This window comes from Scyliorhinus torazame, chromosome 2, assembly GCF_047496885.1.
Source record: "Scyliorhinus torazame isolate Kashiwa2021f chromosome 2, sScyTor2.1, whole genome shotgun sequence".
Lineage (NCBI taxonomy): Eukaryota > Metazoa > Chordata > Chondrichthyes > Carcharhiniformes > Scyliorhinidae > Scyliorhinus > Scyliorhinus torazame.
In genome coordinates this window covers 23,369,823-23,505,441 of record NC_092708.1, presented here as the reverse complement: position 1 = coordinate 23,505,441, position 135,619 = coordinate 23,369,823, and the positions used below count along the sequence as shown (strand labels likewise).

General features: G+C 47.8%; 1 protein-coding gene across 4 annotated transcripts; it reads left to right on the top strand.

Moving 5' to 3' along the window:
* Positions 1-36,123: 36,123 nt before the first annotated feature.
* Positions 36,124-95,218, top strand: cnppd1 (cyclin Pas1/PHO80 domain containing 1). Of its 4 annotated transcripts, none has more exons than XM_072469534.1 (9): positions 36,124-36,250; positions 49,835-49,937; positions 51,699-51,743; positions 53,073-53,154; positions 57,112-57,232; positions 74,718-74,846; positions 77,278-77,339; positions 81,022-81,139; positions 86,379-95,218. In XM_072469534.1, the coding sequence occupies exons 1-9, from the start codon at positions 36,182-36,184 to the stop codon at positions 87,105-87,107; spliced, it is 1,458 nt and encodes a 485-aa protein (XP_072325635.1). In that variant the 5' UTR covers positions 36,124-36,181; the 3' UTR covers positions 87,108-95,218. The 4 variants fall into 4 exon arrangements, with proteins under 4 accessions (XP_072325635.1, XP_072325645.1, XP_072325616.1 ...); XM_072469515.1 differs by lacking the exon at positions 36,124-36,250 and adding an exon at positions 43,914-44,006; XM_072469544.1 differs by lacking the exon at positions 51,699-51,743.
* The last annotated feature ends 40,401 nt before the right edge of the window (positions 95,219-135,619 follow it).

The window sequence follows — 135,619 nt, the reverse complement described above, 5'->3', positions numbered from 1 at the left end:
AGAGATCTGAGTGTATAGGTCCACAGGTCACTGAAAGGGGCAACACAGGTGGAGAAGGTGGTCAAGAAGGCATACGGCATGCTTGCCTTCATTGGCCGGGGCATTGAGTATAAAAATTGGCAAGTCATGTTGCAGCTGTATAGAACCTTAGTTAGGCCACACTTGGAATATAGCGTACAATTCTGGTCGCCACACTACCTGAAGGATGTGGAGACTTTAGAGAGGGTGCAGAAGAGATTTACCAGGATGTTACCTGGTATGGAGGGCATTGGCTATGAGGAGAGGTTGAATAAACTCGGTTTGTTCTCACTGGAACGACGGAGGTTGAGGGGCGACCTGATAGAGGTCTACAAAATTATGAGGGGCATAGACAGAGTGGATAGTCAGAGACTTTTTCCCAGGGTAGAGGGGTCAATTACTGGGGGGCATAGGTTTAAGGTGCAAGGGGCAAGGTTTAGAGGAGATGTACGAGGCAAGTTTTTTACACAGAGGGTAGTGGGAGCCTGGAACTCGCTGCCGGAGGAGGGGGTGGAAGCAGGGACGATAGTGATGTTTAAGGGGCATCTTGACAAATACATGAATAGGATGGGAATAGAGGGATACGGACCCCGGAACTGTTAGATACATAGATACATAGAACATACAGTGCAGAAGGAGGCCATTCAGTCCATCGAGTCTGCACCGAACCACTTAAGCCCTCACTTCTACCCTATCCCCATAACCCAATAACCCCTCCTAACTTTTTGGACTCTAAGGGCAATTTAGCATGGCTAATCCACCTAACCTGCATGTCTTTGGACTGTAGGAGGAAACCGGAGCACCCGGAGGAAACCCACGCACACACGGGGAGAACGTGCAGACTCCGCACAGACAATGGGCCAAACCGGGAATCGAACCTGGGGCCCTGGCGCTGTGAAGACACGGTGCTAACCACGTGTGCTATTTTAGTTTAGATGGGCAGCATGGTCAGCGCAGGCTTGGAGGGCCGAAGGGCCTGTTCCTGTGCTGTACTTTTCTTAGTTCTTTGTTGTTCTTTGTTCAGTGAAGGGAGGTGGGGCGGGGAGGATGTCAGCAGCTATGGGGATTGGGGCACCACTTGGAATGGGGTGGGGAAGGTGAGGAGATCTGGAGAGGTGGAGGAGCTGCCAAAGCCAGGCCTCCTCATTGGAAAATCTGGAGGTGATGAGGTTGTCCCATGTGCGGCGGCCCTGGAGCACACAATGGACGGCTTGCCCTGTCAGCCCAGGCTCTGCGCCCGGTTCTTCCTGACCATTCTCCTCATCCTCCTGGTCGGATGAAGTCTGGCATTCTTCCTACTCCACCAGCATGTCCCCTCTCTGCAGCATGATGTGTGCTGGACGCAGCAGGCCAGCACGCTGTTAGAAACGCGCGTCTTGAGGATGCCGATGCGCCGCTCAGGGGTGCTCCTGGTTGCGGCTCAGGTGTCGTTATAACGGTTCTCCTCCTCATTCTGGGGCCTCCAGACAGGTGTCATTAGCCAAGGCCTCAGCGGGTAGCCCTTGTCGCCTACGATCGAACACCTCACCCGAGGGAGAACCTCAAAGGTGCCGGTAACCCCCGAGTGCGCCAGGATGTATGCATTCTGCTCGCTGCCTGGGCATCGGGTGCAGATATGCTGTCGTCACCACAGCATCTGCACATGCAGCAAGTGAAAGCCCCTCCAATTGATGAAGGGCACCCCCTGATGAGCCGGTGTTTGTAGGGGGTCATGTTGGAGTTTTGGAGTTCTCCCCGTACCCCTTTAGTTTAATTAACCTGTTGAGATGCTTAGTGGGTTATTAAACCCCCTGACAAGTCCTCCAGTAACGTTATCTGCCACAAGAAGCAGGAGCTCAGAGACCATCGCTCACAATGTTGTCAAATAGATCACTGACAGATATGTTGAATGGGACGGCCAGCAATCTTGGCACACACTTATTTGGACAGGTGGTGAGTCTCTCACATAATCTCACATAAACCTAGGATCTGGAGAATATCATCTGGGGGAAAATCCCAGATTCATCCATGCATTCCAGCATGTTCCAATAAAGCTTTCTCGTGAGGGGCCCACGAGGTAATGGAAAAATGACAACATTCAATGGTCCGGCTCCATTGGCTCCTTACGTGGTTCACGCTGGAACCTTCAACGCAGCTAAAACACATCCCGTGACAAAGGTAAGAGTCAGCGATAGGCTGAATACAACGGTCTGCTGGTCAGACTGAATCTGTTCCCATGGATACTGGTCCCTCAGACCATTGCCTCGCAAACACACAGTGATAGGGTGGGAGAGTGGAGCTGGGGTAAAAAATCGAGTGTAATCTTATGGAATGGCGGAGCAGGCTCAAAGAGTCATGTGATCAGCTCCTGTTCCCACTTCCTGTGTCCTTATAATCCTCCGTACAGTCATTCTTTGGAACTCATCCCTGCCACTCAACCACAGGTTGGTGCAGTGACTGCACCTCCTGTTCTCCAAATAGCCTATCCCCTAAAGTCTTCATCTCACTGACCATGCCTCTGTAGGGTTGCCAGCTCACTAGGACTTCCCTCGAGTGTCCCCCGTGGAAGATTAACATCATAGGATGAAACTTCTCAGGAATGCGAGTGTGCAAAGGTGGAGACCCTTTTTGCCAGCCTTCTTGACATTGGATCACTACTACTGGTGGCACGGCAGCACAGTGGTTAGCACTGTTGCTTCACAGCGCCAGGGTCCCGGGTTCGATTCCCGGCTTGGGTCACTGTCTGTGCGGAGTCTGCACGTTCTCCCCGTGTCTGCGTGGGTTTCCTCCGGGCGCTCCGGTTTCCTCCCACAAGTCCCGAAAGATGTGCTTGTTAGGTGAATTGGACATTCTGAATTCCCCCTCTGTGTACCCGAACAGGCGCCGGACTGTGGCGACTAGGGGCTTTTAACAGTAACTTCATTGCAGTGTTAATGTAAGCCTACTTGTGACAATAAAGATTATTAAATTACATTGGTTTGGATGCCGACTGAGAATAGTGCTCCTACCACAAACCAAGGATACCAGGATTGTCCCGGACGCTCCATAGATTTGAAGACTGATCAACAGGACGTGGGGACAGAAATCATAGGGGCTGTTTTCTTTGAACTCTTGTCATTTACTAGTTACAAAAATGTTAGAGAGGGTAAAATAGGCTGTTCGACTGAGTGTTACGAAGCATCCAATCAGGTCGTGAGGTGTGTCTGTTTTCCCATTGGCCACAGGAGGGCTCGATGCTGCAAGGATAGACATGTAGAATGGCCAATGGCAGGAGTGCAGGGGCAGGTTGATTGTGTGATGAAACCCACAGGAATATAGTATATTCAAACAGGTTGGGCAGTGGATGTGGTGTATATGGATTTCAGTCATGCATTTGATAAGGTTCCCCATGGTAGGCTCATTCAGAAAGTTAGGGGGCATGGGTTTCAGGGAAATTTGGTTATCTGGATACAGAATTGGCTGGTCGAAAGAAGACAGCGAGTGGCAGTGGATGGGAAGTATTCTACCCGGAGGTAGGTGACCAGTGGTGTCCCTCAGGAATCTGTTCTGGGACCTCTGCTCTTTGTGGTTTTTATAAATGATTTGGATGAGGAAGTGGAAGGGTGGGTTAGTAAGTTTGCCGATGACACAAAGGTTGGTGGAGATGTAGATAGTGTCGAGGGCCGTTGCAGATTACAACAGGACATTGACAGGATGCAGAGCTGGGCTGAGAAGTGGCAGATGGAATTCAACCTTGATAAAATGTGAAGTGATTCATTTTGGAAGGTCGAATTTGAATGCTGAATACAGGGTTAAAGGCAGGATTCTTGGAAGTGTGGAGGAACAGAGGGATCTTGGGGTCCACATACATAGATCCCTCAAAGTTGTCACCCAGGTTGATAGGGTTGTTAATAAGGTGTATGGTGTGTTGGCTTTCATTAACTGGGGGATTGAGTTTAAGAGCCGCGAGGTGTTGCTGCAGCTTTATAAAACCCTGGTTCGACCACACTTGGAATATTGTGTCCAGTTCTGGTCGCCTCATTATAGGAAGGATGTGGATGCTTTGGAGAGGGTGCAGAGGAGATTTACCAGGATGCTGCCTGGACTGGAGGGCATATCTTATGATGAAAGGTTGAGGGAGCTAAGGCTTTTCTCACTGGAGCGAAGGAGGAAGAGAGGTGACTTGATAGAGGTGTACAAGGTGCTGAGAGGCATGGATAGAGTGGATAGCCAGAGACTTTTCCCCAGGGCGGAATTGGCTGTCACGAGGGGACATAATTTTAAGGTGATTGGAGGAAGGTATAGGGGAGATGTCAGAGGTTCTTTACACAGAGAGCGGTGGGTGTGTGGAATGCACTGCCAGCAGAGGTGGTGGAGTCAGAGTCATTAGGGACATTTAAGCGACTCTTGGACAGGCACATGGACAGCAGTAAATTGAAAGGGTGTAGGTTAGGTTGATCTTAGATTAGGATAAATGGTTGGCACAACATTGTGGGCCGAAGGGCCTGTACTGTGCTGTACTGCTCTGTGTTCAGCTAGAGTTGGCAGCCACACCTGATGGAGAACTTCAATATTTGGCACCTTTCTACATGAAGCCATGTGTATGCATTGGACAGGTCAAGTTCCCTGAGGATTTTTTTCTAAATTGGCAGATTCACCCACTTGGATTTTGCCTTTGATAGGAAGGGATTAACTAGAAGTTGTCACCTTAGCTTCTACAATGGAAGCCAATCCTCGGGAGAAAACATTGGCTGATGGATTTACTGTATTCATCATGGCAGCAACTTGCTCCCTTTTGAGCTTAGAATATAGAGCATAGAACGTACAGTGCAGAAGGAGGCCATTCGGCCCATCGAGTCTGCACCGACCCACTTAAGCCCTCACATCCACCCTATCCCCGTAACCCAACAACCCCTCCTAACCTTTTTTGGTCACTAAGGGCAATTTAGCGTGGCCAATCCACCTAACCTGCACATCTTTGGACTGCGGGAGGAAACCGGAGCACCCGGAGGAAACCCACGCAGACACGGGGAGGACGTGCAGACGCCGCACAGACAGTGACCTGAGGTCGGAATCGAACCTGGGACCCTGGCGGTGTGAAGCCACAGTGCTAGCCACTTGTGCTACCGTGCTGCCCGTTCGGGGGAAGGAGTCAGGGGTGTTTGCTGTTTTTTAAAATTATCTTTATTAGTGTCACAAGTAGGCTTACATTACTGCAATGAAGTTACTGTGAAATACAGTATAAAAGGGGAGAAGTCGAACGTAACTCACCTTGGACCTCGCTAGGATTTTCTCGGGACGTGCACTTGAGGCTGGAGGGTGAAAGAATTACGTTTTGTTAGCAAGAAGCTGATTTGGTGGAAATGGGCAGGAAATCTTGGCCCGTACAGGAAAGTGTCCTGTGAAGGCAACCTAACCGGGTTTGAGGCAGGGACAGGTCATTTAGAAGACAAGAGACTGGCATTTATACAATACGTTCTAATGACGGCAATGAAGTACAGCTATTGTTGCAATGTAGGAAACACGGTGCGCAACCTGTGCACAGCAAGATCCCACAAACCACAGTGAGACAGGCGGCCTGATAGACTAGTTTCAAGTGATGTTGGTTGGGGGAATTGGCTTGGTCACCAGGAAGAACGCCCCCTGCTGTCCGTCAAAATAGTGCCGTGAAGATCAGGCTTTCAATCCATCGGAAAAGTAGACAATTAAGCCAGGGGGAAATGGTTTGTTTATTTAATGCTGCCAGCTGTGGCACTCCTTGTTTTATTCGTTCATGGGAGGTGGACATCGCAGGCTGGGCCAGCATTTATTGCCCATCCCTAATTGCCCTTGAATTAGTGGTTTGCTAGGCCACGTTTCGACTTCACCTGAGGAAGGAGCGGCGCACCGAAAGCTTGTGATTTGAAATAAGCCTGTTGGACTTTAACCTGGTATTGAGAGACTTCTTACTGGGCCCACCCCAGTCCAGCGCCGGCATCTCCACATCATTTTCACAGGGCACTTCAGAGTCACATATAGGCCAGACCAGGTAAGGATGGCAGATTTCCTTCCCATGAAGGGGCATTAATGAACCAGGTGGGTTTTTATGAATATCGACAATGGTCACATGGTCAGCATTGGACTTTTTAATTCCAGATTTTTACTGAATTCAGAAATTGCCGTTGTGGGATTCGAAGCCGGGTCCTCAGAGCATTAACCTGGGTTTCTGGGACACTGGTCCGGCAGCAATATCACCCACACCACTGCCTCCCCAAAGGCCTGTTTTCAGTCAGAGCGTCGTGTGGTCCAGCTCTACTCTAGAGTCTTGAACACAAAGCCCAGGCTGCTACAGGCCTGTTGCAAAGGCAGAGACGTCAGCTTCTAGATGTGGTGATCATTCACTCATCATATATGCTGCCTGGTTTTCGGGACAGCTGTACAACAAGCAGCTGGACTGACGTAGCCTGGTTAAAACTTTCACCCAAAGTCATAATTGCCACCGTGCATTTTGTAGCCGAGGTTCCTGGATCAGGAGCGGGAACCTCGATTGCTTTCATCATTGCTGAAGAACACAGGGACAGTTGTAGCAGCATGGCTGCCATCCAGACTGAGATCTAGCGTGGCAATGACCCAGGGATCAGGTGTGGTTTAATTTGCTCATTGGGGAGGTAGGTTTACCCACAAAGCCATAGAATCATAGAATTTACAGTGCAGTAGGAGGCCATCGGGGCTGTACCGGCCCTTAGAAAGAGCACCCTACTTAAGCCCATACCCCCACCCTATCCCCATAACCCAGTCCAACCTACTTCCTTTGGACACTAAGGGCAATTTATCATGGCCAATCCACCTAACCTGCACATCTTTGGACTGTGGGAGGAAACCAGAGCACCCGGAGGAAACCCACGCAGACACGGGGAGAACGTGCAGATTCCGCACAGACAGTGACCCAGCGGGGAATCGAACCTGGGACCCTGGCGCTGTGAAGCAACAGTGCTAAGCACTGTGCTACCATGCCGCCTCTGAATGAAGTTATCAGCCAGACCAGTTCAGTGAGTATCAAATAGCTTAAAAATAACTCTGTCATTTTTGTGCTGACCCAATCATAAGAAATAAGAGTGGGAGATGGCTACTGGTGCCTTCAGCTTGCCCCAAAATCAGGGATAATCTACCTCAACTCCACCTCCCCGTGCTAACCCCATATCCCTTAATTGCCTTGGTCCCCAAACACCAATTAGCCTCTGTTTTGTCTAAACATATGCAAAGCAGAGCATCCGCAGTTTCATCGGATAAAGAATTCCAAAGATTCGCAACCTTTGGAGCAAAACTACTCATCTCTGTGCCAAATGGTCTGTCGTCCATTCTGAGACTGTGGCCCTGTGTTTTAGATTCCCCTGCCAGGGGCAACATTACGTCGAATAGGTAACACAGAAACAGGCCATTCGGCCCAACCCGTCCATGCTGTGTTCATGCTCCACTTGAACCTCCTCCCATCTTTCCTCATCTAAATGGGGAGAGGTGGTGGCATAGTGGTATTGTCGCTGGACTAGTAAACCGGAGCCCCAGAGTAAATGCTCTGGGGACCCGGGTTCGAATCCTGCCACTGCGGATGGCAAAATTTAAATTCAGTAAAAATCTGGAATTAAAACTCTAATGATGACCATGAATCAATTGTCATAAAAAAAAAACATCTGGTTCACTAATGTCCTTCAGGGAAGGAAATCTGCCCTCCTTACCTGGTCTGACCTACATGTGACTCCAGACCTACAGCAATGTTGTTGACTCTTAACTGCGCCGCCTCAAGGGCAACTAGGGATGGGCAATAAATGCTGGCACAGCCTGTGACGGCCACGACCCATGAACGAAAAAAAAAAATCTATCTTTGTAACTCTCTCCTTCCTCCTTCTCTATTTGTCTAACTCCATGGGATAGTGAATTCCACATTCTCACCACTCTTTGGGAAAATACATTTCGTCTGAATTCCCTATTGGATTTCTGGCTGACTGTCTTGATGGCCTCCAGTCTGCTCTTCCCCACAAGGTGAAAGATTGGCTCCCTTTTCCCTCTATCAAAGTCTTACATTATTTTAAAGACCTCTAATAAGCTCCAGCACCTACCCTGTCAAGCCCCACAGGAATATTATCTGTCTCAATGAGGTCACCTCTCAATCTTCGAAACTCCAGGGAATCTATGCATGCTCTACTCAGTCTCTCCCCATGGGGCAATCTTCACATCCCGGGAAGCAGCCTAGTAAACCTTCCGGGGCCAATGTGTCCTTTCTTGGGAAGCCAAACGTGCAGGCAATATTTTTGGGGTGTTCTATTAATAATAGTAATAATAATTGTTTATTGTCACAAGTAGGCTTCAATGAAGTAACTGTGAAAAGCCCCTAGTCGCCACATTCCGGCGTCTGTTCAGGGAGACTGGTGCGGGAATTGAACCGTGCTGCTGGCATTGTTCTGCATTACAAGCCAGCTGTTTAGCCCACTGTGCTAAACCGGCCTCTATTAGATTTGATGCACAGTCATAGAAGCCATAGAATCCCTACACTGCAGAATAGGCCATTCGGCCTATCAAGTCTTCACCGACCCTTCAAATTCCCACCACCACCATCCCGGTAACCCCGTAACCTAACCTGCAGATCCCTGGACACTAAGGGGCAATTTAGCATTGCCAATCCATCTGTAATTAAACAATATTTTGCCAACCACACAGGGGTCACGGAGGAAATTGAACACAAGGATCAGAATTACAAAAACAAAGTAATCAGTTGATTGAGAGCCAGCGCAAATCAATGAGCAAAAGGATGATGGTTGAACGTAATTGGGAAGGGTTAAGAAGTGGCCACCAAAGCTTTGAGTCAGTTCAAGTTTATGGAGGATGGAGGACGTGAGGCCGGCCTGGACAGGCTAGGTTTCTACCCACTGAGCTTTGGAATCATAGAATTTACAGTGCAGAAGGAGGCCATTCGGCCCATCGAGTCTGCACCGGCCCTTGGAAAGAGCACCCTACCTAAGCCCACATCTCCACCCTATCCCCCGTAACCCCACCCAACCTTTTTGGACACTAAGAGGCAATTTAGCGTGGCCAATCCACCTAACCTGCACATCTTTCGGGACTTGTGGGAGGAAACCGGAGCACCCGGAGAAAACCCCCGCAGTCACGGGGAGAATGTGCAGACTCCGCACAGACAGTGACCCGGGAATCGAACATGGGACCCTGGAGCTGTGAAGCAACTGTGCTAACCACTGTGCCACCGTGGTTACCAAGGAGTGAGCGGAGAATCGATTGGAACAATTAAGATCCTGAGGAGTTTTTCCAGGATGGATGTGGAGGGAATGTTGTCTCGTATGGGAAAATCTAGAACGAGGGATCACTGTTTAAAGATAAAGGGATGCCCATTTGAGACAGAGATGAGGGGAATTTCTTGCTCTGAGAGGGCAGTGAGTCTTTGGAACTTTTTTCCTCCAAATGTGGGTGGAAAAAATGAAAAAAATGAAATGAAAATCGCTTATTGTCACAAGTAGGCTTCAATGAAGTTACTGTGAAAAGCCCCTAGTCGCCACATTCCGGCGCCTGTTCAGGGAGGCTGGTACGGGAATTGAACCGTGCTGCTGGCCTGCCTTGCTTGGTCTGCTTTAAAAGCCAGCGATTTAGCCCCGTGTGCTAAACCAGCCCCTACAATAATTATTATTATTGTCACCAGTAGGCTTCAGTGAAGTTACTGTGAAAAGCCCCTCGTCGCCACATTCCGGCGCCTGTGCGGGGAGACTGGTACGGGAATTGAACCCGCGCCACTGGCCTTGTTCTGCATTACAAGCCAGCTGTTTAGCCCACTGTGCTAAACCAGCCCCAAGGGAAGCAGAGTCTTTGGATATTTGTAAGGCGGGGTAGATAGATTCTTGATAAGCAAGGGGATGAAAGGTTATCGGCGTAGGTGGGAATGTGGAGTTGAAGTTATAATCGGGTCAGTCTTGAATAGTGGAGCAGGCTCGAAGGGCTGAGTGGCCTACCCCTGCTCCTGATTTGTACATCCGTATGTTTGTTCTCTGAACTGCTTGCACAATGTAGTAGAGATAGATAGTATAGGTGCACTTGAGGGGGGGTTATATCACCACATTAGGGAGAAATAGCTTTAAGGATAAGTTGATTGGGTTCATAGAACATAGAAAATACAGCACAGAACAGGCCCTTCGGCCCACGATGTTGTGCCGAACCTTTGTCCTAGATTAATCATAGATTATCATTCGATGAAGAGGAGTGTGGGGAGGTTTGTGTGGAGTATAAGCACCACCATAGAGTCATTGGGCCGAATGGTTTAATTTATGTTGAAAATTCTGTATCATCATAGAACATACTGTGCAGAAGGAGGCCATTTGGCCCATCGAGTCTGCACCGACCCACTTAAGCCCTCACTTCCACCCTATCCCCGTAACCGAATGCCCCTCCTCATCTTTGTTTTGGTCGCTAAGGGCAATTTATCATGGCCAATCCACCTAACCTGCACGTCATTGGACTGTGGGAGGAAATCGGAGCACCCGGAGGAAACCCACGCAGACACGGGGAGAACGTGCAGACTCTGCACAGACAGTGACCCAAGCCGGGAATCGAACCTGGGACCTGACGCTGTGAAACCACAGTGCTAGCCACTTGTCCTACTGTGCTGCCCATCACTCGCTTGATTTGCACAGTGACAAAAGACTGATGGAGTCATAGAGTCAGAGAGTTTTACAGCATGGAAACAGGCCCTTCGGCCCAGCTTGTCCATGCCGCCCAGTTTCTATCATTAAGTGAGTCCCACTTGCCCGCATTTGGCCCACATCCCTCTATACCCACCCTGCCCATGTAACTGTCTAACTGCTTTTTAACAGACAAAATTGTACCCGCCTCTACTACTGCCGCTGGCAGCTCGTTCCAGACACTCACTACCCTCTGTGTGAAAGAATTGCCCCTCTGGACCCTTTTGTATCTCTCCCCTCTCACCTTAAACCTATGCCCTCTAGTTTTAGACTCCCCTACCTTTGGGAAAAGATGTTGACTATTTAATAATAATAATCTTTATTGTCACAAGAAGGCTTATATTAACACTGCAATGGAGTTACTGTGAAAAGCCCCTAGTCGCCACACTCCGGTGCCTGTTCGGGTACACAGAGGGAAAATTCAGAATATCCGCCTGACAGCACATCTTTCGGGACTTGTGGAAGGGAACCGGAGCGCCCGGAGGAAACCCACACAGACACAGGGAGAACGTGAAGACTCCGCACAGACCATAAGACATAGGAGCAGAATTAGGCCACTCGGCCCATCGGGTCTGCTCCGCCATTCAATCATGGCTGATATTTTCTCATCCCCAATCTCCCACCTTCTCCCCATAACCCCTGACCCCCTTATTGATCAAAAACGCACAGACAGTGGCCCAAGCCGGGAATCGAACCAGGGACGCTGTGAAGCAACAGTGCTACCCACTGTGCTACCGTGCCGCCATCCACCTTATCTATGCTCCTCCTTATTTTATAGACCTGGATAAGATTACCCCCTAAGCCTCCCACGCTCCAGGGGAAAAAAGTCCCAGCCTATCCAGCCTCTCCTTATAACTCAGACCATCATTCCATTGTGAACTCAGAAAAAAATGGAGGCGGGCGTGCAAATGAAAGGGTAAGCACAAGAGGGCACGAGAAAAAAGTTAACCTTAAAGCCACTTAACCCTGCCGCCGTCTTTAACCATATTGATGGTCTGTGCCTGACGGGGAGCTTGCATTAGACAGTTCCGCAGACTGAAAGTCTCACGCTTAGAATCTGTCCAGTGCCAACAGATTTGCCTTGAGGGATAGGTGCCCAGTGGAGAGACAGCACAGCGAGAGAGGAAGGGTCTGGAGCTCCTGCACACCGCCCCCCCCCCCCCCCCCCCCGCCCCCCAAACAGCAGGTGGCAGAGCAGCCTTGGCAACGGTCAGTGAGAAGGTCACATTGCCAGTCCACACACAGTAGGTACCAGTGGATGCTGCTGGTGGGGAGGAGGAGGGGGGGGGGGGGGGGGGGGGGGGGGGGGGGGGCAGCAACTTAAAGAGTGGGAAAATAACTTTGAAAAAGGAAGGAATGTAAGTATTGTAAAAGAAAAATATTGTGATATGGTTGGAACAGCAGGGATATTGATAGTAAATGATTATTGATGTCATTCCTTTTCCATCCTTTCGCACATTCTGAATTGAATGAAGTCATGTGGTTTCTCTGTCTGCTGAGGCTCAACTTTAACCTTGTTTCCCCAGAAGTTTTGAGATCAGCATTCAGTAAATTTTCCAGCCTGTCCACACCCACTTAAATTAATAGGGATGCTGGAATCACCAATACCGATGTCGCACCCATCCCCGCAAACCCTGCCCCACCCCTTTATATTGCAACATCATTCTTTTTGTGGCCAAATCTCTTGTGACCTTCCACCCGACCACAAACCCTCCGTTTCTTTCATTCCTCCCTTCCACCCTTTCTCTGTCTCCATATTTGCTCGGAAACGGTTAAAGCCCTGACCACGTCTAGCTCTGATGAAAACTTTCCCAAACTCTGTTTATCCCCCGCTAGCGGGGGGGATAAACTCAGGCCCTGGGCGGAGTTTCTGTTTTATTTCATATTTCCATAATCCGCAGTATTTCTGCTTCTGGTTTGGAGAGTGGCCAGTGTTGGATCGTCTTTTGATTGGCCAGATTTGCCCACCACTTTCTCCAATTGGTACTATTGGACGAAGAGCAGATGACTTCAGTACAGATGGCAGATGGAGTTTAATCCGGACAAATGTGAGGTAATGCATTTTGGAAGGTCTAATACAGGTCGGGAATATACAGTGAATGGTAGAACCCTCAAGTGTATTGACCGTCAGAGAGATCTAGGTGTACAGGTCCACAGGTCACTGAAAGGGGCAACACAGGTGGAGAAGGTAGTCAAGAAGGCATAGCATACAGCATGCTTGCCTTCATTAGGGGCTGGTTTAGCACAGGGCTAAATCGCTGGACAGCAGACCAAGGCAGGCCAGCAGCACGGTTCAATTCTCATACCAGCCTTCCCGAACAGTCGCCGGAATGTGGCGACTAGGGACTTTTCACAGGAACTTCATTTGAAGCCTACTTGTGACAATAAGCGATTTTCATTTCATTGGCCGGGGCATTAAGTGTAAAAATTGGTAAGTCATGTTGCAGCTGTATAGAACCTGAGTTAGGCCACACTTGGAGTATAGTGTTCAATTCTGGTCGCCACACTACCAGAAGGATGTGGAGGCTTTAGAGAGGGTGCAGAAGAGATTTACCAGGATGTTGCCTGGTATGGAGGGCATTAGCTATGAGGAGCAGTTGAATAAACACGGTTTGTTCTCACTGGAACGACGGAGGTTAAGGGGCGACCTGATAGAGGTCTACAAAATTATGAGGGGCATGGACAGAGTGGATAGTCAGAGACTTTTTCCCAGGGTAGAGGATTCAATTACTAGGGGGCATAGGTTTAAGGTGCGAGGGACAAGGTTTAGAGGAGATGTGCGAGGCAAGTTTTTTACACAGAGGGTAGTGGGTGCCTGGAACTCGCTGCCAGAGGAGGTGCTGGAAGCAGGGACGATAGTGGCATTTAAGGGGCGTCTTGACAAATACATGAATAGGATGGGAATAGAGGGAAACAGACCCAGGAAGTGTAGATGATTTTCGCTTAGACGGGCAGCATGGTCGGCGCAGGCTTGGAGGGCCGAAGGGCCTGTTCCTGTGCTGTACTTTTATTTGTTCTTTGACAGTGCCCTGGCCAATATTTATTTCTCAACATACGTCACTGAAGTAGATTATCTGGTCATTTGCGTAGTGCTGTTTTTTGTGGGATCTTGCTGTGCGCAAAATGACTGCTGTGTTTCATACCTTACAACAGCAAGCACACTTCAAGAGTACTTCTCAGGCTGAAAATCACTTTGGAGCATGCCAAGATCATCATATCATACTGGTTGGCGGTGTCCAACGTTCATTTTTGGTTGACCTGTAAAGCCCAGCGTCATTCTGTTCTTAATTTCCTCAATCCCAGGATCACTATTCCCTTTAGAGCCAGGACGGTGCTGTTTCTATCTGACACAGGTGGAAATGTTGCTATGTTGAAGGGTCTCCAAATGAAATCCCACACAGGATGTATCTTACTCACCAGAGTCATGAAACACTGGAAAACAGTCATGTCCGATGCGAAGAATTTTCTCCGCATTGCAAACGTAAGTGTTATGAAGGCAGAGATATCCCAGCATCCTTTGAAATGAAATGAAATGAAAATCGCTTATTGTCACAAGTAGGCTTCAATGAAGTTACTGTGAAAAACCCCTAGTCGCCACATTCCGGCGCCTGTTCGGGGAGGCTGGTACGGGAATTGAACCATGCTGCTGGCCTGCTTTAAAAGCCAGCGATTTAGCCCAGTGTGCTAAACCCCCCCCTGCTTCCCCACCTACCCCATTAAAGCCATGATGTGGAGATGCCGGCATCGGACTGGGGTGGGCACAGTAAGAAGTCTTACAACACCAGGGCAAAGTCCACCACATTTGTTTCGAATCACTAGCTTTCGGAGCACAGCTCCCACATCAGGTGAGTCATCAGGTGAGTCATCACTCATTAGATGAAGGAGCTACGCTCCGAAAGCTAGTGATTCCAAATAAACCTGTTGGACTTTAACCTGGTGTTGTAAGACTTTGTACTGTACACCATTAAAGATACGGATTTAACAGTGAACTATTAGTCTCTGGAGTAGCGATTGTTGGGATACAGCCTGAGCTTCAAATCATTGGGAGGATCTAACTGAATTCATTCTTTCGGGCACTTAATGATGGCACTCTGGCTTTATGCCACAAATGACTGTCCCGCTGCCTGATTCGCCGAGACCACGGCCGGCAGCTCACCGCTAACGAGGGGGAGCAATTCCACCCAAACTTTGTGTCGTTCGCAAACTTACTAATCAGACCAGGTACATTTTCTTCCAACAAAAGAGAAAATTCTGGAAAATCTCAGCAAGTCTGGCAGCATCTGTCGGCAGAGAAAAGAGCAAACTTTTCAAGTCTGATGACTCTTTGTCAAAGCTAACAGACAGAGAAAGTGGGAAATATTTATACTGTGGAGTGAGAATGAAAGATGAGTCATAGCCACAGAAATCCAGGGAAACATTTTCCTCCAAATCATTTGTATATACTACAAACAGCAAAGGTCCCAGCACTGATCCCTGAGGAACACCACTAGTCACAGCCCTTCATTCAGAAAAACACCCTTCCACCGCTACCTTCTGTCTTCCGTGCCCAAGCAAGTTCTGTATCCATCTTGCTAGCTCACCTCTGATCCCATGTGATGTCACCTTCTGTACCAGTCTGCCATGAGGGACCTTGTCAAAGGCTTTACTGAAGTCCACGTAAACAACATCCATTGCCCTACCCTTATCAACCATCCTCGTCACTTCCTCGAAAAACCCGATCTGAAGTGCTCACATTACGAGAATTGCCAATTTCCGATTATCAATAGCCTTCAGCTCTGTGGCCAGCGGCCGTCGCGTTCAGTGGGAGTTAACGTGACCTTCACCACATTACTACGGATGGGGCAGTTGCCCCCCTTATGGGTATAAACAATGCCGGGGGTGTCATGGTAGGGGCCTGTGGATGCTGCGCCCCCTCACCCTCCCCCACCCCCCAGCCCCCACGACTCAACCCAACCCCGTCCCCCCAAAGGACTGAGCCCAACCCCCCCCCCCCCCCCACCCCCCACCCCCAGAGGACTGGGGCAGCAGCCCCGATGCCCCTATGCTGACTACCCAGGTTCGAAGGCGGTTACTCACCTCCTCGGACCCGCACAGCAGCTAGTTCGCTAGCTTCACGTTTTTAAGTCGTACCGAGCGACACCGTCGTCACCGCTCGCTGAGGAGCCGGTTAGATCACAGGAGGCCATTCGGTAGGGTGCCCTTCCCTTTAATGGGATAGAGATTAGCCTGAATTGGTGATTATTGTTTTCCCGGCACATCACGGCGGGATGCGGATCTCACCAACGGGAGCAGGCGGGTTAGATCGGAAACCGATTGGCGACCGGCACGGATACCAATTTTGGCCTCTCCCGCTCTCTAACCGGCCCCCTTGGATTCGCGCCGGGCGTGACGTGCCTGGTAGATCACCCATTTGTGCAACAAATGCCTGAGATAGCGCAGCACTTTATTTTAAAACCAGCTCCATCGATGCATTCTTGGGGAATTTAATCAAACAACACTGATTCCTTCGAACAGCAACCTTTTGAACTTTGGAAACCTGAGATTTACTTCAGTAGCCTCTAATTGGGTCAGGAGAGATATAGTGGGTCAAATCAAGTGTTGATGCTGAGACTGAATTGCATGCGGTTCGCATTCCTGTTGGGGACGCTATTTCTGGAGGAATTCAAGACATGCTAATGGACAAGCACTCTGATGGCCTGAATTCTGAACAATTCCCGGCCCAGTGGGCATTCTAACCACGGGGGGTGGGGGGGGGCAGAGTTACAGTTGGAGCAGTTTTTAAGCACTCTACTTATCACACACACTGCGGCCACCAAGATGACTCAGAGAAGACCTGCCCCCTGAGGTCGGGAGTCCGAGGTGGACCCACAGCTCCATGCCAGTGAGGTGCGGAGGGCCACCTTCTTCCCCAGGGTGAGCTGCGGACTCAAGCCCACCCTCCTGAACACTGTCTGGGAGCTAGTGGCAGAGGCAGTCAGCGCTGCCTGCCTCACCAGGAGGAGACAGCTGGTGATCCTGAGGAGTGGGGCTTCACTGGTGAGTCCTCTGCTCATGAGAGGGGCAGAGAACCAGGGACGGTTCCGAAGGCTGGGGTGCCGGTGTCATCTGGTTGGGGTGAGCTCAGTTGATACCCCGCTTCCTCTGCAGTGGGGCAGCACTTCTGAGGAGTGCCAAAACGCTGATGGGCCCCTGATTGAACTTGTTCCTTGATGATACAGCTGGGGTATGAGGGTGTCCGGAGGAACGGCCTGGGTGTGCTCCCAAATTACCTTAGGTCTTCTGAGCATTTAAAGGACACGGCAGCACTCAGCAGAGTGAGCAGCCAGGAGCCTGTACAGAACACCGAAAGGGTGCATTTAAAAGACAGACTGCAGCAATGGTGGTCTGAGCCAGGCCCCCCCGATCCTGAGGGGGACACCCCAAGTCCTCGGACGTGGCACCAAATCACTACCCGCTACTGCCCCCGCCCCAGGTAGACATCCCCAAACAAGCCTGAGTTTTCAGCTGTTTTTTAGTGTTTATTTAGCCTCCCACTTCCCCTCCGCAGCCATGGAGCCCAGTCCATGGGCGGGATTCTCCGACCCCCCGCCGGGTCGGAGAATCGCCGGGGGCTGGCGTGAATCCCGCCCCCGCCGGTTGCCGAATTCTCCGGCACCAGATATTCGGCGGGGGTGGGAATTGCGCCGCGCCGGTTGGCGGGCCCCACCCCCCGGTGATTCTCCGGCCCCCGATGGGCCGAAGTCCCGCTGCTGGAATGCCTGTCCCGCCGGCGAGAATCAAACCACCTCTCTTACCGGCGGGACTAGGCGGCGCGGGCGGGCTCCGGGGTCCTGGGGGGGGGCGCGGGGTGATCTGGCCCTGGGGGGTGCCCCCACGGTGGCCTGGCCCGCGATCGGGGCCCACCGATCCGCGGGAGGGCCTGTGTCGTGGGGGCACTCTTTTCCTTCCGCCTTCGCCATGGTCTCCACTATGGCGGAGGCGGAAGAGACCCCCTCCACTGCGCATGCGCGGGGATGCCGTGAGCAGCAGCTGACGCTCCCGCGCATGCGGCGCACGGCAAAGTCATTTCCGCGCCAGCTGGCGGGGCACCAAAGGCCTTTCCCGCCAGCTGGCGGGTTGGAAATCAGTCCGGCGCGGGCCTAGCCCCTCAAGGTGAGGGCTCGGCCCCTCAAGATGCGGAGAATTCCGCACCTTTGGGGCGGCGCGATGCCGGACTGATTTGTGCCGTCTTTGGCGCCGGTCGGCGGACATCGCGCCGATTGCGGAGAAACGCGCCCCATGTTTGTAAACACTTGTAGTAATTCACGCCCGTGAGACCTCAGCCAGAGAGGCACGGAGCATCGCGGAAGGGCAAAGCCTAATGTGGCCAACCCGCTAATCACATTTAACTGCATGCAAATGCTGGTATCGCATGCCGCCAGCACGGGGTGCAAACCTCATTATTGCCCCCAGTGAGGGACCGGAGCATGGCCCCTGAATCGAGGCTGGGCTTGGAGCTCAATTTTGCCGCACGCCCGATACTCCGCCCGATCGTGGTTCGTGTTTGTGGCATCGCGAGGTGGAGAATTTTGCCCATTATTAAGTTTGCCTCATGAAAACTTTGGGCAACCGAGAGCAAGGACTGGTTTCTTTAGTCAGTTTAAATATACTCAACTGAAACTTTAAATGCTTGTTTCAATGATAGCAGAAGTCAGAATGTTGTAGGCTCCATTTCAGAATTCCGTACACATAATCTAGGTTGAATAAACTCGGTTTGTTCTCACTGGAACGAAGGAGGTTGAGGGGCGACCTGATAGAGGTCTACAAAATTATGAGGGGCATAGACAGAGTGGATAGTCAGAGGCTTTTCCCCAGGGTAGAGGGGTCAATTACTAGGGGGCATAGGTTTAAGGTGAGAGGGGCAAGGTTTAGAGTAGATGTACAAGGCAAGTTTTTTACGCAGAGGGTAGTGGGTGCCTGGAACCCGCTACCGGAGGAGGTGGTGGAAGCAGGGACGATAGTGACATTTAAGGGGCATCTTGACAAATACATGAATAGGATGGGAATAGAGGGATACGGACCCAGGAAGTGTAGAAGATTGTAGTTTAGTCGGGCAGCATGGTCGGCATGGGCTTGGAGGGCCGAAGGGCCTGTTCCTGTGCTATACATTTCTTTGTTCTTTGTTCTTGTTTGTTGATATTCCAGGCCAAACTGATGCAGTGCTGCATTACATAGAACATACAATGCAGAAGGAGGCCATTCGGCCCATCGAGTCTGCACCGACCCACATTAATCCCTCACTTCCACCCAATAACCCCTCCCAACCCTTATGGACACTACGGGTAATTTAGCATGGCCAATCCACCTAACCTGCACGTCTTTGGACTGTGGGAGGAAACCGGAGCACCCGGAGGAAACCCACGCGGACACGGGGAGAACGTGCAAACTCCGCACAGACAGTGACCCAGCGGGGAATCGAACCTGGGACCCTGGCGCTGTGAAGCCACAGTGCTAATCACTTGTGCTACCGTGCTGCCCAATAATAATCACTTATTGTCACATGTAGGCTTCAATGAAGTTACTGTGAAAAGCCCCTAGTCGCCACATTCCGGCGCTTGTTCAGGGAGGCCGGTACGGGAATTGAACCCACGCTGCTGCCATGTTCTGCATTACAAGCTAGCTATTTAGCCCAGTGTGCTAAACCAGCCCCTGTGAGGTGGAGGTGCTGCCTTTCAGATAAGATTGAGAAACTGTCTTCCCAATTAATGTAGCAGAAACCAGAAAGGTGAGTGGCCTGGAGGGAATTGCAGGTGGCGGTGTCCCCAGGTATCTGTTGCCCTTGTCCTTCTAGATGGTAGAGGTCACAGGTTTGGGAAGTGCTGTGAGAGGAACCTTGGCGAGTTGCTGTCATGTAGATGATGCACAGGGCTGCCACTGTGCATCAGTGGTGGAGGGAGTGAACATTTAAGGTGGTGGATAGAGTGCCAAGCAAGCGGGCAGACTTTGTCCTGGATTGTGTCAAGCTTCTCTTGTGTTGTCGGAGCTACACCCATCCAGACAAGTGGAATTCTTGACTTGTGCCTGGTAGATGGAGGAAAGGCTTTGGGGAGTCAGGAGCTGAGTTACTCTCTGCAGGATACCCAGTCTCAGACCTGCTCTTGAAGCCAGAGTATTAATACGGCTACTCCAGTTCAGTTTCTGATCAATGGTAATTCCCAGGATGTTGATAGTAGGGGATCCAGCAATGATAATGCCGTTGAATGTCAAAGAATGATGGTTAGATTCTCTCTTGTTGGGGGTGATCATTGTTTAGTGAGATCATTACTTGCTACTTGTCAGTAGAAGCCTGAAAGCTGCCCGGGTCTTGCTGCATTTGGACATGGACTATTTCAGTAACCTGAGGAGTTGCGAATGGGTGCTGAACATTGTGCAATCGGCAGTGAACATCCCCACTTCTGACCTTGTGATGGAAGGCAGGTCATTGATGAAGCAGCTGAAGATGGTTGGGGCCGAGAACACGACCCCGAGGAACTCCTGCAGTGATGTTCTGGAGCTGAAATGATTGACCTCCAACCACCACAACCATCTTCCTGTGTGCCGGGTATGACTCCAATCAGCGGAGAGTTTCCCCCCTGGTTCCCATTGATTCCAGTTTAGCGACCACAATAAAATGCTGCCCAGATGTCAGTTCTCATCTCATTTCTTGAGTTCAGATGTTTTGTCATGTTTGGATCAAAGCTGTGATGAGATCAGGGCAATGTGACCCTAGGGGTGATCTCACATTGAGTGTCGGTGAGCAGGTTATTGCTGAGTAAAGTGCCGCTTAATAGCACTGTTGATGACTCCTTCCATCACTTTGCTCCAAAGTTGACTGATTTTGAGGGGGGGGGGGGAGAGGCTGGTAATTGGCTGGGTGAATTTGTGTACAGGACATGCCTGAGCAATTGCTTGGTAAATGCCAGTGTTGTAGCTGTACTGGAACAGCTTGGCTAGGGGTGCGGCAAGCTCTGGAGCACAAGTCTTCAGTACCGTTGCCAGAATACCGTCAGGGCCTATAGCCTTTGCCGTATCCAGTGCCTTCAGCCGTTCCTTGATCATAGAATCATTACAGTGCAGAAGGAGGCCATTCGGCCCATCAAGTCTGCACCGAAACAGCACTCTACATAGGCCTACTGTGCTCCAGCCCCCTAACCCCCGTAACCCCACCTAACCTGCACATCTTCGGTCTATCTTTGGTGGAGACTCACCAACAGACACGGGGAGAAAGTGCAGACTCCACACAGTCAGCCAAGGCCGGAATTGAACCCGGGTCCCCGGCGCTGTGAGGCAGCAGTGCTAACCACTGTGCCACCACGCTGCCCTTGCAGCTATGACCTTGAGGACTCGGCAACTCAGTCTGTAGTGGTGCGACCGAGCCACGCTTGGTTGAAGTCCCCCCCACCCCGAGTATATTCTGTGCCCTTACCACCCTCAATGCCTCTTCCAGTTGGTGTTCAACGTGAGTGAGTGATTGGTGGTAATCAGCAGGATGGTTGACCTGATGCCTGGGTCCGAAGTCAATGTTGAGGACTGTCGGGGCAACTCCGTCCTAACTGCATCCCACTGTGCCGCCCCACCTCTGGCGGGTCTGTCCTGTCAATGGGACAGAACATACCCAGGAATGGTGATGGTGCTGGTGCCTGGGTCATTGTCTGGAAGGTTTGATACAACTGAGTGGATTGCTCGGCCATTTCAGAGGGCAGCTAAAAAATCATTCTGTGGGTGTGAAGTTCTATTGTAGACCAGACTGGGTAAGGACGGACGATTTCCTTCACTGAAGGACACATGTGAACCAGATGGGTTTTCACGACAGGCAGCAATGATTTTGTGGTCACCATTGCTCTTAATTCCAGATTGGGGCAGCATGGTAGCACAGTGGTTAGCACTGTGGCTTCACAGCTCCAGGGTCCCAGGTTCGATTCCCGCTTGGGTCACTGCCTGTGCGGAGTCTGCACGTTTTCCCCGTGTCTGCGTGAGTTTCCCCCGGGTGCTCCGGTTTCCTCCCACAGTCCAAGGATGTGCAGGTTAGGTGGATTGGCCATGCTAAATCACCCCCTAGTGTCCAAAAAAGGTTAGGTGGGGTTACTGGGTTACCGGGATGGGAAAGGCGTAAATGGGGTGCTCTTTCCAAGGGCTGGTGCAGACTCGATGGGCCTTCTGCACTGTAAATTCTATGATAATTCTATGATTTTATGATTTATTCACTGAATTTAAATTCCACGAGCTGCTGTGGTGGGATTTGAATTCAGAGCACGGGCCCAGTCCAGCATCATGGCCACGACGCCACTGCGTCCCCATGTCACCGCAGATTGCCTGCTCACATTGCTGTCAATCGGAGCCTGCTCTACTTAATCGGCTGCCGCGCGTCCCACATCACACCAGTGACAGCACCTCGAAAGTACTCCATTAGCTCTAAAGTGCTTCGCAATATCCTGAGGCCATGAAAAGGCGCCATAGAAACGCCAAGTCTTTCTTTCGGCAAGCTACCCTTCCTTCCGCAACGTGCAAGCTCTAAAAAAAACTAGACTTGGCGTCGTCTAATCGTTACTGGGTGATTTGTCTCAGACTCCCCTCTGTCCTCGGATAGCGTCGCGCTGTGGATTTTATGCCTTCGTTAATTTTGTCAATAAGAACAGAAGCTGAACTGGGTTCAGGGGGTCCATACCACATGAGATATGTTCCTCAGGAGCTGTTTGTATCTCACACACACACGCCCTCTGTCTCCTTGACTGATGAAGGCTGCAATTCCAAAGTCACCAAGAAGTAGTTTTTTTGGGGATAAAAAAGCAAGTCTGTAATGACACCCTTTCAGGAATAAGACCCAAGTTTGAAGCTGCAAACTGTAATAAACGTGTACAGTATCTGGAAAGATTTAGCAACAAAAAAACATGTTTAAGCTGCTCTAATTTCTGAGCTGATTACAAGCACTGTCTTTTGACATGTTTTCTATTAGAATACCTGGTTTAGCTCAACCACCAAGACACATGATGAATGGGACCGGCGCCATCTACAGTCCCTCCAACACATGAGCATGCCAACTCAACCCGCTGGCCTGAACAGTGACTTTGGGTAATATTGTAAAGACTGCAGATGGACACCAATTGACAGAGTGCCTCGAACGCGCAGTTCGTGTAATCGGAGAAATAATGATTCATTTTCAGATTCATTTTTACGGGACGTGGGCTTCATTGGCGAGGCCAGCATTTGTTGCCCATTCCGAATTGGTGGCAAGGTGCCTTCTTAAACCGCTGCAGTCCATGTGGCGTAGGTACACCCACAGTGCTGTTAGGGAGGGAGTTCCATGACTTTGACCCAGGGACAGTGAAGGTGGGCGGCACGGTAGCACAGTGGTTAGCACTGTTGCTTCACAGCGCCAGGGTCCCAGGCTCGATTCCCGGCTTGGGTCACTGCCTGTGCGGAGTCTGCACGTTCTCCCCGTGTCTTTCCTCCGGTTTCCTCCCCCAAGTCCCGAAAGACGTGCTGTTCGGTAATTTGAACATTCTGGATTCTCCCTCTGTGTACCCGGACATGCGCCGGAATGTGGCGACTCGGGGATTTTCACAGTAACTTCATTGCAGTGTTAATGTAAGCCTACTTGTGGCAATAAAGATTATTATTATTACGGAATGGCGATATATTTCCAAGTCAGGATGGTGAGTGTGACTTGTGCCTTGTAGGTGGTGGACAGGCTTTGGGGAGTCCGTAAGTGAGATTCTTGCCGCAGGATTCCTGCCTCTGACCTGTTCGGTCCAGGTTGAGACGCTGTGACCAGTCACGGCCCAATAGGCTGTGGCCATGTCCCTTCACTACAATCAATGGGAACCTTACCGACTGCTGCCCACAAATCACTGGGGTTACCTGCAAATCACGTGGTCCCTGCAATAGCGAGTGGTTCACCCGGAGATATCCCAGTGTTTATTATACCAAACGTCTGCCTTCCAATGACAGAAACTGTGGAAGCGTTACCTAGTTCCATCCCTAAAGGGTGACTGCTGGCTCGCACAATTATCCTGATGGGGGCCACGCTGTGTGCTGCGATGCAACTTAATTGCATGCATTCCTCCTCCTGTTGGTCTGTGTGAAAGGTACGGGCTCTGGTCTGACGCCTGCCCCTGTTGGAGCGCCGGGGTTGTTGGCTACTTTGGGATTTGCATTTCCTGAGGTCTCTACGTCCACACATCCCACATTGCCTGGGCTCCCCTTCTACTGACTCAGGGAGGTGTCATGTCTGGCTGCCTCGGTCCGAGACCAGCGGGCTGAGCCTCTATGGCATTTGGCCCATGGTGGGGTTTCCATCCTTGGGGGTGCCGCTCGCCAGGAGGGGGCGCACCCTACAGTGTGCACCTCCATTCCTTGGAGTTCCCTCACTCACTTTTCCGCGCTTTCTCTCGAGAGTAAAATCGTTACGGCCTGTTGAAGGTCTAAAGATGGCTCGGCCAACAACTTTGTGGGTTGTCATATTATTAACGCCACAGACCAGTCGGTCCCGTAGTATCTCAGAGAGTGAATTGCTATACTCACAAAACTCAGCTAGCTTTTTTAACCATGTTAGGAACTCGGTCATGGACTCCCTGGACTCATCTTAGACGTGTCAAAACGGTATCTCTGCACAATCACTGACAGCAGGAGTTATAATGCTGTGCTGCCAGGGTCACCAGCTCTTCGAAGGACTTGTTGTCTGGGGCTACGGGATACATCAGACTCCTTATCACCCCATAGGTGTGGGCCCCACAGGCAGTTAAAATAATTACCGTCTGTCGGTCTTCACAGGTGATAGCATTTGTCCGAAAAAAGTAACGCATCGTTGTGTGTACTGTGTCCAATCCTCGATGCCCGCATCGAACGTGTCCAATCTTCCGAATCGCGGTATTGTGGAAAATAAAATTCCAACATTATTCTAGTGGTGCAGAGGAACTGGTCGTTCATCCGACGATCAGCAGAGTTGACTGTAGCTCCACTTTTATTCTCGTCGCCAGTTTTGTGACCACAGATGAGTCCGAGGCGAGTGGATCAAGAGAAACTAGTTTTATTGTAAAGTGATAATATGTACAATACTCTTCAGATCCCAGACGGATCTGAGGTGTCGGTTCCACATCTGGCGACTTTTATATAAACCCTATCTATAGGCTCCCTGCCCCTCAGCGGGGAGCTCGTACTCAACGAGGCTCAGGGAGAATCTAATTGCTACAACCCCGTGGGTCTCATGCAAATTGTAACAACCAGGTTGACACATTTATCGGTCTGCCTGGTGCTGCTCTTGGCATGTCCTCATTGAACCAGGGTTGATCCCCTGTCTTGGTGGTAATGGTAGAGTTGGGGATGTGCCGGGACATGAGGTTCCAGATTGCGGCTGAGTACAATTCTGCTGCTGCTGATGGCCCACAGTGCCTCGTGGATGCCCAGTCTTGAGTTGCTAGATCTGTTTAATGTCTATCCCACTTAGCACGGTGGCAGTGCCACACAGCACAATGGAGGATATCCTCAATGTGAAGATGGGATTTTGTCTCCCCAAGGACTGTGTGGCGGTCATTCTCACCGATACTGCGATGGACAGATATATCTGTGGCAGGCAGATTGGTGAGGATGAGGTCAAGTCTCTTGTCGGTTCCTTCACCACCTGTCGCAGACCCAGTCGAGCAGCTCTGTCCTTTAGGACCCAGCCAGCTCGGTCTGTGGTGGTACTACCGAGCCACTCTTGGTGATGGACATTGAAGTCCCCACCCGGAGTACACTCTGTGCCCTTGCCACCCTCAATTCTTCCTCCAAGTGTTCTTCATCAGGAGGTTTCCTTTGAGTTGGTGTTGAGGACTCCCAGGGCAACGCGCGGACTCCTCACCCTCTGCTGCCCCACCAACAGGACAGACCCAGTGATGGTGACAATGGTGTCTGAGACATTGCCTGTGAGGTATGATTCCGTGAGTATGACCAAGACAGGATGTTGATTGCTCTCCCAATTTTGATACAGGTGTGAGTCGGCTGGCTTTGTCGTTTCCAGTGCCTTTTGTTTTGGTAGCGGTCTTGTTACGAAAACTGAGTGGCTTGCCCGGCCATTTCAGACGCAGTCAACCGCATTGCGGTGGATCTGGAGTCACACGTCGGCCAGACAAGGTGAGGGCTGCAGATTTCCTTCACTACTGAATCAGCTGGGGTTTTCTTTCAGTAATCGACAACGGTTTCAGACTTTTAATTCCAGATATTTATTGGATTCAATTTCCACCAGCTACCATGGTGGGATTTGAACCCAGGTCACGTGGGTCTTTGGATCACCAGTCCAGTGACAATAGCATTACGCCACCACCTCCCCAGTGAGAATGATGTTACTACAGGTGACCAAATGTTTGGTTAAACAGGTGGGTTTCAAGGAGCGCCGAAAAGGAACAAAGAGAGAGATGGAGAGGTTTAGGGAGGGAAGTGCAAAGTTTAGGGACTTGGCAAACAGTCGCATATGTGTCACAAAAGAAGGCGAGATGCGATGGAATTGAAAATCAGAATATATGTACAAATTTATTCTTTCAAGGCCAGCAATTGTTGCCCATCCCTAATTGCCCTCGAGCTCAGTGGCTTGCTAGGCCATTTCAGAGAGCAGTTATGTGGCTCATATTGCTGCGGGTCTGGAGTCACGTGTAGGCCAGACCAGGTAAGGATGACAGATTTCCTTCCCTGAAGGACATTAGTGAACCAGATGGGCTTTTTACAACATCAATGATAGTTTTATGATCACTATTGCTGAGACTAATTTTACACTCAAGATTTTATTCATTGAATTTAAATTCAATTTGGACTGACAACTCCATAACATTCACTCAGTGATAGGTGAGGTGAGAGCGATTGCCCTTTACATCAAAGCAGCATTTGACCGAGCGTGGCATCAATGAGACCTCGCTAAATTGAAATCAATGGGAATCAAGAGGAAAACTCTCCGCTGATTGGAGTCATACCTGACACAAAGGAAGATGGTTGTGGTGGTTGGAGGTCAATCATTTTCAGGTCCAGGACATCACTGCAGGAGTTCCTCAGGGTCGTGTCCTCGGCCCAATCATCTTCAGCTGCTTCATCAGTGACCTTCCTTCCATCGTAAGGTCAGAAGTGGGAGTATTCGCTGATAATGTCTGCACAATGTTCAGCACCATTTCTGACTCCTCAGATACTGAATCAGTCCATGTCCGAATGCAGTAAGACCTGGACAATATCCAGGCTTGGGCTAACAAGTGGCCAAGTTACATTTGCACCACACAACTGCCAGGTAATGATCACCTCCAGCAGGAGAGAATCTAATCATTGTCCCTTGACATTCATCTCTGAAACCCCTTTGTCAACCTGTTGGGATTACCATTGCCCAGATACTGAACTGGACTAGCCATGCTAATACTGTGGCTACCAGAGCAGGCTAGGAATCCTGTGGCAAGAATCTCATCTTCTGACTCTACAAGGCACAAGTCAGGAGTGTGATGTGATACTCTCCACTTGCCTGCATGAGCGCTGCTCCAAGCCAAGGAGGTCGACACCAGCCAGGACAAAGCAGCCCACTTGATTGGCACTCCATTCACAAATATTCACTCTCTCCACCACCAACACACAGCCCTGTGTACCATTTACAATAATAATAATAATAACCACTTATTGTCACAAGTAGGCTTCAATGAAGTTACTGTGAAAAGCTCCTAGTCGCCACATTCCGCCGCCTGTTTGGGGAGGCCAGTACGGGAATTGAACCGTGCTGCTGGCATTGTTCTGTATTACAAGACAGCTGTTTAGCCCACTTCGCTCGGCGGGGCTTGGGTCACTGTCTGATGGAGTCTGCACGTTCTCCCTGTGTCTGTGTGGGTTTCCTCCGGGTGCTCCAGTTTCCTCCCACGAGTCCCGAAAGACGTGCTATTGGGTAATTTAGACATTCAGAATTCTCCCTCTGTGTACCCGAACAGGCGCCGGTGTGTGTCATCTAGGGGCTTTTCACAGTAACTTAATTACAGTGTTAATGTAAGCTTACTTGTGACACTAAAGATTATTATTATTGAGATGCACTGCAGAAACTCACCAACAGCTTAGACAACATCTACCACACACACTACCATCTAGAACAGGAGACGAGATTCTCCACTCCCGCACCGGTTGGGAGAATCGCCTGGGCCGCCAAGATTTCCCGCGACGCCGGTCCGACGCCCTCCCGCGATTCTCCCAAACGGCGGGAACGGCCCCGTCGAGTTCCGCGGGCCGCAGGCCGGAGAATCGCCGGAGACACCCAAAATGGCGATTCTCCGGCACCCCCGCGATTCTCAGGCCCGGGTAGGCCGAGCGGCCAGGCCAAAACGGCGGGTTCCCCCCGGCACCGTCCACACCTGGTCGCTGCCGTCGTGAACGGTGCGTGAACGCTGGGGGGGGCGGCCTGCGGGGGGCTGAGGGGGGATCCTGCACCGGGGGGTACCTTAAATGTGGCATGGCCCGCGATCGGTGCCCACCGATCGTCGGGATGTCCTCTCTGAAGGAGGACCTCCTTCCTTCCGCGGCCCCGCAAGATCCGTCCGCCATCTTCTTGCGGGGCGGACTTAGAGAGGACGGCAACAATGCATGCGCGGGTTGGCGCCGGCCAACCCGCGCATGCGCGGATGACGCCAGTTATGCGGCACCGGCCGCGTCATCTATGTGGTGCCGCCTTCACGCGGGCGACAAGGCCTGGCGCGTATAGATTATCATAGAATTCACAGTGCAGAAGATGACGCGGTCCCGATCCTAGCCCATTGTCAGGGCTTGAATCGGTCGGGATCAGGGCCGTTTCGCGCCGTCGTGAACCTCGACGGCATTCACGACGGCGCGGCCACTTCGGCGCGGGAGTGGAGAATCCCGCCCAGAGTTTTTCAAAGTGCGCATCATGGAGCGATCGACCGTGATGGTCCCAATTGTGGGAGAAGCACCCAACGGCCGCTACCGGCTTGTACATTGAAAATGGCAGCAGTTGCCGCCTTTTAAATGAAAATAAATGAGGCTTTGTGCAGTCTTGTGGCCAGAAGCAGCAACAGAGAGCAGGTCATATGCCCTGCAAGTAAACCTGATGTCAAGCACCCTCCATGTACATGCTCCAAATAACGGAGTAGAGCTGCTTCCATTTACCAATTGCTGGCAAGAGGACTGTGAAGATGGATCAATTTATTAAAAGGAAGAGATGTCCTGGAACTCAAATAAGCAGTGTACCTATTGGACAGGATCGCACAACAAAATCTGCTGGAGAGAGCTGCACAGGAGAGTCGAGGGCAGGACAGAGCAGTGCTCGTCTTAGCATTGTACAGAGCTCCAGGGCCTCTAGTTAACAGCCTATTAAAAAAAAGAAGCATAACCCGGGAGCAAACCAGAATACAGATGATTTTTTGAGGTATGGTTTCATCAATTGTGCCAATGCAAATAAAGATGCAAAGCCCATGTGTGTTATATGCATGGAAGTACTGGCAAATGAGAGAAGTTTCAGATTTTGAACGAGATGTGGTGCGTGAAAAATTCCTTTTGAGGTTGAGACCCCAGAGTCAGTTAGTAACTTCCAGTTGACTCCAAATCAAGACTACACTGCTGTACCTGACCTGTGATAGCACATTAAAAACATGCCAAAGCCCATGAGGCTCTCAGCATTCTGGTGTAGCATTTCCCAGGAGTATTCAGCGCTGAGTAAAGCAAGTTTTTGTTGCTATTTCCCTTCACGACGACCTACATGTGTGAGATTGGATTTTCCATTTTCATAAAGACGAAGGCAGCACAAAGGAACTGGCTGAAGTCTGCACCTGATATGCGCATCGCCCTCTCCTCCTTTGAACCTGATTCAAATGAGATCGTGAGGACCAAGCAGGCTCCCATTTCACATTAAAGGTAAGCGAAGGTGGTGTTGAACGCAAAGGTCGGCCTCTGTGGGTCATGAACGTTGGCTGGCAAGGGTCGCGAAGGTCAACCGGTTGGGAAAAGCGGGTCCCGGGATAAAAGATTTGAAAAACACTGTTCTGGAAGGACAAGAGCTGGAGACACACGGCAACACGATCACCTGGAGGTTCCTCTCCAAGCCACATACCATCCTGACTTGGAAATATATCGGCCGTTCCTTCACTGTCACTGGGTCAAATTCCTGGGATTCCCTCCCGAACAGCATTGAAATGAAATGAAAAATGAAATGAAAATCGCTTATTGTCACAAGTAGGCTTCAAATAAAGTTACTGTGAAAAGCCCCTAGTCGCCACATTCCGGAGCCTGTTCGGGGATGCTGGTTGGTCTGCTTTCAAAGCCAGCGATTTAGCCCTGTGCTAAACCAGCCGGAGATAGGCATTGTGGGCATATCTACACCACATGGACTGCAGCAGTTCAAGAAGGGACCTCACCACCACCTTTCCGGGGCAATTAGGGATCGATAATAAATGCTGGCCTAGCCAGAGATGTCCACATCCCATGAATGAATAAGAAACATTAACACTGCGCCACCGCCTCCCCATTCCTCCTAGAACATAGAATCACTGCAATGCAAAGGAGGCCATTCCGTCCATTGAGTCTGCACTGACTATCCGAAACAGCATCCTATCTAGGCCCACGCCCCCACCTTATCCCCGTCGCACAGTAACCCCACCTCATCTTTTGGACACAAAGGGGCAATTTAGCATGGCCAATCCACCTAACCTGTAGATCTTTGGACTGTGGGAGGAAACCAGAGCACCCGGAGGAAACCCACGCACACATGGGGAGAATGTGCAGACTCTGCACAGACAGCCACGCAAGGTCGGGCTCGCACCTGGGTCCCTGGCGCAGTGAGGCAGCAGTGCTAACCACTGTGCTGCCTCATGAGTGATCCTAACTTTCTCTTAAACGCATCGATGCTATTCGCATCAACCAGTCTCTGTGGTCGTGAGATCCATATTCCAATTACTCTCTGGGCAAAGATATGTCTCCTGAATTACCTACTGAGCTCGTTAAGAGATTATATTATATATATATTTAAACAGCAATGTGATAATGAACAGATAATGTTCATTGTGGGACGAACATTAGTCAGGGTGTTGAGGGTGGTCCCCTGCTCTTCTTCAAAATAGTGTCATGGGACCCTTCATGTCCACCTGAGAAGACAGAACTCACTTCAAGGTCTCTTCTGAAAGACAGCTTCTCCGGCAATGCAGCCCCCCAGCAGTACTGCACAGAAGTGCCAGCCTAGATTACACATGCAGGCCTCTGGAGTGAACCCACAATCGTCCGCCGCAGCAATTCACTAGGTCTGGGCTGTTGGCAAGCAAATGGCACAATTATGCAAATCCTACAGAAATGAATCACTGTATGATCTGTCAGCCATAAACCTGGCGCACTGCCCAGCCCCCGTCAATATGTAATTGTTACCGAGCACTGTTCCATGAAGGAGATACCCATTTAATGAATAATTGCACAGCTCTTTCCTCAGTTAAGTGGTTACAGATTCAATAAGAATGTAATGGATAATGATACAGGGTTTACCTGCTGTACAGAGCCTCACAGTATCGGCCTGAGCCCAGTGCAGCCCTCATTGTCCAACCCTCCCTCTCCACCACCAAGCTTCTTTTGCCGGTGTGAAACGATCCCCTCAAAAAAAACAGCAAAGTTGTGAAAAAATGCATTCAAAAAGATTTGGGGCAACTTTGCAAAAACCCAAACTCAGCAGTGACTTCATGCGGCACGGTAACACCGTGGTTAGCACTGCTGCTTCACAGCGTCAGGGTCCCAGGTTCAATTCCCCGCTGGGTCACTGTCTGTGCGGAGTCTGCACGTTCTCCCCGTGTCTGCGTGGGTTTCCTCCAGGCGCTCCGGTTTCCTCCCACAAGTCCCGAAGGACGTGCTGTTAGGTAATTTGGACATTCTGAATTCTCCCTCTGTGTACCCGAAGAGGCGCCGGAGTGTGGCGACTAGGAGCTTTTCACAGTAACTTCATTGCAGTGTTAATGTAAGTCTACTTGTGACAATAAAGATTATTAAAATTATTAAACTTTGAGGCTAAATTGCTGCACGATTATACCTGATTGGCAGTAATCTCTCACTCCCAGTTTGGTGCAGCATTTCGTAGTGAATGGGCATAACGTGCATGGGAAGCAATTCAGAGAAAGTTCACTCGACCGATTCTTCGCATGAAGGAAAAGATGCGAGGACAGGTTGAGCAGGTTGGGCTTGTACCCACTGAAGTTCAGAAGCATGAGAGGTGATCTTACACAGATTCTGAGGGCACTTGGCAGGGTGGGTGGTGATTGGATGTTTCTCCTCATGGGGGAATCTAAAGCCAGGGGCCAATGTTTAAAAATTAGGATTGTCCCATTTGAGACAGAGATAAGCAGTTTTTCTTTCTCTCAGAGGGAGTTTATTCGTCTGTAGAATTCTCTTTCTCAGGCAGCACTGGGAAGCTGGGTCACTTAATTTATTTGATGCACTATCAATTACGACGAGACGAGAGTAGAGAGTAATTGAGGCTTTATTACACAGGGATATGTTGCCTCCTACAGCTGCTGCCGAAATGGCTGCAGTTCGGAGAGCACACACATTTATACTCCGTCTACAGGGCGGAGCCAGCAGGCAGGGATCTACCCCCCGTACCTGTAGTACAGGGATCTTACTGTAATACCCTCGTATGCAGTGCAGTATATACAATATAATACAATAGTGGTGACAACTACATTATTCAATGGCGAATTACGCTGATTTTTGATGGGGGTGGAGTCGAGGGTTATGGGGGACGGGCAGGAAAGTGAAGCTCAGGCCACAATCAGATAAGCCACGATCCTATTGAATGGTGGAGCAGGTTCGAGTGTCAAATGGCCTACTCCTAATTCTCGTTAGGTCATTTGAATCGCCCACCCCCATTCTCACTGTTGCTCTCCCCTGCCTACCCTTGCCATTTCCCCCCTCTGCGCTGGCTTGTTGTCCATCCAGTTCACATGTCCCTCTGCACTCCCCTGTTGTCTGATCCTGTCCCCTCTCTTGCTGAATATTCCTTTTAACTTGCTCTTTGTTGCTGTACCCTCACTGGCTGTCCCTCTATCTTCAATCAAATTTTTTTTTTTTAACTGGTGGAAAAACCCGGCAGTCACACAGCATATTTGTAGGGAGAAAGAGGTTTAGGTTTTGAGGGGCAGTCTTGGTGTGGTTTCTCTGATGCGGCCTTCATTTCTCACCGTCTGGCTATTCCTTTCCTGTTGCCTTCCCTACTACTCCGCTGGCTGTTCATCTCCTTGACTCCATCTTACTATTGCATCCTCAACTCACTTCTGAAGTCCCTCAACACGGCTGACCAATCCGTTTGTGACCACGCCTATTTCCTACTTTGGTTCTTCCCATTGGTCTGGCCCAACCCACTGTTCCCCTTATTGTGGCTGGGCCCTCCCATTTACCTGAATCTCCCATTTACCTGAACCTCCCATTTACCCCCCCCCCCCCATTTACCTGGCCCTCCCCTACTTTCTGCTGGCCCCACCCTGGGTCTTTGTTGGCCCCGCCCCTTTTATTTGTTGGCCCCGCCCCTACTGTTTGTTAGCCCCACCCCTACTATATATTGGCCATGCCCCTACTGTTTGTTGGCCCCGCCCTACTGTTTATTGGCCCCACCCCTGCTGTTTGTTGACCCCACCTCTGGTCTTTGTTGGCCCCACCCCTACTGTTTATTGGCCCCACCCCTACTGATTATTGGCCCCACACCTACTGATTATTGGCCCCACCTCTGATCTTCGTTGGCCCCACCCTTACTGTTTGTTGGCCCCACCCCTACTGTTTGTTGGTCCCACCCTTGCTGTTTGTTGGCCCCACTCCTACTGTTTGTTAGCCCCACCCCTACTGTGTATTGGCCCCATCCTACTGTTTGCTGGCCCCACCCCTACTGTTTGCTGGCCCCACCCCTACTGTTTGCTGGCCCCATCCCTACTGTTTGCTGGCCCCACCCCTACTGTTTATTGGCCCTGCCCCTACTGTTTGCTGGCCCCACCCCTACTGTTTGCTGGCCCCACCCTACTGTTTGCTGGCCCCACCCCTACTGTTTGCTGGCCCCACCCCTACTGTTTGTTGGCCCCACCCCTACTGTTTATTGGCTCTGCCCCTACTGTTTGTTGGCCACACCCCTACTGCTTGTTGGCCCTGCCCCTACTGTTTGTTGGCCATACCCCTACTGTTTATTGGCCCTGCCCCTACGGTTTGTTGGCCACACCCCTACTGCTTGTTGGTCCTCCCCTGCTGTTTATTGGCCACACCTCTACAGCGTCTGGGCCCCACCCCTACTGTGTGTTGGACCTGCCCCTGTTGCTGGCCCCGCCCCTGCTGTGTTGGCCCCACCCCAATGGTTGGCCCCACCCCTGCTGTTTGTTGGCTCTATCCCTCAACCAATCCCGTCCATGGCCCTCCCCATTTTCCGGCCCCCACCCCAACTATTCCTCGCCCCTCCCTTGTTGTTGCTGGCCCGGCCCCAACTGTTCCTGGCCCCTCCCATGCTGCTGCTGAACCCACCCCTGCTGTTTTTCGTCCCGCCACAGTATATTGTCACTCACCTGTCCATGCCCCCTCCCATTATCCTGACCCTCCCACGATTCCTGGCCATAACTCCTACTGTTCCTGAATCCTCTCCCTGCTGTTGCTGATTCCTCTCACCGTCCCTGGCTCCTTCTATTTCCCTGGCCCCTAAAACTGTCCCTGTCCCCACCCCTACACCTCCTTCTGGTTGTTCTGGCCCCATCCCTGTCCATAGCCCCATCCACTCCTTTGTCTAACCCTAACCCTCCCTGTCCCTGGCCCCAGCTCTGAACCTGGACCTTCCCCTGACATTGGCCTCCTCCCACTGCTGCTCTTGAAGCCTCCCTGTCCCTAGATCCCCCTGTCCTTTGCCCGGGCTCGAACTCTGGATCCGTCCCTCTCACTCACCCTCACACTCGCTGGCCCCCTCCATCACCCCTCTCCATTATCCCAGACTCCTCCCCATCTCCATGACCCCCTCCCCATCACCCTGACAACTCTCCATCTCCATGACCACTCCCCATCTCCATAACTCCTCCCCATGTCACTGACCCCACCCCATCTCCATGACCCCTCCCCATCTCTCTGACCCCTCCCCATCTCCATTACCCCATCCCATCTCAATGACTCCTCCCCATCTCAAGAGCCCACCCCATCTCAAGACCCCTCCCCATCTCACTGACCCCTCCCCATCTCACTGATCCCACCCCTCTCACTGACCCATCACCATCTCAGACCCCTCCCCAACTCACTGACTCCAATCCCTCCCTGACCCCCCCATCACACTGACTCCTCACCATCTCCCTGACCCTTCACCATCTCCATGACCCCTCCCACCTCCATAACCCCTCCCCATCTCCATTACCCCATCCCATCTCAATGACTCCTCCCCATCTCAAGAGCCCACCCCATCTCAAGACCCCTCCCCATCTCACTGACCCCTCCCCATCTCACTGATCCCACCCCTCTCACTGACCCATCACCATCTCAGACCCCTCCCCAACTCACTGACTCCAATCCCTCCCTGACCCCCCATCACACTGACTCCTCACCATCTCCCTGACCCTTCACCATCTCCATGACCCCTCCCACCTCCATAACCCCACCCCATCTCCATGACCGCCTCCCAACTCACTGACTCCAATCCCTTCCTGACCCCTTCCCATCACATACTCCTCCCATCTCACTGACCCCATCCCATCTCCCTGACCCCTACCCATTTGCCTGACCCCTCCCCATTTCTATAACCCCACCCCACCTTCATGACCACTCCCAAACTCACTGCCCCTCCTCCCTCACTGACCCCTCCCCAACTCAGACTCCAATCCCTCCTTGAGCCCTCCCCATCACACTGACTCCTCCCCATCTCCCTGACTCTTCACCAACTCTGACTTCTCCCCAACTTCCTGATCCCACCCCTGTGACCCCACCCTTGCTGGACCCTCCCTTTCTCTGGCCCCTCCCTCTCCCTTCATGGTCCCCCACTTCCTGGCCCTTCCCTCTGACCTTTCCCTTGGCCCTGCCCTGTCCCTTCCCTCTCTCTGAACCTCTGGCCCATCCCTCTACATGGCCCCACCCTCTCTCTGACCCCTCCCTCTTCCTGGCCCTGCCCTCTCTCTGACTCCTCCCCTCCCTGGCCCTGCCATCTCTCTGACTCCTCCCTCTCCCTCGCCCCGCCCTCTCTTACCTCTCCCCCTCCCTGGCCCCACCCTCTCTCTGGCCCCTCCCCCTCCCTGGCCCCGCCGTCTCTCTGACCCCCCCTCTCCCTGGCCCCGCCCTCTCTCTGGCTCCTCCCCTCCCTAGCCCTGCCCTCTCTGACCCCTCCCTGGCCCCGCCATCTCTCTGAACCCTCCCTCTCCTTGGCCCCGCCCTCTCTGACCTCTCCCCTTCCTTGGCCCCGCCCTCTCTCTGACCCCGCCCTCTCTCTGGCCCCTCCCTCTACATGGCCCCGCCCTCTGTGACCCCTCCCCGGCCCCGCCCTCCCCCGTTCCCCCTCTCGCGCTAAGATGGCGGACTGGGTGGACTCGCTCTTTGACTCCCGCTCCTTCCCGTGCTGTGGGCTCCAGGAGTTCAGTGTGAGTGTTTCCCCCTCCATCGCGGACATGTCCCTCTGTTGCCGGCAGGCAGCCGCGCTCCGCCTCCCGGTGCTGGAGCGCACGGCCTGCGGCCCAGCTCGAAACTCCAGGCCGCGGCGGATCGGGGCCTGCGGGCTGGTTCCAATCCGGGAGGCTGCAGCTTTCCGCGCAATTAGCATTGATATGTTTTAAAAATCAATAATCTATATGTTTTTTTCCTGTGATTTCGGCCAGTTGTGTGAAATCATAACGAAGCAGTGATTATTGTGGAATTTGGGGCTGGGTGGGGAGAGGGGGAGGGGTATTTAGGATTGGAGGCCAATGGGGTTGGTGTTGGGTCTCATGGACAATAATAAGGTGGGAGAGAGGTTGAGCGGGTGTGGGGACTCGGGGCCAGGACATGGAGTCTGGGGCAGGTTGGGTTTGGTGTGTGAGCAGAGGGGATGGGAAACAGCTCAGCAGGCGGTCCTCGCCCTGCCCACACACACACACACTGTCAGCTTTTCAATGTACCAGCGGGGTCAGAGGGGGGTGAAAAAGAGCCAGACCTTCTATGGGCAGCACGGTAGCACAAGTGGCTAGCACTGTGATTCACAGCGCCAGGGTCCCAGGTTCGGTTCCCCGCTGGGTCACTGTCTGTGCGGAGTCTGCCCGTTCTCCCAGTGTCTGCGTGGGTTTCCTCCAAATGCTCTGGTTTCCTCCCATAAGTCCAAAGACGTGCAGGTTAGGTGCATTGGCCATGATAAATTGCCCTTAGTGACCAAAAAAGGTTAAGAGGGGTTATTGGGTTGTGGGGATAGGGTGCAAGTGAGGGCTTAAGTGGGTCGGTGCAGACTCGATGGGCCGAATGGCCTCCTCCTGCGCTGTATGGTCTATGTTCTTCTGGGTGTGAGGTTGGGTCCTGTTGCTCACATCCCAAGGTGAAAGAAAATTGGAATTATCTTCTGCAAATGACCATTGGTGCTAGGCCGTTTGCTAATTGCAAGTCTGAGGTTGATATTCTGTTAACTGTTGAATCACAGAATTTACAGTGCAGAAAGAGGCCATTCGGCCCATCGAGTCTGCACTGGCCCTTGGAGAAAGCACCCAACCAAGCCCATACCTCTACCCTACTGCGTAACCCGACCTGACATTTTGGACACACAAGGGGCAGTTTAGCGTGGCCAATCCACCTAACCTCCACATCTTTGGACTGTGTTGGGAAACCCACGCAGACACGGGGAGGAAGTGCAACTCCACACACAGTCACCCGAGGCCAGAATTGAACCCGGGTCCTGGGGCTGTGATGCAGCGGTGCTAATCACTGTGCCGCCCCTCGGGGCTAAATGGCCTACTCCTGTTCCTTAACTCGGTGGAGGCAACAGTAGGCTTTAATCAGATGGTTGGCAGATAACAGAAACCAGGGTTTGACGTTGCTTACAGGATGATTCTGGAGTTCCAGGGATCTGGAGATCTCATTACTAGACTAGTGTCAGGAGAATCTTGCTTTTCGAAATGTTTGGCTGCTCACATTACTGCAGTGATGTCAGCGTGTGGGTGGAGCTGGGCTGTCTTTCAGCTTTTTACTTTCGTTTTAGGCGGTTTGCTGCAGGATGTGTTTTAGTTTTGTTTTCAGTGTTGGAGCTGAAGCCAGGCAGAGCAGGTGTACTGTTGTTCTCTCTGCCATGAAAAGACTATCTCTTGATCATTTGGTGAATTCAGAATTATAAATGTTCTCAGTAGTGAATGTAAACTTAATGTGCTTCTGTTAAAAGGTGTTTCTTTTGTCTTCTGGATGTTGTTTGGGAAGTTATTAAGGATTATTTAGTGTTGTATTTTTGGGGGTTGTATTTGAATTGATGGTTGCTAAGATGTTCACTATGTTTTAAAAAGGTTAACTTGAGTTCATAGAATAAACATTGTTTTGATTTAAAAAAGTACTTTTCCATTTCTGCTGTACCACACCTGTAGAGTGGGCCGTGTGCTCCCCATACCACAATCTAGTAAAAGTTGTGGGTCAGGTGAATTCCATGAAACACTTTTGGCTTCTCCAAACCCTGGCCCATAACAAATTGGGGGCTCGTCCGGGATAAAAGTCTATCCATTGGATTGGCTTAGTGAACTTATAGACAGTGAGGGGTGAGCATATTGTGGTTGCTTTTCAGGTGTGGTATTATAGTTTAAGTAGAGAGTGTGTTGTGGACAATGGCTCTTTCAGAGGCTCTGAATTTTTTGGAGGTGGAGACGGTCACACGGGCAGAGACTAAAAGCAGATTGTTAGATTTGGCAAAAAACATTGCAGTTAACATTACCTGACAAAATGCGAAAAGATGAGGTAATTATGGTGGTGGCTAAGCATTTAAAGTTGCCTGAGATACAGTTTGACTCATTGGAAATGGCAAAAATTCAGTTACAAATTAAACAAATGGAACATGAGAAAGAATTAAAGCAGCTTGAATACAAAAGAGAGAGAAAAAAGAAAGAGGGAGAGAGGAAAAAGAGAGAGAAGAAAGGAAAACAGAAAGAATAGCCCTAACAGAGCAAAAAGAAAGAGAAAGGGAGATACAGATCAGGGAAAAAGATAGAGAGAGTTTGAACTTCAGAAAATGGCCATGGAACATGACAGTCAGTTAAAATTGGCAGGTCTAAAGGGAAACGTACACTTGGATGATAGCGATGAGGATAGTGAGAAAGAGCGTCCAAGTCGAAGGAGTGGTGGGGATCTATTTAAATATGTCCAAGCATTGCCAAGGTTTGATGAGAAGGAGGTAGAAGCCTTTTTCATTTCATTTGAGAAAGTGGCTAAACAAATGAAATGGCCACAGGACATGTGGGTATTACTGATTCAAACAAAGCTGATAGGTAGGGCAAGTGAAGTGTTTGCATCACTACCGGAGGAGATATCTGGGACGTATGAGGAGGTGAAAAAAATCCATCTTGGGTGCATAAGAACTAATGCCTGAAGCTTACAGACAAGGGTTTAGAAATTTAAGGAAAGAATTTGGTCAAACATACATGGAGTTTGAAAGAATCAAACAGAGTAATTTTGATAGGTGGATAAGGGCTTTGAAAATAGACCAAACGTATGAAGCTCTCAGAGAAATTATACTTTTGGAGGAGTTTAAAAATTCAATTCCTGATGTAGTGAGAACTCATGTGGAAGAACAGAGGGTTAAAACTGCGAGATTAGCAGCGGAAATGGCAGATGATTATGAATTAGTTCATAAATCAAAGCTTGCTTTCAGACATTGGTTTCAGCCTGTGAGGGATAGAAACTGGGGACATGAGAAATACTCAAGTGGTAAAAGTGATCTGATGGGAGATAATAAGGAGAGGACCTCAGATTAAAAAAGAAATCCAGGAGGGTGGAAAAGAAATGAAACATTTCAAATGTTTTCACTGTAATAAACTAGGCCATTAAAGTCACAGTGTTGGTAGTTGAAGAAAAGCACTGGGAAGGCTGATGTGGTAAAACAGGATAAGACAGTAGGGTTTGTTAATGTGGTAACAAAAGGAGGTGCAAAAGATTGTACAGCTTGATCAAGAGGTGATTGATAAGAAGGCGCCAGATCTCTTTCAACAATTTACTGTGTGGATAAAGTTTACTCATTTGTATCAGGAGGAGCAGGTAAAGAAGTCACAATTTTAAGAGATACGGGAGCTAGTCAATCTTTAATGGTAAGAGATGAGGAGTTATGTAATTTGGCAAGAATGTTGCCAGAAAAGGTGATATTATGTGGAATTCAGGGTGAGAGGAGTAGTGTTCAATTATATAAGGTAAGGTTGGAAAGTCCAGTGAAGAGTGGTGAAATGGTAGTAGGAGTAATAGAGAAACTATCTTGTCCAGGAATACTGTTTATCTTGCCTAATGATATAGCTGGAATGCAGGTGGGAGTGATGCCTACTGTGGTTGATAAGCCCGTGGAAAATCAGACAACTGAAGTGTTGAAGGACGAATATCCTGGGATTTTGCCGAATTGTGTAGCAACAAGATCGCAAAGTCACAGGTTAAGACAAGAGGAGAAATCGAAGAGTGAAGTTGAAGTGCAATTATCAGAAACAGGTGGAGGATGAGGTGGATATTTTTAGTTCAGGAAAATTGGCGGAGTTACAACAAAAAGATATAGAAATAAAACGGATGTATCAGAAAGCATGCACAGAAGAGGAATCCGAGTGTATACCAGAATGTTATTACCGTAAAAGTGATGTCTTGATGAGAAAATGGAGACCTTTACATATGCAGGAGGATGAAAAGTGGGCAGAAGTTCATCAAGTAGTATTGCCGGTAGGGCATAGAAAGGAGGTGTTGCGAGTTGCACGAGGTACCAGTGGGAGGTCATTTGGGAATAAGGAAAACTCAAGCTAAAATCCAGAAAGATTTTTATTGGCCTGGACTACATAAAGATGTAGTTAAATTTTGTCAATCATGTCACACATGTCTAGTGATAGCGAAACCTCAAGCAGTGATAAAACCAGCGCCCTTAATACCCATTCCAGCATTTGAGGAACCTTTTACAAGGGTCCTAATTGATTGCATAGGACCGCTTCCTAAAATGTAAAGTGGGAATCAATATCTTTTGAATATAATGGATGTGTCGACTAGGTTTCCAGAGGCCATTCCAGTACGTAATATTACAGCTAAAAGGATTGTGGAGGAGTTACTTAAATTCTTTACTAGATATGGACAACCTACAGAAATACAATCTGATCAAGGATCGAATTTTACTTCAAAGTTATTCAAAGAAGTTATGGATAGCTTAGGAATAAAACAATTTAAATCAACTGTGTACCATCCAGAATCGCCGGGAACGTTAGAAAGGTGGCATCAGACATTAAAGACAATGTTGAGGGCTTATTATCCCGATTATCCAGAGGATTGGGATAAAGAAATTCCATTTGTACTGTTTGCAATTAGGGATGCACCTAATGAGTCAACCAAATTTAGTCCTTTTGAACTAATCTTTGGTCATGAGGTAAGAGGACCACTTAAATTGATTAAGGAAAAATTGGTGAGTGCGAAATCGGAAATTACATTATTGTATTACGTGTCAAATTTTAGGGAACGATTAAATAGAACAGGTGAATTGGCTAGTCAACATTTAAAAGTTGCACAAAATGTGATGAAACGGGTAGCGGACAAGAAATCCAAAGTTTGTAGTTTTGCCAGTGGAGATAAAGTTTTAGTGTTGTCACCCGTGGTAGGTGAACCTTTAAAAGCTAGGTTTTGTGGACCTTATCAGATTGAAAAGCAATTAAGTGAGGTGAATTATGTGGTAAAAATGCCGAATAGAAGGAAAACTCACCGAGTGTGTCATGTGAATATGCTTAAAAGGTACTTTGAAAGGGAAGGAGAGAAAAAGAAGGAGGTTTTAATGATTCTAACTTGAAGTGATGAACCAAATCCAGATGACTGTGAATTTGACATACCTCAAATTAAATTGGAAAACGAGGATGTTCTTAAAAATTGGGATAAATTGTTGAGTTACCTTCCAGAGGAAAAACAAACTGACCTGAAAGAGTTATTGATATCACATGGGCAAGTTTGTAGAGATAAATTGGGAAGTACTAAAATGGCTATACATAATGTAGATGTGGGAAATGCTGTTCCAATCAAACAACATCCATACAGACAACTCTTTAAAATTGGCACAGGTTAACAAAGAGATTGAGAGTATGCTTGAAAATGGCATAATTGAAGTGGGTTGCAGCCAATGGAGCTCACCCATAGTGATGGTACCAAAACCAGACGGTACCCAACGGTTGTGTGTGGACTATAGAAAGGTTAATGCAGTTACATGAACGGACTCTTATCCTATCCCACGTTTGGAGGATTGCATTGAGAAAGTGAGACAATCAGCTTTTATTTCCAAACTGGATTTACTTAAAGGTTACTGGCAGGTACCTTTATCCGAAAGGGCGAAGGAGATTTCAGCTTTTGTGACTCCAGATGGTATATACCAATTGGCATGAAAAACTCCCCAGCCACATTTCAACGGTTAAGTCATTTCAGGATTACCCAATTGTGCAGTATACATTGACAATCTGGTAATTTTCAGCCAGACATGGACAGAACATTTGAAACATCTGATGGAGTTATTCGATCGACTTCAGGAGGCGGGTTTGGTGATGAACCTAGCCAAAACTGAATTTGGAAAAGCCCAAGTCACTTTCCTTGGCCATACAATTGGACAGGGTCGAATGGTCACACGGGATGTGAAACCAACAGTTATTGAGGAGTTTCCGATACCCTCAAGATGAAGGGAAATAATGCGATTTCTTGGCATGAGTGGATTTGTTCGAACATTGGTGAAAACGTTTTGTAGCGTGGTTGCTCCACTGACGGACTGACTTGCTCAAGAAGCGTAACAAATTCCAGTGGACAGTGGACTTTCAACAGGCATTTGACTGTCTGAAAACTGATAACCAATGCTCCTGTGTTGGAGAATTACAAGGGACTCCGTGATCAGATTGAACTAAAGTATCTGACTTTAAAGAGAACTGACGAGGCGTAGAGAAATGGACGGATCGTGCAGAGATCATCTTGTTCAAAGAGACTGTCAATCAAGAAGGATTCCAGTTGGAGGAAAAACAAAAAATGGACTATATTGTACCTGTTTGCGTGTGTTGTTTTTTGAAACAAAAAGTATATTTACTGTGTGCATTTCTTAAAGGATAGTGAAACGGTGAAAAATGAAACCATCTTGAAGTTGATGGGTTTTTTTTTCTTGGGAGGAGGTGTCATGAGAATGTCGCTTTAAGAAATGTTTTGCTGCTCATATTACTGCAGTGATGTCAGAGTGGGTGGAGCTGGGCTGTCTGTCAGCTTTTTACTTTCGTTTTAGGCTGTTTGCTTTTAGTGTGTTTTAGTTTTGTTTTCAGTGTTGGAGCTGAAGCCAGACAGCAGGTGTACTGTTGTTCTTTCTGCCAAGAAAAGACTATCTCTTGATCAGTTGGTGAATTCAGAATTACAAATGTTCTCAGTAGTGAATGTAAACCTAATGTGCTTCTGTTAAAAGGTGTTTCTTTTGTCTTCTGGATGTTGTTTAGGAAGTTATTAAGGATTACTTAGTGTTGTATTCTTTGGGGTTGTATTTCAATTGATGGTTGCTAAGATGTTCACTATGTTTTAAAAAGGTTAACTTGAGTCCATAGAATAAACATTGTTTTTCTTTAGAAAATACTTTTCCATTTCTGCTGTACCACACCTGTAGAGTGGGCCGTGTGCTCCCCATACCACAATCTCGTAAAAGTTGTGGGTCAGGTGAACTCCATGATACACTTTGGGGTTCTCTAAACCCTGGCCCATAACACTAGTAATCCCATATCCTGACAATCTATGGATGGGTTCAAGTCCCATGGCATCTGGGGAATTTAAATTTGATAAAAGCAGTCAAAAGCTAATATCAGTAATGATGACATGAAACTACTTGATTGCTGTAAAATCGTACCAGATTTACTAATGCCTTTACCTGGTCTCACCTGGACCTGACTATAGATCCACAGCAATTTGGTTGACTCTTAACTGCCCTCTGAAATGGCCGAGCAAGCCATTGGATTACATTCAAGGAGGCAGCTCACCACATTTTCAAGAGTAAATAGAGATGCTGGCCTTGACATCATTGGCCACACCCTGTGAATAAATTTAAAACAAAGGCATTGAATGATAAAGGCGGGGACTGTACTAAGGAGAACAACTGGGATGGGAGGCATTACAGAATTTGCCCGGAAAGCAACAAAGGAAGGGAAGAAATTGTTGAACAAATCAACGGATGCAAAGGTATTTTGGCGAATGAACAACCAAAGTCTAGGTTGTTCTATCTGCATAATGTATTGTGTTAATTTTAATGTGCATGTGTTTTAGTACTGCTATTCTGTATGGTGTGAGTGTAGTTACTGCCACTAGCATGTTGTTGTGAAGTCATTTCATTTGTTAGAACTCCAATCTAACTGAGTATTGCCTCAAACCACTTCGACTTGATATCTCAGTGCGGTGTCAATATAGTTCTAATGTGTGATTAGTAAGGGAGCTGTAAGATTTGCTGGGACTTCAATGAACCAAGGCAGGTTATCTGTTAAGAAGGTCACAACACTTGTTCTTTCGCAAACATTCTCAAATTTGCTGAACAGGGAGCAGACCTTTGCCAAATTGTTTCTGCTGCTTCAGACCATTAGCAGAGAGTGACCCCAGCCTCCGTCACCACTTATTGACCCAGGCTGAAGCTGGAATGTTTAGCAATGGAAAAAATAACATGTCATTTGCTATTCGGGAAGCCAAAGAAAGGCTTGCCAAATGTACAGACCTTCCAACCTGATGAAAACTTTACGAGGATAAAGATTCAGCCAAGTGTGGGCTCTCATATGTGAATTAATTGATTTGCTTAACGCACCCAAGTACTCACACTGATCTATCGTAAACCAATATGATAATGCCAAAAACTTACGGGTGGAAGGAGAAATCAGGGCAAAATATAAATGATTAAATATTCTGATTTGGAACAGCTAAATAGATTTCTAAATAGTGCTTTGAGCTAAATCCAGGGATATTCCGCATCCAAGAATGAAGGGAGAGGATGGGAGGGATTTGTTAACCATATTTAACACCCAGTCAGTAATACCGACGGGAGTAGAAGCCTTAATTGCCATTAAAAATTACACGGATCAATATTCACATAGACAGCAGAGAACATGGCCATTCAACCCAACTGGTCCATGGCGCACATGGGCCTCCTCTCACACTACTTCATTTTATCCCATCAATATATATCCTATTCCTTTCTGCCTTGCATACTTACTGAGCGGCCCCTTAAATGACTATTAATTTTTAAAAAAATATTTCAATGACAGACCTATTCACATAGTTTCATTCCTCTAATGGATAGTGGCGGTTCAGCCCAATTGTGATGAGCCAGATGGTTACGTTGGAAAGTTCACTATGGCTGCCTACCGTGGGCAGCACTGTAGCAGAGTGGTTAGTACAGTTGCTTCACAGCTCCAGGGTCCCAGGTTCGATTCCCGGCTTGGGTCACTGTCTGTGCGGAGTCTGCACGTTCTCCCCGTGCCTGCGTGGGTTTCCTCCGGGTGCTCCGGTTTCCTCCCACAGTCCAAAGATGTGCAGGTTAGGTGGATTGGCCATGCTAAATTGCCCTTAGCATGATTAAAAGCATGGCACACAATTGGTAAAAGAGCATTTGAGGGTTAGCACTGTTGCTTCACAGCGCCAGGGTTCCAGGTTCAATTCCCAGCTTGGGTCACTGGCTGTGCGGAGTCTGCACGTTCTCTCTGTGTCTGTGTGGGTTTCCTCCGGGTGCTCCGGTTTCCTCCCACAAGTCCCGAAAGACTTGCTGTTAGGGAATTGGACATTTTGAATTCTCCCTCCGTGCACCCGAACAAGTGCCGGAATGTGGCGGCTAGGGAGCTTTTCACAGTAACCTCATTGCAGTGTTAATGTAAGCCTACTTGTGACAATAAAGATTATTATTATTAAATGAGCTAGGTGCCCTTTTATGAAGGGCTCTTTAATATTTAGTCTGACATTCACTATATTGCCTGTCACGCTTCTAAGCCCAATTGAGACCAATCAGAAGAGGCCTGTTGTTACTGTCTGAAGGGTTGGTCAGATCCTATCCCGAGTTCTATGTCAAGTCCTAAACATCAAACCCCATAAAGAATACAGTTACTCCTGCGAGTGTGTAGAAGTTGGCTCCTAAGATGATTCCTGGCATCAGGTTGCAGAAACGTAGAACTCTCAATGCTTACAGAAGGAGGGAGTTTGAGGTAACCTCACTGAAGTTAAAGTTGATTCATGCAATTTCTTTTCACCCCATAGCAAAGGGTTGGAAAATCAGAGAGTGGCAGTTACAAATTAGCAGATAATAAGCAAGGAGAATCAGGTGAAACAGTTTTTATGGAAATGAACTGAGTAAGTTACCAAGAAAAGTCACTGAAGTGACTAACATGAATGAGTTCATGAGGCAAAGATGTTTGTTTCTGAAGAGATAAGGAGTTGGGGGACAGAATGGAGTTAGTTGGTAAGGTTGAGATCAGTCACAAGGACAAAATGGCCATTTTGTGTTTCAGAAAATGTTGAAGCTCAAGATAAAGTTGGTGACATATTTCCAGGGATGCTGCCCTTGCTTATCACTTTGACACTGGTAAATGGTACAGCAGCCTTCCATTGCGATACCACACTAGCAATCGTGGGTTGTGGCAAGTAGTCAGATCAAATCAAATAAATCTGACAATGTGTGACCTTGAGCCAGGAAATCAGTGACCATGAAAGCTGTCAGGTTGCCATTAAGACCAAAGCTCTTGTCGCACCTACCAAATCGGCGACCTTTACCAGCTGGAGGAACAAGGGCAGCTAACACACTGGAGCATCATCACCTGCAAGTTTCCATTCATGTCACATACTATCCTCACTTGGAACTATGTCACCATTCCTTCACTTTAACTTGGCCAGAATGCAGGAATTCCCACCCTGCAAATTAATCAAACATGATTTGCCCTTCATAAAATCATGCTGACTCTGATGGATTGCGTTTTGGCTTTCCAAAAGTCCTGATATTACTTTCTTAATAATGGATTCTAACAATTTCCCAACAACAGATGTTAAACAAACTGGTCTGTAATTTCCTACATTCTGCCTCCCTCCTTTTTTGAATATTACACTACTGATTTGTGCCTAGTAGATGGTGGGCAGGCGTTGGGAGGTTCAGGAGGTGAGTTACTCACCGGACTCCTAGCCTTTGACTTGCCGGTAGCCACAGATATGTTTCTGGTCAGTGGTAACTCCCCAGGATGTTAGGGATTCAACAATGGCAATGCCATTGAATGTCATGGTGTGATGGTTAGAGCCTCTTTTGTTGGAGGTGGTCATTGCTTGGCACTTTTGTGGTGCAAATGTTACTTGCCACTTGTCAGCCCAAGTCTGGGTATTATCCAGGTCTTGCTGCATTTTGGACATGAGCTACTTCAGTATCTAAGGATTCACAAATGGTATTGAACATTGTGCAGTCGTCTGCGAACATTCCTATTTCTGACCTTCCCTTTCAAATCCTCATAGACAATGGATTGCAGGCCATTCTTAATAATCCCTTTGCTTCGAATCACCAGGTCCCACTATCCATCCACTTTCGTGGGACCTGGTAATTCGAAGTTCGGAGATTATTAAGAATGGTCTGAATTTGAGAGGCAGGCATGAGTGGAAATAGCTGAAGCTAGATGCTGCGACCTACTCGGCTAGTAGAGGTCTTAACTAGGGTTAGAGATAAATAACCAGCTCAATCAGAATGCCTGAATGACAAGTAAATATAAGAGAATAGCTTGCATTTACAGAGCACCTTGCATGATATTGGGAGGTCCCGAAACACATTGCAGCCATGAAGTACTGATTGTAATACAGGGAGTGCAGCAGTCACTTTGCGCACAGCAAGCTCCCGCAAACTAATAGGTTGATGAGCAAATATTTTTTCGTGATGGTGGTTGAAGATTGATTATTGACCAAGACACTGCGGAAAACTCACCTGCTGTTTTTCTTTGAAATAGTGCTGCCTTGGAATCTTTTGTAACGAGAGGGGCCTTTATTTTTGGTTTTGATTTCAATTTGCCTGTCTCGTTCACTACACTTTGAACTGGCCAACAAAGTCTTGCATGCATCCTGTGCACAAGACTTGTAAATGTTCGGGTTCCACCATAATGGCCTTGTCTATTACTCTGGACGTTGAATTGTATAGGGGCGGCACAGTGGTTAGCACTGCTGCCTTGCAGCACCAGGGTCCCAGGTTCAATTCCGGCCTCGGGTGACTGTGGAGTTTGCTTTGAACTTTCTGCCCCGTGTCTGCGTGGGTTTCCTCCAGGTGCTCCGGTTTCCTCCCACATCCAAAGACGTGCAGGTTAGGTGGATTGGCCATGCTAAATTGCTCCTTAGTGTCCAAAAGGTTAGGTGAGGTTACTGGGTTACAGGGATAGGATGAAGGCGTGAGCTTAAGTAGGGCGCTCTTTCCAAGGGCTGGCGTAGGCTCGATGGGCCGAATGGCCTCCTTCTGCACTGTAAATCTATGATTAAGCAGGATATGATGGGAGGGAAACTGATTATTCTTTATGCTTTGGTGAACCAGCCAATCACCAGAACAGAAAGTGGGTCAGAACCGGCTTTGTAATGATGCCACTGCCCTTTATGTGATCTTAATAACTAGATTGTGCAACACATTATGGGCGGTGCATCTGGAGACAGTCTTAACTGCTTTCTAAGCCAATATCAGGAATTGAATGATACTTTTAATATTAATTGGAGACAACTAGCAATTCCTAGTTACTATCTGCAAGGCAGTGATTTGATCCACAAAGTTTAGAATCATTCCTATGCAATGTTTATTTTATTAATGACACATTGCCAGTGCAGTTTTACACTAGGTATCAGAGGCTAGCTTGGCAAATAAATCTTGCTGTGCTGCATGTTGTGTCAGTTTAAGTTGACTGACTAACATAATAAGTGGAAGGGATAAGAATATCAAATCCATTGGATTATGTTGGAAATAACAACATACTTAGAATGGTATGGGCACAAATGAGACACAAGATAACCGTTGAAATAAGAATTATGTCCTTTATACTTAACTTAGCCTCTACTGAATTCTCCTTTTAAACTTGTTCATTGGCCATGACAGATTAGAGCCAGTGAGGGACCAAGGGAGATGGTGGTGAATTAATGTGCAGTTCGTCAGTTTTTGGTGTTGCTGCTGGATAAACCTGTTATATTCTTCAAAACAATGCAATGGGACAGCTTTCTCCAAGGTCAGCAGCGAGTGCCATAACTGACTGCAAAATCCAGGACAATATGTTTTTCATCTCTTGTTCTTATCTTGGGTGCTGCCTGCAAATGGCGATTCCTTAGGATGTGTGTGTATGTTTTCAGTAACTCTGGGCACGGGATTTAATGATTACTCTGCAGCATAATGTTCAGCCCCGCCCCAATTCTGGCCTCTTGTGCATCCTTCCTTTTCATTGAGGCTGTTTAGCACAGGGCTAAATCGCTGGCTTTGAAAGCAGACCAAGGCAGGCCAGCAGCACGGTTCAATTCCCGTAACAGCCTCCCCGAACAGGCGCTGGAATGTGGCGACTAGGGGCTTTTCACAGTAACTTCATTGAAGCCTACTTGTGACAATAAGCGATTTTCATTCATTTCATTTCATTCATTCATTTCATTCATTCATTCATTCATTCATTCATTGCTCCACCATGGATGGCTGCCTCAGCTGTAGAATTCCCTCCCTAAACCTCCCAACCCTTCGACCTAATTTTCTTCCTTGAATACATTCCTTAAAGCTACCGCTGTCACCAAACTTTTGGTCACCTATCCCAATATCTCCTCAATGTTCTTGGATAGTCACTCCTGTGAAGAGCCTTGGGTGCTTTGATTACTTTAAAAGTGCTATATAAATGCAAACTGTTGTTGTAAGACTGCCCGACTGCAACTCTGGTGGTCTTTTGTGGAGTTTTAGCATCCTGAGATTTATTGTGGAAATGAACAATCTTATGTCCCTCTTTAAGACAAAGGCATCAATGAGGATTCTTTCAGCTGACACTTGCCATTATTTCGCTCTGCAGCTTCTTCCTGGCCATAGCAAGCTGACGGAGAGAGTGAAAAAGCGACTCTACTACGCTCGGGGTATGGACTACAACATGGATGTTCTGTCCTGTCCTGTCACTGGTACGTGTGTATGTTATGAGTGTATAAGGAGTTGATTGTTTCCTTGATAAATTTGCTTTTGATTGTAATTCTAGTAATTTACTGAGAGTTTTAGAAACATGATGTGGAGATGCCGGCCCGGCGTTGGACTGGGGTGAGCACAGTACGAAGTCTTACAACACCAGATTAAAGTCCAACAGGTTTGTTTCGATGTCACTAGCTTTCGGAGCGCTGCTCCTGCCTCAGGTGAACCTTTAGAAACATGGGTTATGCAAAGATTTCAGAGTGCTGGCAGCTACGTCTTAAGGAGCCAAATAAATACAAATGTTGTTGAATGCTGTGGTTGTATCTTTAGTTTACTGACCACAGCTTATTCCCTCTGTCAGGGCAAGGACTGTACCAGCATGTTTTGGCCAAAAGCGTGCATACTTTATTTAAAACAAAGTTCTAACAGCTCAAGGTGCTTTACATTTCCGAGCAATGTCACTGTGAACACTGCGATTTAGGTAATACCCTGAGGGGGTATCCTGCGTTAGTCCAATTAGATTCAGCAGTTCTGCATTCCCCAAGTCCAGTTGTTGAGGTTACACTTGCCTTAAGTGGTGTGATAGTCTCTTACAAACATCATGGCTTTGGTTACCCAGATCTGTGCATATCCATGTGGCCAAATTGTTTTAAGAAAAAGGAAAGGAGCTCCCATTTAAAAGGATCTCTCGCATTCTTCAGGCATTCTCACGTACTTAATAGTCATTGAATTACAAGGACAGCACGGTGGCGCAGTGGTTAGCACTGCTCCTTCATGGCGCCGAGGTCACAGGTTCGATCCCGGCTCTGGATCATGTGGGGTTTGCACATTCTCCCCATATTTGCATGGGCTTCGCCCCCACAACCCGAAGATGTGCAAGGTAGGTGGATTGGCCGTGCTAAATTGCCCCTAAATTGGAAAAAATGAATTGGGTACTCTAAATTTATTTTTTAAAACGTGATTGAATTACTTTTGAAATGGGGTTTTGTTATGCGGGCATGCATGGCACAGACCTTGGCACAGCAAGATGAGACAAATGATCACATCAATGAGACAAATGATAAATTATTCAGTTTTTGGTGGTGGTGATTAAGGAATGGATGTTGGTCATGTAAACAGGGAGAACTATTGGTCCCGTAGGATCTTTCACATCCAGCTGAGCAGTCATTGCCCCAGTTTAGCAGCTCTGGCATCATAGCAGTGCCCCCAATTCTACCCTCTAAAGTCCCAAAAGGTGATTGTAATTCTAAATTTATGCAACTTGAACTCATTACTAATCACTAGTGATGTTGCTCAGTATACAGAGCATACATAACATGGGAAATGTGACAGGAAGTGTACGTTATCCAGAGATTTTGAATGTTTTGCATTTATTTTTCATGACTAGGCTAGGCCAGCATTTATTGTCCATTCCTAATTGCCCTTGAGAAGGTGACGATGAGCTGCCACCTTGGACCATGTTTGTAGAGACACCCACAGTGCTGTTATGGAGGGAGTTCCAAGATTTTGATCCAGCGACAGTGAAGGAACCAAGTCAGAATGGTGTGAGGCTTGAAGGGGAACTTTGTGGTGGTGGTGGTGTTCCCATGCACCTATTGTCCTTGTTCTTCTAGATGGTAGTGGTTGAGTTTGAAAGTGCTGTCAAAGGAAGCTTGGTGAGTCCCTGCAGTAATCTTGTAGATGGTGCACACTGCTACCACTGTGCATCAATGAAGGTGGTGGATGTGGTGCTAATCAAACGGACTGCTTTATCCTAGATGGTACCGAGCTTCTTGAGTATTGTTGGAGCTGCACTTATCCAGGCAAGTGACAAGTATTCCATCAAACTCCTGACTTGTGCCTGTTAGATGTTGGGTGACATATTATACATTTCATTTTAGGCGATATCGAAAATATAACGCAGAGTGGGAAAGTACAGCCAAATTGTTTTTATAATTGACTGCCTCCTTGGGGGGGGGGGGAAAAAGAGTTTCAACTGATGTTCCCAAATGCCTGGAAGAAACGTTTTATTTGGAATTCCAAATAAAACAAAGGATTTTTTTTTTTTAAATGTTCCAATTTGTTGTTAAAGCTTCCTGGGCATTCCCATGTAGAGTGTGCATGCAAATGGACTCCAAGAGCATCTTCGGGGTATATCCAAGGTACGACTGTCAGGAGACTGGGAGTTTTTCTGGCCAATCAGATGGGTTTATAACGTGGCTCACTTGCGCTTTCTAGGAATGACATACATTCACATGTAGGGATCTGCCTTCTGCAAACGAAAATAATAATCTTCGTTAGTGTCACAAGTAGGCTTACTGCAATGAAGTTACTGTGAAAATCCACGAGTCGCCAGCACCTGTTCAGGTACACCGAGGGAGAATTCAGAATGTCCAATTTACCAAACAAGCATGTCTTTCGTGACATGTGGAAGGAAACCCACGCAGACACGGGGAGAACGTGCAGACCCCGCACAGACCGTGACCCAAGCCGGGAATCGAACCTGGGACCCTGGCGCTGTGAAGCAATAGTGCTAGCTACTGTGCCACGCATATTTAAGCTTTGTGCCATTTTAGACTTACACAGGCATGGGGAGCCTATAGTTCCCTGTTACTTTCTCCATGGGAACATCATGGCTGACCTAAGCCGACTTGCCAACCAATCAGCACCCTCTTTTCCTGTAGTATAAATTGTAGTGATTGTTTGAAATTTGGTATTCTTGTATTTGTGCAAGTGCAAGTTGAAAAGCTTTCGCAACATGCGTCTCTTTCCAACAATAATTAAATTCTGTACTGTTCTGTAAGGGCAGTATGGTAGCACAGTGGTTAGCACTGTTGCTTCACAGCACCAGGGTGCTGGGTTCAATTTCCAGTTTGGGTCACTCTGCGGAGTCTGTACATTCTCCCCGTGGGTTTCCTCTGGGTGCTCCGGTTTCCCCCGACAAGTCCCGAATGATGTGCACATTTTAGGTAAATTGGATGTTCTGAAGTCTCCCTCAGTGTACCCGAACAGGCGCCGGAGTGTGGCAACTAGGGGTGTTTCACAGTAACTTCATTGCAGTGTTAATGTAAGCCTACTTGTGACACTAATAAAGATTATTATTATTATTACTACCAAATGAATAACTAATTTAAAGATCATGTCTCTTTCAGACATTGCTGTTGAACTGCTCCAAAAATCAGCACCAAGTCCCATCCGAAAACTCCGCAAGAAATATGCAGCTCATGTGGCGAGGTAAGTTTATATATTAAGTTGCAGTGGGTAGTTGTGTAATTTCTGTATTTTGTGCTGGATGTTAATTGTTTTTGGATGGACCTGTGAGTTGTAAGAGTTACCAACAAGCATCATTCTTGTTTTCCAACAGGTACTGAATTTCCTGAGTAGTGCAGTTTTTGTTCTATCACCCTGTCATGTATTTCCTGAGCCACATCCTTTAGCACATAAATAGTCTTACAGGGAGAAGCCACAAAGTGTTGAGGTTGGAAGGATAAAAGCACAGTGGGTGGGTGTGTTTTTGTGATTATAGCTGGCAAGGCTGGTTAATGCGAGATTTAGTTTTAAATTTCAATTACTTTTGGGATGTGTGTCTTTTAGTAATGCCAGATTGTTAGGAAATTTATATTTGTGTTGGTAAACATTAGAAATAAAATATGGCTTTAAGTGTGTTTAATATAATGTTTCTGTGCCTGGAAGGGTAAAACCTATAGTTAAATTCATGCTGGACAAAGGTGTTGTTACGTGCGGGGCTTGGTTAAGTTCCAACTGTGTTTCTATTGTGCTTAAAGAGGGCTACACCATGAAGAATTAATAAAAGGCATAAGCATGTGGGGGTTGCTTGTAACGTAGAGAAGCTTTTAAATTTTAAGTTTCTTAATTTGACTGTAGTTGGAGATAGGTAGTGAGAGAGAACACAGCTCTCACAGCTCTGTTGGAAGCAGTTGGTTCAGAAGGCTAGAGAGGGAACATTTCTCTCAGCCTTGCCAGAAGAAAAGCCATACCATGGAGTAATGGTTAAGAAAACAGATGCCAGAAACCTAAAGTCCAGCTAGTTAAGGAGATGAGGGAAATAGGGAGTTTCCAAGAGGTCTGGAGTTAACGGAACATCGGAAACTGGGAACTAGAACAAATTACTGTTCAGTAAAGTCACAGAGTTGGAAAGGCATTGGATTGTGAGAGCCTGGAAAGATACCTGCAGTAGTGCTAAGGTTTGTGAGAAATTACTACAGCTTGGGAGACATCATTTGAAATATTGGATTGGATTTTGTTTATTGTCACATGTACCGAGGTACAGTGAAAAGTATTTTTCTGTGAGCAATTCAACAGATCATTAAGTACATGAAAAGTAAAGAAAATACATAATAGGGCAACACAGGGTGTACAATGTAGCTACATAACACCGGCATTAAGTGAAGCATACTGGGGTGTAGTGTTAATTAGGTCAGTCCATAAGAAGGTCGTTTAGGAGTCCGGTAACAGCGGGGAAGAAGCTGTTTTTGAATCTGTTTGTGCGTGTTCTCAGACTTTTGTATCTCCTGCCCGATGGAAGAAGTTGGAAGAGTGAGTAAGCTGGGTGGGAGGGGTCTTTGATTATGCTGCCCGCTTTCCCCAGGCAGCGGGAGGTGCAGATGGAGTCAATGGATGGGAGGCAGGTTCGTGTGATGGACTGTGCGGTGTTCACAGCTCTCTGAAGTTTCTTGCGGTCTTGGGCCGAGCAGTTGCCATACCAGGCTGTGATGCAGCCAGATAGGATGCTTTCAATGGTGCATCTGTAAAAGTTGGTAAGAGTTAATGTGGACATGCCGAATTTCCTTAGTTTCCTGAGGAAGTATAGGCGCTGTTGTGCGTTCTTGGTAGTAGCGTCGACGTGGGTGGACCAGGACAGATTTTTGGAGATGTGCACCCCTAGGAATTTTAAACTGCTAACCATCTCCACCTCGGCCCCGTTGAGGCTGACATGGGTGTGTACAGTACTTTGCTTTCTGAAGTCAATGACCAGCTCTTTAGTTTTGCTGGCATTGAAGGATAGATTGTTGTCATTACACCACTGCACTAGGTTCTCAATCTCCCACCTGTATTCTGACTCGTCGTTATTCAAGATCCGGCCCACTATGGTCGTATCGTCAGCAAACTTCTAAATGGAGTTGGAACCAAATTTTGCCACGCAGTCATGTGTGTACAGGGAGTAGAGTAGGGGGCTAAGTATGCAGCCTTGCGGGGCCCCAGTGTTGAGGACTATTGTGGAGGAGTTGTTGTTGTTTATTTTACTGATTATGGTCTGTGGGTCAGAACGTTGAGGAAATAGTTGCAGAGTGAGGAGCCAAGTCCTAGGTTTTGGAGACTTGATATGAGCTTGGCTGGGATTATGGTGTTGAAGGCGGAGCTGAAGTCAATAAATAGGAGTCTGATGTAGGAGGCCTTGTTGTCGAGATGCTCTCGGGATGATTGCAGGGCCAGTGAGATGGCGTCTGCTGTGGACCGGTTGTGGCGGTGTGCGAATTGCAGTGAATCAAGGTGTTCTGGGAGTATGGAGGTGATGCGCTCCATGACCAACCTCTCAAAGCACTTCATTACAACTGAAGTCAGGACCACCGGACGGTAGTCATTGAGGCACGTTGCCTGGTTCTTCTTTGGCACTGGTGTGATGGTGGTCTTCTTGAAGCAGGTGGAGACCTCGGAGTGGAGTAGGGACAGGTTAAAGATGTCCACGAACATATCTGCCAGCTGGTCCGTGCAGGCTCTGAGTGCACGACCAGGGATCCTGTCTGGACCCGTTGCCTTCCGAGGGTTCACTTTGAGGAAGGCCGATCTGACTTTGGAAGTCGTGATGGTGGGTATGGGTGTGTTATGGGCTGCTGGGGCACTCGACAGCGGATTGTTGGTTACCTGCTCGAACCAAGCATATAATGCATTGAGTTCATCAGGGAGGGGTATGCTGTTGCTGGAGATGCATCTAGACAGATATATGAACGGGCGGGGAACAGAGGTAAGTAGATCCTTAGAAAATAGGCGACAGGTTTAGATAAAGGATCTGGATCGGCGCAGGCTGGGAGGACCAAAATGCCTGTTCCTGTGCTGTAATTTTCTTTGTAGTTTTCTTTATTCACAGCGCTGGGAATTCCCCAACCACTGCAGCCAATGAAGAACTTTTGAAGTGTAGTCACTGTTGTAATAGAGGAAGCAGGGCAGCCAATTTATACACAGCAATCATCTGGGGTGATTCTGAGGAGACATTCACAAACATTCACTTGGCATTCAGAGTGGAGAGTGTATTTGCCCACAGTCATCTTGTGTGCTTAAAAGGGACTTGGTATTAATGAGACCGTTGTAGATTAATATATATGTTATAATCCGTGTTAATCTTAAAACCTGTGTGTAATTGTTAAGATGAGAGAGGAGTAAAGGAGGGTGGCACGGCAGCACAGTGATTAGCACTGTTGCTTCACAGCACCTGGGTCCCAGGTTCGATTCCCGTTTGGGTCACTGTTGTGCGAAGTCTGCACGTTCTCCCTGTGTCTGCGTGTGTTTTCTCCGGGTGCTCCGGTTTCCTCCCACAAGTCCCGAAGGACGTGCTTGTTAGGTGAATTGGATATTCCGAATTCTCCCTCCGAGTACCCGAACAGGTGCCGGAATGTGGTGACTAGGAGCTTTTCACAGTAACTTCATTGCCGTGTTAATGCAAGTCTACTTGTGACAATACTAAAAATTATTATAATCCAATTTGTTTCCATGTTTAATACATTTTTTTTCTTGTTTAAAAAATAGTGGTCCCGTGTCTCTCTCCATCTACGTTTTATATAAAACTAAATAAAAGTTATGGTCTTTTGAGCTACGCTTCCATTCTGGGATCTTCCCATCCAGTTGTAACACCAACTGGGATTGTAACAGGATTTATTGCTCATTCCTGGTTCCCCAAGAAGGTGATAATGGACCTTGTCTTTGAACTTTCTAGCTTTGTTGAATACACATTGCTTTACTAGTAGAGCATTATTGTGCTGTGAAAAATCTGGAGTACAAAATGGTCACTGATAACTTGGCTTCACTGAAATGTTATCAATAATATTGAAAAATTGAGTGGCCCCTCAATCTATCCTCTGCTCTCTATCTTCTGTTCCCAATCACCACCTAATGCTCACCTACTGATCATCAGCTCGCTGACAAAATCTGAGTTAATGATCCTTGCCTTTTCCACAGGGAGGCCTGTATCTCGCCTTGTGCAATGATGCTTGCTCTTGTCTACATTGAACGATTACGACATCGAAATCCGGAGTACCTGCAACAGATCTCCTCATCTGACCTTTTTCTAATATCTATGGTGAGTGAAAATCACGTCTCTGTCTTTGCTCGTTCGGGTTGCAATTTGGACGGGCTTGTATTGGTATACCGTTGACAACGTTGGGATGTCTTCAAGAACTTTGCAGCCAATGAAGAGTTTCATCTGCTATGATATAGGAAGCAGGGCAGTCAATTTGCACGCAGCAAGCTCCCACAAACAGCAATGCGATGCTGGCTAGATAATCTGCATTGTTGATGGGGATTGAGGGATGAAAATTGGCCAGGGCCATTTAATAATAATAATCTTTAGTGTCACAAGTAGGCTTACATTAATAGTGCAATGAATTTACTGTGAAAAGCCCCTAGTCGCCACACTCCGGCGCCTGTTTGGGTACACAGAGGCAGAATTCAGAATGCCACCTAACAAGCACGTCTTTCAGGACTTGTGGGAGGAAACCCACACAGACACATGATGTTGCTAACTTTTCGGTTGGTTCAATTGCTCTGTTTTATTACCTTTGCTCTCGAGTCGCCAGGTATCTTTATGATACCGCCACGAGGTTCAAGTCCAAGTAATGATCAATAACTCAATACACGACTTCCGGTTGCGGCGATGACCAGCTAAGCCACACGTTTCGTTGGCTCCAGCTCGAACGGACCTTCGGGCTCTTTTAAGAGCCCCAACAGGAAAGATTTTCGGGACGAAACCCGGTGTGGGGTGAGGCAACAGGGAGTCGTCGTCTCCCCCCCCCCCCGTCCCCCCGTCCCCCGTCCCCCCCCCAGCGGAAAAGAAAAATATCGGCGGCGGCAGACAGATCTCGGAGAATCCTCGAGGGCAGTGGCAGAAGGAAGAAAGGAGCAAGATGGCGGCGGAGGGAGTCCAGGCGACATGGGGACCGGACCAGGATGAGTTTCTAAGACGGTGTGTGGAGCTGTTAAAAAAGGAGGTGCTGGCCCCGATGCTACAGGCAATCGAGGGGCTTACAGAGACACAAAGGCCCAGGAGATAGAGCTCCGTGTGATGGAGCAGAAGGTAATGGACAACGAGGACGAGATCCTGGGCCTAGCGGTCAAAATGCAGACGCACGAGGCGTTCCATAAGAAGTGCATCGAAAGGATTGAAGTCCTGGGAAAACAGATCACGGAGAAAGAACCTCCGGATCCTGGGTCTCCCCGAGGGAGTGGAAGGAGCTGACGGCGGGGCTTACGCGAGCACGATGCTACGCTCGCTAATGGGAGCTGAGGCCCCCGCGGGCCCCTTGGAAGTGGAAGCGGTCCACCGGGTCCCTGCGAGGAGACCAAAGGCTGGAGAACCACCTAGGGCGATGATCGTGCGATTTCACTGCTTCAATGACAGAGAGGTGGTTCTGAAATTGTTGATTCCCAAATTTCTTTCTCCGTCAGTCTGGCCTCAATAAAAATCGAGATGGATTTGCAAGTAAAAAGAAGTTATTTTATTCAGCTTGCAAGCTACCTAGTCCACAGTGATACAGACAACATGTTGCTGTCTGCAGTCCCGGGAACTAAGTGAAGGTCCCAGACAAAGAGATCAGTACTCATACATTCAAATGGCATCAAGTTTCACATACTCGACACCCATAGGTCATCCTATGTCCCTCCTGACTTGTTTGATCTATTCTGATTGGCTCACTTCCAATCCCTTTCTCCGGCCCCTATCAATGCAGCATCACTCTCATAAACACACCTCTTCCTGCTTTTTCCATGCGGTCTCAAATCCCTTTGTCTCTACCTGCCAGAATCAAAGTGGCTTATTTCTACATTACATTAACTAATATCTCTAAAGTAACTATTTTATATCACATTCATCAAAATGGGCCAAGAAGGTACAAAGTAGTAGATGGGAGAATGCAGTGATACGAGTGTATCAGGATTGGAGTGCGGAGGTGGCGAGAGGGAGGGCGAGTTTCAATCGAGCCAAGGAGGTGCTGCACAAGAAGAAAGTGAAGTTCGGGATGTTGCAGCCGGCGCGATTGTGGGTCACGCACCAGGATAGACATTACTATTTCGAAACGGCGGAAGAAGCATGGACCTTCATTCAAAACGAGAAACTGGACCAGAACTGAGGGACTGATGTTGGAGGGGAAACGACAATGCTGATGTATATAGAGATGTAAATTGGGGAGGGGGGGACACTGAGAAATGTGGGCGCCGGTGGGGGGGAAGAAGAGACACAGGCGGGGGATGGGGAATGGGAATGGGGCGGTAGGGGGAGCTGCGCCATGAGGGGCGGGGTTTCTTTTTCCCGCGTCAGAGAGATGGTGGGAAGATAGGCGCAAGGAGGATGGGAGTTCCTCACACGGGCGGGGTCAAGGAGAGAGCGGGAGAAGCCGGGGTCAGTTGAAGTCAGCTGACGTTCAGAAGCACTATGGGGGGAGTAACCATGCCAGATGGGGATCTAGTGGGGGGGAGGGGGGAACAACTGCGTTGCTGCTGTGGCGATCGAAAGGGAGCTGGTAAGAGAAAAGGTGGTCGGGGCGGGAATGCGCCGCCTGGGGGACGGGTGGGTGCACAGAACCGGGACGTGGGACCGGCCCAGAGAGGGTGATGGCTAGTCGACAAGGGAGGGGGGCGGGCAGCCCCCCAGTCCGGCTGATCAATAGGAACGTGAGAGGCCTAAATGGGCCGATTAAGAGGGCCCGAGTGCTCGCGCACTTAAAGGGACTGAAGGCAGACGTGGCCATGCTTCAAGAGACGCATGTGAAGGTGGCGGACCAGGTTAGGTTAAGGAAAGGGTGGGTGGGACAGGTGTTCCACTCAGGGCTGGACGCAAAGAATAGAGGGGTGGTCGTATTTGTGGGGAAACGGGTGTCGTTCGAGGCTAGGAACATTGTAGCGGACAGCGGGGGCAGATATGTGATGGTGAGTGGCAGACTGCAGGGAATGGAGGTCGTGCTGGTCAACATATATGCCCCGAACTGGGATGATGCGGGATTTATGAAGCGGATGCTGGGACGCATCCCGGACCTGGAGGTAGGAAACCTGGTAATGGGGGGGGGGACCTTAACACCGTGCTAGACCCAGGGTTAGATAGATCTAGATCCAGGACCGGAAGAAGGCCGGCAGCGGCCAAGGTGTTAGGGGGTTTATGGACCAAATGGGGGGAGTGGATCCGTGGAGATTTGCTAGGCCGCTGGCCAAAGAGTTCTCCTTTTTCTCCCATGTCCATAAGGTATACTCCCGGATAGATTTCTTCGTTTTGGGAAGGTCACTGATTCCGAGGGTGGAAGGAACTAAGTACTCGGCCATAGCTGTTTCAGACCATGCCCCACATTGGGTGGATCTGGAACTAGGAGAGGAGAGGGAGCAGCGTCCACTCTGGCGACTGGATGTGGGATTATTGGCGGATGAGGGAGTCTGCGGAAGAGTGCGGGGATGTATCGAAAGGTACCTGGAGGCCAACGATGATGGGGAGGTCCGAGTGGGGGTAGTATGGGAAGCGCTGAAGGCGGTGGTCAGGGGAGAGTTGATCTCCATCAGGGCTCACAAGGGGAAAATAGAGGCCAAGGAAAGGGAAAGATTACTGGGGGAGATTTTGAGTGTGGATAAAAAATATGCAGCGACCCCGGACGAAGGACTATACAGGGAGAGGCGACAACTCCAGATGGAGTTCGACCTGCTGACCACAGGGAGGGCAGAGGCACAGTGGAGGAAGGCACAGGGGATGAGATATGAATATGGGGAAAAGGCGAGCCGCCTGCTGGCCCACCAGCTTCGAAAGAGGACAGCGGCGTGGGAACTAGGGGGAGTTAGGGATGAAATGGGAACCACGGTGCGGAGAGCAGGGAAGATAAATGAGGTGTTTAAGACCTTTTATGAGAGGTTATATAGGTCCCAACCCCCGGAGGGAAAAGAGGGGATGCAGCAGTTTCTGGACCAACTAAGGTTCCCGAGGGTGGAGGAGCAGGAGGTGGCAGGCCTGGGGGCGCCAATTGGGGTGGACGAGGTGATCAAAGGGCTGGGGAACATGCAGGCAGGGAAGGCTCCGGGACCTGACGGGTTCCCGGTGGAATTTTATAGAAAATATGTGGACTTGTTGGCCCCGCTGCTGGTAAGAACCTTTAACGAGGCCAGAGAAGAGGGGACCCTACCCCCGACAATGTCGGAGGCGACGATATTACTAATCTTGAAGCGAGATAAAGACCCGCTGCAATGCGGGTCTTATCAGCCTATCTCACTCCTAAATGTGGACGCCAAGTTGCTGGCAAAAGTGCTGGCAATGAGGATAGAGGATTGTGTCCCGGGGGTGGTGCACGAAGATCAGACAGGGTTCGTAAAGGGGAGACAATTGAATGTCAACGTGCGACGGCTATTGGGGGTGATAATGATGCCCCTAGCAGAGGGGGAGGCAGAGATAGTGGTGGCAATGGATGCAGAGAAGGCATTTGATAGGGTAGCGTGGGTGTAACTATGGGAGGTGCTGAGGAGGTTCGGGTTCGGGGAGGGGTTTGTCAGCTGGGTTAAACTCCTCTATGGGGCCCCAATGGCAAGTGTAGTCACAAATCGGCAAAGGTCGGAGTATTTTCGACTACATAGGGGAACAAGACAGGGATGCCCGCTGTCCCCATTACTGTTCGCGCTGGCAATTGAACTACTGGCCATAGCGCTGAGAGACTCCAGGAAATGGAGAGGGGTGGTTAGAGGGGGAGAGGAACACCAAGTGTCACTTTACGCGGGTGACCTACTGCTGTATGTGGCGGATCCAGTGGGGGGGGATGACAGAGGTCATGCAGATATTGAGGGAGTTTGGAGATTTCTCGGGATATAAGCTTAACATGGGAAAGAGTGAGCTTTTCGTGATGCACCCTGGGGCCCAGAGTAGAGGGATAGATGGCCTGCCGCTAAGGAGAGTGGAAAGAAACTTCCGATACCTGGGGATTCAGATAGCCAGGAGCTGGGGAACCTTACACAGACTCAATCTGACTCGGCTGGTGGAACAAATGGAAGAGGATTTCAAAAGGTGGGATATGCAGCCGCTGTCACTGGCGGGCAGAGTGCAGGCGATTAAGATGATGGTCCTCCCGAGGTTCCTATTTGTGTTCCAATGTCTCCCTATATTGATCACTAAGGCCTCTTTCAAAAAAATAGATAGGAGCATCATGAGCTTCGTGTGGGCAGGGAAGGCCCCGAGGGTAAGGAGGGGGTTCCTGCAACGTAGCAGAGATAGAGGGGGACTGGCGTTGCCGAATTTGGGCGACTACTACTCGGCCGCCAATGTGAGGGAGGGGGAGGGGGGTAAATTGTTTGTGTTCTAGATGGCGTGATGGGGTGGGGGGGAGCATTATTTCGTTTTATTTGGTTAGTTTACGATATTATTTCAACAATGTTATATATCAGTTATCATGTTACCGTTTTTGTTGATTTGTAAGGGGGGAAAATTGTGTTTGAAAACTTTAATAAAATATATATATTTTTAAAAATAACTCAATACACCGATTAGTAAGATTCAAATCAAAGCACATTTATTATACGCAGTAATCGCTACTCATGCACAAATTCTACGTCTAAGCTACTTCTACAACTAACAGGCCTATACTTAACTTCGGACTGGCCCACCAGGTCAGGGGAACAAATGGCCTTTCGTTCGGGTTCTGAGTCTGCGGGATTCGAAGTTGGTATGGATTGGTAGCTAGAAGCGCCTGTCTCGTAGCGAGCGTTGAATTGAGACTTGCGGTCTGTCGGCGGTCACTGCACCGGTCACGGTCAAGGTTGGTTCTCGTTGCTGGGTGACCCGGGCAGGAAGAAGAGAGCGAGTTGAATTTGGGGGCTTAACTTTATAGTCCCCAGGGGCTTCCCGCCTTTCGGGGCGGACCCTGTACCTGGTTCCAGGTGATTGGACTTCGTTCCAATCGCTTGATTCGATTTCTCCAATACTGGAGCGGTTCCCTGATCGATGGGCGGTCTTGAGGTGTTTGTTAACCTCTTTTGTGTTGGCTCCTGCTGGCGCCGGGGAGTCTGGCTTAGTTTTGTGTGTCCCAAATGTTGCTATTGTTCCCGGGGATTGCTCATTAGTATGTAGATTGCTGCTACATTATTATGCTGATGGTCGCTGGTATCGATGCTGTCTGGGCTTTTGCAGAGTTAAATACACAGCAAACCTGTACCTGCTGGTTTCTGTCTGTGTTGGCTGAATTTCCCTTCAGCCTTTGCCGTTCGCCATTTTAAATCAGGAGGTGGTCAATTTATGTGGCTACAATGGAGAACGTGCAGACGCCGGACAGACAGTGACCCAAGCGGGAATTGAACCTGGGTCCTTGGTGCTGTGAAGCAACAGTGATAACCAATGTGCTACTGTGCCGCCCATTTCCCTGCCATTCTTTGAAATAGTTCTCTGGGATCTGTCCATATGAGAGGACAAGTGTGGCCTTAGTTCATATTCAAAAGGTGGCACCTCCAATGGAATTGCATTCCCTCCAGTGATTTTAACCTGTTTTAAAGTACCCGAATGCTTACTGTTTTCTCAGTCTTGTTAGTTTGCTGCAATGAGCATGATTGATTCTGCTGTGACTGAAAGAGAAAATGCTGGAAAATCTCGGCAGGTCTGACAGCATCTGTAGGGAGAGAAAAGAGCTAACGTTTCGAGTCCGATGACTCTTTGTCAAAGCCACTAACAGACAGAGAAAGTGGGAAATATTTATACTGTGGAGTGAGAATGAAAGATGAGTCATAGCCACAGAAACCCAGGGAAATCGGGTGCTAATGGCCACAGAAACCATGGGGAAAGAGTGCTAATGGCAGTCCCCAGAGAGAACAAAAGATGTGAAAGGTCAAACAGCAGGGAAACTAACATCAGAGGATGAACTGTGGATGTGGGGGGAGGGGAAGGGGGAAGCAAAGAGGAGAAAGGTTAAGGAAAGGTGGATAAGATTGGCAGGGGGGATTAAATATATATTAAGAAATGGTGAAAGACAGTTAAAATGAAATGGGATGAAAACAAATGGGTGGAGGTGGGGTAGAGCTGATCATCTGAAGTTGTTGAATTCGATGTTGAGACCGGAAGGCTGTAGCGTGCCTAACCGGAAGATGAGATGTTGTTCCTCCAGTTTGCGTTCCGCTTCACTGGAACATTGCAGCAGGCCAAGAACAGACATGGGAGCAGGGTCTTTTGTTCAAATGGCAAGCAATGGGAAGGTCAGGGTCCTGAATGTGCACAGACCGAAAATGCTCAGCAAAGCGATCACCCAGTCTGCGTTTGGTCTCTCCGATATAGAGGAGACCACATTGGGAGCAGCGAATGCAGTAGTGTTATGGGAGAGGTGTTTTCAGAACCCCAAACTGTATCATGGAATTCAACCATGCTCCCCCTTTAATGTATTTGTTGCTTTTCCAAGCACACGGCTTGTTCCCTAGGTGTGGGATTACAATTATGGACACGTGGGTTTTTAAGCACAAAACAATGTTTATTTGATGAACTCAACTTAACATCTTAAATAAACATTGGATCTCTTAACACCTCTTACTTCAAAGATAACTCCGAAAATATGACAACAGTAAATAATCCCTCAAAATGTTCCTTCAAACTTCCAAGAGACTTAACACCTTTAAACAAAATCACATCAGGTTAAAGGCTTTACTATTATGAGTTTAAATCACCCAAATGATCCAGAGATAGTCTTTCATGGCAGCGATAACAGCAAATCCAGCTCACTGCAAACACAGACGCTCCCCAAGCTCTCTTCCTTCAAACTGAAACTTAAAAATGGCTGAACTGAACTCGGCTCCACCCACTCTCTGACATCACTGTTTTCTTAAAGTACATTGCTTAAAAACATTCATGTCTTAAAGGTACTCTCACATGACACCCCCCCCCCAAAGAAAAAAAAATAAACCATCAACTTCAAGATGATTTCATTTTTCACTTTTGCACCATCCACTAAGAAATGCACACAATAAATGTACATTTTCATTTAAAGAAAACAACACATTCAAACAGGTATAATAATATAGTCCATTTTTCTTCGTTCTTCTTCCTCCAACCAAAAACCTTCTCAATTGATCACATTCATGACAAAGCATCGTCTATCACATTTTCCCGTCCTGCCACATGTACTATTTTTAAATGAAATGGCTGTAACAATAAACTCCAGCGAAACAGCCTTGCATTGTTATTCCGGAATCGCTCCAAAAACACCAAAGGATTATGATCAGTATATATAATGATGTCAGATCAATTGCTGGTCACATAAATGTGAAAATGTTGCAAAGCCAGCACCAAACTCAAAGTCTCCTTCTCAATCGTCGAATACTTTTTCTGGTGAGAATTCAATTTCTTTGAAAAATAACCAACAGGCCGCTCTAGCCCTTGGTCATCGCCTTGGAGAAGCACCGCACCTACGCCCACATCGCTCGCATCAGCAGCCACTTTGAAGGGTTTGGTAGAATTTGGGATGACTAACACAGGAGCAGTGGTTAACACAGCCTTCAGGCTGTCAAATGCCTGTTGACACTCCGCTGTCCACTGGAATTTGTTACGCTTCTTGAGCAAGTCTGTCAGTGGAGCGACCACACTGCTAAAATTTGGTCCAAATATCCGGTAAAATCCACTCATAACAAGAAATCGCATTATTTCCCGTCGTGTCGATGGTATCGGAAACTCCCAAACAACTTTTGTTTTCACATCCCGTGGGACCAGTCGACCCTGTCCAATTGTATGGCCAAGGAAAGTGACTTGGGCTTTTCCAAATTCACTTTTGGTGAGGTTTATCGCCAAACCCGCCTCCTGAAGTCGATCGAATAACTCCCTCAGATGTTTTAAATGTTCTTTCCATGTCTGGCTGAAAACGACCAGATCATCGATGTATACCGCACAATTGGGTAATCCTGAAACGACTGTATTAGTTAACTGTTGAAATGTTGCTGGGGCGTTTTTCATGCCAAATGGCATAACTTTGAACTGGTATATACCATCTGGATTCACAAAAGCTGAAATCTCCTTCCCCCTTTCAGATAAAGGTACTTGCCAGTAACCTTTCAGTAATTTGGAAATAAAAGTGGATTGTCCCACTTTAGGTACCATCACAGTGGGTGAGCTCCATTGGCTGCAATCCACTTCAATTATGCCATTCTTCAGCATACTCTCAAGCTCTTTGTTAAACTGTGCCAATTTTAAAGGGTTAAGTCTATATGGATGTTGTTTGATCGGAACAGCATTTCCCACGTCTACATCTTTTATAGCCATTTTAGTACTTCCCAATTTATCTCTACAAACTTGCCCATGTGACATCAATAACTCTTTCAGGTCAGTTTGTTTTTCCTCTGGAAGGTAACTTAACTATTCATCCCACTTTTTAAGAACATGCTCATTTTCCAATTTAATTTGAGGTATGTCAAATTCCGTCATCTGGATTTGGTTCGTCACTTTGAGTTAGAACCATTAAAACCCCCTCTTTCTCTCCTTCCCTTTCAAAGTACCTTTTAAGCATATTCACATGACACACTCGGTGAGTCTTCCTTCTATCTGGTGTGTTTACCACATAATTCACCTCACTTAATTTCCCTTCAATCTGATACGGTCCACAAAACCTAGCTTTTAAAGGCTCACCTACCACTGGTAACAACACTAAAACTTTATCCCCACTGACAAAACTCCGAACTTTGGATTTCTTGTCCGTTACCAATTTCATCACATTTTGTGCAGCTTTCAAATGTTCTCTAGCCAATTCACCTGCTCTATTTAATCGTTCCCTAAAATTTGACACGTAATCCAATAGTGTAATTTCCGATTTCTCACCCACCAATTTTTCCTTAATCAATTTAAGTGGTCCTCTTACCTCATGACCAAAGATTAGTTCAAAAGGACTAAATTTGGTTGACTCATTAGGTGCATCCCTAATTGCAAACAATACGAATGGGATTCCTTTATCCCAATCCTCTGGATAATCTTGACGATACGCCCTCAACATTGTCTTTAATGTCTGGTGCCACCATTCTAACGCTCCCTGCAATTCTGGATGGTACGCAGTTGATTTAAATTGTTTTATTCCGAAGCTATCCATAACTTCTTTGAATAACTTTGAACTAAAATTCGATCCTTGATCCGATTGAATTTCTGTGGGTAGTCCATATCTAGTAAAGAATTTAAGTAACTCCTCCACAATCCTTTTAGCTGTAATATTATGTACTGGAATGGCCTCTGGAAACCTAGTAGACATATCCATTATAGTCAAGATATTGATTCCCACTTTTTGTTTTAGGAAGCGGTCCTACACAATCGATTAGGACCCTTGTAAAAGGTTCCTCAAATGCTGGAATGGGTATTAAGGGCGCTGGTTTTATCACTGCGTGAGGTTTCCCTATCACTTGACATGTGTGACATGATTGACAAAATTTAACTACATCTTTATGTAGTCCAGGCCAATAAAAATGTTTCTGGATTTTAGCTTGAGTTTTCCTTATTCCCAAATGACCTCCCACTGGTACCTCATGTGCAACTCGCAGCAACTCCTTTCTATACCCTACCGGCATACTACTTGATGAACTTCTGACCACTTTTCATCCGCCTGCATATGTACAAGTCTCCATTTTCTCATCAAGACATCATTTTTACGGTAATAACACTCTGGTATACTCTCAGATTCGTCTTCCGTATAATTCTTTCTGATATATCCACTTTATTTCGACATCTTTCTGTTGTAACTCCACCACTTTTCCTGAGCTAAAAATATCCGCCTCATCCGCCGCCTGTTCTTGTTCTTTTTCAACCATCTGATCAAAAATCGTTTCGGATAATTGCCCTTCAACTTCATCTTCACTCTTTGATTTCTCCTCTTGTTTTAACCTGTGACTTTGCGACCTTGTTACTACACAATCCCTAAAAGTCCCAGGATATTCGTCCTTCAGCACTTCAGTTGTCTGATTTTTCCACTGGCTTATCAACCACAGTAGGCATCACTCCCACCTGCGACCCATTACCCAAGATAAACTGTATTCCTGGACAAGATAGTTTATTTATTACTCCTACTACCACTTCACCATTCTTCACTGGACTTTCCAACCTTACCTGATATAATGGAACACTACTCCTCTCACCCTGAATTCCACATATCACCACCTTTTCTGGCAACATTCTTCCCAAACTACATAATTCCTCATCTCTTACCATTAAAGATTGACTAGCCCCAGTATCTCTTAAAATTGTGACTTCTTTACCTGCTCCTCCTGATACACATGAGTAAACTTTACCCACACAAGTAAATTCTTTAAAGACATCTGGCACCTTCTTAACAATTACTTCTTGAACAGGCTGTTTGCACCTCCTTCGTTTCCTTTGGACTTTCCTTTATCACTCTAACAAACCCCACTGTCTTATCCTGTTTTACCACATCAGCCTTCCCAGTGCTTTTCTTCAACCACCAACACTGACTTTACATGGCCTAGTTTATTACAGTGAAAACATTTGAAACTTTTCATTTCTTCTCCACCCTCCTGGATTTCTTTTTTAATCTGAGGTACACTCTCTTTATTGTCTCCCATCAGATCACCTTTACCTTTACCACTTGAGTATTTCTCATGTCCCCAGTTAATATCCCTCACCGGCTGAAACTGATGTTAGAAACCAATCTTTGATTTATGAACTAATTCATAATCATCTGCCATTTCTGCTGCTAATCTCGCAGTTTTAACCCTCTTCTTCCACATGCGTTCTCACTACATCAGGAATTGAATTTTTAAATTCCTCCAAAAGTAGAATTTCCCTGTTACCTCCCAGGTGCCAGGGTCCGTGATGTCTCGGATCGTGTTTTCGCGATCCTTAAGGGGGAGGGGGAGCAGCCCCAAGCCGTGGTCCACATAGGTACCAACGACATAGGTAGGAAAAGGGATAGGGATGTAAGGCAGGAATTCAGGGAGCTAGGGTGGAAACTTAGATCTAGGACAAACAGAGCTATTATCTCTGGGTTGTTACCCGTGCCACGTTCTAGCGAGACAAGGAATAGGGAGAGAGAGGAGTTGAACAAGTCTCTACAGGGATGGTGCAGGAGGGAGGGTTTCAGATTTCTGGATAATTGTAGTTCATTCTGGGGTCGGTAAGACCTCTACAAACGGGATGGTCTACACCTGGACCAGTAGGGTACCAATATCCTGGGGGGGAAATTTGCTAATGCTCTTCGGGAGGGTTTAAACTAGTTCAGCAGGGGCTTGGGAACCTGAATTGTAGCTCCAGGTTTCAAAGTTGCAGGAGTGTACCGGCAGGCAGGAAGGTGGTTTAAAGTGTGTCTTCTTCAATGCCAGGAGCATCCGGAATAAGGTGGGTGAACCTGCGACATGGGTTGGTACATAGAACATAGAACATAGAAAATACAGCACAGAACAGGCCCTTCGGCCCATGATATTGTGCCGAACCTTTGTCCTAGATTAATCATAGATTATTATTGAATTTACAGTGCAGAAGGAGGCCACCCGGCCCCCCGAGTCCGCACCGGCTCCCAGAAAGAGCACCCCACCCAAACTCAACACCTCCACCCAACACCAAGGGCAATTTTGGACATTAAGGGCAATTTATCATTGGCCAATTCACCTAACCTGCACATCTTTGGACTGTGGGAGTAAAGCGGAGCACCCGGAGGAAACCCACGCAGACACGGGGAGGACGTGCAGACAGTGACCCAAGCCGGAATCGAACCTGGGACCCTGGAGCTGTGAAGCATTGTGCTATCCGCAATGCTACCATGCTGCCCTTAAGAACAAAGGTACCTGGGACTTGGGTAGTTGTGGCCATTTCGGACACATGGATAGAGCAGGGACAGGAATGGTTGTTGCAGGTGCCGGGGTTTAGATATTTCAGTAAGCTCAGGGAAGGTGGTAAAAGAGGGGGAGGGATGGCATTGTTAGTCAAGGACAGTATTACGGTGGCAGAAAGGACGTTTGATGAGGACTCGTCTACTGAGGTAGTATGGGCTGAGGTTAGAAACAGGAAAGGAGAGGTCACCCTGTTAGGGTTTTCTATAGGCCTCCGAAAAGTTCCAGAGATGTAGAGGAAAGGATTGCAAAGATGATTCTGGATAGGAGCGAAAGCAACAGGGTAGTTGTTATGGGGGACTTTAACTTTCCAAATATTGACTGGAAACGCTATAGTTCGAGTACTTTAGATGGATCCGTTTTTGTCCAATGTGTGCAGGAGGGTTTCCTGACACAGTATGTAGATAGGCCAACGAGAGGCGAGGCCATATTGGATTTGGTACTGGGTAATGAACCAGGACAGGTGTTAGATTTAGAGGTAGGTGATCACTTTGGTGATAGTGACCACAATTCGATTAAGTTTACTTTAGTGATGGAAAGGGATAGGTATATACCGCAGGGCAAGGGTTATATCTGGGGGAAAGGCAATTATGATGCGATGAGGCAAGACTTAAGATGCATCGGACGGAGAGGAAAACTGCAGGGGATGGGCACAATGGAAATGTGGAGCTTGTTCAAAGAACAGCTACTACATGTCCTTGATAAGTATGTACCTGTCAGGCAGGGAGGAAGTGGTCGAGCAAGGGAACCGTGGTTTACTAAAGCAGTCGAAACACTTGTCAAGAGGAAGAAGGAGGCTTATGTAAAGATGAGACATGAAGATTCAGTTAGGGCGCTCGAGAGTTACAAGTTAGCTAGGAAGGATCTAAAGAGAGAGCTAAGAAGAGCCAGGAGGGGACATGAGAAGCCTTTGACAGGTAGGATCAAGGATAACCCTAAAGCTTCCTAGATATGTCAGGAATAAAAGAATGACTAGGGTAAGAGTCAAGGACAGTAGTGGGAAGTTGTGTGTGGAGTCCGAGGAGATAGGAGAGGTGCTAAATGAATATTTTTCGTCAGTATTCACACAGGAAAAAGACAATGTTGTTGACGAGAATGCTGAGATTCAGGCTACTAGACTAGAAGGGCTTGAGGTTCATAAGGAGGAGGTGTTAGCATTTCTGGAAAGTGTGAAAATAGATAAGTCCCCTGGGTAGGATGGGATTTATCCTAGTATTCTCTGGGAAGCTAGGGAGGAGATTGCTGAGCCTTTGGCTTTGATCTTTAAGTTATCTTTGTCTACAGGAATAGTGCCAGAAGACTGGAGGATAGCAAATGTTGTCCCCCTTGTTCAAGAAGGGGAGTAGAGACAACCCCGGTAACTATAGACCAGTGAGCCTTATTTCTGTTGTGGCAAAGTCTTGGAAAGGTTTAGAAGAGATGGGATGTATAATCATCTGGAAAGGAATAATTTGATTAGAGATAGTCAACACGGTTTTGTGAAGGGTAGGTCGTGCCTCACAAACCTTATTGAGTTCTTTGAGAAGGTGACCAAACAGGTGAATGAGGGTAAAGCAGTTGATGTGGTGTATATGGATTTCAGTAAAGCGTTTGATAAGGTTCCCCACGGTAGGCTACTGCAGAAAATACGGAGGCATGGGATTCAGGGTGATTTAGCAGTTTGGATCAGAAATTAGCAAGCTGGAAGAAGACAAAGGGTGGTGGTTGATGGTAAATTTGCAGATGACACTAAAGTTGGTGGAGTTGTGGACAGTGCGGAAGGATGTTACAAGTTACAGAGGGACATAGATAAGCTGCAGCGCTGGGCTGAGAGGTGGCAAATGGAGTTTAATGCAGAGAAGTGTGAAGTGATTCATTTTGGAAGGAATAACAGGAAGACAGAGTACTAGGCTAATGGTAAGATTCTTGGTAGTGTGGATAAGCAGAGAGATCTCGATGTCCATGTACATAGATCCCTGAAAGTTGCCACCCAGGTTGAGAGGGTTGTTAAGAAGGCGTACGGTGTGTTAGCTTTTATTGGTAGAGGGATTGAGTTTCGGAGCCATGAGGTCATGTTGCAGCTGTACAAAACTCTGGTGCGGCCCCATTTGGAGTATTGCGTGCAATTCTGGTCGCCGCATTATAGGAAGGATGTGGAAGCATTGGAAAGGGTGCAGAGGAGATTTACCAGAATGTTGCCAGGTATGGAGGGAAGATCTAATGAGGGAAGACTGAGGGACCTGAGGCTGTTTTCGTTCGAGAGAAGAAGGTTAAGAGGTGACTTAATTGAGGCATACAAGATGATCAGAGGATTAGATCGGGTTGACAGTGAGAGCCTTTTTCCTCTGATGGGGATGTCTAGCATGAGGGGACATAACTTTAAATTGAGGGGAGATAGATATAGGACAAATGTCAGAGGTAAGCTCTTTACTCGGAGAGTAGTAAGGGCGTGGAATGCCCTGCCTGCAACAGTAGTGGACTCGCCAACACTAAGGGCATTCAAATGGTCATTGGATAGACATATGGACGATAAGGGAATAGTGTAGATGGGCTTTAGAGTGGTTTCATAGGTTGGCACAACATTGAGGGCCGAAGGGCCTGTACTGCGCTGTAATGTTCTATGTTCTCTGAGAGCTTCAGACGTTTTGTCTATTTTCAAAGCCCTTATTCACCTATCAAAATTACTCTGTTTGAGCCTTTCAAACTCCATGTATGTTTGACCAAATTCTTTCCTTAAATTTCTAAACCTTTGTAAGCTTCAGGCACTAGCTCATATGCACTTAAGATAGATATCTGCACCTCCTCATACGTTCCAGATACCTCCTCCGGTAGTGATGCTAACACTTCACTAGCTCTACCTACCAGCTTTGTTTGAATCAGTAATAACCACATGTCCTGTGGCCATTTCATTTGTTTAGCCACCTTCTCAAATGAAACGAAAAAGGCTTCCACTTCCTTCTCGTGAAACTTTGGCAATGCTTGGACATATTTAAATAGATTCCCACCAAGCCGTCGACTATGACTCTCTCACTATCCTCATCACTATCATCCAACCGTACGTGCTTCCCTTTATGTCTGCCAATTTTAACTGATTGTCATGTTTCATGGCCATTTTCTGAAGTTCAAACTCCCTCTCTTTATCTTTTTCCCTGATCTGTATCTCTCTCTTTCTTTTTGTTCTGCTAGGGCTATTCTTTTCTCCTTTCTTCTCTCTCCTTTTCTTTTTCCACTCTCTCTCTCTCTCTCTTTTTCTTCTCTCTCTCTTTCGTATTCAAGCCACTTTAATTCTTTCTCATGTTCCATTTGTTTAATTTGCAACTGAATTTTTGCCATTTCCCATAAGTCAAACTCTATCTCAGGCAACTTTAAATGCTTAACCACTGCCATAATTACCTCATCTTTTCGCATTTTGTCAGGTAATGTTAACTGCAATGTTTTTGCCAGACCCAACAGTCTGCTTTTCGTCTCTGGCCGTAAGGTACTGTGTGTGACAGTCTCCACCCCCAAAAACATCTGAGCCTCTGAAAGAGCCATTGTCCACAACACACTCCCCACTTAAACTAAAATACCACACCTTCACTGCTTTTAAGTTCACAAAAGCCAATCCAATAGATAGACTTTTAACCCCCTCAAGCCCCCAATTGTTATGGGCGAGGTGTTTTCAGAACCCTAAAATGTATCATGGAGTTCAACCAACTTCCCCCTTTAATGTAAATGTGAGAACGAGGGGGACTCTATCCTTTTTCTGGGAGGGAGTGGAGAGGGCAAGGGTAGTGGTGCGGGAGATGGACCGCACACTGTTGAGGGCCCTCTCCACAACTGTAGGTAGGAAATCACGGTTGAGGAAGAAGGAACACATTTTCGAAGCACCATTTTGAAAGTGGCATCATCGGAACAAATGCGACGGAGGCAAAGGAGTTGAGAAAAGGGATGGAGTCCTCACAGGGTGTAGGGTTCGAAGAGCAGTAGTCCAGATAGCTGTGGGAGTCAGTGTCAAGAGTCAGACTTGTTGTGGATATTAGTGGTAGTCTAGTGTCGGAGACAGGGAAGGGAAGTGTCTGAGATGGACCAGGTGAAAGTAATGGAGGGGTGGAAACTGAAAGCGAAGTTGATGAATTTTCCCAGGTCCGGGCGAGAGCATGACATGCCACCAAAATAGTCATCAATGTAGCGGTAAAGGAGTTGTGGGAGGTGGCCCGGATAGGCCTGGAACAAGGAATGTTCCACATACCCCATAAAAAGGCAAGCGTAGCTAGGACCCATGCGGGTACCATTCCTACATCTTTGATTTGGAGAAAGTGCGATGAGTTAAAGGAGAAGTTGTTGAGAGATAGAACGAGTACAGCCAGGCGGAGGAGAGTGTTGGTGGATGGGAATTGTCCAGGCCTCTTCGATTCTGCTGTGCCTTCTCCTCTCCCCCATCACAGCCCCAGCTCCAACTCTAGATCCTCCAAGATGGAATTCTTCTCTAGGCCCATTAGTTGCTAACCTGCTTGGGATAACAGGAAATAGTTTTACCCAATCTACTCTATTTAAACCCTCTATAATTACTGCACTTCAGAATAATTTGATGTGAAGCTGCCAAGGCATTAGATTAAGGCACTATATAATTGCAAATAATGTCTTGCCTATTTTAGCAAATGTGTGTAGGCTGGTAATGGTCTATCAAAAATATTTCCAAATTTGGAAGTTCAGAAAACCATTTTATTAGACAAGGTTACTTTTAGCCAGCGCTCCTCGTGTGGTGACTGCACATTAGTGTTTGTTTTCAAGCATTTTTGACTGTGTTACAGATGGTTGCCAGTAAGTATTTGTATGACGAGGGAGAAGAAGAGGAGGTGTTTAATGACGAGTGGGGAGCTGCAGGCAAGCTGGACGTTCAAGTGGTGAACACGCTGGAGATGAACTTTCTGCGAGCAATCGTAAGTTATCCGAACTGTCCATTCGATGGATTACTATATTGAAAGTCTTGCATCCAAAGTAAACCTCGCCCTTGAAACGCTTTACCTGACATGCTTGCTGGATGAAATAAAATAGCACAGCCAACTCACCGTCATCAGCCCCATGAGAGACATGGTGTACCACTGGATAAATATGGTGTATAATATGGATAAATATGATAAATGGTGTACCACTGTTATATTAAGGTTAATGATGTGAAGTTCCACCAAATGATAATACTAGTCAAGGCTGGAGCAGGAGCACTGTCATCCTGTGTATCTCTCTCGTGGTTGCTGCTTATAAGTCCCTGCACCAGCATCAGACCATTGTAAAACTCCTTTTTTTTTGCATTTTCTCTGAAAGCCACTTTGGGGACAAGGACCAGCAGACATCATATGATTTCTCCTTGTAATCGCATGGACTCATAAAATGATACAACAGAGAAGGAAGCTATTCAACCTGTTGTGTTTATTCCTGGCTCTTGCCTCTCTGCTTTTTTTCACCCCACGTCCCTGTCGATTTTCCCTTCAAATCTTTATGGAATCATCTTTTGGAGGATACTAGTGAGTCTGTTTCCTCTACCTTTCCAGGCAGAAGATTCCAGATCAAAGAACTCTTTTTTTTAAAACTTTCCTCGTATTACTCTCTGGTTCTTTTGCCAATCACCTTGAATCCCCGTCCTCTGGTTACCAGTCCTTCTACCACTGAGGATAGTTTCTCCTTTACTTTGTCAAAGCCATTCATGACTATAAACCGTTCTATCAAGTTTTAGAACAAAGAAAAGTACAGCACAGAGACCGGCCCTTCGGCCCTCCAAACCTGCGTCGGCCATGCTGCCCGTCTACACTTGCGGTCCGTATCCCTCTTTTCCCATCCTATTCATGCATTTGTCAAGACGCCCCTTAAACGTCACTATTGTATTTGCTTCCACCACCTCCAGCAGCGAGTTCCAGGAACCCACTCCTCTCTGTGTAAAAAATACTTCCCTCGCACATCTCTTCTAAACCTTGCCCCTGACAACTTAAACCCATGTTCCGTGGTTGAGTCTTCCACCCTGGGAAAAAGCTCCTGACTATCCACTCTGTCCATGCCCCTCATAATTTTGTAGACTTCTATCAGGTCATCCCCCAACCTCCGTCTTTCCAGTGAGGACAAACCGAGTTTATCGAACCTCTCCTCATAGCTAATGCCCTCCATACTAGGAAATATTCTGGTAAACCGCTTCTATACCCTCTCCAAAGCCTCCACATCCTTTTGGTAGTGTGGCGACAAGAATTGTGGCCTAACTAAGGTTCTATACAGCTGCAGCATGACTTGCCAACTTCTGTACGCAATGCCCCGGCCGGTGAAGGCAAGCATGCCGTTTGCCTTCTTGACTACCTTCTCCACCTGTGTTGCCACTTTCAGCGATCTGTGGACCTGTACACCCAGATCCCTCTGCCTGTTAATACTCTTAAGGGTTCTGCCATTTACTAAATGCTTCCCACCTGTATTAGACCTACCAAAATGCATTAGCTCACATTGGTCTGGATTAAACTCCATCTGCTGTCTCTCCACCCAAGTCTCTCTCCTGCTGTATCCGCTGACGTTCCTCATCATTATCTGCGGTTCCACCAACTTTGCGTCGTCCACAAACACCTCTTAACCTTGCGGCTCTAAGGAGAACAGTTTCTCAAATAGAAGCTGCAAGTGCTGGAAATGCTCAGCAAGTCAGACCGCATCCGTGAAGAGAGAAACAAAGTCAACATTTCAGGTCTATGACCTTTGTCGGAACAGTGAGTGTAGGTATACTCTTACTCACGCGGTCTGTCTCACATTGTTGCTGACCGACTGATTCCAGCAGGGTGGGAGGAAGTGAGCTGACTTTAAGTACTGAGGAGATGTGTTACTTGCAGCACCTCTTCAAAACATTGAGTTGAAAGTGACCTTCAGGCTGAGAGCCTCTCTACAGCCTCAGGGAGCTAAACGGCTCTGTCTCCCAGACCAGGGGGCAGCTTGTTATCTCACACAGTCCTCCCCCTGTATGAAATTGAGAGAGCCATTGTTTGTTACAAAAATAGAAAGGAATATTTCTTAGAGGGTGCGATGTATCACCAGAGTTGCCAAGTGGAGAGTAAGACTCAAATTGAGGGTCTCCAGAAGAGTTAGAAAACTGTTTTATCAGAAGACTTCAAATAAAGATTTTGGGTCTGTTTTTACCTCGGAAGTGGACGAGTATTGTGAACAAGGTATATACTCCCTGAGATCACCTTTCTGACTCAGTTGACTTTTATCAACACTAAGCTTCTGGTGTTTCGCTGTGCATTAGGAGCTGCTCGTTGTCCAGCGGTGCAGGGTTGAAAAGGAAGTTTATTTGTTGTCTGTAACATCACAGCTCATACCTAAATGTTGCTCTTTTTTGTGGCTTTGCAGGATTGGAACTTGTATGTGAATACCCAGGATTTCTTTGAGCTTTTAAGCCGATTGGAGGGAAGGTACGTGTTGGTGAGAAATACTTGCTACAGATTGATGTGCTACAGAGCTGAAACCTAGACTGGTGAAATGAGTAAGCCAGACAACAAAGTCACGTATGTGGCTTCAGTGACGTTTTAGCCACTTGATTACTTTTTAGTAGAAAGTGCCTTGCACAACTCTCGAACCATAAGTAAATGTATTTTGCATCTATTTTTATTTAACAGACATCTACCACTATTCAGTAACCAAAGAAGTAATGCAATAATCTTAACCGTTTGTCTAAACAATTGGCTTTATCGGGATTTCCAATTAGTCTCATGTCCAATGCACTGGTCGCAACATCGTTGTGTATTGTAGAATGGCTCCAGAGAACACTTGAAACTGTGTAAGTTCCTCCAGCAAACTTAAGTTATTTCTCTCGGCACCCTCAGACCACCGAGGGTAACAAACTACAGCTGTCCTCAGCCGCCAACCTGGCCAGATGTTATCAGCCTTTTGGATTAGATGATAAAGGGTCAAAGTGCTGGTACTCCCTCCCTGACAGCACTGTGGGAGTGCCTACACCTCAGGGACTGCAGCGGTTCAAGAAGGCTGCTCCCCATCACCTTCTGAAGGGCAACTAGGGATGGGCAATAAATGCTGGCCTCACCAGCGACACCCACATCCCATAAATTAATTTTTAAAAACTAAGGACCCCAGCCCCCTCATTTAGACGTAAAAAGTCCCATGGCGCTGTTTTGTAGAAAAATAGGCAAGTTCTCTAAGCCCTCCTAGACAATACTTATCTCGCAACCAGTGTCGCTAACAAAGATAATCTGGTCATTAACACATTGCTGCCTCTGGGATCTCGCTGTGCGTGCATTGGCTGTTCTGTTTCTTTCTTACAAAAAAGTGCTTTGTTGGCTGTATGTCACTCTGAGATGTCTGGAGGTCAGGGATTGACATCAGAAATGGGAGCTGGAGTAAGCCATACATTCCTGACAGCCTTCTCTGTCATTCAGCAAGATCATGGCTGATCTTGTACCTCCGCTCCAATTTCCTGTTCTGTCCCAATGCCCCTTGATTCCCTCAGTGTCCAAAACAATTATCAATTTCAGTCTTTACTGAATGCACTGACTGCATCCACAGCCCTTTAGGGTGGTGAATTCCAAAGATTCACAGCCCTCTGGGTGAAGAAATTTCTCATCTCCGTCTGAAATTCTCTTCAGGTTAATGTGCAGGTTCAGTCGGCAGTTAAGAAGGCAAATGCAATGTCAGCATTCATGTCAAGAGGGCTAGAATACAAGAGCAGGGATGTACTTCTGAGGTGGTATAAGGCTCTGATCAGACCCCATTTGGAGTAATGTGAGCAGTTTTGGGCCATCTAAGGAGTGATGTGCTGGCCTTGGAAAGGGTCCAGAGGAGGTTCACAAGAATGATCCCTGGCATGAAGAACTTGTCTTATGAGGAACAGTTGAGGTCTCTGGGTCTGTACTTGTTGGAGTTTAGAAGGATGAGGGGGGATCTTATTGTAACTTAAAGGATACTGCGAGGCCTGGATAGAGTGGACGTTTCCACTTGTAGGAAAAACTAGAACCAGAGGACACAGTCTCAGACTGAAGGGACAATCCTTTACAACAGAGATGAGGAGGAATTTCTTCAGCCAGAGGGTGGTGAATCCGTGGAACTCTTTGCCGCCGAAGGCTGTGGAGGCCAAATCATTTGAGTGTCTTTAAGACAGAGATAGATAGGTTCTTGATTAATAAGGGGATCAGGGGTTATGGGGAGAAGGCAGGAAAATAGGGATGAGAAAAATATTAGCCAGGATTGAATGGCGGAGCAGACTCGATGGGCCGAGTGGCCTAATTCTGCTCCTATGTCTTCTGAAATGACTGACTTCTTATCTCATGACCCCCTAGCTCTCGACTCTCCAGCCAGGGGAGAATCAACCTCTCAACATCTAACGGTGAAAATTAAATGCAACATCTTTCAGTCACCTTTCTATTAGCACTGCTCACAGTTTTGAGAGACAATAGTGTTTGTCCGCTGTCAGACCAATTTCAGTGTTGTAGTCGACCGCAAAGTGACACAGCAAATGTGCACACAGCACCGGTTGAGAAACTGCACTGAGCCCCACCCATGAAAGGCACAGATGCAACATTTGTGTTGGTTGTTGTTCCTGGTGGCTCCTTCAGATGTTTCCCAAAGACCATACATGGCCTTGACTTCCTTGCTATGTTTCCATCGCCCACCGGCTTCCATCGGTGGCGGGCAATGATGGCGAGTGGTAGCCATCGATGTTTGTATTCAGAAATTTTCTTTGGAACTAGATAAAAAGCTATTGGAAAAGAAGATTTTCCGTGAGAATACCATGCTTTCTGACTATAAAGGAGCAGTTCTTGAAGGCTTCTAGAGTAGAATCATGGAGTTATACAGCAGAGGAGGAGGCCATTCAGCCCATTGTGGCTGTGCCAGATTTTTGAAAGAGCTTTTCTACCAGTAATAATAATAATCTTTATTATTGTCACAATCAGGCTTACATTAACACTGCAATGAAGTTACTGTGAAAAGCCCCTAGTCGCCACACTCAGGCGCCTGTTCGGGTACACTGAGGGAGAATTCAGAATGTCCAATTCATCTAACAGCACGTCTTTCGTGACTTGTGGGAGGAAACCGGAGCACCCGGAGGAAACCCACGCAGACACTGGGAGAACGTGCAGACTCCTCACAGACAGTGACCCAAGCCTGGAATCGAACCCGGGACACTGGTGCTGTGAAGCAATAGTGCTAACCACTGTGCTACCGTGCCGCCTATCCCACTGCCCTGCAGATCTGTCCTTATCAAGCAAATATACAATTGTTTTAAAATCTCTCTCGCTCTCCTCCTCTCTCTCTCTCTCCCCCCCCCCCAGTCAGCCGGGCTAGGTGGTGTCCACATGCACTCATTGCCTCATCTTCCCCTGGTATTTGTCAGTGCTAATGGGAGGAGATTTTGCACCCAGATGGCTTTCCGTGGAGCTGCTTTTGATCATCTTTAGATCAGGAATTGCAGACTGGAGCATAGGGACAAATGAAAATATCATCATTACAGATTACAGTGATGAGGTCTTGCATTTATATAGCGCCTTTTGTGACCTCCGGATGTGCCGAAGTGCCTTACCGCCAGTTACGTACTTTTTAAGTCATTATTGCAATGCTGGAAATTGACAGTCAGTTTGCTCCCAAAAACAGCTGTCTGATAATGTGGCCAGAGCATCTGTTTTTAGTGATGTTGACTCTTGAGGGATTTGTATTGGTCAGCACACTGGGGGTAACTTCCCTGCTCTTCAAAAAAGTGCCACGGATCGTTGGAGAGGATGCACAGAACCTCTGACAATGCAGCACTCCTTCAAGTACTGCACTGGAATGTCGACGTAACCCTAGATGCTCACGCTCATTTCTCTGGACTGGAACGAACCCACAACCTTCTGACTCAGAGGCCCCAGAGCCATGACAGACTTGTAACTGAGAAGCTGTGTTTTGTCAGTAGCCATTGTAACTGAAGTGGTGTAACATTGTGTAGAACCTTGCTGCGGGTCATTATGCAACATTAACGAGCTCCCCTTACCCAATCCTATTGGAAGGAAGTTACGGACGGTAAACAGCAACGCATCCCTCTCTCCCCCCCCCCCCCCCCCCCCAAAAGCCTTTTAGGTTTTAATCTTGTGCCTCCACATTTTGCAGGGTTGCAGAGTCGCAAGGACTGAAAAGAGGCTGGTTCACATACACTGACTTGTGCGTGATACTGGAGCAGGCACTGTGGCAACAAGCGTTTACAGAACTCTACCAGCATGTTGTGAAGGTAGTGTGCAGTCACACTCTTATTAATAGTTTTATAAAGAGAAGGAGGAAGCTGTAGACTAGCAAATGCACATATTTAATTTTCATTTCACAGAAAGGTTCCCCATGAGACGCTGCAGTGCAGGCAACTCTAGAACAACTGTTAAATACAAAGGGCATGTTGTGACCGCAGTTTTTTAATTTAGCACCAGGCATACCAAAACGTGTGGTATCCGCCTGGTGAAGCTGCAACACAGGACTACTTGCATGCCAGACGACATAAGCAGCGAGCAATAGACAGAGCTAAGTGATTCCACAACCAAAAGATTAGATCTAAGCTCTGCAGTCCTGCCACATTCAGACATAAATGGTGGTGGACAATTAACTCACTGGTGGAGGAGGCTGCACAAATATCCCCATCCTCATTGGTGGAACAGCCCAGAACATCAATGCAAAAGATGAGGCTGAAATATTTGCAATAATCTTCAGCCAGAATGGGCGAGTGGATGATCCATCTCTGCCTACTCCGGAGGTCCCCAGCATCACAGATACCAGTCTTCAGCCAATTCAATTTGTGCTACGTGACGCTACATCGTGCAAATGCAGTGGATCCTGACAATATTCTGGCAATAGTCCTGAAGACTTGTGCTCAGAGCTTGCCACACCCCTAACCAAGCTGTTCCAGTACAGCTACAACACTGGCATCTACCCGGCAATGTGGAAAACTGCCCAGGTATGTCCTATAAACAAAAAGCAGGACAAATCTAACCTGGCCAATTACCCTGTGAGGCTACTCTCAATCATCAGTAACGCGATGGAAGGGGTCATCAACAGTGCTGTCAAGCGGTACATACTTATCAATACCCTGCACACTGCTCAGTTTGGGTTCCTCCAGGGCCACTCAGCTCCTGACCTCATTACATTGACGGCATGGTAGCACAGTGGTTAGCATTTTTGCTCCACAGCGCCAAGGTCCCCAGTTCAATTCCCGGCTTCGGTCACTACCTGTGCGGAGCCTGCACGTTCTCCCTGTGTCTGCGTGGGATTTCCTCCGGGTGCTCCGGTTTCCTCCCACAAGTCCCGAAGGACGTGCTTGTTAGGTGAATTGGACATTCTGAATTCTCCCTCTGTACCCGAACAGGCGCCAGAATGTGGCAACTGGGAGCTTTTCACAGTAACTTCATTGCAGTGTTAATGGAGCCTACTTGTGACAATAATAAAGATTATTATTATCATGCTGAAGCAGCCCATGCCTAAAGGCAGCAAGGCCTGAACAATATTGAGCCTTGGGCTGATAAATGCCAAGTAACCATCGTGCCACACAAATGCAGTAATGACTATCTCTAACAAGAGAGAATCTAATCATTGGCCCTTGACACTCAATGGCATGATCATTGCTGGATTCCCCACTATCAACATCAAGAGTGGTTACTATTGACCAGAAAGTGAACTTGACTAGCCATATAAATACTGTGGCTACAAGAGCAGGTCAGAGGCTAGGAATCCTCTGGTGAGTAACTCACCACAAAATGTCCACCATCTACAAGTCACAAGACAATACTCTCCACTTGTCTGGATGAGTGCAGCTCCAAGAGCTCTCAAGAAGCTTGGCACCAGCCAGGACAATGCAGCCTCCTTGATTGGCACCCCTTCCACAAACATTTACTCCTGACACCACTGACGAACAGTGGCAGCAGTGTGTACCATCGACAAGATGCACTGCAGGAACTCACCAAGCCTCCTTAGCAGAGCCTCCCAAACCCACAACCACTATCATCTAGAAGGTCAAGGGCATTAGACACATGAGAGCACCACTTCCCGGAAGATTCCCCCTGTACCACACACCTTTCTGACTTGGAAGTATATCGTCACTGGGTCAAAATCCTGGAAGTCCCTCCCTAACAGCACTGTGCATGTACAGAATACACATGGACTGCAGCGGTTCACGAAGGCAGCTCATCATCACCTCCTGAAGGGCAATTAGGGATGGACAATAAATAATCTTTATTATTGCCACAAGTAGGCTTACATTAACACTGCAATGAAGTTACTGTGAAAAACCCCCGGTCGCCACATTCCGGCGCCCGTTCGGGTACACTGAGGGAGAATTCAGAATGTCCAATTCACCTAACAAGCACGACTTTCGGGACTTGTGGGAGGAAACCGGAGCGCCCGGAGGAAACCCACGCAGACACGGGGAGAACGTGCAGACTCCGCACAGACAGTGACCCAAGCCGGGAATCGAACCTGGGACCCTGATGCTGTGAAGCAATAGTGCTAGCCACTGGGCTACCGTGCTGCCCATGCTGGCCTAGCCAGCAATGCACACACCCCAAAAAAGAATGAAAAAGTAAATTATCATGATCTGGCAGCTTTCATGGTAATTTTTCTGGAAATAATGAAAAATGGCCAGATTTATTCAACACAATTACCCGACTTGTTGCAGTGCGATTCGTACTCATGGCCTCTGGGAACCTCATCCCGGACAATAGCCGCCACGTCACCTGTCTGGATGGGAATTCTTGCCTTCCTTGCAAGCTGGATATGGACACTAGATCTGCTTCAAATCTGAGCTCATACCGTTCATTCCAACAGCCCCATCAGAGACTCCTGCCATCAGTTCAGCGTATCACAATAGGGACTTTGTTTTCAACTGGCTGATTGCTCTGCTTGTCAATTCAGGGTCCCTGCGACCTGTTTTTAAAATAAATCTCTATCTTTCAAACGGATATTCAAAAGTCCCAGAGTTGGGAGAATCATGAAATAAAATATTTCTCTCCACTCCTGGTTTTACTGCGTCAGACCTCATTCCTGAGCTAATGCTCTGTGTAGCTGGCACATGGCAAGGTGCAGGTGTTCCCAAACTCTGGTTTGCAACCCCCCCAATGCCCTGTCTGGAAACTCTAGCTGGACAGCCCTTGATGCACTAGATCGGTGCTGTCAAAAAGCCCAGCCAGAGGTGGACAGGGAGCTCAAGGTGCACCCTTCAACGTCACAACCACTTTTTAGCAGGTTGTGTGTGTGGGTCTGGGGTGCCTGAATGCTAATTTGGCTGCACTGACTGAAGGGGAAAAAACAGGAGGTCACGCAAACTCGGCTCGGGAGGTGACAGGTAGCTTCAAACTTCACTGCGTTTCTGCTCCTATACCCTGGGCGAGCAACCCTGCTTCACAGGCAGTGGCAGCTAGGCCAAAAGGGTGGATGGTGGAATAGGATTGGGTGTGCGTGCGAAGGGAGGGGGTTGGGTTGCTGTCTGATCATTGGGGGAGGGGTTGGGAAGAGGGACTGCTGAGTGTGGGGGGGGAGAGGGACCACTGAGTGAGTGGCAGGTTTGCACTTTGGGAAGAGGAGAAAGTGAGTGTGTGTGAAGGGATTGAGAAGAAGGACTACTGAGTGAGTGGCGGGTGGGTGGGGGGGCGATTAGGAAGACGAGCTGCTGAATGAGTTTGCGGGAGGGGAATTTGGGAAGAGAGGCTGGCGTGTGTGTTTAATGGGGAGAGAGGAGCTGATTACAGTTGGGGTGGGGTTTGAGCGGCTAAGCTGAGACCTCTGCCATTGGGGAATATGGGGAGCTTGGCAGAAACCTACATGAATACATAAAGTAAGATTTTTACAAAACACTTCAAAACCAATGTTCATATTTATCTGAGGTATATGTTGATCTATATTACAGAAACTTTAATAATTATATGCTGAATCTTATAATGCTGCTTTATTACTGTTTTGTATTTGCTGGTGCCTGGGGTTGTGATAATTTTCAGATGTTAAAATTGGTCACATTGGAAAATAATTTGAAAAGCACTGGCATAGTTACTGGACCAGTAATCCAAAGGCTGGGATTAATGATCTATAGACAGGAGTTCAAACCACAGCAAGTTTAAATTCAGCCCATTAAATAAATCTGGGATTAAAAATTAGTATCAATAATGAGGACCGTGATAAAAACCGGGAAAATCCCCCAACTGGTTCACTAATATATTATAGGGAAGGAAATCTGCCATCCTTACCCAGTCTGGCCGAAATGCACTCCAAGCCCACAGCAATGCAGTTGTCTCTTAATTGCATTCTGAAATGAAGGCAGTCATTAGAGCATAATTAAGGATGGTCGATAAATACTGGCCTTGCCACCAATGCTTGCTTTCCATGAATGCATAAAAACAAATCCACTGTTCAGATTTTGAACCAAGTCAGGTAAATTGATGAACCACGTTGTGTATTGTTCTCCAATAAATACTCCGTTGGGATTAATTGCCATTCCCAGACCTCCCCCATATTTCCTATCAACCAATTAGCACTCTTGAAGGGCCACCATATAATAGAAGGAAATAAAATACTGCAGATGCTGAAAATCTGAAATAAAAGCAGAGAATGCTGGAAGTGCTCCGTCTGGCAGCATCTGCGAAGAGAAGGAACAGAGCTTGTGTTTCAGGCTGAGGATGGTTCATCAGAAGTGAGGAAAATTCTGAAACACATTCGAGCAAGAAACCGAGAAGAGCAGAAGGGGAGGTCTGTGTTAGGGTGAAAGGCAGGAGAGATTTAAATGATACAGAGAGGTTAGGTTCCAACCACACTCCATCGCCGTCATCAGAGTGCAGGAACGATTTGCTACATCTTCCAGTATAATGACTGGAGCAAAATTGTAGGAAGAGAAAGTTTAACTAATTCTCTCACCCACCTATCACCATCTCATTGAATCCCTACAGTGCAGAAGGAGGCCATTTGGCCCATCAAGTCTGCACCAACCAACTGAAAGAGTACCCTACACAGACCCCCGCCTTATCCCCCTAACCTCACCTAACCCACACATCTTGGAACACTAAGGGGCAATTTAGCATGGCCAATCCACCTAACCTGCATGTCTTTGGACTGTGGGAGGAAACCGGACACACCTACACAACCTTTTTTCAGATTTGGGAACCCATTGTCTATTAGTTGTTAACAACACTGCAGCAGGAGAACTTTGGGCAATTGGTCTGGAATCTTGTTTCCTCTTCATCACTGCCTTTGCTTCGTCTGCTGATATGGTTTATATTTGTGGTTAAGCGAAGCTTTAAGAGACAGCTTTGGCACATCAACATGCTCTTTGTGCACTGGATGTATTGAAATGTTGCTAATCCAATTAACGTTTCAGCACCAATCTCCATCTGTTTCATCAGTGAATCTCATGTTCTATAAATTGACTGTAAATTTGAGAAAGGATTAAAAAATGAGCTGGGTTTGATGGATTTTTCATGTCTTTGGTCTCCTTTCTGTCCTTGTAGGTCGCCTGCATGATGGGTCTCATGTACCTAACGAGCGTTGCAGGAATTATTGCTGGCACTGCAGTCCTACGGCAGGCGATGTGTTCTAAAGGCCAGGTATATGTGATCTCCCAGAACCAGGATCCTGCTGTGAGCCGCGAGGTTATCTTGGACCCAGTGGAATGCATGCAGGAGACCAAGACCTTTCTTTCCACACCATTCGACGCAGCTGCCGTTCATCTGGCCTGGTCTCGAGGCGCTCCTTCCAGTCTTCCTTGCTGTATCGTAGAAACTGACCCTGGCCATGGGAACTCTGGCATTGCAGTGACTGCGTTCTGTCTCTGGGGTACTGTCCTGACCTCCCTCACTTACAGCACTGACCTGAGGACCATCCGAGAGAAACCTGGAATCGCACCACCCATTTCTTGCTCAAACTGTTGTAAACTGCAGAGCGAGACCGGGCTGGCTGTCAAATGCGGGACATTGAACCAAACGTCTGTGAAAATCGTCTTTCGTCACACCCCGGTGGAAATGTACACCTCCCTCAGTTCAAAGGGCACTCCATCTCCTGTTGGATGCGACGGCTGTACAAAGCACACCGAGTTAAACGGAAAACAACCTCCTTTGAGTCACGGCATTGAGAGACTGATGGACATCCTGTGTCTCTCTGGTTCCCTGAGGATGAGCAGATGCCCTGTGGAAACGGCAATGGCATTTAGCCAGCTTGTGATGCCAGTCTTACCCAGTTAAGAGAATCAAGCACACTTTGGAATTGATGGCCACAGCCACTTTGGACTGAACTTTCTTTTCCTGATCCCAGTTATGAACACTGAAGTAATCCTAAATCCAGCAGTCAAACCAGCAAGAAGAATGTTAAAAGTCACAACACCATCTCGGTCAACCACAAAAACTGGTGGCCCGAATTGGCAGCTATACTTAACCTACACAGCAGTTAGAAATACCATGAATTCATCAAGTTTGTGCTTGGTAGCCAGCTGGCCATTGTATCTTCAAGACACAATCGTAGGCATAGGGAACAATGTTCCTCTCCGCTAACATGAGCAATAAACCTGATTTATAAAAAGAAACTTCCATTCATGCAGACCCTTGTCTCAAATGCCTCGAGGTGCTTTGCATACGAGGAATTACCTTGAAGTGCAAGCAGCTCCTTACATTGGTGAACACGGCAGCAGCTTTGTGAGCACCAGATTCCTGAAAGAACGACCAGATGAATAATTTTTATTCTCGGTGCTGTTGGTTAAGGGAGAAAATCAACCTGCAAGCAGAGCTGCGGGATTTTTGTTTAACTTCCATCTTTCCACGTGGAACCAGTGGACAGTAGCTCTGTTTGACAACTCGCCTGAAGAACAGCGCCTCCAGCAGTGCAGCACTCCCACGGTGTTGCACCGCAGCATCAGCCCAGAGTACGTGCTGAAGTGCTTTAAGTAGAGCCTGATGCTGAATCTTTTCGCAGAAAATGAAGGAAAGTACAACGCAAACACTGTGTCGGCTAGTTGTACTTTGCTGACTGTTTACTTTTGAGTCACGGGACGCGGTATATGTGGGATTTGTAGATTTTTTTTATTGTGGCAATCGAGCGCTTTTCTACTGGGGAGGTTTGATGAAAGTGGGTAAGAATTGGATGTAGGATCCTAAAAGGTCCACATTTGTGAAATGCTAACTATGCGTTTGTCTCTGATGTTGAGAGATATGAAAAAAGACACCACTCGTAACTTTGGAACTTTGCACACCTGTAAATTTACTAAAACTGGCCTTTCCTGCTGTGTGAATACTGATTGCATTCTGTATTGTATTTACTACGCAGCCTTACAAGTAGGGCCATGAAGGAGAGGCTGACTTTCTAATTGTGTTTTTCCTTACACGGTGTGTTCTATGTTAACAGGGTGATTTCAGGTTTTATTTTAATACAACAATTAAAGAGATTATAAATGTCTGACGGACATTATAATTAAAACTAAACTTTTAAAATGTTACCTTGTTGGAAAATAAACTTTGGGTACAACAAAGGACTCGGCTTTTGGGTCAATTGCTGAGCGATCGATAAGCATCTGGATAAAAGGGGGACATTAAAGGCCTAAAGTCAAGTTTATAATTTGCACTTGAGTTCATTAGGTAAACACTTAGCAGGACTTGACTGCAAGGATCACCTTTTAGTTGCTCCCAAAAGACTTTAATGCATTAAACAGGGCTCTCGGACTTGTAGAATGTGCAGTCAAAATGGAAACACCTCTTCCTCTGTCCTCCCAAATGAGGGATTTGGTAATTTTGGTGCGCACTATTTTTGGTGGCCTGTGGATTGTTGGACATGTCCTTTTTGTTTTAAATGACAAGCAAGCTTTTACTCTATTTCCTGTCCCTCACCCTTCTTATTTCCTTGTCTTCCTGATGTGGAGATGCCGACGTTGGACTGGGGTGGGCACAGTACGAAGTTTTAAAACACCAGGTTAAAGTCCAACAGGTTTGTTTGGAGTCACTATGTTTCGGAGCACTGCTTCTTCCTCGGATGAATGTAGCAGGTCTCCGAAAGCTAGTGATTTGACACAAACCTGTTGGACTTTAACCTGGTGTTGTAAGACTTCTTATTTGTCTTCCTGGATCGCTGTCTCGTGCGGCTGCTCAAGTGATCAATTCCCTCGCTTCTGCTGATGCCGCTCTGGGCTGACCTGGCAGTGTGACTGAGCTCAGAGGTCCAGGTGGGGATACCATCTGCCACTCCTAAGCCTCCTCTTGGTGCATTTTACACACTGAATGACTGAGCTGACCAGACTAGGAAGTCCCCAGGTCCCATCACTGGTTTGCTGATCCCAGCCAGGGCATTTGTAGGGGTTTCGGTGGGACGGAAGGAAAACTCTAGCAGACTGCTGCTTCTTAACATTGTCAAATGACCTCCCTAGATGTTTGCATGTTTAAAGAGGCAAGGACAAAAGAACAAAGAAGAAGAACAAAGAAAATTACAGCACAGGAACAGGCCCTTCGGCCCTCCCAGCCTGCGCTGATCCAGATCCTTCATCTAAACCTGTCGCCTATTTTCCAAGGATCTACTTCCCTCTGTTCCCTGCCCGTTCATATATCTGTCTAGATGCATCTTAAATGATGCTATCGTGCCCGCCTCTACCACCTCCGCTGGCAAAGCGTTCCAGGCACCCACCACCTTCTGTGTAAAAAAGCTTTCCACGCACATCTCCCTTAAACTTTCCCCCTCTCACTTGAAATCGTGACCCCTTGTAATTGACACCACCACTCTTGGAAAAAGCTTGTTGCTATCCACCCTGTCCATACCTCTCATAATTTTGTAGACCTCAATCAGGTCCCCCCTCAACCTCTGTCGTTCCAACAACAACAATCCTAATATACTCAACCTTTCTTCATAGCTAGCACCCTCCATACCAGGCAACATCCTGCTGAACCTCCTCTGCACCCTCTCTAAAGCATCCACATCCTTCTGGTAATGTGGCGACCAGAACTGCACGCAGTATTCCAAATGTGGCCTAACAAATGTCCTATACAACTAACATGACCTGCCGGCTCTTGTACTCAATACCCCGTCCGATGAAGGCAAGCATGCTGTATGCCTTCTTGACCACTCTATCGACCTGCATTGCCACCTTCAGGGTACAGTGAACCTGAACTCCCAGATCTCTCTGTACATTAATTTCCCCCAGGACTCTTCCATTGACCGTATAGTCCACTCTTGAATTGGATCTTCCAAAATGCATCACCTCGCATTTGCCTGGATTGAACTCCATCTGCCATTTCTCTGCCCAACTCTCCAATCTATCTATATTTTGCTGTATTCTCTGACAGTTCCCCTCGCTATCTACAACTCCACCAATCTTAGTATCATCTGCAAACTTGCTAATCAGACCACCTATACCTTCGTCCAGATCGTTTATGTATATCACAAACAACAGTGGTCCGAGCACGGATCCCTGTGGAACACCAATAGTCACCTTTCTCCATTTTGAAACACTCCCACCACTATCTGTCTCCTGTTGCCCAGTCAGTTCTTTATCCATCTAGCTAGTACACCCTGAACCCCATGCAACTTCACTTTTTCCATCAACCTGCCATGGGAAACTTTATGAATGAATGAAAATCGCTTATTGTCACGAGTAGGCTTCAATGAAGTTACTGTGAAAAGCCCCTAGTCGCCACAGTCCGGCGCCTGTTCGGGGAGGCTGGTACGGGAATCGAACCGTGCTGCTGGCCTGCCTTGGTCTGCTTTAAAAGCCAGCGATTTAGCCCAGTGAGCTAAACCAGTCCCCTTCACTATCTGCTACTCCACCAATCTTAGTGTCATCTGCAAACTTGCTAATCAGACCACCTATACCTTCCTCCAGATCATTTATGTATATCACAAGCATCACTGGTCACAGTTCTCCATTTTGAGAAACTCCCACTACTACTCTCTGCCTCCTGTTGCCCAGCCAGTTCTTTATCCATCTAGCTTGTACACTCTGGACCCCATGAGACTTCACTTTCTCCATCAGCCTTATCAAACGCCTTACTGAAGTCCATGTATATGACATCTACAGCCCTTCCCTCATCAATTAATTTTGTCACTTCCTCCAAGAATTCTATTAGGGTTGTAAGACATGACCTTCCCTGCACAAAACCATGATGCCTATCACTGATAAGTCTATTTTCTTCCAAATGTGAATAGATCCTGTCCCTCAGTATCTTCTCCAACAGTTTGCCTACCACTGACGTCAAGCTCACAGGTCTATAATTCCCTGGTTTATCCCTGCTACCCTTCTTAAACAAAGGGACATTAGCAATTCTCCAGACCTCCGGGACCTCACCCATGCTCAAGGATGCTACAAAGATATCTGTTAAGACCCCAGCTATTTCGTCCTTCGCTTGCCTCAGTAACCTGGGATAGATCCCATCCGGACCTGGGGACTTGTCCACCTTAATGCCTTTTAGAATACCCAAAACTTCCCCCTTCCTTATGCCGACTTGACCTAGAGTATTTAAACATCCATCCCGAACCTCAACATCCATCATGTTCCTCTCCTTGGTGAATACCGATGCAAAGTACTCATTAAGAATCTCACCCATTTACTCCACGCATAAATTCCCTCTTTTGTCTTTGAGTGGGCCAATCCTTTAAAAGGCTTTGGGATTTTCCTTAACCCTGTTAGCCAAAGATATTTCATGACCCCTTTTAGCCCACTTTATTGCGCGTTTGAGATTTGTCCTACTTTCCCGATATTCCTCCAAAGCTTCATCAGTTTTAAGTCGCCTCGATCTTATGTATGCTTCCTTTTTCATCTTAGCTAGTCTCACAATTCCACCCGTCATCCATGGTTCCCTAATCTTGCCATTTCTATCCCCCATTTTCACAGGGACATGTCTGTCCTGCACTCTAATCAACCTTTCCTTAAAAGACTCCCACATTTCAAATGTGGATTTACCCTTAAACAGCTGCTCCCAATCCACATTCCCTAGTTCCTGCCGAATTCATAGAAGTTTCATAGAAGTTTACAGCATGGAAACAGGCCCTTCGGCCCAACCAGTCCATGCCGCCCAGTTTTTACCATTAAGCTAGTCCCAGTTGCCCGCACTTGGCCCATAACCCTCTACACCCATCTTACCCATGTAACCATCTAAATGCTTTTTGAAAGACACAATTGTACCCGCCTCTACTACTACCTCTGGCAGCCCATTCCAGACACTCACTACCCTCTGAGTGAAGAAATTGCCCCTCTGGGCCCTTCTGAATCTCTCCCCTCTCACCTTAAACCTATGCCCTCTAGTTTTAGACTCCCCTACCTTTGGGAAAAGATGTTGACTATCTACCTTATCTATGCCCCTCATTATTTTATAGACCTCTATAAGATCACCCCTAAGCCTCCTACACTCCAGGGAAAAAAGTCCCAGTCTATCCAGCCTCTCCTTATAACTCAAACCATCAAGTCCCGGCAACATCCTAGTAAATCTTTTCTGCACTCTTTCTAGTTTAATAATATCCTTTCTATAATAGGGTGCCCAGAACTGCACACAGTATTCCAAGTGTGGCCGTACCAATGTCTTGTACAACTTCAACAAGACGTCCCAACTCCTATATTCAATGTTCTGACCAATGAATTGGATTGGATCTGACTCCCTCAGTTTAATAGGCTGCCAACACTTGGTGTTGAGGCTTAAAACATGACAATTGGGTGATGTACAGGAGGATACACATACCTGAGATTGCACAAGGAGGTTGTAACTCAGGAAAGACAGTGATTTTAAAAAGAACCATCAATGCTTCAATACATTTCCTTTTTGTGCAATTTCCAGCCGCTAAAGTATCTTCTAAAAACTAGATACTAGTTATTTTGAATGTGTAAATCACAGCTATCAAAACTCCAGTTTGTCACAGAATTTGTGATGGGACAACAGGAGAATCAGAGCAGGTCCCAGTACTGTGCATCAACACAGCAAGCATATTAAGTAGTGCAACAGACAACAATAATACACTTTCTGCCAGTAAACTTGGAAGCGTTGAGTCTTGGCAGCTTAGAAAGGTTAATTTGCGTGTCCTGTTATCTCTGTCAATGGCTAGAAGTTTATTATCATAAGAAGTAAGCTAAATTCAACAAGGAAGCAGTGTTTTTGTGATGACTGAAATGTATTTTCCCGGTTTTGTGGTAAATGTAAATCTCTATGCACCAATGCTTCTGTGCCGGGCCTGAAATGGCTGGCTGAACCAAAAAAGGGTTAACTGCAAAATGCCAGGGGCTGTTTAGCACAGGGCTAAATCGCTGGCTTTGAAAGCAGACCAAGGCAGGCCAGCAAGCACAGTTCAATTCCCGTAACAGCCTCCCCGAACAGGCGCCGGAATGTGGCGACTAGGGGGCTTTTCACAGTAACTCCATTTGAAGCCTACTTGTGACAATAAGCGATTTTCATTTTCATTTCATGCTGCGAATCTCACAATAAGTAGCAGCTCTGCCAATGTCGGAACACAAAGTAAAGTTCAGATTTTGGCTTCGAGCGTCCCAGACTAGCAGCGGCCACTGATTGCTGAAAGGCATTTGGCTGTGAGTTCACCCCGCGTTGTGTTTCATCCACGATTTCACAGTACCAGTGCTAGTCTTGCCACATAATTAAAAGCCTCCCAGCCCCTGAGAAAAATACAGGCCTTCGTGATTTTACAAAATGGAATGCCGTGTCAGGCAGTCGGGAGGGTGGGGATTGAACTTGTCCGGATTTTACCCCACTCTGTAGCATTAAAATAGTCTGTATTGTTGGGCTGTTTCCTTTTAAAGAGTTTACTGGTATTCGCTAATTGTCATGAAAGGACTCTCGCATCATTGCTTCAGGAGAGTTATGTTTCGGGAACCTTCCATTCATCCTACCAATAAGTCCAAACTCATTTCATTCCTCTCTCTCTCGGCTTGTGTTTTGCTGCCTTCCTCTCTTTGTTACTACTCTCTCTTCTCTTTGTTTTGTTCCTCCTCCACTTCATTTTCTCCTGTCTGTAAAACCACAGAATGATAGGGCACAGAAGGAAGCTGTTCAGCCCATCCTGACTCTGCTGGTTCTCAAAGAGCCATCCAAACTGGTTCACTCCCCTCACCCTGATCTTTCCCCATATCCCTGCAAAGTTTTCCTTTCACGTATTTCTGCACTTTCATGTCCTTTAATTATGTGTTGGCATCAAACCATCGTCACAATTGCTTGCATAACGGGATGAGGCTTATGATGAAAAAGAATTCTTCCAAACCTGTGCACAATTTAACTGCAGAAGATCCACAATTTCTCTGCAGTGAGGAATCAGTTATTTACAACGGCAGAACATTTCATTTCCCAAATTCTCCGCAGTAAACTTGTGCTGGATGTAAGCTAATTTTAAAAATGTGAAGCGTTTTAGCTTCTACCTTAAGTGTTAGACCGTGTCCTTAGTTTGTGGAAATGCTGATGTAATGAGGCTCCATTTGGGTAGCTGAGGACCATGAATGTAACATCTTGAGGGGGCCAGAAGTTGCAGCAAACTTGCTCTTGTTCGCCGACATCTTTTAGTAAATCGGAAAAGATTGAGAAGAGAGAAAAGGAAATTCTTCCACCCTTGCGGTGTTTCACAAATATGCATCGTGACCCAAACGCCACTAGCCCACAAATGAGAACAAAATCTCTGTAAACACTCCTCAGATCAGGCAGCAGAGCAAGAACTAGAATAAATGTTTCGCGTCGATGTTCATCATTTTGGGTTCCCAGCATCTGTGACCTCTTGCCTTTACACCACTTACACAGGTAGCTTAACTTGCAAACATTAAAAGTATTTCTCTGCAATAACTTTTTTTGCTCTGTGCTTGAAGGACCCCCAGCAGCAGGGGAAAGCATTGAGGATCACAGCAAGAACAAAGCATGTGTTTTCAGGTTAAATTCAAAGGAGAAAGTTCCAAACAAGTTGGTCAACGAATGTAAAGGTTCAGAGGAAGCTGGAACTTGAAAATTTGTGGTTGGTTTTTAAAATGGTGCGATACTGTTTCAGTCTTGCCATGCAGGAACTCTGCGCTGTCTGCAGTATTTCTAATTCTTTTCATTGGCAAGTAATAAATGCTGATTAAAGGAGCACATCCAAACAAGGTTTAACGTTTTTCAACAGGATTTATTGTTACGGTAGATTTACCCCAACTTTGGGTTTGCTTTCCACTGTCCGCTGTTAATAAGGGAAAATTTTATTTGGTTAGTAATGCAGTGCAAACAGTTTTACTGATGAAATAGTTCCATTTTCTGTAATGCAATTTCACTTACAAAAGATTCAGCCATTTATATTCATTTATATTTCACCTGTCGTTCACTTTTGAAATTCTTACATGCTAGTATTAAAAAGAAAAAGTGCAAAATTATTCCTCCGTTTCTGTGGTTTTGCTGGTCTCATATTCTTGTCAATCCTTTGCGCACAGCCGCATCCTTTTTTTCAGGGTTATTGGCTACACTCTGATCACATTGTTTTCCTATTAGATTGTTTGTTTCAACTGACTTCTAATAAATTTACTCAGTTGCATCGAAGTTCATTTTTAAATATTGGCGTCCAGCTTTGAAAACTAGAGGATAATTGAATCATCGCAAAGAATGTGGCTTCGATGTGTTCAAAGTTACCTCCGCTATATCTAAAATATATATCCCGGCTCTGGGTCACTGTCCGTGTGGAGTTTGCACATTCTCCCCCTGTCTGTGTGGGTCTCACCCCCACAACCCAAAGATGCGGAGTCTGCACATCCTCCCCGTGTCTGCGTGGGTTTCCTCCGGGTGCTCCGGTTTCCTCCCACAGTCCAAAGATGTGCAGGTTAGGTGGATTGGCCATGATAAATTGCCCTTATTGTCCAACATTGCCCTTAGTGTTGGGTGGGGTTACTGGGTTATGGGGATAGGGTGGAGGTGTTGACCTTGGGTAGGGTGCTCTGTCCAAGAGCTGGTGCAGACTCGATGGGCCGAATGGACTCCTGCAATGTAAATTCTACGATAATCTATGTGCAGGGTAGGTGGATTGGCCATGCTAAATTGCCCCTTAATTGGAAAAAGTGAATTGGATACTCTAAATTTAGTTATTTTTTAAATAAATAAATAAGATACCCCAATCACTGGAAAATGTCTGTCTAATTTACTCTATCCCGTGCATTCATAGTTTTGAATACTTCTATTAAATTACCCCTTAATCTCTATTTTAAAAAAGCTCTTTCCAATTCTTAATGCTTCTATTTTCTCACGCAAGCAATATATGTCCTGTATCCTCTCCCTCACCTCAATATCCTTCATGTTTGGAGCCACATACGAGTTAGGAACAGAAGTTGGTTATTCCATAGAACTATAGAATTCCTACAGTGCAGAAGGAGGCCATTTGGCCCATCGAGTCTGCACCGACCCTCTGAAAGAGCACCCCCCATGGCCCACTCCCCCACCCTATCCCATAACCCCACCTAAACTGCACACCTTTGGACTGTGAGGGGGAAACCTGAGCACCCATGAGGTAACCACGCAGATGGGGGGGAGAATGTGCAAACTTCACACAGGTGATCACACATGGCCAGAATCGAACCCGGGTCCCTGGTGTAGTAAGGCAGCAGTGCTAACCATCATGCTGCTCATCATGGCTGATCTGATTGAAGCCTCAATTCTACTTTACCTTGATAACTTTTGATTCCCTTGTTAGTGAAGAATCTATGTACTTTATGCTCTATGCTTTAAAAATATTCAATGACCCTGCCCCCACTGCTCTTTCACAGATTTCAGATCACCTGAGAGAGAAAACAAACCTTATCCCCACCTTAAATGAGAGGTCCCTTATTTTTAAACTACGCCCTCTTGTTTGTAGTCTTCCCCACAAGGGGAAATATCCTTTCAGCATCCATCCTGTCAAGGCCCCTCAAGATCTGGTGTTTCTCATCCTCAACTCCAATGGATGCAGGTCCAATCTATCCAGCCTTTCCTCAAAAGATAACCTCTAATTCCAGGAATCAGTGAAGTGAACCTTCTTTGAACTGCTAATGCAATTGTGTCCTTCCTTTAATAAGGAGACCAAAACTGCACTACTCTAGATATGGTGCCACCAATGCCCTGTACAGCTGTGGCAAAACATCCCTACTTCTATGTTCCATTCCCCTTGCAATATATTTTAAAATGTGTTCATGGGATGTGGGTATCGCAGGCTGGGCCAGCATTTATTGCCCATCCCTAGTTGCCCTTGAGGGGGCAGGAGTCATCTGTCGGCCAGACAGCAGATTTCCTTACATCAGTGAACCAGATGGGTTTTTACAACAGTCAGCAATGGTTTCACGGTTATCGTTAGACTTTCAAATCCAGATTTTTATTAAATTCAAATTTCGCCATCTGCAGTGGTGGGATTCGAACCCGGGTCCCCAGAACGTTACCCTGGGTTTACTGGTCCAGTGGCAATACCGCTACACCGCCACCTGTGCATAACACTTCAACTGTGGTGTAATTGAGGTTTAGAAGAACAACTTTCATTTTTATAGCACCTTTTCAGATCTCAGGATGTCTTGAAGTGCTTTACAGCCAATGAAGGAGGTTGACGTGTTGTCACTGGTGCAGAGAACGTAGCAGTCATTTTATCTGACAGGCAGGGATAAAATAAATGAAGAGATCTGTTTTAAGCGTTGGCTAAAATATAACTTGCTTGGGAGAACTTCCCTGCTCTTCAAATAGTGCCGAGGGACCTCTTCAGCCCAACTGAGCGGAAAGCCATGTCTTTGCTTTAGCTCCCCAACCAAAAATCTAATGCCGCCACCAACAGTGTGGCCCTCCCTCTGGAGTGTCGAGATCAGATAATGCACTCAAATTTCTGGAGTGGGGTTTGAACCTGCGATCGGACTACGGTGAACACAATTTATGTAGATTCACCATTGCAACTCAACTTGCACATTCTATACTCGTCATAAAATTCGGCCTTCCTTTTTTATAGTTTGTGGGCTTAACGCATAAAGAGCTACTTTTAAAATCCCGTGATTTTGAATCTCCAAATCTGTTTTTCCATGTCGTTCCGCTGCCTCCAGTCAAAATGTAAACATTTTATCCAAAGTTTAGCAACTCACATTTGTTGACCTTTAATTCACGCACAAGCGAAACACCAGAGGTTTCCGAGCATCTGGGTTGCATCCAAAGTGACTGGCACTTTCAGAACGCAAGTGATGAAAATTATATTACTGCAAAAGGGTTTTCAATCATTCCTGGGATATGGACGTGGCCGCCAATGCCAGCGTTTATTGTCCATCCTCAGTTGCTCTGAGGTGACCGTGTTGGCCATTCTTTGAAGCTTGTTGGGCCTTGGAGGGGGGGGGGCAGTTAATCACCCATGTTGGTGTGGGACTGCAGTCGCATACAGGCCAAATCAGGTAAGGTTTCCTTCCTTTAAAAGACGTCAGTGAACCAACTGGATTTTTGGACATCCAACATCTTCGTGGTCACGATTGCTGATATGGATTGGATGTTCAGCTGCCTTCACTGCATTCAAGTGTTCGGCTGTGAAATGGTTGAACTTTGCTCTCGTTCTTTGTGATTGTCACCTGAGATTGCGGCCAGTTATCTCAATTATGAATTAATTGGATGGACAGAAATGGGAATCCTGGTTTCAAATGGCTTTAACATCACGAATTGTGACATTAAATTGAATGTCGAGCCAATTGATTAAGTTTAGAATAATCTTTTATTGTCACAAGTAGGGTTACATTGCAATGAAGTTACTGTGAAAAGCCCCTAGTCGCCACATTCTGGCGCCTGTTCACACAGAGGGAAAATTCAAAATGTTGAATTCACCTAACAGCACGTCTTTCAGGACTTGTGGGCGGAAACACTCATGCAGCCACGTGAACAACACACAGTGACCCAGCTGGGAATTGAACCTGGGTCCCTGGCGCTGTGAAGCAACAATGCTAACCACTGTGCTACCGTGCCTTATGATCCTGATCATAGAAAATAGGAGTAGGCCATTTGGCCCATGCACTGAACTTATCTGAGGCTTGAAACCTCTTAACATCCTCCTCACCACCCAGTCCAACCAGGTTTTGTGTCTTCAGCAAACTTGGAAATATTGCCTTTGTTTCCATCATCCAAATCATTGATGGTTCTTGTGAGTAACTGGGGCCCAAGCACTGGTCCCGGCAGGACCGCACTAGTCACAGCCTGACGGCTTGAAAAATACACATTTATTCCTACTCATAGTTTCGTGCCTGCTAATCAATTCTCAGGCCATGTTGAAATATTACACCTAATCCCATGCACTTGAATTTTGCACACTAATCTTTTATGTGGGACTTTTATCAAAAGCTGTCTGGAAATCCCAACACACCACATCCACTGATTCACCCTTATCCATTCTACTAGTCAAGTCCTCAAAAAACCCTAGTTTGTCAAACATGATTTCCCCTTCACAAATCCATGTTGGCTTGTCTAATCCCGTTGACATTTTGTAAGTGTCCTTTTATTGCATCCTTTATAGTAGATCCTAGCATGTTCCTACTACTGATGTCAGGCTAACAGGTCTGTAATTCCCTGTTTTCTGCCTTCCTCCTTTTTAATTAGTGGGGTTACAGTTACCACCCCCCCCAATCTACAGGGATTGTTCTAGTATCTGGAATTAGGGAAGATAACACCCTAGCGTCCACTATTTCCATGGCCATCTTCTTTAGGACCAGGGAGCTGGTGGCATGGTGGTATTGTCGCTGGGTTAGTGATCCACCAAACCTAGGATAATGGACCTGGGTTTAAATCCCACTATGGCAGGTGATGGAATTTAAACTCAATAAAATATCTCTAATTAGAACCATTGACTGGGAAACCATTGTCAATTGTCGTAAAAACCCATCTGGTTCACTAATGCCCCCTTTAGGGAAGGAAATCTGCCGTCCTTACCCGGTCTGGCCTACATGTGACTCCAGACCCACGGCAATGTGGTTGACTCTTAACTGCCCCCTCAAGGGCAATTAGGGCTGGGCAATAAATGCTGGCACAGCCTGCGGACTCTCACTTCCTATGAACAAATTAAAAAATATATACTATTGTATTGAATCAGAACATTGGAAGGAGTTTTACTTGTTAAGAAATAGATATGTTTTCCACGCAAACTCAATTTGATGATTGAAACCAAAGGACCGGATGAAAGATTGGATCAGGAAAGGGTAATTACACAGAGTAAGCCTGCCTGCTCCAATTTACATGTCACTGATTCTCCTGATTGAAGGAGAGCATTCACCTTGTCCACTTAAACAATTAAAGTTGATTGCATTCTGTATTATTCACAGTAATCTGGTTGCTCTTATTTCCACGAGTGTCTCAGTATATATATCATATTCCACAAGGCATTTGATCGAGCTTGACTTAATCTCACTCTCACTGTGGATCTGAACTGGATACTCAACCAGCTGAATTTAAAGGTGCTAATCAGCAAATTCAGTCCGAAATTAATTATCAGTAGCAGTTAAACACTGGAGGTGCAGGGTATAGCCTGAGATCACGTCATAGTGGTTAGCATTGCTGCCTCACAGCACAGGAGACCTGGGTTCAATTCAGGCCTCGGGTCACTATCTCTCTGGAGTTTGCACGTTCTCCCCGTGTCTTCGTGGATTTCCTCCGGGTGTTCCGGTTTCCTCCCACAGTCCAAAGATGTGCAAGTTCGGTGGATTGGTAGCACAGTGGTTAGCACTGTGGCTTCACAGCGCCAGGGTCCCAGGTTCGATTCCCTGCTGGGTCACTGTGCGGAGTTTGCACATGCTCCCCGTGTCTGCGTGGGTTTGCTCCGGTTTTCTCCCACTAGTCCCGAAAGACGGGCTGTTAGGTGAGTTGGATATTCTGAATTCTCCCTCTGTGTACCCGAACATCTGCCAGAATGTGGCGAATAGGGGCTTTTCGCAGCAACTTCATTGCAATGTAAGCCTACTTGTGACAATAAAGATTATTATTATTATGCTAAATTGCCCCTTAGTGTTAGGTGCAGTGGAGTGGACCTGGGTGGATTGTTCTTTCGGAGGGCCGAATGTCATCCTCCTGTACTGTCGGGATTCTATGATCAGGTGTGATGCCTGTTCTTGTCGGCTTGGATCTGGTGTGTTTCTTTTGTGGGGACCATGAATAGGATTCAATTTGAATTGTTTTATGGAGCAAGCAAGAAGATGGATTAAGGGCTTGCACCGTTCACTCTGCGCATTGGCTTCGTAACTCTGAGAAAGGAATAAAATTTAATCAGACGGAGCATTTGTATATTAAATGGCATAAATCAGATTCCACCATTTAACCAACATTGTGCAAAATGTACAAGCTGTCTCAGGTGTTTGTACATTTCAGATTATGTAGCACTTATGTCTTCAAGACTATGTGTAGAAAGATGATATATTCTGACCTCTTTGGATTTCATTAAAATGTTTTATAGCTAATGAGGTGCAGTCACTGATAAACAGTATTCATTCACTCAGGAAAAAGATAATGTTGTGGAGGAGAATGCTGAGTCCCAGGCTAATAGAATAGATGGCATTGAGGTACGTAGGGAAGAGGTGTTGGCAATTCTGGACAGGCTGAAAATAGATAAGTCCCCGGGACCTGATGGGATTTATCCTAGGATTCTATGGGAGGCTAGGGAAGAGATTGCTGGACCTTTGGCTTTGATTTTTATGTCATCATTGGCTACAGGAATAGTGCCAGAGGACTGGAGGACAGCAAATGTGGTCCCTTTGTTCAAAAAGGGGAGCAGAGACAACCCCGGCAACTATAGACCGGTGAGCCTCACGTCTGTAGTGGGTAAAGTCTTGGAGGGGATTATAAGGGACAAGATTTATAATCATCTAGATAGGAATGATATGATCAGGGATAGTCAGCATGGCTTTGTGAAGGGTAGGTCATGCCTCACAAACCTTATTGAGTTCTTTGAGAAGGTGACTGAACAGGTAGACGAGGGTAGAGCAGTTGATGTGGTGTATATGGATTTCAGCAAAGCGTTTGATAAGGTTCCCCACGGTAGGCTATTGCAAAAAATACGGAGGCTGGGGATTGAGGGTGATTTAGAGATGTGGATCAGAAATTGGCTAGCTGAAAGAAGACAGAGGGTGGTGGTTGATGGGAAATGTTCAGAATGGAGTACAGTCACAAGTGGAGTACCACAAGGATCTGTTCTGGGGCCGTTGCTGTTTGTCATTTTTATCAATGACCTAGAGGAAGGCACAGAAGGGTGGGTGAGTAGATTTGCAGATGATACTAAAGTCGGTGGTGTTGTCGATAGTGTGGAAGGATGTAGCAGGTTACAGAGGGATATAGATAAGCTGCAGAGCTGGGCTGAGAGGTGGCAAATGGAGTTTAATGTAGAGAAGTGTGAGGTGATTCACTTTGGAAGGAATAACAGGAATGCGGAATATTTGGCTAATGGTAAAGTCCTTGAAAGTGTGGCTGAGCAGAGGGATCTAGGTGTCCATGTACATAGATCCCTGAAAGTTGCCACCCAGGTTGATAGGGTTGTGAAGAAGGCCTATGGAGTGTTGGCCTTTATTGGTAGAGGGATTGAGTTCCGGAGTCGAGAGGTCATGTTGCAGCTGTACAGAACTCTGGTCCGGCCGCATTTGGAGTATTGCGTACAGTTCTGGTCACCGCATTATAGGAAGGACGTGGAGGCTTTGGAGCGGGTGCAGAGGAGATTTACCAGGATGTTGCCTGGTATGGAGGGAAAATCTTATGAGGAAAGGCTGACGGACTTGAGGTTGTTTTCGTTGGAGAGAAGAAGGCTAAGAGGAGACTTAATAGAGGCATACAAAATGATCAGGGGGTTGGATAGGGTGGACAGTGAGAGCCTTCTCCCGCGGATGGATATGGCTGGCACGAGGGGACATAACTTTAAACTGAGGGGTAATAGATATAGGACAGAGGTCAGAGGTAGGTTCTTTACGCAAAGAGTAGTGAGGCCGTGGAATGCCCTACCTGCTACAGTAGTGAACTCGCCAACATTGAGGGCATTTAAAAGTTTATTGGATAAACATATGGATGATAATGGCATAGTGTAGGTTAGATGGCTTTTGTTTCGGTGCAACATCGTGGGCCGAAGGGCCTGTACTGCGCTGTATTGTTCTATGTTCTATGTTCTATGTTCTAAACACTTGGGTAACAATACTTGTTAACCAGGCTGCCATGCCTCTTTGACAATGGATGAGTCTGGGAGGGGATTACTCTGCCACGTGTAGTACATGATTTTTGTTACAGAGGGGGAAGTAAGACGGTGGAATCTTTCTTGTCAATGGTTCTTTCAGAGTTCCCAGAATGAGGGCAGGGTATTGTTGTATAGATTTGGCAGCGGAGAGGGACTTCATGCCTGCATGATTAGAGTGCACAGTCCAGATCTCCTGCCAGTTTTGCAAATATGGGACAAAACATGGGTGGCATGGGAGCACACTGGTTAATAATAATACAACAATAATAATCTTTATTAGCATCACAAGTAAGCTTACATTAACACTGCAATGAAGTTACTGTGAAAATCCCCGAGTCACCACACTCAGGCGCTTGTTCGGGTACACAGAGGGAGAATTCACTGTTGCTTCACAGCGTCAGGGTTCGACTCCCGGCTTGGGTCACTGCCTGTGAGGAGCCTGCACGTTCCCTCCGTGTCTGCGTGGGTTTCCTCCGAGTGCTCCGGTTTCCTCCCATAAGTTCCGAAAGATGTGCTGAATAGGTGAATTGGACATTCTGAATTCTCCCTCTGTGTTCCCGGACAGGCGCCGGAATGTAACGATTAGGGGCTTTTCACAATAACTTAATTGCAGATCGATGCCATCTGAAAATAAAAAAGATGAATTTATCCTTCCTTTTGGTGTTATTTATGGGACCTTGTTCATTAAAAAATGGCTGCCATGCTGACCTACATAACAACAGCCCATTTCAAAGTAATACTTGTAAGCCTACTTGTGACAATAATAAAGATTATTATTATTATGCTGTCCCAGAAAGAACACCGGGCAATCTGCGATTTTGAGGGGCGATGCTATTAAAAAAAGGATGGTTCATCACTGCAGACTACCTCTCCTGCTTTCTCTACTTAGACTGATGGGCAGCATGGTAGCACAGTTGCTTCACAGCTCCAGGGTCCCAGGTTCGATTCCCGGCTTGGGTCACTGTCTGTGTGGAGTCTGCACATTCTCCCCATGTCTGCGTGGGTTTCCTCCGGTTGCTCCGGTTTCCTCCCACAGTCCAAAAATGTGCGGGATAGGTGGGTTGGCCATACTAAAATTGTCCTTAGTGTCCAAAACAAATGTTAAGTGGGGGTTTACGGGGATAGGATAGAGACATGGGCTTGAGTATGGTGCTCTTTGTAAGGGCCGGTGCAGACTCGATGGGCCGAATAGCCTCCTTCTGCACTGTACATTCTACTATACATTCTATGATCATGTCAAAGCAAGTGATTGTTGCTCCATTCTCGGCTGAGTTGGCTTGCTAGATCACTTCAGACAGTATTTAAGAGTCCACCATATTTGGTGTGGGACTGGAATTGAAGGTAGGACAGACCAGGGTAAGGGCAGCAGATTTGCTGTCCTCCAGCACATTAATGAACCAGCTGGTTACTCACAACAGCTTTGTGGTCACTTTTACTGGTCGCCATAGCCCCAGATGACCATCGGCTCCTCTCCCGCTTTGCAAAAGGGAGAGCTGACTGGTGCCGATTCAGAAATCTGAAAGTCACCACGACTCAGGCGAGGGGCAAGGTTGAAAAGGCGGGGCCTTCATGGGTAACCTCAACCGGTACAGGAATTGAACCCGCGCTGTTGGCATCGCTCTGCATCTCAAACATGTCTTCCAGCCAGTTGAAGCTAAACCGACCCCCCACCTCCGGACTTTTACTGACCTTGTCTCGACAGATTTTATATTTTTATCCAATTTATGCGTATGAAAAAGATAATTGCACTATTAAAGGGCAATTTATCATGGCCAATCTACCTAACCTGCACATCTTTGGACTGTGGGAGGAAACCAGAGCACCCGGAGGAAACCCACGCAGACACGGGGAGAACGTGCAGACTCCGCACAGACAGTGACCCAAGTCGGGAATCAAACCTGGGACCCTGGAGCTGTGAAGCAATTGTGCTAACCACTATGCTACCGCGCTGCCCCAAACAGGCGTTAATTTAATTGCCCAGTCCATCACACGAACCTGCCTCCCATCCATTGAGTCCATCTACACCTCTCGCTGCCTGGGAAAAGCGGGCAGGATAATCAAAGACCCCTCCCACCCGGCTTACTCACTCTTCCAACTTCTTCCATCGGGTAGGAGATACAGAAGTCTGAGAACACGCACGAACAGACTCAAAAACAGCTTCTTCCCCGCTGTTACCAGACTCCTAAATGACCCTCTTATGGACTGACCTCATTAACACTACACCCTGTATGCTTCATCCGATGCCGGTGCTTATGTAGTTACATTGTGTACCTTGTGTTGCCTTATTATGTATTTTCTTTTCTTCCCTTTTCTTCCCGTGTACTTAATGATCTGTTGAGCTGCTCACAGAAAAATATTTTTCACTGTACCTCAGTACAAGTGACAATAAACAAATCCAATCCTGAAGGAACAAGAGGTTTGCCTGTTGTCCAAGTCATCTTCCTCGATCGATACCATCTGAAAATAAAAAAACAGATGAATCTATCCTTCATTTTGGTCTTATTTATGGTATATTGTTCATTGAAAAATGGCTGCCAGGCTGACCTACATAACAACAGGCCATTTCAAGGTAATGGTTTGTGCATGAGTCTCTGAAATGTTGCTGAGAGACACATCCAAGTGCTGTATAAATACAAGTTCTTTCTAAAGCTGCGAACGCAGGAAATTTGAAACAGAAACAGAAACATCTGGAAACACTCAGCAGACACATTAAAGCACCCATGGATCAAACAGATGATTATTATTTCAGGTATAGATATGGGTTGCCAACTCTGGGTTGGATGCATTCCTGGAGGTTTCATCATATGGTTTCCTGTCTCTTGTTCAAGCAAACAACCTTCAAAACCCAGCTCCAACATTTTTATAAGTAATAAGCTCCCGGCTTTCTCACAATGTCGATAATTAAGTTCTTGGAAACTCCAGGGCGACACTGATAGTTTGGCAACCTGGGATATAAAGCAGCAGCTCCCAAACTTTGGGTCACGACCCCAATTGGGATGGCAAAAACAACAAATGGGGTCATGAGAAATAAAACTGCGTTTAGATCCTGCACACACCCCCACCCCCCCGCCCTCCCCCCGGAGCCTGCATTGTCCTAGCATTGTGACTGCAGGGGTTGTGACTGCAGGGGTCGTGATCAGGCGTGCTGGGACGTGACTATGAGTTCACACAAATATGTCAGAGGTTTCCCGGAGCAGCTTCTCGGAACAGTGCCGATGAAAGTGGACGCGGATTTAGCGACTGCCGGCAGCCCAGCCACTCAGGGCCTGGGATTTTCATATTTATACAATGCATGCAATAATCTTTATTGGTGTCACAAGTAGGCTGTGAAAAAGGTAGCATAGTGGTTAGCACCATTGCTTCACAGCTCCAGGGTCCCAGGTTCTATTCCCGGCTCGGGTCACTGTCTGCGCGGAGTCTGCACGTTCTCCCCATGTCTGCGTGGGTTTCCTCCGGATGCTCCGGTTTCCTCCCATACATCCCGAACGCCGTGCTTGTTAGGTGAATTGGACATTATGAATTCTCCCTCCGTGTACTCGAATAGGCGCCAGAGTGTGGCAACTGGGGGATTTTCACAGTAACTTCATTGCAGTGTTAAAGTAAGCCTACTTGTGACAATAAAGATTATTATTATTAAAATCCCCTAGTCGCCACATTCCAACGCCTGTTTGGGGCAGCACAGTAGCATAGTGGTTAGCACAATTGCTTCACAGCTCCAGGGTCCCAGGTTCGATTCCGGTTTGGGTCACTGTCTGTGCGGAGCCTGCACATCCTCCCCGTGTGTGCGTGGGTTTCCTCCGGGCGCTCCGGTTTCCTCCCACAGTCCAAAGATGTGCAGATTGGCTGGATTGGCCATGCTACATTGCCCTTAGTGTCCAAAATTGCCCTGAGTGTTGGGTGGGGTTACTGGGTTATGGGGATAGGGTGGAGGAGTGGGCTTGGTGCTCTTTTCAAGACCTGGTGCAGACTCGATGGGCCGAATGGCCTCCTTCTGCACTGTAAATTCTATGATTCTATGAGGACTCTCAGTCTCTCCAGTAAGTCTGGGTGCTATTTACCCTGGACTGCAAAGGCTTGAAGTCAAACCATGAGCTGGAAGCCTGTAAGTACTGCACAGAATGAAAGACTTTGCAAAGAAGACCAAAACCAACGGGAAACCAGAGGCTTTGATCAACCAGCTTGCTGTGAGGAAAGCCTGCAACAGAACCACCATTGGATCAAAGACTCTTCACTTGTAACCTTCATCCTTATTATTTTCACCCCCCCCCCCCACCCCTGCCCCCCCCTAATGTTTGACTTGTCTGTGTGGGTAGAGGGTGGGACAGTTAAAGGGGGGGGGGTCGTCGGTTAGCTTGTTACCCAAGTGTATTTACTACATAATGTATCATTATTTGTGTTATAAGGAAACAATAATTGTGTTTCTACTTACAAACCTGGTGACTGTAATTATTGGGCAGCCACGGGCCACGGGTGAATTATTGGTTAATTCACTTGTGTATGACTCTGGGGCATGTGGGGTTGGAATTGACCGCGCGCTCGCCCAGAGTGTCATAACACTAGCTTCTGGCGTTGAGTTTCTGTCTGTGTGGAGTTTGCACATTCTCCCCGTGTGTGCGTGGGTTTCCTCCGGGTGCTCCGGTTTCCTCCCACAGTCCAAAGATGTGCAGGTTAGGCCGATTTGCCATGGTGTCCAATGATGTGCAGGTTACGTTACGGGATTGTGAGATAGGGCAATGGGTTGGGCCGAGGTAGAGTGCTCTATCGGAGGGTCACTTCAGACTCGATTGGTTGAATGACCTCTTTCTGCACTGTAGGGCAGGGTTTTTCAAAGTGTGGGTCGCAACCCTCGGGTGGGTGTCGGGAGGGTCACAAAGTGATCTGTTGCATCATTACCATGGTGCCCAACAGTCGCTACCAGCTTTTACATCGCGAATTGGGCCATTGCTGCCTTTTAAATGGAAATAGCTGAGGCTGTGTGGAGTCTTCCCACCAGAAGCCCTCAACCTCCGTCATTCTACAGTCTGTAGCCATCTCAGATGGCTAACCGGCACACCATGGATGGATAAGGGATGAACAGTGTGATCCACCACGCTTCGCGTTCAGGATCAAGAGGACGGGATGTAGCCATCTCAGATGGCCACCTGCAAAGGACCATGTGAATTATGGCCAACCCAGAACTCAGACACACTCAGAGCCTGTGTGTGTATTTGCAACCCAGATAGCTAGACGCGATCGAAACCCCCGCTCGTTTGCATTCTAATGGCCCATTTCCCCAGAACAAAAGAACTGTACTCAGGTAACCGATACAGATACAGACTAATCGGCGCCACTCCCTTTACTCAGGGAGCCCAAACAGCCACGGTCAATGACCGCTCAGGACACACCCAGCCATCAAGGCACCCGCCCCTTGGCCAAAATCAAAGGCAGTGATCGAAGCCTGTCGAATTATTGGGTCCAAAGCTAAGGACCGCCCCAAAGAGCGCGAAATCCCAGAGGGATAAAAAGAGACACAGCCATGTGTTCGGTCTCTCTTGGCCCCGGCCTACGTCTAAAACTAAGTATAGCATTACGACCAGAAGACAAGTTCAAGACCAACGATCGCTACCAGACGGATGAGCCCAGCAGAAACGAAGCCACTTCTTCTACCCAGCCAAGCAAGATCCGAACAAAAGCCTTCTTCATCTGCAAAGAGCTGGTTGCCCTGAAGTTAAGTATAGGTTATTGTAGTTGTTAGGTGTAGTTTAACTTGTAGTGTTTTATGTTGCATGTCGAAGTAATCCTTGTGTGTAAATAAACTATCTTTGATCTTGAACTGACTAATTGGTTGTTCGGTCTTTGATCGATGTCCGGTAAAGCCTTGTGGTGGTATCATTTGATACCTGGCGACTCTGAAAAGCAATATTATCATTAATAACTGCCATATCTAGTTAATTTGGCAACATTATTGGTGCCGAAAGAGCAACATTATTGGATACGCTAGTGTGATAGTATTCCACTCATTAAAAAGAGCAACGTTATTGGCGACTCCGCTGGGACTCAACCTAGAAGGGATTTTGTCACTCCAAGAGAACCCACAAAACTTTGCATTAGAAATCCAATTGAGGAAAAGTGAAAGAAACCACATGTGTAAGGCACATATCGATTAAATCACCAAGATTCGGAAGTGTGTATTAACCTGCATGCGTACTAACAGGGATATAAGGTTAGATTTTGATTAGATTTTGCGTAACACTATTGTGAGTATTGTGAACCAGAAAATAGCCTAGGCCATACCCACTGTTCGAATCACCGCCTTATTGCCCCTGTCCCAAATTGACGTTAGGAAAAGAGAAGTTAGAAGCAGAGCAAAAGAGAACTTAGAGGTAGGAAAACAGAGATTAACGGTAGGAAAACAGAGATAATAGTAGCAATGGCCACAAAAGTGATGGAACGCCTAATGAACCCGCAGGAACCCGAGGTCGCAGTGACCAACAGAGCAGAACAGTGCCCCATATGCGAAGAAGAGTTGAGGAAGTATTTGAAGGGGAAAGGATGGCCCCTTTGGTCCGAGTTTTGTTCAAATGAAGAGTCGGGTCCAGGAAGCATAGGACAACCCTGGTGGGACAACCTAACCGAGGTACATAAGAAAACGCTGGGGAAGTTCGAAAGCCGATGGCAATAGTGTCCTGTTTGGCACAGTTGCGAGGCACAGGGGAGGTCATGAGGACGCTCTGCAGACAGCTAGTTGAGAAAGAGGAGAAGAGTGAGGGAAACTACAGTGAATGTGAAAAGATTAATAAGCAACTCCGGGAACTGTTGGCAGCTAAAGATAAAGAGATGGCTGATGCCAAACGGGCACACCAATCTTGTTTAGTTCACCTTAGCAGCTTTCAGACCCAGTGCGATAAAGCCGACCAAGATGCACAGCACGCAGTTTTGGTACGAGAAGAGACAGAACAGTAGGTAGCACAGTTAACAAGACAATGCGCGGATTTAAAGGCAGCTTTACGAGCGCTCCACAGCTCCACTACAGAACAAAGACAGCACAGTAGATCACGCGAAATGTAGACGACAAATAGAGAGGTTGCAGTCACTGCTGTCAGTGCAAAACGGATTTAGAGATACCTTTGGACAAACTTTAGATGAGGAGAACGGCCCCAATTGGCAAGAACTAAATGAAACCGCCCAGAGGTATGTGGAGAATACCGAAAATCACAATAGAGCCCCCCAGGCCCCGAAAAGGAAAGCACCCACACCATCGACTGCACAGGCAGCACACACCCCCATGAATCCGGTCACCACACAGCGCAAGTCATAGGATCGGGAGGAGCCCGATTGCGTTTACACCACCCCATTATCCATCACCCAATTGAGAGATGCCCGCGCTAAGATTGATCCATTCGAACCCACCGCAGACCCACATAATGTTTTTGAGAGAGTACGACAGCAAACGGTTATGCCCGGTCTAGACGAAAGGGAGGAAGTTAAACTTATAGCAATGAGCCTTGACCCATCCGTTAGCTCTGCTTTACCAGAACCCCAGAATGTAGGAGGAGGAAGCCGACAAGAAATGAAAACGGCCATTTTAGATGCGATCGGGTACAACAAGGGAGACCCCGTAGAAGGTTTGAACCGTTGTAGGCAAAAGAGGGGCGAGCTTCCGACTGCATTTGCAGGTCGCCTTTGGATCCATTTTAAAGCAGTATTTGGAGATTTGAACCGCGCACACTTGGATAATGATGAAACAAGTTGAGTCTCCCACGCCACAAAAGCAGGTCAGAAGGCTTGTGTAAATTACGACCCCGCAGACGCCACACATAATGAAGTTTGGGTTTTAAAGCGACCCTCCAGAGCTTGGGAACAATCCCTACATAGGAAGGCAGATCAGGAACAGTCTGTGTTAGAAGGATTACGGTACCTGGTAATGCCGGAATACCATTGGTGGAGAATGTACTTGTTCCCATTGGTTAAGCCTGCATGTTAGCTCCGCCCTGCAAGGCGGGGTATAAGAGCCCGTGCCGCCCCAGCAGCTTTCTTCTGTACCTGTGCTGCTGGGGGAAACATCTAGCGTATTAAAGCGATCAGTTGTCTCCAACCTCGCTTCTGGAGTTATTAATCGTGCATCAATTTAATACGCTAGTTTTTAAAGAATGGACCTCCAAAGCAAGCCAGAGTGTCTGCAACTCAGCCCCCCACGCGGCAAACTCAGCGGCAACCTTCAAGCACTGGCTGGCGTGCTTCAATGGATATCTCGGGACGGCCGAAAACACACCCACGGGAGAACAGAAACTACAAGTTCTGCACTCGAGGGTGAGCCCAGAAATCTACACCCTCATCGAGGACGCGGACAATTTCGATGCTGCAATGGAACTGCTGAAAGGACATTATATTCGCCCTGTAAACCAGGTCTACGCCCGACATCTACTAGCGATGAGGCGACAAATCCCTGGGGAATCACTGGAAGAATTCTACCGTGCGCTCCTGGTGTTGGGGAGAAACTGCAGCTGCCCGCAAGTTTCAGCAAATGACCTCACAGAACTTTTGATTTGGGACGCTTTTGTTGCAGGTATGCTGTCCTCCCAAATCCGCCAGCGATTACTGAAGAAAGAGACACTAGGCCTCAAGGAGGCACGGGCCTTTGCCAGCTCCCTGGATGTGGCCGACCCTGAGGCATCTCCCATCCCCCCACAAGCTTGAGCTGCGAGATGGCCTGGCAACCCAGGGGGGCCCCGCTGCTATTTTTGCGGGCAAGCCAAGCACCCCCGACAGCGCTGTTCGGCCCGTTCATCCAACTGCAACGGATACGGCAACTTCGTAGCGGTATGCCAGGCCCGGGCGGTCGCTGCGGTCTCCGGCGGCGAATACGGACCGCCACCACAACCCTCTCCATGGACCCCGTGCGGCCATCTTCCTCCTCCAGGGCTACGTGTGGCCTCCGGGCGCTGCCACCTTGTCCCGCGGACGCCACGTGCGATGGATGGGCGCCGCCATTTTGTGCACCCCCAGCCATGTGCGACCAGTGGGCGCCGCCATCTTGGATGGACCTCCAGGACCCCAGTTCGGCTGACCACACACCGCCCGAAGAGAACATCCAACTGCTGCCACGATTAGCCTCGGTGACCCTGGACCAGTCTCGGCCCCGAACACTCTTGACTGCTACGACGACGGTGCTTATCAATGGGCATGAAACGTCCTGCCTAATCAACTCTGGGAGCACGGAGAGCTTCATACACCCCGACACAGTAAGGCGCTGTTCTCTCCCTGTCCACCCCGTTAATCAAAAAATCTCCCAGCCCACGGATCTCACTCAGTAGAGATCAAGGCGTTTTGTGCAGCTAACCTCACGGTCCAGGGACGGGAGTTCAAAAACTACCGACTCTACGTCCTTCCCCACCTCTGCGCGGCCACACTCCTAGGGTTGGAATTTCAGTGCAACCTCCAAAGTCTAACTTTCAAATTTGGCGGCCCTATACCGCCCCTCACTGTCTGCAGCCTCGCGACCCTCAAGGTCGATCCCCCTTCCCTGTTTGCGAACCTCACCCCGGATTGCAAACCAGTCGCCAGCAGGAGCAGACGGTACAGTGCCCAGGACCGGACCTTCATCAGGTCAGAGGTCCAACGGTTACTGAGGGAAGGTGTCATTGAGGCTAGCAACAGTCCCTGGAGAGCTCAAGTGGTGGTTGTAAAGACCAGGGAGAAGCATAGGATGGTCATCGACTACAGTCAGACCATCAGCAGGTTTACGCAGCTTGATGCGTACCCTCTCCCCCGCATATCCGACCTGGTCAACAGGATCGCGCAATACAAGGACTTTTCCACGGTGGATCTTAAGTCCGCCTACCACCAGCTCCCCATCCGCACTAGTGACCGCAAATACACTGCCTTCGAGGCAGATGGGCGGCTCTACCACTTCCCGTTCCAGCCTCCCCGAACAGGCGCCGGAATGTGGCGACTAGGGGCTTTTCACAGTAACTTCATTTGAAGCCTACTTGTGACAATAAGCGATTTTCATTTTCATTTCATTTCTTAAGGGTTCCCTTCGGTGTCACTAATGGGGTCTCGGTCTTCCAACGAGAGATGGACCGAATGGTTGACCATTACGGTTTACGGGCCACATTCCCGTACCTCGATAATGTCACCATTTGCAGCCACGACCAGCAGGACCACGACACCAACCTCCGAAAATTCCTCCAGATCGCAAAAATCCTTAACCTCACGTATAACAAGGATAAATGCGTGTTCAGCACCGACCGCCTAGCCATCCTCGGCTACGTAGTGGATAATGGAGTTATAGGCCCCGACCCTGAACACATGTGTCCCCTTATGGAGTTCCCCCTTCCGCACTGCTCCAAGGCCCTGAAGCGCTGGCGAGGTTTGTTTTCGTACTATGCCAGGGGTCCCCAACTATGCAGCCAAGGCCATCCACTGATCCAATCCACAGTTTATCCCCTGTCGATAGAGGCCTGCCAGGCCTTCAGCCGCATCAAAGCAGACATTGCAAAGGCCACGATGCACGCCATCGACGAGTCCCTCCCCTTCCAGGTCGACAGCGACGCGTCCGGTGTAGCTCTGGCGGCCACCCTCAACCAAGCGGGCAGACCCATGGCCTTCTTCTCACGCACCCTCCACACTTCCAAAATCCGCCATTCCTCAGTCGAAAAGGAGGCCCGCGACATAGTAGAAACTGCGACATTGGAGGAATTACCTGGCCGGCAGGAGATTCACTCTCCTCACTGACCAACGGTCGGTTGCTTTCATGTTCGATAATGCACAGAGGGGCAAGATAAAAAAACGACAAGATCTTACGGTGGAGGATCGAACTCTCCACCTACAACTATGAGATCTTGTATCGTCCCGGGAAGCTAAACGGGCCTCCTGATGCCCTATCCTGCGGCACATGTGCCAACGCACAAGTGGACCGCCTCCGAGCCCTCCACGAGGACATCTGCCACCCGGCGATCACTCGATTTTTCCATTTCATCAAGACCCGCAATCTGCCCTACTCCATCGAGGAGGTCAGGACAGCCACCAGGAATTGCCAAATCTGCGCGGAGTGCAAGCCGCACTTCTACAGGCCAGAGAAAGCGCACCTGATAAAGGCTTCCCGTCCCTTTGAACGCCTCAGTATGGATTTCAAAGGCCCCCTCCCCCCCACCGACCGCAACACGTACTTCCTGAACGTGATTTCCGAGTACTCCCGGTTCCCATTCGCCATCCCCTGCCCCGACATGACCGCAACCACCGTCATAAAAACCCTCCATAGTATTGTTACGCTGTTCGGTTTCCCTGCCTACATACACAGTACGAAGTCTTACAACACCAGGTTAAAGTCCAACAGGTTTGTTTCGATGTCACTAGCTTTCAGAGCGCTGCTCCTTCCTCAGGTGAATGAAGAGGTATGTTCCAGAAACACATATATAGACAAATTCAAAGATACCAAACAATGCTCGGAATGCGACCATTAGCAGGTGATTAAATCTTTACAGATCCAGAGATGGGGTAACCCCAGGTTAAAGAGGTGTGAATTGTATCAAGCCAGGACAGTTGGTAGGATTTTGCAGGCCAGATGGTGGGGGATGAATGTAATGCGACATGAATCCCAGGTCCCGGTTGAGGCCGCACTCATGTGTGCGGAACTTGGCTATAAGTTTCTGCTCGGCGATTCTGCGTTGTCGCGCGTCCTGAAGGCCGCCTTGGAGGACGCTTACCCGGAGATCAGAGGCTGAATGCCCTTGACTGCTGAAGTGTTCCCCGACTGGAAGGGAACATTCCTGCCTGGTGATTGTTGCGCGATGTCCGTTCATTTGTTGTCGCAGCGTCTGCATGGTCTCGCCAATGTACCACGCTTCGGGACATCCTTTCCTGCAGCGTATGATACAATTCGCACCTCTTTAACCTGGGGTTACCCCATCTCTGGATCTGTAAAGATTTAATCACCTGCTAATGCTCGCATTCCTAGCATTGTTTGGCATCTTTGAATTTGTCTATATATGTGTTTCTGGAACATACCTCTTCATTCACAGAATCCCCAGACCATGGACAACGCTTTAAAGATATATGTGGACATTTCCTCCACCATTGACTAACTGTTGTGGAATTTATGTGGAAGACGCACAGGGACGCGCATTAGAGGAAATATCTTTAAAATTGCCCGGCCAACTAGGATAACAAGCAGCCGAATTAGCAGCTATAGCATATGTAGTGCAGCACCCAGATTCCTTTCCGACCCCAGCGGACATACGTTCGGACAGTTTATATGTGTGCAATAGCTTTACAGAATTCCTGCCCCTGTGGGAATCTCAAGGATTCGTATCCACTGATGGTAAACCCCTACCCTCAGCCCCATTGTTGAAGCATATCCTTAAGACAGCAAAAGACCGCACATATGGCATAATCAAAGTGAGAAGCCATCATCGTTCCTCCCCACCCGGTAACGTAAAGGCAGACGCCTTAGCCAAGTCAGGATCACGCCACAGACACTTTTGGCAACCCCCTCGAAAGTGAACCGATACACGCAGTCCAGGTTTCTCAGACCAATATCTAGATTTAGCCCAGGCCCAAAAGGCACACGACATTCTTAAGCAAGTTTTAGACGGTAACTTCCCAGCCCCCCTATGACAAATTCAAGCACTCACTGATGGTACAGGACGGTATAGTTTTGAAAAATGGAATTTATGTGGTCCCCACCCAGGACAAAAACCAGATAATTTACCAGTTTCATGACGGACACGGACATCAGGGGATAGACAATACTATTGCCCATTTAAGACCTTTGTGTTGGTGGCCCGATTTAAAAGCACACGTCACGCATTATGTTGAGAATTGTTTAATCTGTGCACAGAACAATCCTGAAAGGTACTCCAAGAAGGGACAATTGAGACACACCCGACCTGTTAATGGCCCTTGGACAAATTTGCAACTCGACTACATTGGCCCCCTCCCCCCTTGGAGAAAGTTTCAAATATGTATTAGTGGTAATTGACACATTTACAAAATGGGTAGAAGCATTTCCCTCCTGTCATGATATTCAAACACACACATCATGATGGACACACTAACAGGCAAATCAGAGTACACAACACCACAACCAATCACAGACAAGAACACCAACCACATAAAAAGCACGAGCACGACACCTGGTGGTCAGTAGGTCTGGGGAGAAGGGAACAAGAAAGAGCTGTTAAAACACCACAAGCAGGGAGCCCCCCACGTGCAGAGTGCAAAGACCAAACTGTAAATAGTAAGTTTAAATAAAGAAGCGTTGTACCATATGCAACTGTGTTGGCTCATCTGTGTGTCAGAACACCCAACACCACATGGTACAGGAGTGGATCGATACCTGCCTACTAACCTGCCATTCTGGACATGGACCACACCGGCAAACCGCAGCCGATGCAAGTCACGGGGAACCTAGGCACCAACTGGAAGCTCTACAGGCAGCGATTTGACCTGTACATCCGTGCCACCGAAAAACAGAATGTCTCGGATGACTCGAAGATTGCAATGCTCCTCTTCTACGCAGGCCCGCACGCAACCGATGTCTTTAACTCACTGGTGTTCGAAGAAGGCGAAAACCAGGCCAAATATGACACGGTCATCCTCAAACTGGACCAGCACTTTCAAGTTGAAGTAAATGAAAGTTTTGAAAGATACATCTTTCAGCAACGCCTGCAAGGTAAGGAGGAGCTTTTTCAACCCTTTTTGACGCACCTCCGGATTCTAGCGCAGTCCTGCGGTTACGGCACCACTACAGAGTCCATGATCAGGGACCAGATTGTTTTTGGCGTTGCCTCTAGTGGCCTACGCCAGCAGCTTCTTAAAATGAAAAGCCTCACCTTAGCGTCTGCTGTGGAAGCCTGTGTCCTCCATGAAAATGCTACCTGCCGTTTTGCCCGATTTCAGGCGTCTGAGTTGGCACGGAGGGGGTCCCCAGCCGTCGAATCGGCAAGCCAGGCCGCCCACGACGTCGAACGCATCCAGGCCGTCGATTACTTCCCGACCCACGGCCCGGACGACAGCGGCCGCTTCCCGCGCTTTTCGCGGTCTCCCGCGCAGGTGCGCGCCAAAAATAACGGCCACAACGAGGGACGCACTGCGCAGGCGCGCCCACCGCAAGATCGCACTGCGCATGCGCAGTGGCGCAACGAACGCCGTGACGTCATGACGTGCGGCAATTGTGGAGGTCTACACTTAAAAGGGCAATGTCCTGCAAAAAACCGACAGTGCCACAGATGTGCCACGATGGGCCACTACGCAGCCCACTGTCGTGCGGCTCAACCCATGGATCCGGCGCATCCTCGACAACCTCGCAGACGAGTCAGGACCGTCCAGCCCACGCATCAAGACTTCCAGTTAAGTGATGCAGATGACCAGGATGCCTTCCGAGTTTCCGTCATTGATGTCAACAAGGTCAATGCCATCAATCCAGCCGATGAGTGGTGTGCCACCCTGACGGTCAACCGATCGCGCGTCGCCTTCTGTCTGGACACCGGCGCATCCGCCAACCTGATTGCTTACTCTGCAGTCCAGGCCATGAAGGTCAAACCACCCATCACACCATCCCGGCTTAAGATGGTTGACTATAACGGGAACGTCATCCCGTCCATAGGATCTTGCCAGCTACAGGTGACTCACAAGAGGTACACGGCCACACTCCCCTTCGAAGTTGTCGGCTCATCAAAGGACTCGTTACTGGGCGCACAGGCGTGTAAGGTCCTTCACCTGGTACAGCGCATTATGTCTCTCTCTCCAGATGAGATATCCGACTTCCCGGATGCTGAGTTCCACGCAAATCTCCATTCCCTCCTCGCTCACAACCAGGAGGTTTTTGAAGGCATGGGGACATTGCCACACACGTACAAGATTCGACTCAGACCGGACGCCATCCCTGTCGTTCACGCACCTCGCAGGGTTCCTGCGCCTCTCAAAGACCGCCTCAAGGCACAACTGCAGATTCTTCAGGACCAAGGGGTCCTATCCAAGGTCACGGAGCCCACGCCATGGGTCAGCTCCATGGTCTGTGTAAAGAAGCCCTCTGGCGAGCTCCGTATATGTATAGATCCAAAAGATCTGAATAACAACATCATGCGGGAACACTATCCCATCCTGAAACGAGAAGACCTCACCAGCGAGATGGCGCGAGCCAAGATATTCACTAAATTGGATGCGTCCAAAGGATTCTGGCAGATCCAACTGGACCCGGCCAGCCGAAGACTATGCACATTCAACACCCCTTTTGGCAGATTCTGCTACAACCGGATGCCATTCGGCATCATTTCGGCATCTGAAGTATTCCACCGCATTATGGAGCAGATGATGGAAGGCATCGAAGGGGTACGTGTATATGTGGACGATATCATCATTTGGTCCACCACTCCGCAGGAACACATGCATCGTCTACGACGTGTCTTTACCCGCATACGACAAAATGGCCTGCGTCTCAACCGTGCGAAGTGTGCCTTCGGCCAGACGGAGCTGAAATTCCTCGGGGACCACATCTCAAGGTCCGGGGTCCGTCCCGATGCAGACAAGGTTAGCGCCATCACAGCCATGCCACGACTGGCTGACAAGAAGGCTGTCTTAAGATTCCTGGGCATGGTCAACTTCCTTGGGAAGTTCATTCCCAACCTGGCTTCTCATACAACAAATATGCGCCATCTCGTAAAAAAATCGACGGAATTCAACTGGCACCAATCACATCAGCGGGAATGGTAGGAGCTCAAGCACAAACTGGTCACGGCACCAGTGCTGGCCTTCTTTGACACGACTCGCCCTACAAAGATCTCAACAGACGCCAGCCAATCTGGTATTGGAGCGGTACTCCTGCAAAAAGACAGCACGTCATCATGGGCCCCGGTTGCGTATGCCTCACGAGCCATGACCCCTACCGAACAGCGCTACGCGCAAATCGAAAAAGAATGCCTGGGCTTGTTAACTGGACTGGACAAGTTCCACGACTATGTGTATGGCCTGCCACGATTCACGGTCGAAACTGACCACCGCCCCCTGGTCAACATCATTAACAAAGACCTGAACGACATGACTCCTCGCCTCCAGCGCATCTTACTTAAACTCAGGAGGTACGATTTTGAACTGATCTACACTCCGGGGAAGGAACTCATCGTGGCGGACACTCTTTCCCGAGCAGTGAGCACACCACCAGATGCAGAGGGGTTCGTGCGTCAAATTGAGGCACACGTGACTCTGACAGCAGCAAATCTGCCAGCTGATGATCCTAGTCTGGCCCACATACGCGCAGAGACGGCGACTGACCCCCTTCTGCAGCGAGTGATGCGCCACATGACGGAAGGGTGGCTAAAAGGGCAGTGCCCCCAGTTTTATAATGTGCGAGATGATCTCACCAATATAGACGGGGTCCTTATGAAATCGCACAGGATCGTTATTCCGCACAGCGTGCGCCAGATGATTCTTCATCAACTACACGAAGGCCACTTGGGCGTCGAAAAATGCAGACGAAGGGCCCGGGAGGCGGTATATTGGCCGGGTATTAATGAAGACATAGCCAACATGGTGCTCAACTGCACAACCTGTCAGAGGTTTCAGCCGGCGCAACCTCCGGAAACACTTCTACCACACGAGATGGTGACGTCCCCCTGGGCGAAGGTGGGTGTTGACCTATTTCACGCGCTCGGCAGAGATTACGTTGTTATTATAGACTACTTCTCAAACTACCCGGAAGTCATGCCTCTCCATGATCTGACGTCGTCCGCAGTCATTGGGGCCTGCAAGGAAACGTTTGCTCGCCATGGCATTCCAAGGACTGTCATGTCAGACAATGGACCTTGTTTTGCCAGCCGTGAATGGTCGTCCTTTGCCGCAGCATATGGTTTCACTCATGTGACATCCAGCCCTCTGCATCCACAATCGAACAGGAAGGCTGAAAAGGGTGTCCACATCGCCAAGCGGCTCCTGTGCAAGGCGGCTGATGCCGGATCGGACTTTAACCTTGCCTTGCTGGCCTATCGATCGGCCCCGTTATCCACGGGCCTCTCGCCAGCGCAGCTACTAATGGGTCGCTCCCTCAGGACGACGGTACCTTCCGTCCTGGCACCGACAACAGACCATGAGGCGGTTCTTCGGAACATGCAACTGCAGCGTGATCGCCAGAAAGGTCGGTACGACACACGAGCGACGGACCTGCCCCCCCTGTCCTCCGGAGACAAAGTACGCGTCCATCAACCGTATGGTGGCTGGTCAGCACCGGCCGAAGTCCTCCGACAAGTGGCTCCCCGCTCGTTCCTGGTTCGCATGCCGGATGGTTCCGTGCGTCGCCGCAATCGGCGCGCCCTTCGCCGACTTCCACGCTCACAGCCACACAGCACGCCAGATCCTCAACAGGCTTCCGAGGATGACTTTGTGGAGCTGCCGCACATCACGCCCTTTCCATCGCCACCCATGGCCATGCCTGCACAGCAGCCGGTGGTTCTTGATCCACCCTTGAGGCGGTCAACCCGAATTCGTCGCAAGCCCATTAGACTGGACTTATAATACAGTTCATATGTTTAACAAGTTGCACAATTTTACATGATAACCTGTTGTTGTTTATCGTTCCAGATGTCGTCTGACTGGACAACTGTTCAAGTTTTTTTTTCTTCTTCTCTCGTTCGCATTTCTGTTATGTTATGGTACAACTTGGTTCATGTGACGCACCCGACATCGCCCCATGTACATAGTTCCGTCATATGCACATGCTGCACACGGCACACACACACACTCTTAGATGCACTCACGTCACGATCATATTTATTACCACGTAGGCACATATCTTTGTAAAAAGGGGGGATGTCATGATATTTAAACACACACATCATGATGGACACACTAACAGGCAAATCAGAGTACACAACACCACAACCAATCACAGACAAGAACACCAACCACATAAAAAGCACGAGCACGACACCTGGTGGTCAGTAGGTCTGGGGAGAAGGGAACAAGAAAGAGCTGTTAAAACACCACAAGCAGGGAGCCCCCCACGTGCAGAGTGCAAAGACCAAACTGTAAATAGTAAGTTTAAATAAAGAAGCGTTGTACCATATGCAACTGTGTTGGCTCATCTGTGTGTCAGAACACCCAACACCACACCTCCCAGACGAACACAGCGAAAGCCACAGCTAAGATTTTGACCCAACAGATATTTACACGCTGGGGTCTTCCCCGCAGCATTGAGTCAGACCAAGGTTCCCATTTCACTGGCAGAGTCATGCAAAATTTCCGAACGATTTTTGGAATCAAGCAAAAATTTCACATAGCGTATAACCCCCAATCCAGCGGCATTGTTGAACGAATGAATCGCACCTTGAAAGCGACCATTAGAAAAATGGTGCAACAGCATAACACCACATGGGACACAGTCCTCTCATTTGCCCTTATGTTTATTAGGAACACAGTATCCAGTTCCACAGGTTTCACCCCCCACGCTCTCATGACCGGACGGCCCATGAAAGGAACTGAATATTTATTAGGTCTCGATTTGGCAAGCCCCACAGTCACCGCCCTCAACCATGAAAAAGCGGTCCAACATGTCACGGAAAATATTAAAGCAGCACAGCTTGCTGCAGGTGTCCGACTAGGCGCTAGGAAAAAGCAGAGTAAGACCTGCTTTGATAAAACAGTCCACCCCGTAGAGTATACAGTCGGTCAGCAAGTGATGGTTTCCCTGTACATTCCCAGTTTGTTCCTCTCTCCTAAATTTGCAGGCCCCTACTCCATTTCGGACAAAGTGAGCCCTTCTGTGTACAAGATAACGTACCCCAATGATAAAACTGGTTTGTTCCACATCAACCATCTCAAAGTCTATGGAACCCAATGTAGCCACTCACACCACAACTCCCTGGCAATAGCAGACGATTCCACCCCGCCCATCGACAACCGAGTCCAACACTCCCCCAGCCATGACAGCACGTCCACGCCCACCGACCCGACCTTGTCTCCGCCCACAAGTACGACTTTCCACCTTGAGCTTGATTCAGACGATAGCGCCAGTCTCCCCGAATTGACCATGATCACTGACTACTGGTACAACCTCCCCGGCTCCAGTCACTCCAGCCCCTGGAACCACGACCAGGACAGGTTTGGCCCCCAATATCCCCTTCCACAGCCAGAGCCACCGCCCGACAACAGTAATTTGCCCTTTGCTGCCACCGCCCCTCACGACAAGCGAACCCCTCTTTGACACCGCGGCAACTTTTGTAGACTGGTTAGACATGACAATTCAGATTCCATGATGGTCCACGCGGGCACGGCACAAAAACGGCAGACACGAGTCTGGCAACCGGGAGATGGTGGCGATTCCGCTCTGACTCCTGTTACGGTAACCCTTTTACAACACTTTTCGATACAGAACCCTGAGGTGTCCAGATGATGAGAAATAGGAACCGCATGAGATTTACGGTGTCCTATTTACTGATGGAGCCTGCCCGCCTTCTTTCTTTCTTATTGCTACATGGTTTTAATTAATGTGGGCCTGACACATTAATTACAGTACGAAGTCTTACAACACCAGGTTAAAGTCAAACAGGTTTGTTTTGATGTCGCTAGCTTTCGGAGCGCTGCTCCTTCCTCAGGTGAATGAAAAGGTACCTCTTCATTCACCTGAGGAAGGAGCAGCGCTCCGAAAGCTAGTGACATCGAAACAAACCTGTTGGACTTTAACCTGGTGTTGTAAGACTTCGTACTGTGCTCACCCCAGTCCAACGCCGGCATCTCCACATCATGACATTAATTACAGTCATAGTTACTCTTCCAACGCCATTTACTGACCAATGGCCGTTAAAGGAACAATTGTTGGATCTCACATGTGTTACAAATTCTTTCCGCTCGTTACGGTAACCCAGGTAGTGGAGCAACGGCACTGATCACCGTCCTACCCGGGGATTCCACCCATTCTTGCCCTGCCGCGGCCCACACGCACCTCATGTTCCCATCACTTTGAGTACTCTGGAATGGTTCTTTACACTTTTCACTGTCTTTGCCAGGTCCTAGTTTTCACTTCTCTGCTTTTATTGTGGCTTAAAGGATGCCCTTTGCCACAGTCTGTACACTCAACTCTTTACCTTCCGCGACTCTTTGGTATCTTCCCCACCTGCTATTTACATGTTTGACACACTTGGTTGCCACATATATGCTGCTATACGCGAACTACTTCTGGACCCTGGGACGAAGAAACTCTATAAAACCGGCCGCCCTAAAATTTGGCTGGTTAAGATAAGCCTCAACCTCCCATGGTTGTGATTTAAGAAAGACTAGTCGAATACATTGTCCTCCCACTCCATGCATCGACCACAAGCTGTGAGAGTCTCTGCACTTTAAGAATTTGCATTTCTTGTCTCTCCAAAATGGTTTTTCAAAAAAAAATGAGGGAGTCACAGATGGTGACGATTCTAATGGGTAATTGAAGTTAAGGAGGGAAAGACAAACAAAACGAGATGTTAACCAACGATAATAATAGATATTATGCTTGCTCCCCCAGGAATATACGAAGAACAGAAGACAGGACATATGACCTCCATTGTGATCATCGCTGGACTCCTACAACTGCGCGAGTTACAAGCTTTTGTACCCTACACCACACCAGCCCCGAACATGACCACACAACGTGATACCCCTAGCCCGGACACCACACCACACATAGAGATAAACACTGATACCCCCACTTGGTGTGAAAACATTGTTAAATGGTATTCCCTTTCCGATACAGTAGAGGCCCTTCTGGTGATAGCGATAATCTGCAGTGTCATCCAGACACTTAGACTCTGCAAAGAGCGAAAAAGAGCCTCCCGCTCCCCGATATATACACTCCGAGCCCCCCTCTTCGGAATTCACCCAACCCAACAAACAATGTAACCACCGATAAAAATAAAGATTGTACACCTCTGTAACGTTGATAAGTTAAGTAGAAATGTGATGCTGCCATTGGTTTAAAAATTTTATATTGTACATAAGTTCCTTTTTATATTTGCCAGCAGCATGAGGGTAGCTTAGATAGTGATAGTTAGATATTCCCTTTTGCGAATAAGTTAAATATGCAATAGTTGAATGTTTTATAGTGACCCCTTAGAGATTATGAATGTATGATGTGTTCATAAAACTTAGGTGAATGCTCCAAGACATAGGACAGAGTAGTGTAGAACCTGTCCTTGACCAAGGGTAACCGGCACACCATGGATGGATAAGGGATGAACAGTGTGATCCACCACGCTTCGCGTTCAGGGATGTAGCCATCTCAGATGGCCACCTGCAAAGGACCATGTGAATTATGGCCAACCCAGAACTCAGACACACTCAGAGCCTGTGTGTGTATTTGCAACCCAGATAGCTAGACGCGATCGAAACCCCAGATCGTTTGCATTCTAATGGCCCATTTCCCCAGAACAAAAGGACTATATTCAGGTAACCGATACAGATGCAGACTAACCGATGCCACTCCCTTTGCTAAGAAAGCCCAAACAGCCAAGGTTAATGACCGCTCAGGACTCGCCCCGCCATCAAGGCACCCGCCCCTTTATTGGCCAAAATTGAAGGCAGTGATCGAAGGCTTTCGAATTATTGGGTCCAAAGCTAAGCCCCAAAGAGTGCGAAATCCAAGAGGGATAAAAAGAGACACAGCCATGTGTTGGGTCTCTGTTGGCCCCGGTCTACGCCTAAAACCAAGTGTAGCATTACGACCAGAAGTCAAGTTCAAGACCAACGATCGCTGCCAGACGGATGAGCCCAGCAGAAATGAAGCCACTTCTTCTACCCAGCCAAGCAAGATCTGAACAAAGGCCTTGTTCATCTGCAAAGGGCCGGTTGCCCTGAAGTTCAGTATAGGTTATTGTGGTTGTTAGGTGTAGTTTAACTTGTAGTGTTTTATGTTGCATGTCGAAGTAATCCTTGTGTGTAAATAAACTATCTTTGAACTTGAACTGACTAACTGGTTGTTTGTTCTTTCATCGATATCACGTAAAGCCTTGTGGTGGTATCAATTAATACCTGGTGACTCTGAAAAGCAATATTATCATCAATAACTGCCATATCTAGTTAATTTGGCAACATTATTGGTGCCAAAAGAGCAACATTATTGGTGACGCTGGTGGGATAGTATTCCACTCATTAAAAAGCGCAACAAGTCAGAGTCTATTCAGCCTCTCCACACAGCTAACACCCTCCAGACCAGCTAACATACTGGTAAACCCCCTCTGCGCCCTCTCCAAAGCCTTCACATCCTTCTGGTAGTGTGGCAACCTGGTAGTACCTTTAATTCCTTGGAAGAAAGCAAGCTTCACCACAGTGAAGATTTCTTTACAGTTTCTTGAACTTTACTTTGCAATAACAAATAGCTTATTACAAACTATTACGGTAAACATTTCATTTAGTTTCACAATTACACATATTGTATTATGCAATTCACAATGTTGAACCAAAACAGAAGTAAATAGTTGTAACAAGAAGGATCAGCAGGATTTGAGCATCACTGAATTATCATAACTCAATGCTTGTATTTCCTGTTCTTCTTTTCTCAGTCCTTAACTCGGCAAAGAATGTTTCACTTAAGTCCACAGCCCAATTGTTGTCCAGGAGACATAATTCTATATCTAATCACATTATCCTTTTCATGATAAAGTACTAACAGTTCATCAGTTCTGATTTTTAATTCAGCATTCAACCAACTGTCGTGATTGATAAGCAATTTATTTTACTGTGGCACGGTAGCACAGTGGTTAGCACTGTTGCTTCACAGCGCCAGGGACCCGGGTTCGATTCCTGCCAGGGTCACTGTGCAGAGTCTGCGCGTTCACCCCGTGTCTGTGTGGGTTTCCTCTGGATGTGCTTGTTAGGTAATTTGGGCATTCTGAATTCTCCCTCCGTACACCAACAGGCACCAGAGTGTGGCGACTAGGGGTTTTTCACAGCAACTTCATTGCAGTGTTAATGTAAGCCTATAAATGTTATTATTATTATTACACTCAAGTGTTCTCGCCAATTTTTGATTTTCATTGGCAAACTCATCTTTTGCACATAAACGTTGGTCCTCTACGAAGGCAGCACGGTAGCACAGTGGTTAGCACTGCTGCATCACAGCACCCGAGACCCGGGTTCAATTCTGGCCTCGGGCGACTGTCTGGGCGGAGTCTGCACGTCCTTCCCGTGTCTGCGTGGGTTTCCTCCAGGTGCAACGGTTTCCTCCCACGGGCCAAAGATGTGCTGGTGAGGTGGGGATAGGACGGGGGAGTGGGCTTGAGTGGGGTGCTCTTTCAGAGAGTTGGTGCAGACTCAATGGGCCAAATGGCTTGCTTCCGCACTATATGGATGCTATGATTCTACGCTAATCAGTTTTTCTTTCAATTGTTTGTTATCGGCAACAAGCTACTTGTACTTGACCACCGTAATGATTAAGAGTTTGATGGGATCGACATGATCAAGCACCTGCTGCAATGCAGCCATTACCTTGTTATGGTGTCTGTGAGCCAGAACAATACGCAATAAAAAAATAATAATAATCTTTATTAGTGTCACAAGTAGGCTTACATTAACACTGCAATGAAGTTACTGTGAAAAGCCCGAGTCGCCACATTCCGGCGCCTGTTCGGGTACAGAGGGAGAATTCAGAATGTCCAAATTACCTAAAGCATGTCTTTCAGGACTTGTGGGAAGAAACCGGAGCACCCGTAGGAAACCCACGCAGACACGGGGAGAACTTGCAGACTCCGCACAGACAGTGGCCCAAGCCGCAATCGAACTTGGGGACCCTGGCGCTGTGAAGTCAAACTGCTAACCACTATGCTACCATGCTGCCCGTGTATCCCTTACATAGCTTAAGTAGGAACAATTCCCACCATAACAATTCCATTTACTAAGTCACTTTGTAAATTAACTTTACATAATGGAACAGGTTCATAAGTTCCATGAATATCTCCAATTAATACCTTTTCCTTCATCAAGTCATCTGGAGCACAAATTGTATCATCAGCCACAATCAAAGACTGATCTACCCCAGTATCTATCAAAATTTCAATTGATTTACTTATTTTGTTGGAGGAGTAAGAAAACACTTCTCCCTTTGTGATAAAACATTTCGAACCTCCAGTGTCCTGACTCACTTTAGCAGTGGTCAAGGAAGAATTCCTTTGACTATCATGAGCCATATCCACCTTTCTTGTGTGCTCTGAGGGCACATGTTTCAATTGTACCAATGTTATGTTTCTAATGTCCATTTTTTCTGCTGGTGTACCCTTTCCTTAGGATTCTTTAATTGTTCTTACTACTTCCACTGTTTTACATTCCAGCTTCCAATAGTGGGCTTTGAGATGCCCTGTCATCTGACAATAAATGCGTACTGGTTTATTTTCACCCATTTTAACTCTCTAAACTATAATTTTTCTTAACTGGAACATATTGCGCCTCCTCCATTAAGCTAGACCCTTTCCTGTTGCTCCAGTTTCCACCCACCAGAGAACGACAACCTGAACTGCCATTCCTGTCCATGCCGATCTCACATTGGGCTCTTCCGTCATGAGAGGACCCACTGAGAATGAGGATATCACTTACAGCTTGGAAACACTCGAGTAATAAATAGGGTTGCCAACTGCGATTAAATGCATTTCTGGAGGTTTTGACACCTGATCGGCTCCAATGCACTTGCCATTAGTTTGTATTATATCCATCCTTAGAGTCATAGAGTCATAGATGTTTGCAGCATGGATACAGGTGCTTCGGCCCAACTTGTCCATGCTGCCCAGTTTCTATCACTTAGCTGGTCCAACTTGCCCGCATCCCTCTATACCCACCCTGCCCATGTAACTGTTTTAACTGTTTTTTAAAGGAAAAAATTGTATCCGCCTCTACCACTGCCTCTGGCAGCTCGTTCCAGATGCTCACCACCCTCTGTGTGAAAGAATTTTCCCTCTGGTCTCTTTTGTATTTCTCCCCTCTCACCTTAAACCTCTGCCCTCTAGTTCTAGACTCCTCTACCTTTGGGAAAAGATGTTGACTATCTACCTTATCTATGCTCCTCATTATTTTATAAACCTCTATAAGATCACCCCTAAGCCTCCTATGCTCCAGGGAAAAAAGACCCAGCCTATCCAGCCTCTCATCTATCCTTGTGATGGCGCACTGCCTCATGATGCCAACTGGTGCTGTAAGGAGTGAAGAATAACACGGATCCTGCATTCATTGAGCCACGGATGAAGACTTGACGCCTGACCCAAGATACTCGCAATTGTGACAAGACTGCAATCTACTTGTGTGATACTCCAGGTGTGACATTGGCCTCTTAGAAATATCAGGTGCCTTGTGGAAAAAAAACTGGGAGGAAGGGATGTGTAATTGGAATCTCTTTGGGGACAGGCGCAATAATATTGTTGCTGCTCAGCGAAGCAACATAATTGATACCAAATATCATGCACTGAAAGCTGGTCCACGGCTAAAATTGGGATCTAACATTCTTGAATGCATTGACGCACAAGGCGAAAATGTGCAATGAATGCTTAGAACAACATCCAGATTGAAAATGTTGTTTGTTTGTTTCACCATTGTCAATTAGACAATGCTTGACTGTTCCTCAAAAAGGCAAACCCCCCACAATCCTTTTCAACGTATTTATAAATGGTAAAGTGAAATATCCAAAGGAAATGCCAAATTCTTCTTAAAATCCCGATGACTTTCTCCATGATTGCGCTCAGCAATGTCCTGGAGATTGATATTCAGTGCTGTGACTGAAAAAAAAAGAAAGTTAGAAGGTATTTGACAAGGTGCCACATCAAAGATTATTGTGGACAATACATGCTCATGGCGTAAGGCAGTGTTTTTTAAACTTTTTTCTCCGGGACCCACTTTTACCAACTGGCTGATCTTCGGGACACACTATTTTTGCTTACCTTCAATGTAGAGGTAAGTCTGCTTGGCCCTCGCGATCTCGTTCCAATCTGTTTCACATGGGGAAAGGGCAATGTGCATATCGTGCGGCGTTCAGCCAGTTCCTTTGTGCCGTCTTCATCTTTGTGAGGACAGAAAATCCAACCTTTGTTTTTGAAAACTCACCACTATTCTTAGAATTCCCCCTGTACCAAAAAGGGCCGACATTCTAAATGGTGATCAGGGATTCTCACTCCCCGACTCCGATGCAGGCTTCAGTGGGTGCTATTCAGGTCAAACTATGTTTTCAAGTTATCCCCCCGGTATAACCCATACCTTCACCGAAGAGTTCATCTACTTACCACTTAGTAGCATCGATCCTGGGTCCTGTAAGGTTTTCGGGCAATTCGGCCTTTTTTGGAACTGCCCAAGAATAAAACTCAGAGACTGTAAACTGACTTTTCAGCCAAGAGAACGTAACCAGTTTTCCCAGCAGGCCTGGTCCGCTGAGCTGAGTAGGGACATAAGTATTTACAAACCCCCCCCTAGGAGCTACAAGGAAGAAGGAGCCAGACAACGAGATAAGATTAACACACAGACAAAGGGGCACAGGAATACACAGGGGGCCTGCCTGCAAGCAGGACAATGGGATGGTCATAGCCCCATGCAAATGTAAATGACCTGGCCTCCACCAGAGCAGAATCCAATTAACACCCCATCAACATAGCAAGGTGAGAATAGCAGCCATCTCCGGAGCAGCTGGAAGACCTTTTTAAAATCTTCACAAGAGAGCCTAACCTTGTTATCCTAAAAAAACAGACTGTCTGGGCTCAGTACATTGCGCTGGAAAAGCCCCTTGAAGATAAGCGGTAGAAAAAACCAAGTTGGAGGCGGACCTGGGGGAGGTACTCCAATCTTGACAGAAGCTACCGGCAGGAACTCACTGGGAGAAGGGGGCGGAGTCAGCGCCAAATTCAAATCGCGGACGGTAGAAAAAACCAAGTTGGAGGCGGACCTGGGGGAGGTACTCCAATCTTGACAGAAGCCACCGGCAGGAACTCACTGGAAGGAGGGGGCGGAGTCGGCGCCAAATTCAAATCGCGCAGGTCTGCCTAGCTGGAAGGAGCGGACCTGCGAGGAATACCCAGACGCAAACAGCTCTGACCGGCTCAAAGGGGGCGGGACCAGCGGGAACTTTAAACCTTACCTTTTCAATGCAAAAGGGGCTGGCCGAACACAGGACAAAGCCAGGTAAAACAATATAAAAGGGGCTGTGTTTTCGATTGGGGGTCTCTTCGTTCTTGGCTCGACCTCTGCACCCCTGACTTGACCTCTGCAGCCTGTGACCGTAAGTACCCTGCAGCAGCTTGCGAAACTCCCTTGACTTTAATAGTGGTTGAGGCTTTGGGGAAGGGAACTTGTTTTGTGTCTTGTGCTATTGCTAAAACTGTGTAATCATAAGATTTTTCGTTGTGTCCGTTATAGTACTTTTTGAATAGACTTAGTTTGTGTTAGAGTTTAAGATTTTATTATATTTTCTTCTGTTGATGATTTTGACCTGGGTTTTGCAATAAACCTTGATTTGCTGATAATTGGAGTCGTTTAAATTCTTCAATCTTTCACCAGCGATCTCTGACCAAGTCATTGTTAAAATATTCCTCACCTTAATTCCGGGTTCAAGAATCAAGGGTCATCTTGAGCGATTCACTCAGGACAGACTGCTGGTTAGGTAATAAACAGCAGTGTCCTATTCTCTCTCTTGGGAAAGCTACTCTAGCGAAGTAGGAACCGGGTGGGTGTTGCACCACCGGCAAGAGAGAGAATCACCTGGGTATTGGTAGGGGTCTGGAGATCTGTGTGATATAAGCCTCAGGCTGCCGGTTAGGAATAAACGGCAGGCTTGATTCAGTGCTCTCTTCAGTGGAAGTGTCCCAGTGCGACATCCCCTGGCCTCTGAAGTTTCAGTGCCAGCTGGAGAGAGACACACACAGATACTCAAACCCCAGATATCGGCCCAGTAGTGGAGTAGCAGAGATGGCACTCTCTACAATGGCGACCGCGGCAGGACCCCGGTGGTTTGGAGTATGTGACTTGGCAGAGGGGGTGAGGGAACGAAGCAAAATGGAGGAGAGAATATCCTCGTATTTGTGGCAAAAGGTCAACCTCACCAAACCTTCTCAGAATTAATCAATGCGGAGCAACCGGTAATGGCAGCGGCTGCATGGACAGAAAGTAAGGCGCACAAAAGGCACTTGGAGAAGGCAGTTTGGCTGGTTTGCCTGTCCGAGCAGGTAGTCAAAACAGAGGATAGGGTTGAAGAGTTAGAGCAGGAGTTGAGAGAAGTGAGGGCCAGCGCAGGGGACAGCGCTAGCGCAGCGGAACGACTGCGGGAGGAATTGGCAGAAATTAAACAGGACAGCGCGAGCGTAGCGGAACGACTGCGGGAAGAAATGGCAGAAATGAAACAGGAAAGCGAGTCTAACCGGTGTGAGAAGGACTATCTCCACTGCCAGATAGTGGAGGGTAAAGAAAAGGAACGGAGGCTCCAGGAACTCTATGCTCGGAGTACAGAGCAGTGTAGGAAGCTGGAGGGGAAGTTCCGGGACATCCAGGCAGCGTACCGAGTGGCTCGCGAGGAAGTAGGGGACTGTGCCCATGGGCCGTGCCAGGCACGAATAACGGAGTTGGAGGAGACCTTGTCCAGGTTCAGGGGACAGATACACCTGGTAGGTCCAGGGGGGTTCCCTAGGGGCAAGGTGCTCCTCGCAGCGGATGATTCCCCAAAGGCCAAGGGGAATAGACCGCCTCCTGAGGCACCGGGATTGTGTCCGGGCCGGCAGGGGGGGATCGGACTGCACGTTCAGGGGCAAGTCCAAGGGGGGTCGGCAGGGTACCCCCAGCTGGCGGCGTGTCCGCCTGGTTTCGTATGTGGGTCCCCATGGGATGGGGACAGACCGCTGCCTGGGATGCCGGTGATGGGGCCGGGTCAGCAGGTAGGGTTTGGACCGCCCGGTCAGGGGCAGGTCCAAGGGGGGTCAGTGGTGTATCCCCAGATAGCGGCGTCTCCTATATGGGTAGTTAGCCCGGGGACAGGGGGGGCTACCCAACGGGGCAGGAGAGCTGGACAGTGGGGAGGAGGAGCAGGAACCCCAGGTAGGGCGGATGTGCCCTGTCAGACAAAGAAGGTATGGTCCCCCGGCGGGGCTGGCGAATAGGGGACCGGTTGAGGGCGACATTATCATTCCTCATGGGGCACCCGCGCTCAGGGGGATGGTGGCCCACGTTCCCAGGCTAACTCCAAAAGGGGATCCGTCGCTTCATTTTATGGAGGTGGAGCAGGCCGCCAGCATTAATGACTGCGACGAGGGGGAGCAAATAAGGATGCTCCTGATGACCCTAGATGCACAGCTATGCAGGACAGTGACCTCTGGGAATGGGGGAAGACCTGACACATGGGCGGCAGCACAGACTGCTGTTCTGGAGGCGATGGGCTTGAATCTGGGTAGCCCCTTCATGAGGGTGGGGGAAACCAAGCAGCAGCTAGGGGAATCGCCAAATATGTTCGCAGACAGGCTGTGGACTGTCTATGTGGAGGCGTGTGGGACTCCCGCGGATAGGCAGAATTTAGATGAGAGAACAGCCCACTGGCTGAAGACCCTCGTAGCTAACTGTCTCCCTCACGTTAGGGCAAAGGCCGAACACTGGTTCGACCCGCAGAGTCCGGACCTTAATGAGGCAGAGGTCCTTAGAAAACTCACCCTTGCATATCGTAATGGGGAGAGGGGTGAGGACAAGCCCCTTAAGGGTAGGGTGCATGAAATCGCGCCAGCAGCCCCTAAGAGAGAGTGGAAGCATGAGGGCACCCGGACCTCCGACGAGAAACCGGTATGCTACGGGTGTGGGAAGGCCGGGCATTTCAAGAGGGAATGTAAAAACCCTAGCAAGCAGGAGAGGGCTCCCGCAGTAGAAAGTCAGACCCCGGCGGCAGGAGCAGCTGCCCCGGGAACCATCGAGATAAGTAAAATTTTAGCCCTTTTGCAAGGCTCAGGACAGGTGGCAATGGCAACGGGCCAGGGCCTGCCCGCACCCACACCACAAGAACCCGTATGACTACCCAGGGAGCAGCCTCAGGAAAAAGGGAGCGCAGGGGTAGTTCTAGCCCCAGACCCTGGTCCGGTCCAGGTGCAGGGTCCCATTCTGGAGGCTTCCTCAGCGGCTATTTGCAGTTTAAATCCCTTAAGGTGGGACCCATGCGAACGCCACATCAGTCAATTTAAATTGTTCCACCCCATAAGGACAAGAAAGAGCAAGGTGGGGGGAAGACTGGGGGTGGTAGTGGAGAAACCCCCCGTAGAATTAACGACGGTGGGGGAGGTCCCTGACTCCACGGTCACACAACCGGTGACAAGGTGCTGTCCCGAAGGGGCAGTCCCAAAGAAACCGACCGTGCTGCAAGCACCCAGCCCAGGGACAGTAACGATTCCCAAGCCCTTACCTGTGGGTCAGGTGGCCTGCCTTAGTATAGAGGCTAAGGAGGCGGAGGAAGTGGAGGTATCACCTTGGGTTTGGGAACCAGTCAGGGGACGAAGGAGCAATCGGGTCTCCAAGCCCCCTCTAAGATGGTCCCCATCACACCTCCCTAGAACCCGGTCCCGCAGTAAGGGGGCCCGAGTAGAAGGGAACGCTGAGGGATCCCCGAACCCTGTTGGGGAAGGAGAGGCAAGGGGCAGCCCGAACCCCCGGGAGGGGACGGTCTGGCCCGAGCCGTTGGACCAAACAGGTGAACTGCCCCAGTTTAGCGGGGCACAGTTTTAATTTGGCCACCCGGAGACGGGTGGCATTGTATATAGCATTCCCCCCCTGTTAGTTCTAATTAGTGTGTAGTGGTGTGTGAATTATTTAGGATCGTGGGAACACAGAAGCGCCTAGTGCAATGGTAAAATGATGAAGCAGCAGGCACTAGGACCCTGGTGCAGCCGGGCTGTGGACACAGAATCACAGACAGGCTGCGGCAACTTCAAAGCGGGAGCTGCTGCTGCCGCCGGATAGCAGCAGGCACTAGGACCCTGGGGAGCCGGCCTGTGGACACAGAATCACAGACAGGCTGCGGCAACTTCAAAGCGGGAGCTGCTGCTGCCGCTGGATAGAACCCATGCACTTTAAGGTAGGTAGTTCTGTGGAGGCAAGGATGTGTTTTGTTTTTTACAGGTGGGGCACCCGACGATGTGGAGTTTGATGATCTTGGCGATGGTGGGACCGGGAGAACTCCGCAGAGGCGAGACAGAAGAGTCCTTCGACTGACCGGGTTAGGGTGACTGAGGGCAGGCGGGTGTGTTTAACCTGTGAGGGGGACATTCCTTTGGGGAGATGGTGGTGGCCCAGGAAGCTGAGGCTGGACATGAGGGATCGGTCCTCGGACTGGGAACGCCTGGACACCAACACCTACCGGACCATCACGGGGTCACCGGTTAGGATCACCGTTTGCTGGGATAAGTGGTGGGCTTCTGACCAGGGCATTTATTTGTGTTTATGGGGATCTACCAAGGCATGTCCACAAGGGGCATTAATCACTTTTGTAAGGTGGTGGCAGAACCCAGGGAACGGGATAAATTGACCGCAGTGGGGAGGGATGTGTAACGCCCAGGGAAGGGATGACTGTAAAAGCTACCGAACTGCTGGTTCAGGTAAAGCGACCCCTGCCCACAGCCCAACCGATCGACCCTCACAACTGTCCGATCACCACCAGGGGGGGCCTGAGAATGGTTTAGTGTTTGCCCCCACAAAGAAAATGTTGTACAGGGGGTACATTATGCTGTCGCCTCAGTTGGACTAAACCTCTCAGCTGCAGGTATCGACGATGGAGGAAAAATGAAGAGCCTTCAACGGGAAGAAGCGAAGTGCAGCCAAGAAAGGAGGATCCTTGGTGAAATAAAGAGATGCAATTGTAAATAGTTGTATGGATTCGCGGGTTTCAGTTACTTGATTGTGATATATGTACAGGGACCCTTACGTTTGGGGTTCCGGTGAAATGTGTATATGTTACTGTGTGTTTGAATTAAGTATGGTCTTGTCTTTCCCTTTCATTGAAATCAGGGGTAGCCTAGATTAAGGGAACTGTCTTGGGACTTGTAGTTTCGCATGTTGTTGAGGGGGGGGGGGCCTACGGTCCACACAAAAGGAAATAATTGCCCTTCACCTGTGTCGATACGGTCCAAGCAGGTAGGGACGTATCGAAGGGGCATCTGTAAGGTTTTCGGGCAATTCGGCCTTTTTTGGAACTGCCCAAGAATAAAACTCAGAGACTGTAAACTGACTTTTCAGCCAAGAGAACGTAACCAGTTTTCCCAGCAGGCCTGGTCCGCTGAGCTGAGTAGGGACATAAGTATTTACAAACCCCCCCCTAGGAGCTACAAGGAAGAAGGAGCCAGACAACGAGATAAGATCAAAACACAGACAAAGGGGCACGGGAATACACAGGGGGCCTGCCTGCAAGCAGGACAATGGGATGGTCATAGCCCCATGCAAATGTAAATGACCTGGCCTCCACCAGAGCAGAATCCAATTAACACCCCATCAACATAGCAAGGTGAGAATAGCAGCCATCTCCGGAGCAGCTGGAAGACCTTTTTAAAATCTTCACAAGAGAGCCTAACCTTGTTATCCTAAAAAAACAGACTGTCTGGGCTCAGTACATTGCGCTGGAAAAGCCCCTTGAAGATAAGCGGTAGAAAAAACCAAGTTGGAGGCGGACCTGGGGGAGGTACTCCAATCTTGA

What these genes read in the sequence shown, in the direction of transcription:
- cnppd1 (XM_072469515.1), top strand. Translation starts at nt 43,929, where the DNA reads ATGGGAGGCATTACAGAATTTGCCCGGAAAGCAACAAAGGAAGGGAAG. An exon ending in TTGGAGCTGCACTTATCCAG is followed by an intron (nt 51,744 to 53,072) that starts GCAAGTGACAAG and finishes TGTCTCTTTCAG; the next exon opens with ACATTGCTGTTGAACTGCTC. An exon ending in TCTACCAGCATGTTGTGAAG is followed by an intron (nt 81,140 to 86,378) that starts GTAGTGTGCAGT and finishes CTGTCCTTGTAG; the next exon opens with GTCGCCTGCATGATGGGTCT.